The sequence below is a fragment of the Pseudophryne corroboree genome, chromosome 1 (genome assembly GCF_028390025.1).
Source record: "Pseudophryne corroboree isolate aPseCor3 chromosome 1, aPseCor3.hap2, whole genome shotgun sequence".
NCBI lineage: Eukaryota > Metazoa > Chordata > Amphibia > Anura > Myobatrachidae > Pseudophryne > Pseudophryne corroboree.
Window position 1 is genome coordinate 748,593,323 of NC_086444.1, and position 144,179 is coordinate 748,737,501.

Consider the following 144,179-nt stretch of genomic DNA (forward strand, 5'->3'; position numbering starts at 1 on the left):
AAGGTCAACATTGCCATTAGGTCGACATGTATTAGGCCGACATGGGTGTTAAGTCAACATGTACTAGGTCGACAGATCTAATAGATTTTGAGGTTATTATAAGGTTAAACAATGAACCGACTTAATAGGCCAAGTGGTTCTTAACTGCTGACAAATTATGTCTCTGTTTCTATCAAAACAAAACCATCTGGTCTCCCTATGGGGCATATCTACTTAAATGTGATTTGTCCTCTACAATTAACAATCCTTATCGCTGCAAGTCATGGCAGTAAGGATTTTTGCTCCTTTAAGATGTATCAATTTAATTGCCAGAACAAGGGCTCCAATAAGAGCCATTCCTAGCAATCAGATATAAATAAAGTGATCGCATTACGAACCCCCCTGTAGCTTAATTATTGGATTTTAGACTTGATAATTTTAATTTCTTATTGTCACTTATTACAGCAATAAGAAATTATGTACCGCTAGCTTTTATCATGAAACACATATAGTGACAGGAGCTCTGATAGGAGCCCATCACTGTGATGAGTGAAAGAAATAGTGATCACATTAGCAATCACTTTACTTTCATTTCCAGGGCCGGCAGTCCTACTGCGCACTTGCGGTCTACTGACTGAGAATGGATGAGTTTACACTGCTGCAGAGGGATCCTATGGATCCTTCTTCTGGTACTTTTTATAGAATGTAGCCTATAGGCTACAATGGCTAACACCATTAGCTACAGGACCAAGCTTGGTAAATTTGGCAATAAGGCAGCCCCCATAGAAACCTATGGGGGCTGCTTTTTGGATTGAAAACAGTCCCTCATTCATGCTTTCAAGGGATACTTAATATTTGCTGGTAGCCCCTAAAAATAGGTGCAAATATTATTTGATAGAAAGGCAAAGAGACAAAGTCCAGTTGATGCTTGAGTGGCTTATGGAATCAGGCTGCATTTTGAAGAAAGACAACTCTAAATCTAAAGATACAGATGTGTCCTTGCTCATTCTACCCATAAACCGGTCACACATGCGGCCACAATGTGATTGTGACTTGACTGCAGAAGCGTATGCACCCGCGCAATCCTAAGGAATTGCAATTGCAGCGACTAGCGGGTAAGATGACACTTCTGTACATGGGTTGGCAAAATAAATCTAAAAATAACACTATTTGTCAGTATTCAATTCTATCACTTAAAGATATCTCAGTTGTTAGATTTACATTCCAAATATTAGAATAAATTAGTATAGTGTATTACATGCAATCAAGTTTCCCCCTTTAAGCAGAACATTAAACCAGTGACTTCCAAAGTTATTCAAGCCCCTGGGAAATCCCACTCAAATATTGTGGTAAATTTCCGCTTGCCCTGCACCCTCGCCTGCCTCCCTCTTATTCTTCCACTTCTCCCCTACTCGCCCCTTTATACCCCATAGCTTCCTTGTTCCTCATGGCTACTGATTAGAAACAATGTCAATAAAAGTAGAGACAACGTGTTTAGCACCACTAAATTGTACCTATTATTTATTACCAGTTATTTATATAGCGCACACATTTTCCGCAGCGCTTTACAGAGAATATTTGGCCATTCACATCAGTCCCTGCCCCAGTGGAGCTTACAATCTGTATTCCCTACCACATGTACACACACACACACACACACACACACACACACACACACACACACACACACACACACACACACACACACACACACACACACACACACACACACACACACACACACACTCATGCTAGGGTTATTTTTATTTTTTTGTTTGAAGCCAATTAAACTTGTTTTGGATTGTGGGAGGAAACTGAATACCCGGAGGAAAGCCACGCAAGAACGTGGAGAATATACAAACTCCACACAGTAAGGGCAATAGTGGGAATTGAACCCATTACCTCACGGCTGTAAGGCAACAATGGTAACTCTTACACCAAGTTGTTGTTATTCTGTTGCCATTCCCCATCCCCATGGAGCCACACCCCTATATTTTTGTGGCATGCTACAGTGCCGTAACTAGGTGTGTACGGAGGGGGCAATGCACACAGCGCAGGCGTCCTGAGGGCGGAACCTGCCACATTTGTGATCTGTGTATGTTTCTGCTGCAATGTAAAGTATAATAGCACCTTCCCAATCTCTATCTGATCCCCAGCGCCTCTCACCCGCTGGATCCCTCTCCTGCTCCCGGTCTGTTGCTACAGAGATATGTGCGCTAGAAGCTCCAGTATGTGCGGCGCACTGCGCTATTCATCTCACTCCGGAAACCGCTGGTATAGTGCACGCTGCCGATGCCACCCTGTGCTCCCTGGCAGCTACACCCCGCACTATGGCGCCACTCTAGCCGGCCCGCAGTCCTGGATTCCACCGCCCCCGCTGTCATCCTCTTCATGTCCCGTCTCCACACGGCAGCTTCACTGGTGGCTCGTCCTTGCACCTCAAATGCCGCGGATGCCGGCTGCAGCACTTGCTCTGCCTCCACCACACAGGCCACAGCTGTGAGCCTGCGACTATGAGAGCACCAAGCTGCAGGTCGGTCACACACTGAAATGTGGGTTGTTTTAGATAGCAGGGTTTTTTCTGTGGAGCTCTGCCTCTCAGTCCCTTTCTCTCCCCCACCCCCATCTCTCTCCCTCACTCTCTACCCCCAACATCTCACTCACTTCCCCATGTCTCACTTTCCCACGTCTCATTCTCGCTCTCCCCCCACATCTTGTCATCTTGTCGCTCACTTTCTCCCACATCTCGCTATCCCCCGCGTGTTGTCTCTCTCACTCTCCCCCAAGTGTCGTCTCTCTCGCTCTCCCCTGCGTTTCGTCTCTCTCGCTCTACCCCGCCTGTCGTCTCTCTTGCTCTCCCCCGCGTCTTGCTCTCCCTCGTGTCTCGTCTCTCTCACTCTCCCCCGCGCATTTTCTCTCGCTCTCTCCCGTGTCTCATGTCTCTCGCTCTCCCCCGCATCTTGTCTCTCTCGCTCTCCCCCACGTCTCGTCTCTCTCGCTCTCTCCTGCGTGTCATCTCTCTCGCTCTCTCCCATGTCTCGTCTCTCTCGCTCTCTTCCCTGTGTCTTGTCTCTTCCAGTCTCTTCCCTGCATCTCGTCTCTCTCGCTCTTTCCCATGTCTCGTCTCTCGCTCTCCCCCCACGTCTCGTCTCTTGCTGTCTTCCCCATGCATCTCTTTCTTCTCCATGTCTTGTCTCTCATTCTATCCCCCACGTCTTGTCTCTCGCTGTCTTCCCTTGAATTGTTATTATTTTGTGACCATGCCCCTTCCCCACGCGGCCACTCCCCTATATTTTTGGCGCGTGCCTGTGGCGCCACTGGCCCTGTTTTATACACTGCTCAAAAAAATAAAGGGAACACTAAAATAACACATCCTAGATCTGAATGAATGAAATATTCTTATTAAATACTTTGCTCTTTACATAGTTGAATGTGCTGACAACAAAATCACACGAAAATTATCAATGGAAATCAAATTTATTAACTCATGGAGGTCTGGATTTGGAGTCACCCTCAAAATTAAAGTGGAAAAACACACTACAGGCTGATCCAACTTTGATGTAATGTCCTTAAAACAAGTCAAAATGAGGCTCAGTAGTGTCTGTGGCCTCTACGTGCCTGTATGACCTCCCTACAACCCACACAAGTGGCTCAGGTAGTGCAGCTCATCCAGGATGGCACATCAATGCGAGCTGTGGCAAGAAGGTTTGCTGTGTCTGTCAGCGTAGTGTCCAGAGCATGGAGGCGCTACCAGGAGATAGGCCAGTACATCAGGAGACGTGGAGGAGGCCGTAGGAGGGCAACAACCCAGCAGCAGGACCGCTACCTCCACCTTTGTGCAAGGAGGAACAGGAGGAGCACTGCCAGAGCCCTGCAAAATGACCTCCAGCAAGCCACAAATGTGCATGTGTCTACTCAAACGATCAGAAACAGACTCCATGAGGGTTGTATGAGGGCCCGACGCCCACAGGTGGGGGTTGTGCTTACAGCCTAACACCGTGCAGGAAGTTTGGCATTTGCCAGAGAACACCAAGATTGGCAAATTCGCCACTGGCGCCCTGTGCTCTTCACAGATGAAAGCAGGTTCTCACTGAGCACATGTGACAGACGTGACAGAGTCTGGAGACACCAAGGAGAACGTTCTGCTGCCTGCAACATCCTCCAGCATGACTGGTTTGGCAGTGGGTCAGTAATGGTGTGGGGTGGCATTTCTTTTGGGGGCCGCACAGCCCTCCATGTGCTTGCCAGAGGTTTCCTGACTGCCATTAGGTACTGAGATGAGATCCTCAGACCCCTTGTGAGACCATATGCTGGTGCGGTTGGCCATGGGTTCCTCCTAATGCAAGACAATGCTAGACCTCATGTGGCTGGAATGTGTCAGCAGTTCCTGCAAGACGAAGGCATTGATGCTATGAACTATCCCGCCCGTTCCCTAGACCTGAATCCTATTGAGCACATCTGGGACATCATGTCTCGCTCCATCCACCAATGCCACGTTGCACCACAGACTGTCCAGGAGTTGGCAGATGCTTTAGTACAGGTCTGGGAGGAGATCCCTCAGGAGACCATCCGCCATCTCATCAGGAGCATGCCCAGGCTTTGTAGGGAGGTCATACAGGCACGAGGAGGCCACAGACACTACTGAGCCTCATTTTGACTTGTTTTAAGGAAATTACATCAAAGTTGGATCAGCCTGTAGTGTGTTTTTCCACTTTAATTTTGAGGATGACTCCAAATCCAGACCTCCATGGGTTAATACATTTGATTTCCATTGATAATTTTTGTGTGATTTTGTTGTCAGCACATTCAACTATGTAAAGAACAAAGTATTTAATAAGAATATTTCATTCATTCATTCAGATCTAGGATGTGTTATTTTAGTGTTCCCTTTATTTTTTTGAGCAGTGTATATGGGGGGGGGGGGGGGGGCGCTGTTTCTTGCACACAGCGCAAAAATGTCTAGTTACGGCACTGGCATGCTACCCCTATTTTGAATAGGGGGGGGGGGGACACCAATTCTTTCTGGCACAGGGCACCAAACTGTCTAGTTACGGCTCTGATCACCATTTTCAAAAATCTGCAGCAAGGTAGCAAATATACCCCTAACAGTTCAGGGTTTGTGATAACCGTCATTGTACACAGATGGCAAGTTAGAGCCATCCTGGCAATTGAACCCATGACCTCACTGCTGAGAGGCAGCAATGCTAACCATTACACTGTTTATGCTGCCCAATGAATGGCAGGTTAGCACAAAGTTTTAATTTCAATACATTTTGCTGAGTTTCTGAATAGGAAATATTTCATACATTATGTTTGCTAATCATATAGATGATACCCTTAATAGGGGTTTAGTCTGAAATATGGCTCTTCGGTATGCCAGTGGCCACATGATCTACACCGCCACCCTAACATTGGAGGGGGTAAGTAATATTTTTGTACGGTCCCCTCTGCCCTAACCCTCTGTGAGTGGTGACTAGGGCTAACTTTCGGGGGTGGCGGCTAGGACTAACCCCCCCCCCCCCTAGTGCCTAACCCTAATCTCCCCTAGTGCCTAACCCTATCCTCCCCTAGTGCCTAACCCTAATCTCCCCTAGTGCCTAACCCTAACCTCCCCCCCGGGCCATAACCCTAACAGTTACTCCGATACTTACAAATGTAGACACGCTCATCCTGGCTACATCTTGCTGTGATCATGCCTTTCAAGGCACCGCCGTGTGCGCGTCTGGGGCGCACGTCAAACTTAGACATGCACGCACCCCATTCACATGGCTGTGCTGAGAGTGCTTGTTCAGCGTAAACGTAGTCACTATGAGCTTGGCTACATCTGTAACTTTGGGATGTCTGCTATCTGTGTTCTGGTGCTGGTCTCCTGAGAGGTTTCGGGATTCCGGTGTTGGTCACTAAACGCATCCCCTCAATAGCACACATAGGCCCTCATTCCGAGTTGTTCGCTCGCAAGGCGATTTTAGCAGAGTTACACACGCTAAGCCGCCGCCTACTGGGAGTGAATCTTAGCTTCTTAAAATTGCGAACGATGTATTCGCAATATTGCGATTACAAACTACTTAGCAGTTTCAGAGTAGCTTCAGACTTACTCGGCATCTGCGATCAGTTCAGTGCTTGTCGTTCCTGGTTTGACGTCACAAACACTCCCAGCGTTTGCCCAGACACTCCTCCGTTTCTCCGGCCACTCCTGCGTTTTTTCCGGAAACTGTAGCGTTTTTTCCCACACGCCCATAAAACGCCGTGTTTCCGCCCAGTAACACCCATTTCCTGTCAATCACATTACGATCGCCGGAGCGAAGAAAAAGCCGTGAGTAAGACAGGAACTCATCATAGAGAAGACATACACTAAAAGACAGATTTAAAAAAAAAATGAAAATAGACTGAGAGAGAGGCCCCGAACCAGTGTCTTGACTATGGCTCCACCTGATCTTTATCTGCTCTAATAGGAAGCCCGGTTGATGGGTGCAAGTTGCAGTTTGGTTTGTTCTAGCTAAAAATATAAGTACAGGAATAAGTTCTTATTTGTGCACTATAAGTGAATTGCTCCTATCTTTGGGCCTGATCTGGTTTGCAAGTAAACCAAAAAATAAAGTAACTTTGTATCTGGAACAAACCATGGGGGTAATTCAGACTGGATCGCTGCAGCGGCAGCGATTGCAGTCTGAATTCCTTTGTGGAGTGCGCTCACACAGCAGATGCACTGCACGTGCGAGTCCCAGGAGCCCAGTGAGATGATAACAGCATCTCTGGGCTGCGATCGCCTCTGCCTGACTGACAGGCAGAGGCGGTCGCGGGGTAGAGGGGGTGTGCCAACGGGGTTAGAACACCGTTGGCGGGATGCTGTCCGGACAACTCGGGCTGTGGCGGCTGCATGACGTCACCTGCAGCCGCTGCGCGTGACATCACATGCGCAGGCAGGGAGCTTAACGCCAGATGCAAAAGCATCACCGCCATGCGATGCTTTTGCACTCTTGCGGGGGGAAGGGAGCAGAGCCAGACATGCGGGGAGGAGGGATGGGGGGGTGGGGGGGGGGGCAGAACCAGACATGCGGGGTGGACTAGCCCTGTGCTGGGCGTGTCCCCGCATGTCTGAGTAATTGATCATAGATGTGCTGAATTTAGCACATCTACGATCAGATCTGAATTACCTCCAATGTTGCCAGGCAAATACATTTCTATAATTTTCTATGCAGAGTAAGTTCTGGCTGGTTTTGCATGTAGACATTTTTACACTGCAATTTAGATTTCCAAGTAAGTACTGGCTAATTTTGCATGTAGACATTTTTACACTGCAATTTAGATTTCCATTTGGACACCCACGTACTGAAATCTAAATCTGCCCCACCTGCAGTGCATCATGGTTTTGCCCCTTGCTTTTGTTTTGTTTTTTACTTCCAAATAAAAATCAGGCCCTTTATTTGCTAGTTATAAATTAATTGATCACCTTCTTCCTAACATAAACACCTCAGTGATGCACTGAGAATGCAAATTGGCCCTCATTCCGAGTTGTTTGCTCGCTAGCTGCTTTTAGCAGCAGTGCAAATGCTAAGCCGCCGCCCTCTGGGAGTGTATCTTAGCTTAGCAGCAGTGTGAACGAAAGGTTAGCAGAGATGCTACAAAAAAAGATTGTGCAGTTTCTGAGCAGCTCGAAACCTACTCCTACCTTGCGATCACTTCAGACTGTTTAGTTCCTGTTTTGACGTCACAAACGCACCCTGCATTCGGCCAGCCACTCCCCCGTTTCCCCAGCCACTCCTGCATTTTCCTCGGGCACGCCTGCATTTTTACACACACTCCCCAAAATCTCTCAGTTTCTGCCCAGAAACACCCACTTCCTGTCAATCACTCACCGATCAGCAGTGCGATTGAAAAGCGTCGCTAGACCTTGTGTAAAACTGCATCGTTTTGTGTGAAAGTACATCGCGCGTGCGCACTGCGCCCCATACGCATGCACAGAAATGTCGCTTTTTCACCTAATCGCTGCGCTGCGAACGAAAGCAGCTAGCGATCAACTCGGAATGACCCCCATTGTTTTTTATTTTCTGCTTCTTGTAACAATCACATTTCTTTTGAGAATAATACTGCTTTTACACTGAAATAGCGGGTCGCAGACGGGAGCCTGACACGGGTACTACCCGGCTGCGACCCGCGTCAGCCCCCTTTCACACTGCACTCACCAACCCGGCATATTGCTGGGTTGGTAACGTTGCCGGTGACGCGATGGGGGCGGTGCTTGGAGATCACATGCTCTCCAAGCGCCACCCGCACATAGGGGGTAATTCTGAGTTGATCGCAGCAGCAAGTTTGTTAGCAATTGGGCAAAACCATGTGCACTGCAGGGGGGGCAGATATAACATGTGCAGAGAGAGTTAGATTTGGGTGGGTTATTTTGTTTCTGTGCAGGGTAAATACTGGCTGCTTTATTTTTACACGGCAATTTAGATTTTAGTTTGAACACACCCCACCCAAATCTAACTCTCTCTGCACATGTTATATCTGCCTCCCCTGCAGTGCACATGGTTTTGCCCAACTGCTAACAAAATTACTGCTGCGATCAACTCAGAATTAGGCCCATAGACTGTAAACGGGAACCCAGCTACCGTTTACACTACACAGTTTGCCGGGTTGAACACGTGTTCAACCCTGCAATCTACCCGAGTTGGAATATCGGGTCACTTGACCCGGACTATTCCAACTCAACCCTTTCACACCGAGCAGCAACATGGGTTATGCACGTTCATGTGCAATAACCCGTGTTATATTCTGGCGGTGTAAAAGGGGAATAACAATATTGGTTTTATTTATGTTGGATTGGAGCTGAAAATGTAAAGTGGCACTCACATTCACTGTAAAACATGCTGTGCTTTACACTGAATATGAGTGCAACTTTAAGTTTTCAGCGCCTCATGCCAAGAAGTTGCGGCTTAAAAAAGCTGCCATGTCATAATATAAAGCCCTATAACTGTTTTCGTAATTGTATGAATTCATATTGTTATGTTCATTTTTAAACAAATGTAAGACTTTTATTAAGATATTGGCCCTCATTCCGAGTTGTTCGCTCGCAAGGCGATTTTAACAGTATTGCACACGCTAAGCCGCCGCCTACTGGGAGTGAATCTTAGCTTCTTAAAATTGCGAACGATGTATTCGCAATATTGCGATTACACACCTCGTAGCAGTTTCAGAGTAGCTTCAGACTTACTCGGCATCTGCGATCAGTTCAGTGCTTGTCGTTCCAGGTTTGACGTCACAAACACACCCAGCGTTCGCCCAGACACTCCTCCGTTTCTACAGCCACTCCCGCGTTTTTTCCGGAAACGGTAGCGTTTTTATCCACACGCCCATAAAACGCCGTGTTTCCGCCCAGTAACACCCATTTCCTGTCAATCACACTACGATCGCCGGAGCGAAGAAAAAGCCGTGAGTAAAAATCCTATCTTCATAGCAAATTTACTTGGCGCAGTCGCAGTGCGGACATTGCGCATGCGCACTAAGCGGAAAATCGCTGCGATGCGATGAAATTTACCGAGCGAACAACTCGGAATGAGGGCCATTGCTTCTTTTATATTACTGTTATAGTCATTTAAATACAACAAGAAAAAAAGGTAATGATGATAATCTGTTTCTATTGCTTTGAATTATTTTAAATTATTTTTGTTACAGTCTAATGAATTATTAACACTAGCTGAACACCCGTGCTTCGCTATGGAATGTCAAGTATAATCACAAAGATTTTATTGTAAGAGAATCTAATGGACAGGAAAAAACAGACACCCAACCGACTTTTCAAACATTTGAATTCCCCCCACTGTGTCTTATTTTCAGAACGGGATATACCTAAAGTTAACAGGTTAGTTTATCACACAAGATCAGCAATTGGACTTAAACAGGACATGATCCACCCGCTGCTGCCAATCTGTCAAAAGGCTAGCGCCAAGGAGAATAATCCACCTCCTTCTCTGCCCTGTCCTGCCTCTGATGCTGCCCTGCCCAGTGCTGTAAATGCTGGGACGACAGGCCAAGCTCCGCCCACTCTATGTTAAATACCGTGGGCGGAGGTCTCCTTGCTTAGCTTTTCACTTGTCAGAATCTGTTTGGAATTCCCTCTGTAGGAACATATTCACAGGGACTAATGTCCTCGGTACAATAGCAGGTTTATTTAAACAGGGTAAAGCAGTGTACAACTGTAAACAATAAGTAATAACCAGGAATGATTGGAGAACACAAAAGGAAAGGGAGAACTGGATTTACACTTGCAGTGCTGGGAGTCTGGGAAGTACTTGACAGTACTGGATACTAGAGAACTCACTTGTGATGCTGGGATTGGAAACTCACTTGTGATACTGGGGACTGAGGAAACACAGAGACACTGTGGACTGTGAAGGCACTTGTAACACTGAAGAATGTATAGACACTGTAATAGGATTGTTCTATAGCAGAATTAGCACCATAGCAGGATGCACTTGAGCAGAGAATGCAGGGTTGCAGGATTGCACTGTAGAAGGTTAGCACCGTAGCAGGATAACAGGATTGCACTGTAGCAGGACCACAGGATAGCACTGGAGTAGAGTATGCAACATAGCAGGATAACAGGATTGCACTGTAGCAGGATCACAGGATAGCACTGTGGTATGCAACGGAGCAGGATAACGGGATTGCACTGCAGCAGAGTAGCTACACAGGATAGCTGTTGGAGCCTGGCAGTACTATGGATGGTTTTAGCAGTAGAGACCAGCATAACCAAGAACAGGAACTGAGACAACCTTGACACGATGAACTGGCAACTGGGAGCCTGTGTGGCTGGCCTATATAGTGAGTTCAGGTGCTGCTCACAGCTGTGGTAACAGCTAATTTCCAAGCTGCAGATACAGCGCAGAGTGCTGAGCACCAGAGCAGAGGGCGCCACCACAGGCACGAAGGAGAAACTGCATGGATCGTGACATCGCTCTCCTTATGGCTCGTCACTATGGATTTTTACATGTCACCCCCTTCCTACCCCCACCCCTAGGGGTGCTAGGGGTGTCTTACCCCCACAGTATTTGTTTCCAGATTGTAAGGCATATGTGTACCAAATTTGGTGTAAATTGTTCCAGGCATTCCAGTGTTATGCCCGAAAATTATGGATTTTTACATGACAACCCCTTCCCACCCCCAGTCCAAGGGGTGTTTTACCCCCACAGTATTTGTTTCCAGATTGTACTGTAAGTCATATGTGTACCAAGTTTGGTGTAAATTGCTCCAGGCATTCCAGAATTATGCTGGAACATACATACACACACACACACACACATACATACATACATACACACATCCGTTTTTATATATATATATATATATATATATATATATATAGATAAGGGAACTTGTATTTTGATTTATTAGGGAGAAAATTTTTTGATACTGTACCTATTTTCTCTCACTGATTTATGATTATGTAGTGATACTCTTCTTAAATGCTGTTATTTTGTAGAGTTTATTAGCTGTTTTTGTTGCTGACATCAAGTGTCCACTTGCTGTGTTATCTCCTGGAACAATCTATTCTACCTCTGTTGTTCTCACTCCTAGCTGGGAATTGCTGTCCACACTTAGCAGTGTGAAGTGTGTTGGGCTGATGATAACACTACCGCTTAGAAAATCTGACAAGGTCAGAGAGATTTATATTAAATATTAATCTACTGGTAATACAATGGTCCTACTTGAATGTATAAAAATGAATGTATGGGGAGTTCACAAAAGGCCTTTCATATGGGATACGTCTTGTCTACATTTCTAATGTGAAAAAGCAATATGTGGTGCCCAGGATGCCGGCACCAGGAGATTGACAAGTAATACATTTCATGACTTCTGGCAGTACTGGTTGGGAATGAAATGCCAGCAGTAGGGATCGCGCCAGTCAGGAGATTAACAGCAAGGCCCGCCGGCCTGAATCTTAACACTTAGTAAGTGGTAAGTACTCTACTCCTACCCCTAATCCCTACCCTTACCCACTCTTCCCACAGCCTAACCCTAACCTCACCCTTTCACAGCCTAACCCTAACGGCCTATTCCCCCGCAGTCTAACCTTCTCCCTAGTCCCTCACCCCAACCCCTGTACTTACTACAGGGATGTGTCAAGATTCTGGCCTTCGGGATCCTGTTGTTGGTCTTCTGACGGTATTGTGACCACATAACAGCAGTACGACTGTCAACAGGATGGTTAATGGTCATGCTGACAGTTGTACTGCAGGCACCCCCGAACACTTGTTGATCACCCACCACCAGCGTTCCGTAGTCACTATAGTGCTTGTCCACTTTATGAATGTCAACAAGCACACTACATAACATTTGGCTGTTTCATAAAATGGTTTACTGTCCTACTTCTCTGTCAAAGTCAGAAAACCTCTAATGACTTACGGAAGATGGTGGTTGCTCTCACCATAGACTTCTCCAAAGGATCACATGCATACTATAGTTTTTAAATATTTTAGTTCTAAAAGAAAACAATAAGAAAAAATTAGAGATGTGCGGCGGGCACTTTTTGAGTTTTGGTTTTGGATCTGGATCCTCGCTCGTGTTTTGGATCTGGATTGGTTTTGCCAAAACCACCCTTTCGGGTTTTGGTTTTAGTTTTGGATCTGGATGATTTTTGAAAAAAACACAAAAACAACTAAAATCACAGAATTTGTGGATAATTTTGATCCTACGGTATTATTAACCTCAGTAGCATTAATTTTCACTCATTTCCAGTCTATTCTGAACACACCTCACACCTCACACCTCACACCTCACAATATTGTTTTTAGGCCAAAAGGTTGCACCGAGGTGGCTGGATGACTTTGCTAAGTGACACAAGTGTGCAGCACAAACACCTGGCTCATCTAGGAGTGGCACTGCAGTGGCAGACAGTGTGGCACTTTTAAAAACTAGGCCCCAAACAGCATATGATGCTGAGAAGAAAAAGAGGTGCACCGAGGTTGCTGTATGACTAAGCTAAGCGACACAAGTGTGCGACACAAACACTTGGCCCATCTAGGAGTGGCACGCAGTGGCTGAATGTTGAAAGTGGCCCGCAAATTTTCGGGCCACCGACAGTATCTCCTGCCTCTGTCATTTCTCAAAAAATTCTGCACCACCAAATTAATTGTATGTGCAAAACATGGGACGTGCTAGAATTTGCGTACCCCTAAACCAGTGCCATAACTACGTGTGTGCCAGGTGTGCCTGGCACACAGCGCAGTCGACCCCATTCCCTAAAGTCAGCGGCTTGTAATGAGTCAAACTGACTCATTACAAGCCGCCTGTGCCGGAGGAGGAGAGGAGCAGCAGAGAAAGGAAGAGGAGGGAGACGCAGCAGCGATATGTAATTGGTGGCGGTACCGCTGCAGCAGTCCTTCTCCTTCCACATAGGTTGGCCGCCGCTGCTGTGAATGCTGGGATGCGCTTCCCTCATCCCAGCATTCACAGCGGCGGCGTCCAACCAATGCAGAAGGAGAGGGACAGCTGCAGCGGCGCCGCCGGCAATTACACTGCGCTTCTATGGCTCCCTCCTCCCACTCCCTCCTCTTCCTTCTCCCCTGCCCCTTGAGCTGCCAGCACCGAGGAGCCTGACTGCCTGAGTCTGTCTGTCTGTCTACCTAATGTGTAAAAGGGGGACTCTGCTGTAATGTGTAAAAAGGGGACGCTGTCTGCCGTAATGTGTAAAAAAGGGGACGCTGTCTGCCGTAATGTGTAAAAAAGGGGACGCTGTCTGCCGTAATGTGTAAAAAAGAGGACGCTGTCTGCCGTAATGTGTAAAAAGGGGATGATGTCTGCCGTAATGTGTAAAATGGGGACGATGTCTGCCGTAATGTGTAAAAAGGGGACGATGTCTGCTGTAATGTGTAAAAAGGGGGATCTGTCCGCTGTAATGTAACCCGTAATGTGTAAAAAGGGGACGCTGTCTGCCGTAATGTGCAAAAAGGGGAATCTGCCCGCCGTAATGTGTAAAAAGGGGAATCTGATCGCCGTAATGTGTAAAAGGGGCTGTACCTGGTGTAGTGGTGCTACTGTGCGGCATCATTTGAATAATGGAGACTACTATAATATGTAATATGAATTGGTATTTTGTACCCACAACCCTTCCCCATGAAGCCATGCCCCTATATTTTTTGAGCACGCCTGCGGTGCGCACTGCCCCAATTTTGCATAAAGGGGCGGGGGCGCCAATGCTCTATCTTGCACACAGCGCTAAAATGTCTAGTTACGGCACTGCCCTAAACCACACACACACGGCAAAGCCTGTAAAAATAATTTGGATAATAATAACCCTTTTATTTGGACGAAGTTAAATAACAATATGCGGCATAGAAGAGCGTACCCCTAAACCACAAAGGGAAAACACTGTAAAAATGATTTGGATTAAATATTAACCCCTTTATTTGGAGTAAAAAATATACAGCACAGGACAGCACCACTGGACTTATACTACAGTATTCCTGAACTTATACGGCTGCTCCACTGGACTTATACGGTAGTACCACTGGATTTATGGTAGCACAGGACACCACCACTGGACTTATGGCAGCACAGGACACCACCACTGGACTGATGCAGCACAACACAGTACCACTGCACTGGATTTATACAGCAGCACTGGACTTCTTGCAGCACAGGACAGGACACACCACTGTGACTGGCCTGATGTAGCACAAGACACCACCACTGGACTGATGCAGCACAAGACAGCACCACTGGACTGATGCAGCACAAGACACCACCACTGGACTGATGCAGCACAAGACACCACCACTGCACTGGATTTATACAGCAACACTGGACTTCTTGCAGCACAGGACAGGACACACCACTGTGACTGGCCTGATGTAGCACAAGACACCACCACTGGACTGATGCAGCACAAGACACCACCACTGGACTGATGCAGCACAAGACACCACCACTGCACTGGATTTATACAGCAGCACTGGACTTCTTGCAGCACAGGACAGGACACACCACTGTGACTGGCCTGATGTAGCACAAGACACCACCACTGGACTGATGCAGCACAAGACACCACCACTGGACTGATGCAGCACAAGACAGCACTGGAATGACAAATAAGAGCAGGTCGCCACACCACTTTCCCGCACAGACAGACACTGAGGAGAGAGACACATCCTCTCGCTACACTCTCCAGGACTGGAGTGAAAATGGCGGCGACGCGCGGCTCCTTATATGGAATCCAAAACCCGCGAGAATCCGACGTTTTGCCTTGCTCTGGTTTCCGAGTCTGGCGGGAAGTCCCAGAGCTGGACTCTGATCCAGGCTCATGACATTATGTTCGGGATGGGGGGTTCGGTCCTCAGAGAACCGAACCCGCTCATCTCTAGAAAAAATATATATAAAAAAAGAAGTCTATGGGACAGAGTTGCACATATCTGTTATACGGATAGATCTAGCGTCATTTTCCCACAGTACATGATCTGGAGTCAAGTGTATGCATCAATGAGCAATAGAGTATAGAACTAAATCTCATTTCCACTTATAACTGGAAAGACGTAAGAGGTGGTAAAGGGCTATTCACATGTAGACAAGGTCATGTTGTATGAATGCTGGTTAAACTGTGGTCTTTGCAGAGTTGTCTGAATGCAGAGACCCACCTGTTTTCTGATTAATCTCTTGCCCCAAGGTGGTGCAAGCTTGTGCAAGTGCACACTGATAATGCTGATGACTATGAAACTAGGGGCACATTTACTAAGCAGTGATAAGAGCAGAGAAGTGAGCCAGTGGAGAAATTGACCCATCAACCATTCAGCAGCTCTGGATATTTTTATTGAATGCAAATTATAGATGTTACTTCAGTGCTGATTGGTTGCCATGGGCACTTCTCCACTGGCTCACTTCTCCACTCTAATCACTGTTTAGTAAATGTTCCCCTAAGTGTATGATTACACACTGGCACACTGGTGAATATCTGCATTTAGGGGGTCATTCTAAGTTGATCGCTAGCTGCTGTTGTTCGCAACGCAGCGATCAGGCTAAAAATCAGCAATTTTGCACATGCGTATGCATCGCGATGCGCACGCGCCTAGTACGGGTACAAAGTCCGTTGTGGTTTTGCACATGTTCTAGTCAAGCTTTTACTCGCACGGCCAAATGCAGGAATATTGACATGAAGTGGGCGTTTCTGGGTGTCTACCGACCGTTTTCAGGGAGTGAATAGAAAAACGCAGGCGTGTCGGGGAAAACGCAGGTGTGGCTGGGCGGGTGTGTGACGTCAAAAGCCGTCCCTCCGTCGTTAGAATCAACACACATGAAGAGTAACTACAGGGCTGGTCTTGTTTTGCACAAAATGATTTTGCAGGCACTCTGCTGCACAAGCGTTTGCACTTCTGCAAAGCGAAAATACACTCCCCGGTGGGCGGCGACAATGCGTTTGCACAGCTGCTAAAAGTAGCTAGCGAGCGATCAACTCGGAATGACCCCTTAGTTCTGTGTATTCATTGCGTGTCCAATTCGACCGACTTGCATGCTACTATGAAAATTGGCCCTTGTATTTTAATAATATTATACAAGCAGTTACAGTGCTAGGAGCCACTATCCCTGAGGATCTTCCCTAGGGAGCTTGTGAGATGTGTATGCATTTTTGGGAACAATGTTGAGTGTAATGTGCAATTATACACAGTATACTGTAAGTAATAAGTACAGCAATTGCCAGTAATAGTAATTTCCATTAATCTGTTCTTGCAGTCAAGCTCCGAAAAGGTAGTAGCTCTTAACCTGGCCATGCAGGTATCAGCAGTAGGAGCCAGGAGAGGGCCCCTTCTCTGTGCTGGCCTGGGACTCCAGTCACGTAATTTCCCCTGGTGGTGGCTATGATGGGGGGTGTAAGGAAAGGACTAGCCAAACACCTCAGCACTAGTTTTTTTGCTAATCGTGACTAATACTACATGTGGGAATTTGATTGCCAATTTCAGAAGCTGTTACCCTTTTTATTTTTTAGAAACAGTCCCTACTTGCAGAGCCTCCTCTGCAATGTGTGTGCCTACACTAGGCCCCTCTGTTGCACAGTTTTGAGCTGAAATACAAGTAAAAAGCTAAAAAAGAAAATAAAGAGGTGTTTGTGTGCCAGGCCTCACTGCTGCTAAAGTTCTACGGAAACCAAAACTTTCTGTGGCTTCTAATCATAGCTTTAGGCCCAATAAAATGCCTCTCTATCAGTTTCCTGCATACAGTTGTGCTCAGAAGTTTACATACCCTAGCAGAATTTGTGATTTTCTGGCCATTTGTCAGAGAATATGAATGATAACTCACAAACTTTTCTTTCACTCATGGTTAGTGGTTGGGTGAAGCCATTTATTGTCAAACAACTGTGTTTACTCTTTTTAAATCATAATGACAACAGAAACTACCCAAATGACCCTGATCAAAAGTTTACATACCCTGGGGATTTTGTCCTGATAAACATGCACACAAGTTGACACAAACGGGTTTGAATGGTTACTAAAGGTAACCATCCTCACCTGTGATCTGTTTGCTTGTAATCAGTGTGTGTGTATAAAAGGTCAGTGAGTTTCTGGACTCCTGAAAGACCCTTGCATCTTTCATCCAGTGCTGCACTGACGTGTCTGGATTCTGAGTCATGGGGAAAGCAAAAGAATTGTCAAAGGATCTGCGGGAAAAGGTAATTGAACTGTATAAAACAGGAAAGGGATATAAAAAGATATCCAAGCAATTGAGAATGCCAATCAGCAGTGTTCAAACTCTAATTAAGAAGTGGGAAATGAGGGATTCTGTGGAAACCAAATCACGGTCAGGAAGACCAACAAAAATTTCAGCCACAACTGCCAGGAAAATTGTTCGGGATGCAAAGAAAAATTCACAAATAACTTCAGCTGAAATACAGGACTCTCTGAAAAAAAGTGGTGTGGTTGTTTCAAGATGCACAGTAAGGAGGCATTTGAAGAAAAATGGACTGCATGGTTGAGTCGCCAGAAGAAAGCCATTACTACGCAAATGCCACAAAGCATCCTGATTACAATACTCCAAACAGCACAGAGACAAGCCTCAAAACTTCTGGAACAAAGTCATTTGGAGTGATGAGAACAAAATTGAACTTTTTGGCCACAACCATAAACGTTACATTTGGAGAGGAGTCAACAAGGCCTATGATGAAAGGTACACCATTCCTACTGTGAAACACGGAGGTGGATCGCTGATGTTTTGGGGATGTGTGAGCTACAAAGGCACTGGAAACTTGGCCAAAATTGATGACAAGATGAATGCAGCATGTTATCAGAAAATACTGGAGGAAAATTTGCACTCATCAGCCCGGAAGCTGCGCCAGTGACGTGTGGTGAGATCAATGGCTGGGGAGGCACTGGCCAGTGTGGATGCGGAAATTATGATGCGATGAGCGAAAGAAAGAGAGACAGAGAGGGAGGGGGCGGCTGGGGGATAGTGTTAGAGACCGGACAATGAAAGTGGGATCACATAGTGAGAGGAATAGGGGCTGAGAGAGGCGTAATAAAGAGGGTGTCAAAAACAGTACAAAGACAGAGCAATCACAAAGGGAGAGGGGCAGAGATAGAGACAGGTGGAAAGACTGAAGAGGGCTGTGGCTGTGGGGTAATACAGTCAGAGACAGGACAATAAAGACGATATTTAATTGATATATTGCGCCCGACCTCCAGTCTAAAGTGACGGGAGATCACAGGGCGATATTCAATTGTCCCCTGTTATCACGCATAAAGTGACTAAACCCGACTAAAGTCATGGGTGCGATTGCTAAATGTCCTGTTTGGGCGCCCAAACAGGTCACTTTTTACGCATTTCAGTGAAGGCGGTAATTATGTGGCCACTCAAAAGGGGGCGTGCCGTTCAATGTAGTTTACCACACCATATAACCCTTATACATATTATGCATCACAATAGTATGACCCCTTATACTATCTAGTACTGGTGCCCCTTTCACATTATACCACACAGTATGAGCCGAAATTCACATTATACCACACAATATGAGCCGAAATTCACATTTTACCACATGGTATGAGCCGAAATTCACATTATACCACATGGTATGAGCCGAAATTCACATTATACCACACAGTATGATCCGAAATTCACATTTTACCACATGGTATGAGCCAAAAATCACATTATACCACATGGTATGAGCCGAAATTCACATTATACCGCACAGTGTGAGGCGAAATTCACATTATACCACACGGTATGAGCCGAAATTCACATTATACCACACGGTATGAGCCAAAATTCACATTATGCCACACGGTATGAGCCGAAATTCATATTATACCACACGATATGAGCCAAAAATCACATTATACCACACGGTATGAGCCAAAATTCACATTATGCCACACGATATGAGCCAAAAATCACATTATAGCACACGGTATGAGCCGAAATTCACAATATATCACATGGTATGAGCCAGAATTCAGGGAGAGTGACAGCAGGGACATAGGGACAGGGAGAGTGACAGAGAGAGGGACAGCAAGAGCAAACAGTAGGGACTACGGAGAGAGAAAGGCAGCAGGGTAAAGTTACCTATTGAGCACGGCGGTGCGGAGGAGGCTGTGGTCTGCGATGCGGTGGATGAGGAGGAAGTGGGAGATGATGTGGAGGAGGCTGTGGGAGTTGGTGGAGGTACAGGGGAGACTGAGGATGGCAGTGAGGAGGCTATGGGTGGCGGTGGTGCAGCGGAGGAGGAGACAGAGGGCGGCAGCGGTGCAGCAGAGGAGGCTGTGATCGCTGTCTTTAGTGGCGGTTCCTATGACCGCCACTTTTTCAAATCTGCCGCAGACTGTCAGCCAATCAGGAGCGGCCGTGCCACACACAAAAAGCGCTAACAGTCACAGTGATGTGGATTTGAGAGGAGGGGTGGGGAGGGGCCTAACTTCTCTCTTCAGGCTAGGCCACTATCTACTTGTTAAGGCCGGCAGCGGCGTACTACAATAAGTCAGCCGCACTCATTATGGTTGATGAATGGCTGACTGTGAGCCCAGTGTGAGGACAGCACACCTCCTCTCTCTCCTCTCACGCCACAGTGACGAGTAGAGTGGCATACACCTCACAGCGGGCGACATAGAGATAGCGCGCCGCCGTTGATTGATAGGGAGAATGCCCCTCCCCCCTCGGACCCATACCCAGGCCGCTGACAGACCAGTTGAAAGCATTATTGCATGCCCTGGCAGACTGCGCAGTGTTTAGTGTGACAGCTGCCTGCTCCGCCTCAGACACACTACAATCACAGTCTGCCGGGGCATGCTTTCAACTGGTCTGTCAGCGGCCCGGGTACGTGTCCGAGGGGGGAGGGGCATCCTCCCTATCAATCAGCGGCGGCACGCTATCTCTATGTCCCCTGCTGTGAGGTGTCCGTTGGTGGGGAGCGAGCAGCCTAGGATCAGTGGGAAGATGGAGCTGAGAGACTCCGAGTGAGCAGCGGATCTCTGTGGGAGGGATTTACGGGCCCCATGGGACCTATCGGGCCCTAGGCAACCGCTTAGGTTGCCTAGCGGTGAATCCGCCTCTGGATATTCACTGAAGACAGAGGGGAGAAGGGGCATGCCAGCAGCTCACAGAGCGCTGAGCATGCCCCCATAGTGACGAAAATGGGGTTCGTGAATCGCGATCGCGGCACTCCCGCGAAGCCATGCCCCCTTTTAATAGACCATGCCCCTTTTTGAAAATCTGCTGCATCTTCGTCGCCCAAATGTCCCCCCTCACCTATCACGAATGTTGGGAGGTATGCCTTACCCATCACTGCATGCTGTCACTGCTCCAAGCATCTGTCCTATGAACCTGCAGGGGGCCACCAGCAGCACTAGGTGGCCTGTCTACTCAAGGTTGTGAAATAGTGCAGTCGGGAGCGGGACCTGGACAGCTGGTCCCTCAGGGAGCCCCGGAGAACACTGCATTAGTAGAACAACGCCGTAATGGTCCAAGAGGAGCTGCCAGCCGAGCCCCACCACCAGTGGAGTCATGTATGGACGGATGCACAGGGAGGAAGCCGAGGACTGAGCATGAGCAATGAAAACCACTCAATCCAATCAGGGAGGATCAAACAGCAGTGTGTCATGCCCCCTCTTGATCCGTCCCTGCAGCCCTGTCATTGAGGCAGAGAGAAAGGTGCCTCATTCACTCGTTATTTGCAATGGCCTTTTCCAGCCCGCGGCCGTGCCCCCCCCCCCCCCCCCCCCACTTCATACAGTTTAATATTGTAAGTGGGAGGCAGCGCTCTCACTGCCTCCCATCCACGTATAGCTAGATTTTTTACAGAAAAAATTAGTAGAGTAATACAAAGAAGTTAGTTATAACACAGAATCTGTGTTATAAATATCTTTTTTTGATTTATTCTTACCATCAGATCTGAATATGGCAGTGGAGGCACTGCCTCCCCTGCCTCCCCTGACTGCACGTCCCTGAGCTGCGCATGGGACGTACTTGGACATTCCAACAATGATCCAAAACACAAGGCCAAGTCGACCTGTCATTGGCTACAGCAGAATAAAGTGAAGGTTCTGGAGTGGCCATCTCAGTCTCCTGACCTCAATATCATTGAGCCACTCAGGGGAGATCTCAAACGTGCAGTTCATGCAAGACAGACCAAGAATTTACAGGAACTGGAGGCTTTTTGCCAAGAAGAATGGGCAGCTTTACCATCTGAGAAAATAAAGAGCCTCATCTACAACTACCACTTCAAGCTGTCATTGATGTTAAAGGGGGCAATACACGGTATTAAGAACTGGGGTATGTAAACTTTTGATCAGGGTCATTTGGGTAGTTTCTGTTGTCATTATGATTTAAAAAGAGTAAACACAGTTGTTTGACAATAAATGGCTTCACCCAACCACTAACCATGAGTGAAAGAAAAGTTTGTGAGTTATCATTCATATTCTCTGACAAATGGCCAGAAAATCACAAATTCTGCTAGGGTAAGTAAACTTATGAGCACAACTGTATATGTCACAGGATCTTTACATGGACTTTGGGCATCTGAGCTGCATGTTGTGTACTGTATGTGGTCTATGTATTTTAAGATGTCCAGGTTCTCACCCTGGGATGTAGTGAAAAGGTTTATAATAACAATGTTAACAGTTACGATGTCACATTGTTAACAGACAAGTTGATAGTCTCAGCAGGTCGACAGGTGAAATGTCAACATTGTCAGAATGTCGACATTAGGTTTAGGCTGCAGAGGGGAGAGGTTAGATTTAGGCACTAGAGGGAGGATTAAGGATAGCGAAGAGGATCACTGCTCTGACCCCGGATGGGATCTGCAAGACTCTGCTGCAGCCCCCAGAAGAAGGAAGGATAAGTCACCTCTGGGCCACCAAGACGAAACGTCAACATTCTAAAATATCGACATTTCATCACTGTCTACATGATGAATGTAAATATAGTTAACGTCAACATTATGACCATGTTGACATGATGAATGTCAACAGTGTGACTGTTGATATTTCATAGTTGCCATTTGCTGCAAAATATAAAATGACATCCATTTGCTAAAGGATTTGTGGTCCTACCGAGTAGAGTAACTAAAGCCCCCGCAGCCATTGCGGAGGCTTGGAGGCACAGGGCTGCAGGGGTGCTGCCGCTGATTCAGTGCAGATTCCCATGCGGACTGGCCGTCCACATGTCAATCTGCTAAGTGTCCTTCCCAAAATGGCCACCGCCATTTTGGAGACAGATGCTAGAGTTCATACTTGACCTATAGCGTCTGACAGAGCCAGGAAGTGACGGGAGCGCATAGAGATGGGTAGCGCTGGCAGCAGCCTTACGCCGTTGACAACGAGCATGACACCGACAGCATGAAAACCCCTGGCAACGAGCATTACACATTCCTGGCAATGAGCATGACACCCAGTTCATGAAAACCAAGAGCATGAAACCCCTGGCAACGAGCAGGTAATTTAAAAGTAATTAGAAGCCTTACTGTGGGGCATAATGTGTAATGGGCATTGTGGTGGGTGGCATAATGTATCACGGACATTGTGGTGTGTGGCATAATGTTTCACAGGCATTGTGGTGTGTGGCGTACTGTATCATGGGCATTGTGGTATGTAGTATAATGTCTTGGGGGCATTATGGTGTGTGGCATAATGCATTATAGTGTGTGGCATCATGAATCATGAGCATTACGGTGGGTGGCATATTGTGTAAAGGGCATTACGGTGTGTGGCATAATGTTTAAGGGCCATTGCAATGTGTGGCATAATGTGTAAAGAGGCATTACTGTAAGGAGGAAAAATGACAAATAATGTAAGGGGCATGAATCAGGATTATTTTTTTCCTGTGGCGGCCAATGTCTGGTCGTGCACGTTGCAAAACTGGGGTATAAGGTAGTCTTTTCCTGCTATGCACCGCCCATTGCAGTGAGGCCACGCCTATTTTAGTGAGGCAACGCCCCCACTTTTCTGATCCCAATTGGGGGGCGCAAGAAAAATGCTTGGTGAAGAGTAGTAATGTGCACCGGAAATTTTTCGGGTTTTGGATTCGGATCCGCGGCCGTGTTTTGGATTCGGACGCGTTTTGGCAAAACCTCCCTGAAATTTTTTTGTCGGATTCGGGTGTGTTTTGGATTCGGGTGTTTTTTTACAAAAAACCCTCAAAAACAGCTTAAGTCATAGAATTTGGGGGTCATTTTGATCCCATGGTATTATTAACCTCAATAACCATAATTTCCACTCATTTCCAGTCTATTCTGAACACCTCACAATATTATTTTTAGTCCTAAAATTTGCACCGAGGTCGCTGAATGACTAAGCTAAGCTACCCAAGTGGCCGACACAAACACCTGGCCCATCTAGGAGTGGCACTGCAGTGTCAGACAGGATGGCAGATTTAAAAAATAGTCCCCAAACAGCACATGATGCAAAGAAAAAAAGAGGTGCAATGAGGTAGCTGTATGGCTAAGCTAAGCGACACAAGTGGCCGACACAAACACCTGGCCCATCTAGGAGTGGCACTGCAGTGTCAGACAGGATGGCACTTCAAAAAATAGTCCCTAAACAGCACATGATGCAAAGAAAAAAAGAGGTGCACCAAGGTCGCTGTGTGACTAAGCTAAGCGACCCAAGTGGCCGACACAAACACCTGGCCCATCTAGGAGTGGCACTGCAGTGTCAGACAGGATGGCACTTAAAAAAATAGTCCCCAAACAGCACATGATGCAAAGAAAAAAAGAGGTGCACCAAGGTCGCTGTGTGACTAAGCTAAGCGACCCAAGTGGCCGACACGAACACCTGGCCCATCTAGGAGTGGCACTGCAGTGTCAGACAGGATGGCACTTCAAAAAATAGTCCCTAAACAGCACATGATGCAAAGAAAAAAAGAGGTGCACCAAGGTCGCTGTGTGACTAAGCTAAGCGACCCAAGTGGCCGACACAAACACCTGGCCCATCTAGGAGTGGCACTGCAGTTTTCTAACGAGAGGATGAGTGCTTCCATCCTCATGTGAATCTGAACCACTAGCCATGAACATAGGCCAGGGCCTCAGCCGTTCCTTGCCACTCCGTGTCGTAAATGGCATATTGGCAAGTTTACGCTTCTCATCAGACACTTTTAATTTTGTTTTTTTTGGGTCATTTTACTGAACTTTTGTTTTTTGGATTTTACATGCTCTCTACTATGACATTGGGCATCGGCCTTGGCAGACGACGTTGATGGCATTTCAATGTCTCGGCCATGACTAGTGGCAGCAGCTTCAGCACGAGGTGGAAGTGGATCTTGATCTTTCCCTATTTTACCCTCCACATTTTTGTTCTCCATTTTTTAATGTGTGGAATAATATGCCAGTAATATATCAATGGCCTACTGTACCATACTGCTATATGTTATATACTGGTGGTCAGCAAAATTCTGCACTGTCTTCCTACTACTGCGCACAACAACTAAAATGCACCACAGGTATGGATGGATAGTATACTTGACGACACAGAGGTAGGTAGAGCAGTGGACTACTGTACCGTACTGCTATATATTATATACTGGTGGTCAGCAAAATTCTGCACTGTCCTCCTACTACTGCGCACAACAACTAAAATGCACCACAGGTATGGATGGATAGTATACTTGACGACACAGAGGTAGGTAGAGCAGTGGACTACTGTACCGTACTGCTATATATTATATACTGGTGGTCAGCAAAATTCTGCACTGTCCTCCTACTACTGCGCACAACAACTAAAATGCACCACAGGTATGGATGGATAGTATACTTGACGACGCAGAGGTAGGTAGAGCCGTGGACTACTGTACCGTACTGCTATATATTATATACTGGTGGTCAGCAAAATTATGCACTGTCCTCCTACTACTGCGCACAACAACTAAAATGCACCACAGGTATGGATGGATAGTATACTTGACGACACAGAGGTAGGTAGAGCAGTGGACTACTGTACCGTACTGCTATATATTATATACTGGTGGTCAGCAAAATTCTGCACTGTCCTCCTACTACTGCGCACAACAACTGAAATGCACCACAGGTATGGATGGATAGTATACTTGACAACACAGAGGTAGGTAGAGCAGTGGACTACTGTACCGTACTGCTATATATTATATACTGGTGGTCAGCAAAATTCTGCACTGTCCTACTACTACTGCGCACAACAACTTAAATGCACCACAGGTATGGATGGATAGTATACTTGAAGACACAGAGGTAGGTAGAGCAGTGGACTACTGTACCGTACTGCTATATAATATATATACTGGTGGTCAGCAAAATTATGCACTGTTTTCCTACTACTGCGCAAAACTTAAATGCACCACAGGTATGGATGGATAGTATACTTGACGACACAGAGGTAGGTAGAGCAGTGGACTACTGTACCGTACTGCTATATATTATATACTGGTGGTCAGCAAAATTATGCACTGTCCTCCTACTACTGCACACAACAACTTAATTGCACCACAGGTATGGATGGATAGTATACTTGATGACACAGAGGTAGGTAGAGCAGTGGACTACTGTACCGTACTGCTATATATTATATCCTGGTGGTCAGCAAAATTATGCACTGTCCTCCTACTACTGCGCAAAACTACTAAAATGCACCACAGGTATGGATGGATAGTATACTTGACGACACAGAGGTAGGTAGAGCAGTGGACTACTGTACCGTACTGCTATATATTATATACTGGTGGTCAGCAAAATTCTGCACTGTCCTCCTACTATATATACTGCGCACAACAACTAAAATGCACCACAGGTATGGATGGATAGTATACTTGACGACACAGAGGTAGGTAGAGCAGTGGACTACTGTACCGTACTGCTATATATTATATACTGGTGGTTAGCAAAATTCTGCACTGTCCTCCTACTATATATACTGCGCACAACAACTAAAATGCACCACAGGTATGGATGGATAGTATACTTGACGACACAGAGGTAGGTAGAGCAGTGGACTACTGTACCGTACTGCTAAATATTATATACTGGTGGTTAGCAAAATTATGCACTGTCCTCCTACTACTGAGCAAAACTTAAATGCACCACAGGTATGGATGGATAGTATACTTGACGACACAGAGGTAGGTATAGCAGTGGATTACTGTACCGTACTGCTATATATTATATACTGGTGGTCAGCAAAATTATGCACTGTCCTCCTACTATTGCGCACAACAACTTAAATGCACCACAGGTATGGATGGATAGTATACTTGACGACACAGAGGTAGGTAGAGCAGTGGACTACTGTACCGTACTGCTATATATTATATACTGGTGGTCAGCAAAATTATGCAATGTCCTCCTACTACTGCGCACAACAACTTAAATGCACCACAGGTATGGATGGATAGTATACTTGACGACACAGAGGTAGGTAGAGCAGTGGACTACTGTACCGTACTGGTATATATTATATACTGGTGGTCAGCAAAATTATGCACTGTCCTCCTACTACTGCGCAAAACTACTGAAATTCACCACAGGTATGGATGGATAGTATACTTGACGACACAGAGGTAGGTAGAGCAGTGGACTACTGTACCGTACTGATATAATACTGGTGGTCACTGGTCAGCAAAATTCTGCACTGTCCTCCTACTATATACTACAATGCAGCACAGATATGGAGCGTTTTTCAGGCAGAGAATGTAGATATTTTCAGCACACTGAGCACAGATATTTGCAGCACACTGAACACAACTGAGAGAACGCTGCACACGTCCTCTCCCTATCATCTCCAATGCACGAGTGAAAATGGCGGCGATGCGCGGCCCCTTATATAGAATACGAATCTCGCGAGAATCCGACAGCGGGATGATGACGTTCGGGCGCGCTCGGGTTAACCGAGCAAGGCGGGAGGATCCGAGTCTGCCTCGGACCCGTGTAAAATGGGTGAAGTTCGGGGGGGTTCGGATTCCGAGGAACCGGACCCGCTCATCTCTAGTGAAGAGAAAAATTTCTAGTTACGCCACTGGTCCTACCCGTTGCTCCCTTTCTGTCTGCCTGGTGTTCATGTTTGGCTCTTTAAAAAATGTCTACAATTTTACCTTTCTTGATATCCATCACTAATTTCCTCTATGAAGGGCTTTGATGCCACAAGACATGCATCTAGTAATGTCTTTGTACTCTGATATGCCCTCTATGCTGCTACAGCATGCCCTATGCGTATGCCTCCTGTCCCTTCTATTCCTTGACATGGCTGAGTTGGCTCCTTAAAAATTAATGGTTTCCTATGGCCTAATGTTAATGAGTCAGAATCTTTGCTAATGCTGCTACTAGAGCAATCATGCCTCCTTGATAAGCTTTTTCTATCCCTACCCACTTCCTACCTTTCTTTATCAGGAAATGTGTCCCTTATAGTTCCAATAGGTATAGTTCATATCCGGCGTCCCGCATGCAATTTGCTCTGAGTGTTTGAGGAGTGATGGATGCCTGGGTGGGTACAGAGGTTTTGGGGTCTGTGCAGTGCTAGAGTAATCATGAAATGGTTGGCAAGGAGTGAGATAGGTTTAAAGCTCCGGACTGGTCTGTCTACCTCTCCCCTGAACCTGGGGGTTGTCACGATCCGGGTATCTGGACGCCATTACTTACCCTTCAGATGCCTCCTAAGGCTGGCTCAGCGTTCCAGGACCGGATCCCGCTGTTCCTGAGTTTCCACATGCAGAATGTCAGAGTGATGATTTCATCAGCCGCGGCCTCCGCTGTGCCCGCGTGGTTAAATGTGCGCTTGTCAGTCTGGCGTCTCCTGTCCCCTGTGGCCGGCGTCGCCATTACTGTTTCAATTCTCACATGGATTACAAACCAAACTTCCCTCCAAGTGTCTGCATGGGCGCAGCCATCTTGGATTTTGTCATCTGAGCATTTCCACCAATCTGCTGTCTGTATTGTTGATTTGCATAATTGCCTAGCCAACCCCTTCCTTGCTGCAGGTATAAGTAAGCTGTGCCTGAGCAAGGAAGGCGTCAGTGCTTTGGTTGTCTAACCTAGTTCCAGTTTGTCTCTCTCCTGTGGTTGTCTTCCAGGTTCCAGCTCCTGTCTCCAGACTTCTGCTATAGAGACCCGCACCAGCATTCCATCTGCGGTGTAGCCTGACTCTCCGATCCATTCTGGACTCACCTGTTTCCAGCTACAACAATCACCTGCTTCCAGCCCAGCTTCCAGCAGTGTACAGCTTCTCTTAAAGGGCCGGTGTCCTTTCTGCAGTTTACCACTCTCCACCGGTATTATTATTTCACCGCTCTCAAACAATCACCTGCTTCCAGCCCAGCTTCCAGCAGTGTATAGCTTCTCTTAAAGGGCCGGTGTCCTTTTCTGCAGTTTACCACTCTCCACCGGTATTATTATTTCACCGCTCTCAAACTCCAAACTTCATTATTATTTCATCGCTCTCAAGTTCGTTTATTATTTAACTGGTTCCAGCCAGTATCCACTCCGTACCAAAAACAGTCTGGTTCCAGCCAGTATCCACAGCAGCCGTTTTACCTTCAGCAGCCCAGCCTTTCCTGGAACATCAGCTGGTACGATCCTGGGTTCTCTCCATTGCTACAGTCAGGCCTGGTAAGGACTTTCAACTAGAAGATTATAAGAACTGTCTCACACTACCAGTGCCTGTGGCCCTTGCCACCCTGTAGTACCCAGGAATTGTATTTATCCTCTGTTGACTTTTATGTTTCCTTTTACTGCTGCTGTGTTACGGAGTTTGTCATAATAAACATCATTGACTTTTATCCTGGTTGTCGTGGTCACGCCTTCGGGCAGTTATTCTACATGTTACTTACATGTCTAGGGGTCTGATACAACCTCCCAGGTTCCGTTACATCTCAGCCCCTACAACTGAGGCTGCCTCCCGTCAGCTCAGGCCCTCAGTTGTGACAGTAAGCACTGACCTAATGAATCCAGCCGGAGACCAGGATCAAGCGGCCAGGCCGATGCAAGAACTGGCAGCCCGACTTGAACATCAGGAGGCTGCACAGGGCCACATCATCCGCTGTCTCCAGGATCTCTCTACACGGCTGGATGGGATTCAAACGACCCTCCGTGGACCTGGCACGTCCGGTGCGTCCACTACAGTGACACCAGCTGTAACCCCACCCACCTTACCCATTTCCAGTCCACATCTTCATCTTCCAACGCCAGCAAAATTTGATGGATCTCCAAGGTTCTGCAGGGGATTTCTCAATCAATGTGAAATCCACTTTGAGCTTCTACCTGGCAATTTCTTCAGTGACCGTACCAAAATTGCCTATATCATCTCCCTTCTCAGTGGCTCAGCCCTTGACTGGGCATCACCTTTATGGGAGAAGTCTGATCCCCTGCTATCCTCCTATACTGACTTTGTAGCTACATTCAGGCGCATCTTCGACGAGCCAGGCCGGATAACATCTGCTTCATCTGAGATTCTCCGTTTACGCCAGGGAACACGTACTGTGGGACAGTATCTTATACAGTTTAAAATCCTGGCATCCGAACTGGCATGGAACGACGAGGCCCTGTATGCTGCATTCTGGCATGGCTTATCAGAACGCATCAAGGATGAGTTAGCTACCAGAGACTTGCCCTCTAAGTTGGATGAGCTAATTTCTCTTTGCACGAAGGTTGATCTACGTTTCAGAGAGAGAGCAACCGAGCGAGGAAGATCATCTACTCCTAAATCTTCTGCTCCTCCTCCTCGTCAACCATCTCTATCCAAGGATGAGCCTATGCAAATTAGTCGTTCCCGTCTATCTCCCGCTGAGCGCCGAAGACGTCTCTCTGAGTCTCTCTGTCTCTACTGTGCAGCTCCGTCGCACACTATCAATGCCTGTCCCAAACGTTCGGGAAACTCCAGATCCTAGCTCGCCAAGGAGAGGGCCGGCTAGGAGTAATGATCTCCTCTCCATCTCCTCATGACTGTAACCTCCCAGTGTCGCTCCAAATTGCTCAACGTTACAGGAACGTCATTGCCCTCCTTGATTCCGGAGCAGCTGGGAATTTCATAACCGAAGCTTATGTTAAACGGTGGTCCCTACCCACCGAGAGACTGTCCTCGTCCATCTCTTTGACTGCCGTGGATGGCAGCAAGATTTTTGACGCAGTCATTTCCTTAAGGACTCTTCCAGTTCGTCTGAGAGTGGGAGTTCTTCATTCTGAGTATATTTCTTTTTTAGTGATTCCAAGAGCCACACATCCAGTGGTTTTAGGCCTTCCATGGCTCCGTCTCCACAACCCATCAATTGACTGGACGACTACGCAAATACTGGCATGGGGTCCCTCCTGTGCTGAGACTTGTTTAGCCAAAGTTCTTCCTGTTTGTTCTTCCTTCCCCAGGTCATCTGATGTTCCGCCTCCTCCATATCAAGACTTCACGGACGTGTTCAGTAAAGCCTCTGCTGATATCCTTCCTCCTCATAGAGAATGGGACTGCCCAATCGACCTCATTCCAGGGAAGGTTCCACCGCGAGGCCGAACTTATCCGTTGTCTCTGCCTGAGACACACTCCATGGAAGAGTACATCAAAGAGAACCTGGCGCAGGCTTCTTCTTCGTTAAGAAGAAAGACGGTGGTCTGCGTCCGTGCATCGACTACAGAGGTCTGAACGACATTACCGTCAAGAACCGATACCCTTTACCCCTGATTACCGAGCTCTTTGATAGAGTTAGTGGTGCAACTATTTTCACAAAGCTGGACTTGAGGGGTGCCTACAATCTCATCCGAATCCGTGAGGGTGACGAGTGGAAGACCGCCTTTAACACCCGTGACGGACATTATGAGTACCTCGTCATGCCCTTCGGATTGAGCAACGCTCCAGCAGTCTTCCAGCACTTCGTGAATGAGATTTTCAGGGACATCTTGTACCGCCATGTCGTGGTTTATCTAGACGACATCCTCATCTTTGCTAATAATCTCGAAGATCATCGTTTCTGGGTAAAAGAGGTTCTTTCCCGTCTCCGTGTCAATCACCTCTATTGTAAATTGGAGAAGTGTGTGTTTGAAGTTAAAACCATTCCGTTTCTAGGTTACATTGTGTCCGGTTCCGGACTAGAGATGGATCCTGAGAAACTCCAAGCAATCCAGAATTGGCCTATACCCTTAAGCCTCAAAGGGGTCCAGAGGTTCTTAGGGTTCGCCAATTATTATAGAAAATTTATACGAGACTTTTCCACCATTGTGGCGCCTATCACTGCATTAACCAAGAAAGGTGCTAATCCGTCCAAGTGGTCCGAGGAAGCTACACAGGCCTTTCACCTTCTGAAGCAACGGTTCATCTCTGCACCAGTTCTGAAACAGCCCGACACCGACTCTCCTTTTATCTTAGAGGTAGATGCCTCCTCCGTTGGAGTAGGAGCAGTGTTATCCCAGAGGGCTAAAGATGGACATCTACATCCTTGCAGTTTCTTCTCCCGGAAATTCTCCCCAGCTGAGCGCAACTATGCCATTGGCGATCAGGAGTTGCTAGCCATCAAGCTCGCTCTGGAGGAGTGGAGATACCTGTTGGAGGGAGCTTCCCACTCAATCACCATACTTACCGACCACAAAAATCTTTTATATCTCAAAGGCGCACAATGTCTGAATCCTCGTCAGGCCAGATGGGCACTTTTCTTCTCTAGGTTTGACTTTAAACTCCAGTTCTGTCCGGGTTCTCAGAATCGTAAGGCCGATGCCCTTTCCCGCTCATGGGAGCAAGAAAATGAGTCCGAGTCTGCAGACAAGCATCCTATTATTAATCCGTTGGCATTCTCCACGGTAGGGATGGACTCTACGCCTCCACCAGGGAAAAGTTTTGTTAAGCCAGTTCTAAGGAAGAAGCTCATGCATTGGGCCCATGCTTCCCGTTTTGCTGGACATACAGGCATTCAGAAAACCCTTGAATTTATTTCTAGGTCCTACTGGTGGCCAACTCTGAAGAAGGATGTTATGGAATTTATTGCCTCCTGCCCAAAGTGTGCCCAACACAAAGTCTCCCGCCAGTCGCCTGCGGGGCAACTGGTTCCATTATCTGTTCCCCGTCGACCTTGGACCCATTTGTCGATGGACTTTGTTTCCGATCTACCTATCTGCAACAAGTTTAATACCATCTGGGTGGTAGTTGACCGGTTCACCAAGATGGCACATTTCATCCCTCTCACCGGTCTTCCGTCAGCTTCCAAGTTGGCTCAAGTGTTTATACAAGAGATCTTCCGACTTCACGGTCTTCCTGAAGAGATCATCTCGGATCGTGGAGTACAATTTGTAGCCAAATTTTGGCGAAGTTTGTGTCAAGCCCTCCAAGTCAAGTTAAAGTTTTCCACGGCTTACCATCCTCAGACCAATGGTCAAACCGAGAGGGTGAATCAGGACTTGGAGGCCTTCCTCCGTATATATGTGTCTTCCTCTCAAGATGACTGGGTTCAACTCCTTCCTTGGGCCGAGTTCAGCCACAACAATCAATACCATTCCTCATCTTCTTCTACACCATTCTTCATTAATTATGGATTCCACCCTAAAGTCCCAGAATTCCAACCGCTACCCGCAACTTCTGTTCCAGCAGTGGATGTCACCTTGCGTCAGTTTTCAAATAACTGGAGGAACGTCCGCGCAGCCCTGCTTAAAGCCTCATTCAGGTATAAGAAGTTTGCCGATAGGAAGCGTAGAGCGGTTCCAGCTCTCAAGGTGGGTGATCGTGTGTGGCTGTCCACGAAGAATTTGAGGTTGAGAGTTCCCAGCATGAAATTTGCACCTCGCTACATCGGACCCTTCAAGATTGAACAAGTCATCAATCCTGTTGCCTACAGGTTACAGTTACCATCCTTCTTGAAAATACCCAGGACATTTCATGTTTCTTTGTTGAAACCGCTGATCCTGAATCAGTTTCATTCCGCACTTCCTCCAGCTCCCAAAGTTCAGACTCAACGGGGAGTCGAGTACGAGGTGGCCAAGATTTTGGACTCACGTTTCCGTTACGGTCAGTTACAATACCTCATTGACTGGAAGGGCTATGGTCCTGAAGAACGCTCTTGGACCAATGCCTCAGACGTCCATGCTCCTGCCTTGGTCCGAAATTTCCACGCAAAGTTTCCTTTAAAGCCTAAGAAGTGTCCTGGGGCCACTCCTAAAGGGGGGGGTGCTGTCACGATCCGGGTATCTGGACGCCATTACTTACCCTTCAGATGCCTCCTAAGGCTGGCTCAGCGTTCCAGGACCGGATCCCGCTGTTCCTGAGTTTCCACATGCAGAATGTCAGAGTGATGATTTCATCAGCCGCGGCCTCCGCTGTGCCCGCGTGGTTAAATGTGCGCTTGTCAGTCTGGCGTCTCCTGTCTCCTGTGGCCGGCGTCGCCATTACTGTTTCAATTCTCACATGGATTACAAACCAAACTTCCCTCCAAGTGTCTGCATGGGCGCAGCCATCTTGGATTTTGTCATCTGAGCATTTCCACCAATCTGCTGTCTGTATTGTTGATTTGCATAATTGCCTAGCCAACCCCTTCCTTGCTGCAGGTATAAGTAAGCTGTGCCTGAGCAAGGAAGGCGTCAGTGCTTTGGTTGTCTAACCTAGTTCCAGTTTGTCTCTCTCCTGTGGTTGTCTTCCAGGTTCCAGCTCCTGTCTCCAGACTTCTGCTATAGAGACCCGCACCAGCATTCCATCTGCGGTGTAGCCTGACTCTCCGATCCATTCTGGACTCACCTGTTTCCAGCTACAACAATCACCTGCTTCCAGCCCAGCTTCCAGCAGTGTACAGCTTCTCTTAAAGGGCCGGTGTCCTTTCTGCAGTTTACCACTCTCCACCGGTATTATTATTTCACCGCTCTCAAACAATCACCTGCTTCCAGCCCAGCTTCCAGCAGTGTATAGCTTCTCTTAAAGGGCCGGTGTCCTTTTCTGCAGTTTACCACTCTCCACCGGTATTATTATTTCACCGCTCTCAAACTCCAAACTTCATTATTATTTCATCGCTCTCAAGTTCGTTTATTATTTAACTGGTTCCAGCCAGTATCCACTCCGTACCAACAACAGTCTGGTTCCAGCCAGTATCCACAGCAGCCGTTTTACCTTCAGCAGCCCAGCCTTTCCTGGAACATCAGCTGGTACGATCCTGGGTTCTCTCCATTGCTACAGTCAGGCCTGGTAAGGACTTTCAACTAGAAGATTATAAGAACTGTCTCACACTACCAGTGCCTGTGGCCCTTGCCACCCTGTAGTACCCAGGAATTGTATTTATCCTCTGTTGACTTTTATGTTTCCTTTTACTGCTGCTGTGTTACGGAGTTTGTCATAATAAACATCATTGACTTTTATCCTGGTTGTCGTGGTCACGCCTTCGGGCAGTTATTCTACATGTTACTTACATGTCTAGGGGTCTGATACAACCTCCCAGGTTCCGTTACATCTCAGCCCCTACAACTGAGGCTGCCTCCCGTCAGCTCAGGCCCTCAGTTGTGACAGGGGTTTAACATAGTTTTTTTTTTTTTTAACATAGTATCTGAGGTTGAAAAAAGACAATTGTCCATCGAGTTCAACCTATTTGTGGTGTCCTATGCATGATGATTTGACTAAAATTTCTAACTGATGCTGCTGTCAGCCATTGCATTTTATCCCTATTTATAGTAACTATAATGCATGACTATGCACCATACCCCTGGATATCCTTATCCAATAGGAATTTATCTAACCCATTCTTAAAGGTGTTGACAGATTCCGCCATTACAACTCCCTCGGGCAGGGAATTCCAAACACGAATTGTCCTTACCGTGAAAAAGCCTTTACGCCGTATTGTGCGGAATCTCCTCTCCTCTAACCTGAGCGAGTGTCCACGAGTCCTCTGTGTTAATCTAACCAAAAACAGGTCCCGCGCAAGCTCTGTGTATTGTCCCCTTATATATTTGTACATGTTGATCATATCCCCTCTTAGTCTCCGCTTTTCCAATGTAAACATGCCTAGTCTTTCAAGCCTTTCCTTGTATTCCATCGTCTCCATGCCCTTAATTAGTTTGGTCGCCCTCCTCTGTACCTTTTCAAGCTCCAGGATATCCTTTTTGTAGTACGGTGCCCAGAATTGTACACAGTATTCAAGGTGTGGCCTCACTAGTGATTTATATAACGGGAGTATAATACTCTCGTCCCTAGCATCAATACCCCGTTTTATGCATGCTAATATCTTATTAGCCTTCTTTGCTGCAGTCCTACTTTGGGTACTACTGCTTAGCTTGCTATCTATGAGGACACCTAAGTCCTTTTCCAGTACAGAATCCCCTAATTTTACCCCATTTAGTAGGTAGGTGTAATTTTTGTTCTTGTTACCACAGTGCATTACCTTACACTTGTCTGTGTTGAAGCGCATTCTCCATTTGGCTGCCCATGCTTCTAATTTAACTAAGTCGTTCTGAAGAGACTCGGCATCCTCCTCTGTATTTATAGCCTTACACAATTTGGTATCATCTGCAAAAATTGACACCATGCTCTCTAGACCTTCTGTTAGGTCGTTAATAAAAATATTGAACAATAGCGGTCCTAATACTGAGCCTTGCGGCACACCACTTAGCACTTCAGTCCAAGTTGAAAAAGATCCATTAACCACAATGCGCTGCTTCCTATTATCTAACCAGTTTTTGACCCAAGTGCATATTGTACTTCCTAGCCCTGATTCTTGTAGCTTGTAGATAAGTCTCATGTGTGGTACAGTATCGAACGCTTTGGCAAAGTCTAAAAAGATTACATCCACGTCTTTACCCTGATCTAGGTTTGCGCTTACTGTTTCATAAAAGCCAAGTAGGTTGAAACTATAAGAGACTTTAGTAATTAATCCTTGATAAGAGACTACAATTTTGGGAATTCCCAAACCCCTTGCCCCACCCCTCCCCCGCTTCCCCCCCCCCTTTTTTTTTTTGGGGGGGGGGATTTTTGAAATTCTTTTTTTAAAGCAAAAATCCCATCACTTTTTTTTCAGTTTTCTCCTTTATTTTATAAGGCTTGAACTCAAGAACATTAGGAAACATTAGGAAATAAAAAGAACCATCAGTTTACAGTATCCATCTCTCCTTATTGTAAATATGTGTTGAAACTTAACCTGATAGACATTTACATCGATTCCACACATTGTGTAACACATAGGGGTTGAAGTGTTCTTGTAATAGGAACGCACTTTAGATTTGCAACCACTGTTTATGTACAGGTATTGGATAGTAGTGAACACAAAAAGCCTAGGATTGAGCGCGGTACAAAATTTGTTTATAAAACCACTGGACTGATGCAGCACAACACAGCACCACTGCACTGGATTTATACAGCAGCACTGGACTTATTGCAGCACAGGACAGGACACACCACTGTGACTGGCCTGATGTAGCACAAGACACCACCACTGGACTGATGCAGCACAAGACACCACCACTGGACTGATGCAGCACAAGACACCACCACTGGACTGATGCAGCACAAGACACCACCACTGCACTGGATTTATATAGCAGCACTGGACTTATTGCAGCACAGGACAGGACACACTACTGTGACTGGCCTGATGTAGCACAAGACACCACCACTGGACTGATGCAGCACAAGACACCACCACTGGACTGATGCAGCACAAGACACCACCACTGCACTGGATTTATACAGCAGCACTGGACTTCTTGCAGCACAGGACAGGACACACCACTGTGACTGGCCTGATGTAGCACAAGACACCACCACTGGACTGATGCAGCACAAGACACCACCACTGGACTGATGCAGCACAAGACAGCACTGGAATGACACATAAGAGCAGGTCGCCACACCACTTTCCCGCACAGACTGACACTGAGGAGAGAGACTCATCCTCTCGCTACACTCTCCGGGACTGGAGTGAAAATGGCAGCGATGCGTGGCTCCTTATATGGAATCCAAAACCCGCGAGAATCCGACGTTTTGCTTTGCTCTGGTTTCCGAGTCTGGCGGGAAGTCCCAGAGCTGGACTCTGATCCAGGCCGGGACATTATGTTCAGGGGGTTCGGTTCTCAGAGAACCAAACCCGCTCATCTCTAGAAAAAATATATATAAAAAAAGAAGTCTATGGGACAGAGTTGCACATATCTGTTATACGGATAGATCTAGAGTCATTTTCCCACAGTACATGATCTGGAGTCAAGTGTATGCATCAATGAGCAATAGAGTATAGAACTAAATCTCATTTCCACTTATAACTGGAAAGACGTAAGAGGTGGTAAAGGGCTATTCACATGTAGACAAGGGCATGTTGTATGAATGCTGGTTAAACTGTGGTCTTTGCAGAGTTGTCTGAATGCAGAGACCCACCTGTTTTCTGATTAATCTCTTGCCCCAAGGTGGTGCAAGCTTGTGCAAGTGCACACTGATAATGCTGATGACTATGAAACTAGGGGCACATTTACTAAGCAGTGATAAGAGCAGAGAAGTGAGCCAGTGGAGAAATTGCCCCATCAACCATTCAGCAGCTCTGTATAATTTTATAGTATGCAAATTATAGATGTTACTTAAGTGCTGATTGGTTGCCATGGGCACTTCTCCAGTGGCTCACTTCTCCGCTCTTATCACTGTTTAGTAAATGTTCCCCTAAGTGTATGATTACACACTAGCACACTGGTGAATATCTGCATTTAGGGGGTCATTCTAAGTTGATCGCTAGCTGCTGTTGTTCGCAACGCAGCGATCAGGCTAAAAATCAGCAATTTTGCACATGCGTATGCATCGCGATGCGCACGCGCCTAGTACGGGTACAAAGTCCGTTGTGGTTTTGCACATGTTCTAGTCAAGCTTTTACTTGCACGGCCAAATGCAGGAAGATTGACATGAAGTGGGCGTTTCTGGGTGTCAACCGACCGTTTTCAGGGAGTGCTTAGAAAAACGCAGGCATGTCGGGGAAAACGCAGGTGTGGCTGGGCGAACGCTGGGCGGGTGTGTGACGTCAAAAGCCGTCCCTCCATCGTTAGAATCAACACACACAAAGAGTAAATACAGGGCTGGTCTTGTTTTGCACAAAATGATTTTGCAGGCACTCTGCTGCACAAGCGTTTGCACTTCTGCAAAGCGAAAATACACTCCCCGGTGGGCGGCGACAATGCGTTTGCACAGCTGCTAATAGTAGCTAGCGAGCGATCAACTCGGAATGGCCCCTTAGTTCTGTGTATTCATTGCGTGTCCAATTCGACCGACTTGCATGCTACTATGAAAATTGGCCCTTGTATTTTAATAATATTATACAAGCAGTTACAGTGCTAGGAGCCACTATCCCTGAGGATCTTCCCTAGGGAGCTTGTGAGATGTGTATGCATTTTTGGGAACAATGTTGAGTGTAATGTGCAATGATACACAGTATACTGTAAGTAATAAGTACAGCAATTGCCAGTAATAGTAATTTCCATTAATCTGTTCTTGCAGTCAAGCTCCGAAAAGGTAGTAGCCCTTAACCTGGCCATGCAGGTATCAGCAGTAGGAGCCAGGAGAGGGCCCCTTCTCTGTGCTGGCCTGGGACTCCAGTCACGTAATTTCCCCTGGTGGTGGCTATGATGGGGGGTGTAAGGAAAGGACTAGCCAAACACCTCAGCACTAGTTTTTTTTGCTAATCGTGACTAATACTACATGTGGGAATTTGATTGCCAATTTCAGAAGCTGTTGCCCTTTTTATTTTTTAGAAACAGTCCCTACTTGCAGAGCCTCTTCTGCAATGTGTGTGCCTACACTAGGCCCCTCTGTTGCACGGTTTTGAGCTGAAATACAAGTAAAAAGCTAAAAGAAAAAGGAAAAAAAGAGGTGTTTGTGTGCCAGGCCTCACTGCTGCTAAAGTTCTACGGAAACCAAATCTTTCTGTGGCTTCTAATCATAGCTTTAGGCCCAATAAAATGCCTCTCTTCCAGTTTCCTGCATACTGTATATGTCACAGGATCTTTACATGGACTTTGGGCATCTGAGCTGCATGTTGTGTACTGTATGTGGTCTATGTATTTTAAGATGTCCAGGTTCTCACCCTGGGATGTAGTGAAAAGGTTTATAATAACAATGTTAACAGTTACGATGTCACATTGTTAACAGACAAGTTGATAGTCTCAGAAGGTTGACAGGTGAAATGTCAACATTGTCAGAATGTCGACATTAGGTTTAGGCTGCAGGGGGGAGAGGTTAGATTTAGGCACTAGAGGGAGGATTACGGATAGCGAAGAGGATCACTGCTCTGACCCCGGATGGGATCTGGAAGACTCTGCTGCAGCCCCCAGAAGAAGGAAGGATAAGTCACCTCTGGGCCACCAAGACGAAATGTCAACATTCTAAAATATCGACATTTCATCACTGTCTACATGATGAATGTAAATATAGTTAACGTCAACATTATGACCATGTTGACATTCTCATGTTGACATGATGAATGTCAACAGTGTGACTGTTGATATTTCATAGTTGCCATCCGCTGCAAAATATAAAATTACATCCATTTGCTAAAGGATTTGTGGTCCTACCGAGTAGAGTAACTAAAGCCCCCGCAGCCACTGCGGAGGCTTGGAGGCACAGGGCTGCAGGGGTGCTGCCGCTGATTCAGTGCAGATTCCCATGCGGACTGGCCGTCCACATGTCAATCTGCTAAGTGTCCCTCCCAAAATGGCCACCGCCATTTTGGAGACAGATGCTAGAGTTCATACTTGACCTATAGCGTCTGACAGAGCCAGGAAGTGACGGGAGCGCATAGAGATGGGTAGCGCTGGCAGCAGCCTTATGCCGTTGACAACGAGCATGACACCGCCAGCATGAAAACCCCTGGCAACGAGCATTACACATCCCTGGCAATGAGCATGACACCCAGTTCATGAAAACCAAGAGCATGAAACCCCTGGCAATGAGCAGGTAATTTAAAAGTAATTAGAAGCCTTACTGTGGGGCATAATGTGTAATGGGCATTGCGGTGGGTGGCATAATGTATCACGGACATTGTGGTGTGTGGCATAATGTTTCACAGGCATTGTGGTGTGTGGCATACTGTATCATGGGCATTGTGGTATGTAGTATAATGTCTCGGGGGCATTATGGTGTGTGGCATAATGCATTATAGTGTGTGGCATAATGAATCATGAGCATTACGGTGGGTGGCATATTGTGTAAAGGGCATTACGGTGTGTGGCATAATGTTTAAGGGCCATTGCAATGTGTGGCATAATGTGTAAAGAGGCATTACTGTAAGGAGGAAAAATGACAAATAATGTAAGGGGCATGAATCAGGATTATTTTTTTCCTGTGGCGGCCAATGTCTGGTCGTGCACGTTGCAAAACAGGGGTATAAGGTATTCTTTTCCTGCTATGCACCGCCCATTGCAGTGAGGCCACGCCTATTTTAGTGAGGCAACGCCCCCACTTTTCTGATCGCAATTGGGGGGCGCAAGAAAAATGCTTGGTGAAGAGAAAAAATTCTAGTTACGCCACTGGTCCTACCCTTTGCTCCCTTTCTGTCTACCTGGTGTTCATGTTTGGCTCTTTAAAAAATGTCTATAATTTTACCTTTCTTGATATCCATCACTACTTTCCTCTATGAAGGGCTTTGATGCCACAAGACATGCATCTAGTAGTGTCTTTGTATTCTGATATGCCCTCCATGCTGCTACAGCATGCCCTATGCGTATGCCTCCTGTCCCTTTCTTTTCCTTGACATGGCTGAGTTGGCTCCTTAAAAGTTATAATAGTTTCCTGTGGCCTAATGTTCATGAGTCAGAATCTTTGCTAATGCTGCTACTAGAGCAATCATGCCTCCTTGATAAGCTTTTTCTATCCCTACCCGCTTCCTACCTTACTTTATCAGGAAATGTGTCCCTCCTCCCCAGCCAGCGCCACTTTCCCAGTGATATTTCAGAAGATGACTCTGGCCACTAGAGAGCAAAGATTCTGGTACGGTGCCATAGTCTTTGCTTTCTATGCTCTGAGCCATCTTCCTGGAGAGAAAATAAGATGACGTCGCCGATGCCAGCAAAAGTATTCTGAGGGGGTATTAGAGCGGGCCACCTCCGAGACCCTCCAGCAGCCCTGGCCCAGATCATTTGTGCCAGCTCCCTCCCCCCCGACCCCCTTGCCAATGCCACTGTTGGGAGGTAGCTCTATGTCTATGGGGCTGATGTATTATTAATCACCATTCTGTACTGTATAAATGTTGCATAACATTTTTTCTGCATTTTACGTTACAGCATTTACAATGTTTTCCAAAATTAATTTTTTTAAAAATGTAAATTTTAAAAAATATATCATTTTTTTTTGTATCTTTCAAAACACACCATCATAATTTGAGAATATGAGCCTTCAAAACTTTGAGCAGATTTTTAAAAATGGGGATCAGAGCCTTAACTAGAGTTTGGTGCCCTGTGCAAGAAAGAATTTGTCGTCCCCCCTTCCCCCCATATTCAAAATAGGGGTAGCATGCCACAAAAATATAGGGGTGTGGCTTCATGGGGGAGGGGCATGGCAACAGAATAACAACAACTTGGTGCAAGAGTTGCCATTACTGCCTTACAGCCGTGAGGTAATGGGTTCAATTCCCACGCTGGACCTTACTGTGTGGAGTTTGTACATTCCCCCCATGCTTGCGTGAGTTTCCTCCGGGTATTCAGTTTCCTCCCACAATCCAAAAATATACTGCTCGGTTAATTGGCTTCAAAAAAAAAAAAAAAAAAAAACATTGTGTGTGTGTGTGCGTGCGTGCGTGCGTGCGTGCGTGCGTGTGTGTACGTACATGTGGGGGAATATAGAGTGCAAAGTAAACTCCACTGGGGCAGGGACTGATGTAAATGGCCAAATATTCTCTGTAAAGCGCTGCGGAATATGTGTGCGCTATATAAATAACTGGTAATAAATAATAGGTCCAATTTAGTGGTGCCAAACACGTTGTCTCTACTTTTATTGACATTGCTTCTAATCAGCAGCCATGAGGAACAAGGAAGCTATGGGGTATAAAGGGGCGAGAAGGGGAGAAGTGGAAGAATAAGGGGGAGGCAGGCGAGGGTGCAGGGCAAGCGGAAATTTACCACAATATTTGAGTGGGATTTCCCAGTGGCTTGAATAACTTTGGAAGTCACTGGTTTAATGTTCTGCTTAAAGGGGGAAACTTGATTGCATGTAATACACTATACTAATTTATTCTAATATTTGGAATGTAAATCTAACAACTGAGATATCTTTGAGTGATAGAATTGATAACTGACAAATAGTGTTATTTTTACATTTATTTTGCCAACCCATGTACAGAAGTGCTAATGCTGCTACTAGAGCAATCATGCCTCCTTGATAAGCTTTTTCTATCCCTACCTGCTTCCTACCTTACTTTATCAGGAAATGTGTCCCTCCTCCCCGGCCAGTGCCACTTTCCCAGTGATATTTCAGAAGATGACGCTGACCACTAGAGAGCAAAGGGTCTGGCACGGTGCCATAGTCTTTGCTTTCTATGCGCTGCGCCATCTTCCTGAAGATAAAAAAAGATGACGTCGCCGATGCCAGCAAAAGTATACTGAGGGGGTATTAGAGCGGGCCCCCTCCGAGACCCTCCAGCAGCCCGGGTGCAGGTCATTTGTGCCAGCTCCCCCGTCACCAAACCCACTTCCCAATGCCACTGTTAGGAGGTAGCTCTGGCTATGGGGCTGATGTATTATTAATCACCATTCTGTACTATATAAATGTCGCATAACGGCCCTCATTCCGAGTTGATCGCTCGCAAGGCGATTTTAGCAGAGTTACACACGCTAAGCCGCCGCCTACTGGGAGTGAATCTTAGCTTCTTAAAATTGCGACCGATGTATTCGCAATATTGCGATTACTAACTACTTAGCAGTTTCAGAGTAGCTTCAGACTTACTCTGCCTGTGCGATCAGTTCAGTGCTTGTCGTTCCTGTTTTGACGTCACAAACACACCCAGCGTTCGCCCAGACACTCCCCCGTTTCCCCGGCCACTCCTGCGTTTTTTCCGGAAACGGTAGCGTTTTTTCCCGCACGCCCATAAAACGGCCTGTTTCCGCCCTGTAACACCCATTTCCTGTCAATCACATTACGATCGCCGGAGCGATGAAAAAGCCGTGAGTAAAAATACTATCTCCATTGTAAAATTACTTGGCGCAGTCGCAGTGCGAATATTGCGCATGCGTACTAAGCGGAATTTCACTGCGATGCGATGAAAAATACCGAGCGATCAACTCGGAATGAGGGCCAACATTTTTTCCCCACAATATGTATCACGTAAACCTATATTGCAAAGCTGTTAAAAATCTAATGTCCCTCCTTAAAAAAAAAAAAATATTGTATCCTTCATGTGTAAAGTATTTGCTAACAACCCTTTCAAAACACACCATTAAAATTTGAGAATATGAGCCTTCAAAACTTGGTCAAAATTATAGCACCAAGATGACGTAAAAAATGTACTGTGCAAATGTTGATACAGTTGACATTTAATGCATTGCAAAGGATTTCAATGGTTCCGGGAATGTTTTGCGATATGAAAACTTTAGATTGTGATAAAAAAAACTTAAAATTAGATAAAAATCTGAAATAACCCTTGTTACATCTGAAGATACTTATATTCTGTGAAAAACATGTGGAAAAGACTTATCGTGCAGCATTATCGCAAAAATGATGTATAAACATCGGCCCCTATAGCAGACTGCGAGTGGATAAAGGAATGCTCACTGATCTGATTCTTCTCCGAGGGCTGCAGTTGAATGAGATTAGAGGTATACTAGGGATTGCTGCTCCTGCTACTAGCCAGTAGGGATAGCCATCAGTGGATAACCTTGATGGTGTAAAACTATCTGCAATGGAACTATCAATGGTTTCACCCACCGATGATCACCTATGCTTTACAATGCATTGTTGGCTGTGGGCCAATGAGTGCCTAGGGTGGAGCTTTGCGGGAGTGTCGGGGGGGGGGGGGGGGGGGTGCTAATCTCAGTGTCCCGACACCTTGGGTAAAACAAATAACTTTGCTGTTTGAGCATCATCGGTGGGAAACCATCTAGTTCTCCCCCATCAATGGTAAAACTATTCTACAGCAGCCTTAGGCCATTGATAATTTTGAATCATCGATGGTTGATGACCATCCCTATTAACCAGCTCCTCCTGTGGAGCTGGAGTAAACTCTTGAGCTACAGGATCCCTAGTTGCCAGTGTGTTTGCAGAGGGTAGAAAAGTGGCATAACTCGGTCAAATGGCGTAACTATCACAGGTGTAGAGAGTGCAGCTACTATGGGGCTCAAAGCTGAGAGGAGCCATGTGTTATATACATTTTTCACCATCAGGTGGTAAATAGGGGTCCTTCCAAACTTTTGCCTTGGGACCTGTAATATATGTAGGTATGCCCCTGGACCTGTTCACATCACCGTGATAAAATGAACTGGAGGACATTATAATGTTACATAAACCGGGACATTGTTTGTAATGTGGAAAAAGTGGAGTCACTATATTGTGGCATAATACCACTGGGGACACGTTATGTCATAATGTGAGTTGGGGGTACAGTGTTGCATAATGTGTACTGATAGCCCTACAATGTGACACCTAATGTGAACTAGAGCACTACTATTGATCATGCTGACGATGTTGGGACAATTTGCTCCATGCTGTTTGTCTCAGCTGTTCCATATGAAATGGACCTTCTATGGATTGCATCTGGAAATAGGTAATGTTTCTTTGTTGGGGTTGGGGTGTTCCCACTACAGGCCCTTACCAGGGAACGTAAGTAGTGGGACTGGAATGAAAGGTTAGTAGCAGAAATGGGTGTGTTGGAGCATTATGGGCTGTAGCTCCCCCTTCTTGTAGAGACTAAACTACCATCCCTTATATTCCTTCATGCGTAAGCAGACCTTCACTTACACAAGGGATTCCTCAATGCACACTAACAGTCCAGGTTTTAAGGATATCCATACATGAACACAGGTGACTTAATTAGTACCTCAGTAATTTTTGATTTAACCATCTGTGCACAAACTTGGTTATCACACACCATAAAAATTTAGGATTATATTTACTAAAGTGCCGTTTTTTTTAGAAATGGAGAACAGAGCCGTACCTAGGCAGTTTAGTGCGCTGTGACAGAAAAAAATGATGCCCCATATTCAATATAGGCACAGAATAGTACCAATTCACATTACACCAGACAGTAGTGTCCATTAGTCACATTACACTGTACTGTAGTGCACCTTATGCCACACACAGTAGTACTCCTTATACACCTTATGCTACACAGTAGAGCCCTTATACACATTATGCTAGAGAGTAGAACCACTTATACACGTTAAGCCACACAGTAGTAGAGATGTGCACCGGACATTTTTCGTGTTTTGTGTTTGGTTTTGGATTCGGTTCCGCAGCCGTGTTTTGGATTCGGACGCGTTTTGGCAAAACCTCCCTGAAAATTTTTTGTCGGATTCGTGTGTGTTTTGGATTCGGGTGTTTTTTTTCAAAAACAGCTTAAATCATAGAATTTGGTGGTCATTTTGATCCCATAGTATTATTAACCTCAATAACCATAATTTCCACTAATTTCCAGTCTATTCTGAACACCTCACACCTCACAATATTATTTTTAGTACTAAAATTTGCACCGAGGGCGCTGGATGACTAAGCTAAGCGACCCAAGTGGCCGGCACAAACACCTGGCCCATCTAGGAGTGGCACTGCAGTGTCAGACAGGATGGCACTTAAAAAAAATTGTCCCCAAACATCACATGATGCAAAGATAAATTAAAGAAAAAAGAGGTGCAAGATGGAATTGTCCTTGGGCCCTCCCACCCTTATGTTGTATAAACAGGACATGCACACATTAACAAACCCATCATTTCAGCCACAGGGTCTGCCACACGACTGTGACTGAAATGACTGGTTGGTTTGGGCCCCCACTAAAAAAGAAGCAATCAATCTCTCCTTGCACAAACTGGCTCTACAGAGGCAAGATGTCCACCTCCTCCTCATTGTCCGATTCCTCACCCCTTTCACTGTGTACATCTCCCTCCTCACAGATTATTAATTCGTCCCCACTGGAATCCACCATCTCAGGTCCCTGTGTACTTTCTGGAGGCAATTGCTGGTGAATGTCCCCATGGAGGAATTGATTATAATTCATTTTGATGAACATCATCTTCTCCACATTTTCTGGAAGTAACCTCGTACGCCGATTGCTGACAAAGTGAGCGGCTGCACTAAACACTCTTTCGGTGTACACACTGGAGGGGGGGCAACTTAGGTAAAATAAAGCCAGTTTGTGCAAGGGCCTCCAAATTGCCTCTTTTTCCTGCCAGTATACGTACGGACTGTCTGACGTGCCTACTTGGATGCGGTCACTCATATAATCCTCCACCATTCTTTCAATGGTGACAGAATCATATGCAGTGACAGTTGACGACATGTCAGTAATCGTTGGAAGGTCCTTCAGTCCGGACCAGATGTCAGCACTCGCTCCAGACTGCCCTGCATCACCGCCAGCGGGTGGGCTCGGAATTCTTAGCCTTTTCCTCGCAGCCCCAGTTGCGGGAGAATGTGAAGGAGGAGCTGTTGACGGGTCACGTTCCACTTGACTTGACAAGTGTCTCACCAGCAGGTCTTTGCACCTCTGCAGACTTGTGTCTGCCGGTAAGAGAGATACAACGTAGGATTTAAACCTAGTATCGAGCACGGTGGCCAAAATGTAGTGCTCTGATTTGATTTCAACAGATTGACCACCCGTGAATCCTGGTTAAGCGAAGGAAGGTCTCCATCCACAAGTCCCACATGCCTAGCGGAATCGCTCCGTTTTAGCTCCTCCTTCAATCTCTCCAGCTTCTTCTGCAAAAGCCTGATGAGGGGAATGACCTGGCAGTGTCTGAACTGACTTCACGTGTGGCAAGTTCAAAGGGTTGCAGAACCTTGCACAACATTGAAATCATTCTCCACTGTGCTTGAGTCAGGTGCATTCCCCCTCCTTTGCCTATATCGTAGGCAGATGTATAGGCTTGAATGGCCTTTTGCTGCTCCTCCATCCTCTGAAGCATATAGAGGGTTGAATTCCACCTCGTTACCACCTCTTGCTTCAGATGATGGCGGGGCAGGTTCAGGAGTGTTTGCTGGTGCTCCAGTCTTCGGCACGCGGTGGCTGAATGCCAAAAGTGGCCCACAATTCTTCGGGCCACCGACAGCATCTCTTGCACGCCCCTGTAATTTTTTTAAAAATTCTGCACCACCAAATTCAATGTATGTGCAAAACATGGGACGTGCTGGAATTTGCCCACATGTAATGCATGCACAATATTGGTGGCGTTGTCCGATGTCACAAAACCTCAGGAGAGTCCAATTGGGGTAAGCCATTCTGCGATGATGTTCCTCAGTTTTCGTAAGAGGTTGTCAGGTGTGTGCCTCTTATGGAAAGCGGTAATACAAAGCGTAGCCTACCTAGGAACGAGTCGGCGTTTGCAAGATGCTGCTACTGGTGCCGCCGCTGCTGTTCTTGCTCATCTACCCAGTGGGCTGTCACAGTCATATAGTCCTGAGTCTGCCCTGTTCCACTTGTCCACATGTCCGTGGTTAAGTGGACATTGGGTACAACTGCATTTGTTAGGACACTGGTGACTCTTTTTCTGAGGTCTGTGTACATTCTCGGTATTGCCTGCCTAGAGAAATGGAACCTAGATGTCTAAGGAGGAAATTGACACTGAGGGAGTTGGTGGTGTGGTTTGCAGGAGCTTGGTTACAAGAGGAAGGGATTTAGTTGTCAGTGGACTGCTTCTGCTGTAACCCAAAGTTTTTGAACTTGCCAATGACTTCTGATGAATGCGTTCCAGGTGACGTATAAGGGAGGATGATCCTAGGTGGTTAACGTCCTTACCCCTACTTATTACAGCTTGACAAAGGCAACACACGGCTTGACACCTGTTGTCCGCATTTCTGTTAAAATAATTCCACACCGAAGAGGTGGTTTTTTTGGTAATTTGACCAGGCATGTCAATGGCCATATTCGTACCACAGACAACAGGTGTCTCCCCGGGTGCCTGACTTAAACAAACCACCTCACCATCAGAATCCTCCTTGTCAATTTCCTCCTCCGTGCCAGCAACACCCATATCCTCATCCTGGTGTACTTCAACAGTGACATCTTCAATTTGACTATCAGGAACTGGACTGCGGGTGCTCCTTCCAGCACTTGCAGGGGGCGTGCAAATGGTGGAAGGTGCCACCTCTTCCCGTCCAGTCCAGTGTCGCAACCGACACAATTGGACTCTCCTTGGGGGATTTGTGATTTAGAAGAACGTACAGTTCTTTGCAGTGCTTTTGCCAGCTTAAGTCTTTTAATTTTTCTAGCGGGAGGATGAGTGCTTCCATCCTCATGTGAAGCTGAACCACTAGCCATGAACATAGGCCAGGGCCTCAGCCATTCCTTGACACTCCGAGTCGTAGATGGCATATTGGCATGTTTACGCTTCTCATCAGACGCTTTTAATTTAGATTTTTGGGTCATTTTACTGAACTTTTGTTTTTTGGATTTTACATGCTCTCTACTATGACATTGGGCATCGGCCTTGGCAGACGACGTTGATGGCATTTCATCGTCTCGGCCATGACTAGTGGCAGCAGCTTCAGCACGAGGTGGAAGTGGATATTGATCTTTCCCTATTTTACCCTCCACATTTTTGATCTCCATTTTTTAATGTGTGGAATTATATGCCAGTAATATATCAATAGCAATGGCCTACTGTACCGTACTGCTATATATATATATATATACTGGTGGTCAGCAAAATTCAGCACTGTCCTCCTACTATATACTGCACACAACTACAATGCAGCACAGATATGGATAGCATACTTGACGACACAGAGGTAGAGCAATAGACTACTTTACTGTACTGCTATATATATACTGGTGGTCAGCAAAATTCTGCACTGTCCTCCTACTATATACTGCGCACAACTACAATGCAGCACAGATATGGATAGTATACTTGACGACACAGAGGTAGAGCAATGGACTACTATACCATACTGCTGTATATATACTGGTGGTCAGCAAAATTCTGCACTGTCCTCCTACTATATACTGCGCACAACTACAATGCAGCACAGATATGGATAGTATACTTGACGACACAGAGGTAGAGTAATGGACTACTATACCGTACTGCTATATATATACTGGTGGTCAGCAAAATTCTGCACTGCCCTCCTACTATATACTGCGCACAACTACAATGCAGCACAGATATGGATAGTATACTTGACGACACAGAGGTAGAGCAATGGACTACTGTACCGTACTGCTATATATATACTGGTGGTCAGCAAAATTCTGCACTGTCCTACTATATACTGCGCACAACTACATTGCAGCACAGATATGGATAGTATACTTGACGACACAGAGGTAGAGCAATGGACTACTGTACCGTACTGCTATATATATACTGGTGGTCAGCAAAATTCTGCACTGTCCTCCTACTATATACTGTGCACAACTACAATCCAGCACAGATATGAATAGTATACTTGACAACACAGAGGTAGAGCAATGGACTACTGTACCGTACTGCTATATATATACTGGTGGTCAGCAAAATTCTGCACTGTCCTACTATATACTGCGCACAACTACAATGCAGCACAGATATGGATAGTATACTTGACGACACAGAGGTAGAGCAATGGACTACTGTACCGTACTGCTATATATATACTGGTGGTCAGCAAAATTCTGCACTGTCCTCCTACTATATACTGCGCACAACTACAATGCAGCACAGATATGGATAGTATACTTGACGACACAGAGGTAGAGCAATGGACTACTGTATCGTACTGCTATATATATACTGGTGGTCAGCAAAATTCTGCACTGTCCTCCTATATACTGCGCACAACTACAATCCAGCACAGATATGGATAGTATACTTGACGACACAGAGGTAGAGCAATGGACTACTGTACCGTACTGCTATATATATACACTGGTGGTCAGCAAAATTCTGCACTGTCCTCCTACTATATACTGCGCACAACTTCAATGCAGCACAGATATGGATAGTATACTTGACGACACAGAGGTAGAGCAGTGGACTACTGTACCGTACTGCTATATATATATATATATATATATATATACATATATATACTGGTGGTCAACAAAATTCTGCACTGTCCTACTATATACTGCGCACAACTACAATGCAGCACAGATATGGAAAATATACTTGACGACACAGAGGTAGAGCAATGGACTACTGTACCGTACTGCTATATATATATATACTGGTGGTCAGTAAAATTCTGCACTGTCCTCCTACTATATACTGCGCACAACTACAATGCAGCACAGATATGGATAGTATTCTTGACGACACAGAGGTAGAGCAATGGACTACTGTACCGTACTGCTATATATATATATATATATACTGGTGGTCAGCAAAATTCTGCACTGTCCTCCTACTATATACTGCGCACAACTACAATGCAGCACAGATATGGATAGTATACTTGACGACACAGGGGTAGAGCAATGGACTACTATACCGTACTGCTCTATATATACTGGTGGTCAGCAAAATTCTGCACTGTCCTCCTAATATATACTGCGCACAACTACAATGCAGCACAGATATGGATAGTATACTTGACGACACAGAGGTAGTGCAATGGACTACTTTATCGTACTGCTATATATATACTGGTGGTCAGCAAAATTCTGCACTGTCCTCCTACTATATACTGTGCACAACTACAATCCAGCACAGATATGAATAGTATACTTGACAACACAGAGGTAGAGCAATGGACTACTGTACCGTACTGCTATATATATATATATATATATATATATATATATATACTGGTGGTCAACAAAATTCTGCACTGTCCTACTATATACTGCGCACAACTACAATGCAGCACAGATATGGAAAATATACTTGACGACACAGAGGTAGAGCAATGGACTACTGTACCGTACTGCTATATATATATATATATATATATATATATATACTGGTGGTCAGCAAAATTCTGCACTGTCCTCCTACTATATACTGCGCACAACTACAATGCAGCACAGATATGGATAGTATACTTGACGACACAGGGGTAGAGCAATGGACTACTATACCGTACTGCTATATATATACTGGTGGTCAGCAAAATTCTGCACTGTCCTCCTACTATATACTGTGCACAACTACAATCCAGCACAGATATGAATAGTATACTTGACAACACAGAGGTAGAGCAATGGACTACTGTACCGTACTGCTATATATATACTGGTGGTCAGCAAAATTCTGCACTGTCCTACTATATACTGCGCACAACTACAATGCAGCACAGATATGGATAGTATACTTGACGACACAGAGGTAGAGCAATGGACTACTGTACCGTACTGCTATATATATACTGGTGGTCAGCAAAATTCTGCACTGTCCTCCTACTATATACTGCGCACAACTACAATGCAGCACAGATATGGATAGTATACTTGACGACACAGAGGTAGAGCAATGGACTACTGTATCGTACTGCTATATATATACTGGTGGTCAGCAAAATTCTGCACTGTCCTCCTATATACTGCGCACAACTACAATCCAGCACAGATATGGATAGTATACTTGACGACACAGAGGTAGAGCAATGGACTACTGTACCGTACTGCTATATATATACACTGGTGGTCTGCAAAATTCTGCACTGTCCTCCTACTATATACTGCGCACAACTTCAATGCAGCAAAGATATGGATAGTATACTTGACGACACAGAGGTAGAGCAATGGACTACTGTACCGTACTGCTATATATATATATATATATATATATACTGGTGGTCAGCAAAATTCTGCACTGTCCTCCTACAATATACTGCGCACAACTACAATGCAGCACAGATATGGATAGTATTCTTGATGACACAGAGGTAGAGCAATGGACTACTGTACCGTACTGCTATATATATATATATATATATATATATATATATATACTGGTGGTCAGCAAAATTCTGCACTGTCCTCCTACTATATACTGCGCACAACTACAATGCAGCACAGATATGGATAGTATCCTTGATGACACAGAGGTAGAGCAATGGACTACTGTACCGTACTGCTATATATATACTGGTAGTCAGCAAAATTCTGCACTGTCCTCCTACTATATACTGCGCACAACTACAATGCAGCACAGATATGGATAGTATACTTGACAACACAGAGGTAGAGCAATGGACTACTGTACCGTACTGCTATATATATACTGGTGGTCAGCAAAATTCTGCACTGTCCTCCTACTATATACTGCGCACAACTACAATGCAGCACAGATATGCATAGTATATTTGATGACACAGAGGTAGAGCAATGGACTACTGTACCATACTGATAGATATATATATATATATATATATATATATATATATATACTGGTGGTAAACAAAATTCTGCACTGTCCTCCTACTATATACTGCGCACAACTACAATGCAGCACAGATATGGATAGTATACTTGACGACACAGAGGTAGACAATGGACTATTGTACCGTACTGCTATATATATACTGGTGGTCAGCAAAATTCTGCACTGTCCTCCTACTATATACTGCGCACAACTACAATGCAGCACAGATATGGATAGTATACTTGACAACACAGAGGTAGAGCAATGGACTGCTGTACCGTACTGCTGTATATATATATATATATATATATATATACTGGTGGTCAGCAAAATTCTGCACTGCCCTCCTACTATATACTACGCACAACTACAGTGCAGCACAGATATGGATAGTATACTTGATGACACAGAGGTAGAGCAATGGACTACTGTACCGTACTGCTATATATATATATATATATATATATATATATACTGGTGGTCAGCAAAATTCTGCACTGTCCTCCTACTATATACTGCACACAACTACAGTGCAGCACAGATATGGATAGTATACTTGATGACACAGAGGTAGAGCAATGGACTACTGTACCGTACTGCTATATATATACTGGTGGTCAGCAAAATTCTGCACTGTCCTCCTACTATATACTGCGCACATCTACAATGCAGCACAGATATGGATAGTATACTTGACGACACAGAGGTAGAGCAATGGACTACTATACCGTACTGCTATATATATATATATATATATACTGGTGGTCAGCAAAATTCTGCACTGTCCTCCTACTATATACTGCGCACAACTACAATCCAGCACAGATATGGATAGTATACTTGACAACACAGAGGTAGAGCAATGGACTACTGTACCGTACTGCTATATATATATATACTGGTGGTCAGCAAAATTCTGCACTGTCCTCCTACTATATAATGCGCACAACTACAATGCAGCACAGATATGGAGCGTTTTCAGGCAGAGAACATAGATTTTTGCAGCACACTGAGCACAGATATTTGCAGCACACTGAGCACAGATATTTGCAGCACACTGAACACAGAAACTGAGAGAACGCAGCCACGTCCTCTCGCTATCATCTCCAATGCACAAGTGAAAATGGCGGCGATGCGCGGCTCTTTATATGCAATACGAATATTGCGAGAATACGACAGCGGGATGATGACGTTCGGGCGCGTTCGTGTTAACCGAGCAAGGCGGGAAGATCCGAGGCTGCCTCGGAACCATGTAAAATGGGTGAAGTTCGGGGGGGTTTGGATCTCGAGGAACCGAACCCGCTCATCTCTACACGGTAGTACTCCTAATACACATTATGCCAGGTAAAGCCCCTTATACACATTATGCCAGGTAGAGCCCATACACCTCATTCCTCCCCCCCCCCCCTTCCCCCACGGGTAGTGGTGTCAGTGGGTATAGTATGTTTGTGATCAGGGTATATTGTCAGTGAGCAGAGTTTATGTGTGAGCTGGGTGTAGTGTTAATGAGCAGAGTGTGTATGTGAGATGGGTTAGTGTCAGTGAACAGTGTGTGTGTGTGTGTGTGTGTGTGTGTGTGTGCGTGTGTGAGCATGGTGCAGTGTGTGAGAGCTGCTGCTTATGTTTCTTGCTGCTACTCACAGAAAGGCCTCTTTGCTCCAGTGCCTGTTGGAAATCCCCCCTCCTCAGACATTGCAGGAGACAAGTAGGGGGTGGGAGGTGGAGCACATTGGGGACAGACTCAAACTGCCCAGCGCTGCCCACTGTAATGTATATTAGCATCGCTACTATAATAAATTATAGCGGGCAGTGCTGCAGCTGGCAGCACCGCATACGTAGGTGGCATATCGGGGTGGATGCAGTCAGTTCTCCCACAGGACAAATGCACTGTGTGCTAAGCACCGTCTGCAACACCCCAGTTACAGCCCTGTTGGAGATGTTGCCCAGAGCAACCAATCAGATTCTACTTATTTATCTAGCACATTTTAAAAGATAATAGCTAGAATCTGATTGGTTGCTATGGGCAACATCACTTCTAAAAGCCTGCACTTTAGTAAATATATTCCTTAGTGTGCCTTAAGGACAAAGGTTGGGAAACACTATATATGATTAATGTACAATTATTTTAAAATTGGTAATTACATTGGTCCTAATTCAGAAATGCACGCAATGCCAATGTTAGGCACAGTGGAGCAATGATTTGCCACTGTGCGGAGTGGAACTACCACTGTTGCAGCAGGTGTATTGCACTCGGGCCTCTAAGGACTAAGAGGCCCACTGCTGGCCAGACCAACAATAAGTTATCCCCTGGCAGTACCGCAGATCATTTTGAGCAATATCGGATGAATGGTCTAATGCAGAGAGCAGGGTGGGCCCACTGCTGGGTGGGCCTGCCCCTTACCTTAGGGAGGCAGGACTGACCTTGTGTGTGATGGACTACTAGAGTCCTGCCACCTATCAGTGCAGATGATCACCGCCACATACTGCCTCTAATTAATAGACAGCTGAATTATTTTTTTTCTGATTCACTGCTGTCTGTGAATTAAAGGCATCTCACAACCAGTGTAACTGGCACTGTCAGAGTCTGCCTGACCGAGTGCCAATATGAGGAAAGCACAAGGGGCTGGGGCTCATGTCACAGACAGAGCAGAGGCCACTGTGTTCCTGCCCCCACCAAGGAAAATGCCTCCTGTTCTCAGCACCACGCAAGACATAGTGTTTGTGCCCATGTCACACACTTTCTCTCCTTTTCACCCAGTGCTTCTCCCTTTACCTCTTTGCCTCCCTCTGCATTCCGCTGTCAACCTCTGGCTCCCCCTGCCTTGTGCTGTCACCCTCTGCCTCTCCCTGTCACCCACTGCCATGTGATATTGTGAACTTGGGTTGGGGGTGAGGTATTTTTGCACCTGGCCCACCACTCACATGTTCCGCCACTGAATGCGTCAGAGTCACACTGTGTATGTTACATGATGGTCTTGTGACAGCGGCTGCTGAGAGGATTTAATTCCAAAGTGAGTGACAAGTAGTCAGCATTTGGGGGTGTTATTGTGGGTAGATAGGAAAACGCAGGTATGTCAGGACTGTTTTCTGTGTTACACTGCACATTCATTTGTAGCAGGAGAGGTCCAGACATCTTAGGTGGGGCGCTCATTCTCAGGCAGTGGGTGTGTCTATTAACATTAGCATATTTTAGCACTTACACTGGGAACACAATTGCAATCAGGCTCATTGTCTCCAGGCTTCATTTATGTTTTATTTACAGATCTTATTTACCTACCCTGTTTTCTCATCAGCTCCAACATTGCCAGACACAGGTTCATTTAGTATGCCTGTCATCAGTAATGAGACATCCTCCATTACCATTTCCTCAGTTATACAATATCCTTTTATGGAGTCATCACAATTAAATATATCTGCATTTTTACTGAGTCACTTCATGAGTTCACGGACCATGCTCTGACAACCAGACCAAAACGTTATCTTTACCAAACATGTCACAAAATATAGAGTATCTATCTATCTATCTATCTATCTATCTATCTATCTATCTATCTATCTATCTATCTATCTATCTATCTATCTATCAGTAGGTCTGCCCCTTAGAGATACTGTGTGTGCGCGCCGGAGGCGCGCGCCAAAAAAATGGGTGTGGCCAGTTAAAATGGGACGTGATACACATATGCCCCCAATAGTGCGGTGCCAGATCCACAACTGCCCCCACAGTGCCAGGTATACAAATCCCCCCACAGTGCCAGGTATACAAATGCCCTGCCCCCACAGTGCCAGGTATACAGATGTCCCCACAGTGCCAGGTATACAGATGTCCCCACAGTGCCAGGTATACAAATGCCCCTCACAGTGCCAGGTATACAGATGTCCCCACAGTGCCAGGTATACAGATGCCCCCACAGTGCCAGGTATACAGATGCCCCCACAGTGCCAGGTATACAGATGTCCACACAGTGCCAGGTATACAAATGCCCCTCACAGTGCCAGGTATACATATGCCCCTCACAGTGCCAGTTATACAGATGCCCCCACAGTGCCAGGTATACAAATGCCCCTCACAGTGCCAGGTATACAGATGCCCCCACAGTGCCAGGTATATAAATGCCCCCACAGTGCCAGGTATACAGATGCCCTCCCCCCTCCACTCCGTGCTGCTTACCGTGGGACACGGAGGAGAGCGCGGCTGTCGGGTGGGAGCGGCGGCGTGTAGTACTTCAAACCAGCCGCCAGTTCGAGAGCCAATCAGAGCTCACAGACCGGCAGCTGCGGCTCCTGATTGGCTGCCGGTCCGAGAGCTCTGATTGGCTCACGGACCGGCGGCTGGTTTGAAGTACTACACGCCGCCGCTCCCACTCGACAGCCGCGCTCTCCTCCCTGTTCTGACAGCTGAGACACGCTGCCGCCGGACTGAGCGGCAGTGTGTCTCACTGACACAAGCTGGTGGGCCGGACCAAACGGCTGGTGGGCCGGAGGTTCCCCACCCCTGATCTAACGCATTGATTACACAGGTCTGCGAAATTGAAGGTATCGAAAGCTTTTTTAATAATACTTTTATATTCTTAATTATACTCCTGTGTACATCAAGAAATAGTATATAAAAAAAAATTACCACATCACATTTACCTATAAGGGGGGTTACATACATTTTTAAGAAAAAACAAGTTTAATTGTTCTTGACATATTTATTGTGAAATACAAAGAAGTGTAGATGATATCACTGTTTTTGTCTTAATTACATAATAAAAGAACAATAAAATCAAACAATAATAGAAACAAAACCATAATTATTGAAAAAATCGTTAATCTTTTTTGTCTACAAACTTTGTTTTGTCGCTTTTCGCTTATTAGTTTTTTCTGTGTCATCTCTGTGTATCATCCAGCAGTAGTCAGTGATCAGGCTGACGTCCCAACGACCCTGGTATCTTCTTATACATCTTTAACGTCTTGGTGGAATCGTTCACCCTGTTCTTCATTGTAGTCTCCGAGATTATATGGGAAATGCTCAATATGGGAATTCAAAAAATTTACCTTTAACCACTTAACTGACAATTTTTACCCCATATAACGCTCAGAAATTGTCTATTTTTTTTTGTTACTTAATATAATTTTAAAAGTATTTTGAATAATATAATAAAATATTTTATTTTATAAAAATATATATCTAGGGGGTGTTTTGCACCCCCACCATCCCCTGTGTCCATAGGGCTCCATTATAAAATAAATTCCCACCCCCATTGGTAAATCCTAATAATAGTACCTCTCCACCCCCTTAGTAGTAAAAAAAATAATTCCATGTGTATTTAAGCAACCCTCCTCCCCCACCCTGTTAAAAGCCCCCTTTTTTGTATCCCCTCCTTCTACCCTGTGGGCAATGTTTTTTTTTAATTTATTATTAGTTTAACCCCCCCCCCCAGCATAGTTTAACTTTATTTTTCCCTCCATTAGTGATTGATCCCCCCTTACCCCACATGCAGAGCGCAGTGGCGCATGTGTCAGGGGGGTGCAGATGATCTCTGCACACGCAGAGATCAGTCAAATAGTACTGGGAGGGGAACTAAGTTCCCCAGTGCCGTAACTAGACATTCTAGGGCTGTGTGCATGAAATAACATCGGCACCCCCCCCATATATAAAATAAAGCCAGTGTGTGCCATACGTGCGCAACAAAAATATAGGGGTGTGGCTTCATGGGGAAGGGACGTGGCCGCTCCCTTTTACATATTATGGCAGGCAGAGTCCCCCTTTTTACGCATTACGACAGGTAGAGTCCCCTTTTTACACATTACGGCAGCAGAGTCCACTTTTAACAAATTAGGCAGGCAGAGTCCCTCTTTTTTACACATTGCAGCAGCAGAGTCCCCCTTTTTACACATTAAGCAGGCAGAGTCTCCCTTTCACACATTAGGCAGCAGAGTCCCCCTTTTTTACACATTATGGCAGGCAGTCCCCCTTTTTTATACATAAGGCAGGGTCCCCCTTTTTACACATCATGGCAAGCAGTCCCCCTTTTTTTAGACATTAGGCAGGCCAGAGTGGTAACTAGTCATTTTGGTGCTCTATGCCAAAAATAGTGGTCAGTCATATTACACCGCACAGTAGCATCTGTCAGTCACATTACACCGCACAGTAGCGTCAGTCAGTCACATTACACCACACAGTAACATCCGTCAGTCACTTTACACCACACAGTAGCATCAGTCACATTACCCCACACAGTAGCATCCATCAGTAACATTACACCGCACAGTAGCGTCAGTCAGTCACATTACACCACACAGCAGCGTCCGTCAGTCACATTACACCACACCGCACAGTAGCGTCAGTCAGTCACATTGCACCACACAGTAGCATAAGTCACATTATACCGCACAGGAGCGTCCGTCAGTCACATTACACCGCACAGGAGCGTCCGTCAGTCACATTACACCGCACAGCAGTGTCTGTCAGTCACATTACACCACACAGTAGCATCCATCAGTCACTTTACACCACACAGTAGCATCAGTCACATTACACCACACAGTAGCATCAGTCACATTACACCACACAGTAGCATCCATCAGTAACATTACACCGCACAGTAGCGTCAGTCAGTCACATTACACCACACAGCAGCGTCAGTCAGTCACATTGCACCGCACAGTAGCGTCAGTCAGTCACATTGCACCACACAGTAGCATAAGTCACATTATACCGCACAGGAGCGTCCATCAGTCACATTACACCGCACAGCAGCGTCCGTCAGTCACATTACACCACACCGCACAGTAGCGCCCGTCAGTCACATTACACCACACCGCAAGTAGTGCCCATCAGTCACATTACACCGCACAGTAGCGCCCGTCAGTCACATTACGTCGCACAGTAGCGCCTGTCAGTCACATTACACCACACAGCAGCGTCCATCAGTCACATTACACTGCACAGTAGCATCCATCAGTCACATAACACAGCACAGCAGCGTCCATCATTCACATTATACCACACCGCACAGTAGCGTCAGTCAGTCAGTCAGTCAGTCACATTACACCACACAGTAGCATAAGTCACATTCCACCACACAGTAGTGTCCATCAGTCACATTACACCGCACAGTAGCATCAGTTACATTACACCATACAGTAGCATCCATCAGTCACATTACACCGCACAGTAGCATCAGTCACATTACACCGCACAGTAGCATCCATCAGTCACATTACACCTCACAGTAGCATCAGTCACATTACACCGCACAGTAGCATCAGTCACATTACACCGCACAGTAGCATCAGTCACATTACACCGCACAGCAGCGCCCATCATTCACATTACACCATACCGCACAGTAGCGTCAGTCAGTCAGTCACATTACACCACACAGTAGCATAAGTCACATTCCACCACACAGTAGTGTCCGTCAGTCACATTACACCGCACAGCAGCGCCCATCATTCACATTACACCATACCGTACAGTAGCGTCAGTCAGTCAGTCACATTACACCACACAGTAGTGTCCGTCAGTCACATTACACTGCACAGTAGTGTCCGTCAGTCACAGTACACCGCACGGTAGCGTCCATCAGTCACATTACACCGCACAGCAGCGTCCGTCAGTCACATTACACCGCACAGCAGCGTCCGTCAGTCACATTACATCACACCGCACAGCAGCGCCCGTCAGTCACATAACACTGCACAGCAGCATCCATCAGTCACATTACACCGCACAGCAGCATCCGTCAGTCACATTACACTGCACAGTAGCATCCATCAGTCACATAACACAGCACAGCAGCATCCATCATTCACATTATACCACACCGCACAGTAGCGTCAGTCAGTCACATTACACCACACAGTAGCATAAGTCACATTCCACCACACAGTAGTGTCCATCAGTCACATTACACCGCACAGTAGCATCAGTTACATTACACCACACAGTAGCATCCATCAGTCACATTACACCGCACAGTAGCATCAGTCACATTACACCGCACAGTAGCATCCATCAGTCACATTACACCGCACAGTAGCATCCATCAGTCACATTACACCGCACAGTAGCATCAGTCACATTACACCGCACAGTAGCATCAGTCACATTACACCGCACAGTAGCATTTATCAGTCACATTACACCGCACAGCAGCGCCCATCATTCACATTACACCATACCGCACAGTAGCGTCAGTCAGTCAGTCACATTACACCACACAGTAGCATAAGTCACATTCCACCACACAGTAGTGTCCGTCAGTCACATTACACCGCACAGCAGCGCCCATCATTCACATTACACCATACCGCACAGTTGCGTCAGTCACATTACACCACACAGTAGTGTCCGTCAGTCACATTACACTGCACAGTAGTGTCCGTCAGTCACAGTACACCGCACGGTAGCGCCCATCATTCACATTACACCATACCGCACAGTAGCGTCAGTCAGTCAGTCAGTCACATTACAACCCACAGTAGTGTCCGTCAGTCAAATTACACTGCACAGTAGTGTCCGTCAGTCACATTACACCGCACAGCAGCGTCCGTCAGTCACATTACACCACACAGCAGCGTCCGTCAGTCACATCACACCGCACAGAAGTGCACGTCAGTCACATTACACCGCACAGCAGCATCCATCAGTCACATTACACCGCACAGCAGCGTCCGTCAGTCACATTACACCGCACAGCAGCATCAGTCACATTACACCGCACAGTAGCATCAGTCACATTACACTGCATAGTAGCATCAGTCACATTACACCGCACAGTAGCATCCATCACTCACATTACACCGCACAGCAGCGCCCATCATTCACATTACACCATACCGCACAGTAGCATCAGTCAGTCAGTCAGTCACATTACACCACACAGTAGCATAAGTCACATTCCACCCCTCAGTAGTGTCCGTCAGTCACATTACACCACACAGCAGCGCCCATCATTCACATTACACCATACCGCACAATAGTGTCAGTCAGTCACATTACACCACAGAGTAGTGTCCGTCAGTCAAATTACACTCCACAGTAGTGTCCGTCAGTCACATTACACCGCACGGTAGCGTCCATCAGTCACATTACACTGCACAGCAGCGTCCGTCAGTCACATTACACCACACAGCAGCGTCCGTCAGTCACATTACATCACACCGCACAGCAGCGCCCGTCAGTCACATTACACCGCACAGCAGCATCCATCAGTCACATTACACCGCACAGCAGCGTCTGTCAGTCACATTACACTGCACAGCAGCGTCTGTCACTCACATTAAACCGCGCAGCAGCGTCTGTCACTCACATTTAAACCGCACAGCAGCGTCTGTCACTCACATTACACTGCACAGCAGCGTCCGTCAGTCACATTACACCGCACAGCAGCGTCCATCAGTCACATTACAGAGAGCAGCAGCGTCCGTCCGTCACCTTATACATGTTACACCATAGAAGAGCCATGTTACACTAGCTAGGTAGAGGGGAGAGAGAGAGTGTGTGTATATGTGTGGAAAGAGAAAGTGTGTATTGCACTTACTTGTCTTTTCAGCTGCTGACTTCTGTTCTGTACCCCAGGAGTCCCTCTCCACACTCTGCAGTAAAAGACGGGTGGCGCGGGGAGCGGCGATCGGAGCCCATGGAAAGCACTCTGTCACTGCCTGGTTGCTGCTGTGAGTGTAATAATCTGTATACAGCAGACAGACATTGGGTGGGGGGTTCACGAGGCAGTGGGCGGGGCTTCAGGCGGCCCTGAGTGTAGGATTAGCTGCAGCTGTATATGGGGAGCGAGCGGGTGGCAGCAGCAATTGCAGGAGAAGGGTACAGGCGTATATCTCCGGTCATCACTGCCAGCACAGCAGCGATCTGCAGTGGTCGTGGCCCCCAGGTTTCTGCCGGCAGTCCTGCGCCCACAATGCTTTTGCGCTGTGTGCCAGGCACCGCTTGCCCATAGGTAATTACGGTTCTGAAGTTCCCCTCCCCACACTGTGCTTCCCTGGCGTATGCGCGCCAGAATGCTGGCTGCATGGCATTCTGTGGCGCAATTTTATCAGTGATGTCAGCAGCCAGAAGCTGCCGCATCACTGCTTGGGGATCCGGGTAGCCAGGGGATATCTGTTCTGCACTTGTGCAGAACGTATCTCCTAATTTACAAACCGAGGCACACAGTGAGCAGCACATCACATGTGATGCGACCTGGCCAGGAAACATACTCCTGGCTTTGGTCACATCACACGCAATGTAGCCAGGCAAGGGGTCAATGTGAATTTTTTTTTTAATCGACAAATTTATGGACGTTTTTGGAAAAAACTGTCAAGGAAGGATGAAAAGAAGACTTTTTTGGGGCACACCCCTTGTTTTAAATGGGGGGGGGGGGGGGGAATTGTGTTTTAAAACATAACTTTTATTAATTTTTTACATGGATATATCCTTTTAATAAAATCCAAAGATAAATAGTGTACAATGACACATGAAAAATTAAAAAAGCAAGTTGTCCCTGTGACAATTGCATGTACCAACATGTGGGATCAACCCAGCTGGCCGTCACAAGGGACAAGTATATGCACAAAAAGGTGGATAGAAATGATGAGTAGAAACAAAAGTTTGAAGAAAGTTGTAAGAGGAGGATTTGCTGTTAGTGTTAGGCACAGAGTCAAAATATTGTCATACAGTATCTACAACACTCGATATTACCTGACCGTCTCTGACCGAGCCCAACACTGGTTCGCTTCCAAGATCAGATGGTATTGGGCGTTGACAGTGTAGTATGATAGTAGCAATGAATAGAATCTTACTCAGGGATCACTAATGAGAGTCCTCCTTGCACTCAAGAAGTGCTGAACTTGAAATATATACAGTAAAAGATATATTCTGATTAGAGATAGATACAATATAGCTAGAAAGAAGTAGTAGATTGGATCTGCTGTCTCTGTTAAGGGGGGTACTGACGGGAGAGATGTGTGCTGAGCGATCTTAACACAGACCGCTCAGCACAGCGCAATGTGTGCTGAGCGAGGGGGGCCGACGACGGGGGGCCGCTCACTTCACACAGCGCTGAAGTGAGCGACCCGCTAGATTGAGCCTGCATGCAGGCTCAATCTAGCACCGGCGATAGCGATGCGCGGGGCCGTGCATCGCTATCGCTGGGGGGCATACACACGACAGATCCGTGCTTAAAATCTAAGCAATCTAGTCAGATTGCTTAGATTTTAAACATGGATCTCCCTGTGTGTACCTCCCTTTAGACACAGGGTACCACGCTGCATATTAGTATAGGCCCCTGAATCAAAGATGAGAGTCCATGATAATTAAAGAATATCAGGAGAGAGAGAGAGAGAGAGAGAGTATATATACACCATTATTCAATTAGTTATTGCCTATTTATTAAAGTCTGGGTATAATCCCCAAATGTAAGAAGGATATAAACCATCCAAAATAGTCCTTAATGGAAAAGCAACTTTGTAATCAGAATGAAAAGTAATATGAAATATATATCTCACATCCTCTTTGGATATACAGAGTGATACAATTTGTTCAGCCGTGCTGATATTATTTAGCATTCAAACTGCATCCTTCTATGTCGTATTATTTCAACAGAAAGGGATACTGGTAAAGTCAGAAATTTCTAAGCAAAGATTTAAATAAACCCCATGTTTATGATACATTGAAAAGATCCATATTAGAAGATCGCATCACTTAAAATCTGCCAAATGATGGTAAAAAGCACACTGGTAAAACACACACAGGTGCTGACGTTAATAAGCCATCAAACTACAGCTTGATATATTACCACCAAAAGGAAAGGATATTAGCAGAGTCAGCAGTTTTGAGGTAGAATTACACCAATCCCATAATACTGATACAATAGATTGAATAAATCACACTGGCAATGTCTCCTCTCTGTGAATGTATCAGCATAGATACTTCTCAGTATAAATTCCCACACCTGTGGAGACACACATTTGTATCCACATGAATGCTGGTAATTTAGAAAATATTACTGTTAGGCATATACTCCTGATACAATGTATAAACAAGCGGCCATCTATGCAAAACCACAACATATAGGGACACCAATCTGTTCCCGCTGGAGGCTCTCATAAGCGCTAACCATTTATTGCAATACAGTAAATTCAGCTGCTGCATGCATGATAATGTACCAGATTAATAACAGATTAATAACAGCAATGCACTGTACAAAAAATACACCATAGTCCAGTATAAGGTAACATATGTATAATGTATAATTCAAGTGCACAGTCTGGAACCTGATCCTTAGAGCAGGAGGTGGGGCCCCCCAGGCAGTGGGGCCTACCGGTGGTTTCCCCTGTACCCCTGTGGGCCAGTCCGAGCCTGCCTGTACCGGGCCCCAAGGATCAGAGGGGCCCCAAGGATACGCAGCTTAGTGCCCGGAAGGGATATAAGCCATCTTGTCCAAGTAAGGCAGCGAGCTGTAGGCGATGTAGGTGTGGTCTCAGAGTTACAGGAGCCTCTCATACACAGTGACTGTGTGGTACAAGTGTGCATCCACTCTTCCGAGTCCAGCTCTATTGCAGGCATTTATGGGACATGGCAGAAGCTCCGCTGCCAGGACTCCTGTGCCCTGCGCCGGCCTCTTCTGGTGGGGTAAGCGCTGTATGGTACCTGCTATGCGGTGTGAGGATCTGGATACTGAAGAGTGCAGCGCAGGTGTGACCTGATGAGGGGATACAGGGCTTTGGGATGGGGTGGGGAAGTTGTGAATGCATCATGGAGTAATTGAGAGAGACAGACTTTGGGGTGTGTGGGAAGAAGGAGAGAGGCAGACTGTGGTGTGTGTGGGGGAGGTCCCAGAGATATACATATTTATATACAGTATGTATATAAGTAAATAAATATTTATTTATTGATTTTCTTTTATAGTGCAGCAAATTTAGAATTCATTGTGTGTATATATATATATATATATATATATACTGCTCAAAAAAATAAAGGGAACACTTAAACAACACAATGTAACTCCAAGTCAATCACACTTCTGTGAAATCAAACTGTCCACTTAGGAAGCAACGCTGATTGACAATCAATTTCACATGCTGTTGTGCAAATGGAATAGACAACAGGGGGAAATTATAGGCAATTAGCAAGACACCCCCAATAAAGGAGTTGTTCTGCAGGTGGTGACCACAGACCACTTCTCAGCTCCTATGCTTTCTGGCTGATGTTTTGGTCACTTTTGAAAGCTGGCGGTGCTTTCACTCTAGTGGTAGCATGAGACGGAGTCTACAACCCACACAAGTGGCTCAGGTAGTGCAGCTCTTCCAGGATGGCACATCAATGCAAGCTGTGGCAAGAAGGTTTGCTGTGTCTGTCAGCGTAGTGTCCAGAGCATGGAGGCGCTACCAGGAGACAGGCCAGTACATCAGGAGACGTGGAGGAGGCCAACAACCCAGCAGCAGGACCGCTACCTCCGCCTTTGTGCAAGGAGGAACAAGAGGAGCACTGCCAGAGCCCTGCAAAATGACCTCCAGCAAGCCACAAATGTGCATGTGTCTACTCAAACAATCAGAAACAGACTCCATGAGGGTGGTATGAGGGCCCGACGTCCACAGGTGGGGGTTGTGCTTACAGCCCAATACCGTGCAGGATGTTTGGCATTTGCCAGAGAACACCAAGATTGGCAAATTCGCCACTGGTGCCCTGTGCTCTTCACAGATGAAAGCAGGTTCTCCCTGAGCACATGTGACAGACGTGACAGAGTCTGGAGAAGCCAAGGAGAACGTTCTGCTGCCTGCATCATCCTCCAGCATGACCGGTTTGGCAGTGGGTCAGTAATGGTGTGGGGTGGCATTTCTTTGGGGGGCCGCACAGCCCTCCATGTGTTCGCCAGAGGTAGCCTGACTGCCATTAGGTAACGAGATGAGATCCTCAGACCCCTTGTGAGACCATATGCTGGTGCGGTTGGCCCTGGGTTCCTCCTAATGCAAGACGATGCTAGACCTCATGTGGCTGGAGTGTGTCAGCAGTTCCTGCAAGACGAAGGCATTGATGCTATGGACTGGCCCGCCCGTACCCCAGACCTGAATCCAATTGAGCACATCTGGGACATCATGTCTCGCTCCATCCACCAACGCCATGTTGCACCACAGACTGTCCAGGAGTTGGCGGATGCTTTAGTCCAGGTCTGGGAGGAGATCCCTCAGGAGACCATCCGCCACCTCATCAGGAGCATGCCCAAGTGTTGTAGGGAGGTCATACAGGCACGTGGTGGCCACACACACTACTGAGCCTCATTTTGACTTGTTTTAGGGACATTACATCTAAGTTGGATCAGCCTGTAGTGTGTTTTTCCACTTTAATTTTGAGTGTGACTCCAAATCCAGACCTCCATGGGTTAATAAATTTGATTTCCATTGATAATTTTTGTGTGATTTTGTTGTCAGCACATTCAACTATGTAAAGAACAAAGTATTTAATAAGAATATTTAATTCATTCAGATCTGGGATGTGTTATGTCAAAGTCGAAAAATATCATGATGCATACCCCTTGTACTAACCCCTCATGCACATGCGTGCTGCTCGTGCACCTGTTCCCCCGTGCGTACACATACCCGCAAGTTGCGTAGGGGACGCTCTAGCGTCTCGTGCGCATGAGATGTGTATTTACGGCGGAGTTTGTGAGCGTGTAGCGTGCGACTCGATCATAGCAGATTTAACCCAAATAGTGCATTTTGTAGTTAATATTCCCCTAGACCAGGGGTGTCCAACCTTTCACCTTCCCTGGGCCACATTAGAAGATGAAAATTTGGTTTGGGCCGCACATAAAATAAAATAACAGTAACGATACCTGATCATCCAAAAAAACCATAGAAAACATAGTTAACATATTAAACTTACTTGGAAATGAAGTTAGTGAGATGTTTGACATTGTTTCTCAGCCACCAATGCATCCCCACACGCACACTGTAGTCCTCTTCCTCTCCTCCTCCTCTCCCTCCCCCCCCCCCCCCTCCACACTGTGCTTCTTCAAGGGCCCACAAATTTCTCCCGCTGGGCTGAGCTCTGTGCTGCTGTCACGTGTGCCACTATGCAGTAGAGGAGGGCTACACTGTGACTGACAGCGGACCCCAAACCCCCCCCCCCCTCCCGGACACATTGTACTGCAGAGGCACCTGACTTCATCCTCGTTACCCCCTCCCCCCGAACCAATCTGTACTGTGGAGTTTAGACACCGCCGGCCTCATTTTACTGCTGCAGCGCTGAACATCAAGTCCATCCCAGCTCCCAAGAAACCCACCGGACACTGTATTGCGGCGTGGCGCTGGACTTCAGACCAGACCCTCCCTTCCCCCGACACTGTACAGCGGTTCAGACCTCCTCTCTCCCCACCCCCACCCCCCGGGACACTGTACACGGGGCCACTGCACCGGGCCACGGACTTCAGATCCCGATCCCCCCCCCCGGACACTGTACAGCGGCGCGGCCACGGACTACAGACACCCCCCCCCCGGCTCACTTACGAGTTCTTGTAGAACCAATTTCTCCGCTGGGCTCCTCTACTCTTGTGCTACTCAGTCACGTGTGCCGCTATGCAGCGGAGGAGGGCTACACTGTGACTGACAGCGGAGAGGGCGTGAGCTGGTGCTGGTCCCAGCGGCAGCAATCCAATCAGGATGTGCTGACAGCCTGCTGGGGCCGGCTCAGCTTCACATGTGGTGTCCGTACTCTGCAAAAAAAAAAATGGATGGGGCGGGTGAAGCGCGCTGGCGTCACCGACGTGCCCCGGTCGCAAGCGCCGGCAGTGTAACTTGAAACTTTAGAATTTCTTAAAAAATAAAAAATTGCACTGGGCCGCATTACTAGCCGACCTGGGCCGCATGCGGCCCGCGGGCCGCGGGTTGGACAAGCCTGCCCTAGACCATGTCAGCGAGTATTATTAGTTTAAACAGTTCCTGGACAGAGAGAATCCTCTTTGCATGATAGGAAGGGTCAGATAAAGGTTGAAAGGTGATGTCTAGTATCCAGCTGTAGGGTATTTTGAGAGTAACATTTCGGTGTTAGGAGAAGATTGCATGTTCCTGCGTATAGTTATGTGCAAAAGTAGAATATGAACATTGACTGTGTTTACTGTGTATTGTGTATGCGAGGGGGGGAATCCAGAGGATACCACCCACTAGAGCAGTTGGGGAAAGACACAGCCCACCTTTTCAAATCCACCTATGACCTTTGCTGTAATGTAGAGACATATCCCTGTGTCCAATGAACAAAGGGATTACAGTGACCATTGTATTGTTTTGGATGAAGTGAATAAATAGAGCTTGCAGCAGGCTTGGTCACACAAGACTCTGAAGGCTTTCTCCCTGATAGCTGAGGACTGAATTCAGGTTGCGCCGGCGAAACATTCTCACGTATGTATATTCTCTGTAGCCATTATTCTCCATTATTCTGTTTAGATTTATTTGTTAGTTTGTAGTGTATGACTTGTATTGTTTTACCTTTTATTAGAATCAATCCACGGCGGTGTTAGAGCTGCTGTGGTTGTAACCCAAACAAACGGTGTTGTGTTTCCTCTTTCCTGCCTGGGCTTTTAAAGTAGTTTAACCTGTTTAAAGTGTATAAGCATTGTTAAGGTGTATGCACTGCGGATACTTTGTATCACCAGCGCTACTTAAGGTTTAAAGGTATTAACATTGTTGCAGTGCTTTGCTGTTAAGGTTTAGAGTATAAGCATATTCTTACTGTATTTTATTAACAAGGTTTAAACGTTATCAACTGTGTGTGCGCCCGCTGTGTGTATTCCGTACACTCAGCACAGCGTGTGTATGCCAAGTGTGTACCACGTGCGGGACTCTGTATGCAAATAGCGTACAAAGTGCATAGCGGCTCCACGGTAATAGTGTATAGCTTTATGTTTAAAGATAATAATTGACATTATCAATTGGGGGCCACGTCCTGGTTTTCCTCATACCCACAGCCTAACAGGTTAAAGCAGACTCTATCTATCTATCTATCTATCTATCTATCTATCTATCTATCTATCTATCTATCTATCTATCTATCAGCAAAAGGGCGGACAGGTATCCTACGTAAGTTTTTTGGCTGTAGAATACACTGGTAAACTCTATTTCATTGCTGATAAGATGGTGTCTGCTCTGCAAGGTTTGTTGGGATGCTGGTGGGATCCGGAAGATAAGAACGCAAAGCTATTTTAAATCTGTAAATTTCTGTTTTGCGCCAAATGTGCACACAATACAAGCATACACCTGTACTCTGCATATCTGATCATATTGTTGCAAAACAAGGTAAAATAACTTCAGGGGCTCGCATGATGTGTGATTTCTTAGTGACATGGTTTGTCCTCCATTTTGGACTAACCACATGGCCTGTCCACCATTTTGTGTAACCCTTATGGATGTGGATGGGGGAGGAGCAGCGGCCATTATGGGAAAGTCATTTTTTTCTAAATGGCTGATTTTCACTGCCCGAATAATCAGCCGTCCTTGGTCAAAAAGAAATCACCATTTATGAGTTACCAATGCATTTATTTAACCCATGCCATAGTCAATTACAAATAGATTCAGATGGGGCTTAATAAAAGTTAATAGTAAGATGAATACGTCATGTAAGAACCACATACAGATATAAACAAAGTTTTTTTTTTCTTTACCTCTAGGATTCAGTTAAACTCTGCTTGTTGTAAGATAGCCATTGAAATGCAAATTAACCTGTGTGGCTGCTTTTTCCTGGCAGTGAAAAACCACCTTCACAGACAGTCAAAAGCACATTCATATGCAAATTAGAAGCACTTAATGAGTAAATGAGTCTCAGGAGACCAGTGAATGGTACATAGATATAATATTATAATTATGTGTGTGTGTTTATATCAATATATGTTCTGCAAGATAGCTATCCAATATGAATCATACTATTGGAAGCATTGATTACTAGATTTATTTAGATCTGTATTTTGTATATTTTGCATATCTACCCGCTTGTTTGCCATTAGCATTGATTACGTGCTGAGAAATTTGTTGCTATTTAGTTAAAAGTAAAAAGTAATATTTAAGGGAGTAAGTGTAAAACATACACGTAGCCTGGCCCAGTTATAAAGGTTTATACAGGAGATACTGTGTGGTGTTTGGTAAGCGATTATAGTTGAATATCGTTTACATTTATAGAAGCGTGTTATTTGTATGGCGGCGGACGTATCTGGCCTTTGTACACGTGTCTCAGACAGCGTGCGAGACTGCGTATGCAACGCAAGGGCCTACACACGTGGCGTATTTTACGCAACGTGCGTACAGGTACGCCCACTTAATACAAATCACACAATAGCATTGTTTTAGTTTAGGCGATACGGTAGCCACGCGATAATAGCACAAATTTGTTCAGTTTCCAATATTCTAGTTTAAAAGAACCTTCTCTTATTGTGACACCTCTGGGATTCCCCTGTTTCACCTGAATGAAAGTAATTTTCTGTACAGAAAAATCGAAGTGTATATGAGTGAGCAAGAGTGAGTGTGCAAATAAAGGTTTTGTGAACCCAGAATTCGGGATCCCGTAGGAGACCACATCAGGTGAGTGGACACTTGGTGGCGTGGAAGTGGCTATCTCACGTTAACATTGTATAAGGTATAAAGGAGCAATTAGTATTACAGCAGACCAAAAGGTCGGCGAAGTCAGAAATCCGCTGACTAGGTCAAGCGAAGGTCTGAAAACCGTGGCCTGAGAAAGGTCAGAGGTAGAGAGCGCAGCCCCGGGGGTTTGAGTAGTACCCATATAGGCCCGTTCAGATACGCTCCGGCTGAGGTTTCGCAGCCTAAACAACCGATTCCGTTGGTCGTTCGGCGGATAAGTAATAGTTACTTATACGCAGTGCGACTGTACCGCACGTTACTGTGTGCATTAGTTAGTTCACCTTGATACCCACTCAATTTGCGGGATCATAGACGCTAATTGTACACGTAACGTGATTTGTGTAACAGTTTTTTTTATTTTAAGGGAGTTTCGCTGGTCACTCAGGAAATCTCCAACAACTAATATTTACTGGGAGGGGTAGCATACTCCCACACGCTCTCAGTAAATAACGGTTACACAGGGGCCCGAGGTTGGGTACGACCAGCATTGGGCACAGTGTTCGGTGTATTCGCCCCAACAGGGGCGTGAGTGGGTGAGAGCGCTCAGAGAACTTTCACCGTCGCCTTATCACTGAGTAATTTGGTTTTTGTAAGGATTAGCTGAGAAGGCAATACCTGCAAAGAATGGGGGCCAGTTGCTCAAGTAAGGGACGATCAACAAGGGTTCACGTTGATATTTGTCGGCCCAAAGGGTCGGCGAGGTACATAATGTGTGAGAAATATGGATCACACGCAGAGGTCTTATGCAATGAGTGGGAACTTATGACTGTGAACGATAGGGAACCGTTCCCTAGGGTAGGCAGTTTTAATCCTGAGGTGTTGCAAAATTTAAGGAGAAGGATATGTCTGATAAAATCCAAGAAACAAAGGATTAGACATTATGATTATTTACAGTTATGGCAACAGGAGGGTGAGATACAACAGGGATTAGCTCAAGCAGCTGGTTCCAACCCTAGCAGGAAACTGATAGCAACAGCACCACCACCACCATACATAACAGGAGAGAAAATGGCTACAGAGAATGGCATACTGGTATACGATAAAAGTGCACTTAATAAATGTATTAATGGTGATAAGAGTAAAGTAGATAAGAGTATTGATGCTAATGCTAACCCGTGCAAGTTGTATCCCATCTTAAACTTCCCTCAGGACTGCGACCAGGAAGATGAGCCCACCACGATATCGGCACTCTCTCTAGCAGCCACCATACAAGATACTACAGTGGGCATGGCCCAACCAGTAAGAGCAGTAGCGAAGGCCCCTAGTGGAGGGACAGGTGAGGTCGTGTCCACAGGTAAGTACGGTACTGTACATTATGCAGAAACAATTACACCTCACATTGTAGAATCAACCCAGAGTGATGTAATTGAACTTAATCCTGTCAGGGTGATCGCAGTCCCCAATGGAAAGACTGACGCACAGGGAGTCACTCCCGTCAGGAACATTGCAATGCATTGCCCCTGGTCCCGGACAGAATTGAGGACAATTATGTCTGAATTTCCCGATCCCAGGAATGATCTAGCCGCATGTCAAAGGTTTATTAAAGAACTAGGTAATGCTGCCGAACCCAATAACAAAGATTGGCGGACAGTGCTGCGGGCATGTTTGCCCTCTACCATTGACCCTGTGAAATTCATTACTGATTGTAAATTAGATGAAGAGGTACCTCTCACTGATGAATACAATCAGGAGAATGTTAAACAGATCAATCTGCAGTTAGGAGTATATTTCCCAACTGTTGTCAAGTGGAACAAAATTTTCTCCATTAGACAAAAAGAAGGTGAAACTGCTTCTGACTATTTCCATCGAGCACTAGAGGAAATGGCTAGATACACTGGGGTCCTGGACATTGAGGAAAGTGTGCATCATAGGGAGGTAGTGGTGTCCGTATTAATGGACGGTTTAAAGGAAGTGTTGAGAACAAGGGTACAGACCACTCAACCTAACTGGAGAGGTATCTCGGTGGCTGCATTAAGAGAGTCCGCTGTTGGGCATGATCGGAACATCGTTAGACACAGGGAGTCACAGGGGGATAAGCTGATGGCAGTAAGTATACAGGCCCTTACAACAAGGCCACCTCAGCCTAAGCCCCAGACCCCTGATGGTAAGTCGTATGTGGTAAAATGTTATAACTGTCAGAGGGAAGGACATTATGCATGGAGTTGCAGATTTAGAGACCCACATAAGGTATATCGACCCCCTAGACCTGAACATGACACACTGTATGACGCACGTAATTGTAATCAGGGATCATATAGGAAAAATTTTGGGCCGCACCTGTAATTTGCAGCCAGTGAAGTTGATTATTAGCCTAGGTAGTAAACCTGAGGTCACAGTTGATGTAATTGGTAGGTCAGTCCTTGTAGACACAGGGGCGGCCAGGTAAACTCTGTGATTTATCTTCAAATGTTTCCTCTTCATCTCTGACGTTCACCAGCAGAACTACAGCTCAAACGTCACATGTCTACTTGGTCTTTTAAGAGGTCTGCCCAACCCCAATATATCTTACCAGCATCATTGTGCCTGGCCATGCACAGAGGGTGGAGAGTGGAAATACTGGTGGGGGAGACTGTGCAGAGATACCGATAGACATGTTGGTGTGACAGCCTGATGGTGAACGGAAATCTGACAATTTTTCTCTTTTTCTATTATTCTCTCTCTTTTTGTTTTCCATGTTCTACGGATGGTATGTCACACAACAGTTAAACAAATGGTAATGCAAGATTTATGCTCCTTATAGAAAGGTCGCTGATTCGGAAAGAATATCGTATCACTGGAGTGTCCGTTTTGGGGAGACTGAGAGGCAGCACTGTTGAGACGGCATCTGAGCAAGGAGAACAACAAGACTAGAGGCGGTTATCGTACCAATTTTCTTTCCCTTCTATTATTTTCTTCACCTTCCATTACCACTCTTTCTTTCTCCTCCTGCAAGATGGACTTACCCCAAGAGACTGCGTTCCGGGTTTTTCCTGTTGACCCTGTTGTTGACCAGAACAGTCTATTTCGGTGAGAGTACCAGAGAGGTCGAGAAAGGATCTGGAATGGGTTCTGATGACAAGGACGGATTCGTAGAATTCCAAGAGCAACACAGTCACCGAGCAAAGGCGAGTATCAGAAAACGGCCTCTGTCCTTTATGTAGCCCACAGGAGATAGAAGAATGTATGGGGAGAAGCAGACGGCTGATTATTTGATCCTGCTGCAGTTATCAGGGCCGGCGACAGGGGGCGGTCAAAGGGGACACCTGTACCAGGCCCCAAGGATCAGAAGAGCCCCAAGGATATGACACTTATTGCCCGGCAGGGATGTGAGCCGTCTTGTACAAATAGGGCAGCGAGCTGTAGGCTTTGTGGGCGCAGAGTGACAGGAGCCTCTCACACATACTAACTGTGTGGCACAATTGTGTCCCTGCTCTTCCGGGTCCAGCTCTGTTGCAGGCAGTTACGGGACATGGCAGCAGCTCCCCTGGCCAGGATTCATGTGCTCTAGATTGCGCTGGCCTCTTCTGGTGGGGTGTGAGGGTCGCATGGTACTTGCTGTGTGGTGTTCGGTTCTGGATACTGGGGAGTGCAGCGCAGGTTAGTCTCTTCCCAGGGTAAGAGTGGATTGGTGAGGGGATACAGGACTTTGGGATGTGGTGGGGGAGCTGGGAATGCAGCATGGAATCATTTGGGAGAGACTGTGGGGTGTGTGGGAGGAAGGAGAGAGGGAGGCACATACTGTGGTGTGTGTGTGGGAGGAAGGAGAGATATACATTTTTATATTTATATAAATAAATATATATATTTATTAACCGTTTCTTATATAGGGCAGCAAATTCCGTTGCGCTTTGATATATATAATATGAATGATCTGAGGGGACCCTAGAGAAATCAATGTACCGGGCCCCAAGATTTCTGTTGCCGACCCTGCTGTGGGCTTCCCGATCACTGCTGGCCACAGTGATCGGGACACAGCCAAACCTCCCCCCCCCCTCCCAGCTGGCTCTGCAGTGCAGCTCAAATCGTAGCCACGGCTCTCCCTCACTTCAAAGATAAGCCGCGGCTCCACTCCCTAGTGTATCCCGATCACTGTGCTCAGCAGTGATCGGGATACACTAGGGAGTGGAGCCGCAGCTTATCATTGAAGTGAGAAAGAGCCGTGGCTACGATTTGAGCTGCACTGCAGAGCCAGCCGGGAGGAGGGGGGTTGGGCGCTGCACAAACGAGCCTGATCACTGTAGCCAGCAGTAATCGGGACCCCAACGGTGCATGCCCACGGATGCAGATGGGCCGGGAGGTCCCTCTGATATAGGCGACTACTGAAAGATTCTCTTTCAGCAGCCGCCTAATGGGGGCGTTACTGGCTGGTCGCGTCAGATACTGACCATGTCAGGGAAATCCCAGTCTGGTGTGGTCGCATCTGATGCGACGATGCCAGGCAAGTGGTTAAACACATATTGCAGCCAAGGTTTCTGTAACCATTAAGCATTAAGCATTTCTTTGACAGTTTCTTTGTAGTTTGGATCCTTGACATTTCCTAAAATATTTGAAATCACTTGTTTGAACGAAGTCCACACTGAAAGCTCCACAATATTCATTACACGCCCGAAATGTTAATCTTTTATTAAATTTCTAATGTCAGGGTCCGTAAAAATGCTGTGTGTGTATATGTGGCGGTAGACAGGGGTTAAAATGAGCCGGTACAGTGCAAAACTGTGTTGCATCTATTGTATGTGGTTCCACCTTCGCCAGCTCATGTTGTAGTTGGTGTGTGTGCGTGCGTGCGCGCTTGCGTGCGTGCGTGCGCAGTGTTCCTTTAGACAATATGGGGTTTGGGTCCTGTGTAGATCTGGGCCTCCATGTGGACCTTAATCTGTCACTGGGCGGGGGGAAGTTTTATGACGAGAATTGAATTGCAACATCCTATACTACCGACTGAATTCATTTAAGACATTGTGGGTCATTCCGAGTTGTTCGCTCGTTGCCGATTTTCGCAACGGAGCGATTAAGGCAAAAATGCGCATGCGCATGCGGTTAGTATTTTAGCACAAAACGTAGTAGATTTACTCACGTCCGAACTAAGATTTTTCATCGTTGAAGTGATCGAGTGTGATTGACAAGAAGTGGGTGTTTCTGGACGGAAACTGTCCGTTTTCTGGGAGTGTGCGGAAAAACGCAGGCATGTCAGGGAAAAACGCGGGAGTGTCTGGAGAAACGGGGGAGTGGCTGGCCGAACACTGGGCGTGTGTGTGACGTCAAACCAGGAACGAAACGGCCTGAGCTGATCGCAATCTGTGAGTAGGTCTGGAGCTACTCAGAAACTGCTAAGAATTTTCTATTCGCAATTCTGCTAATCTTTCGTTCGCAATTCTGCTAAGCTAAAATACACTCCCAGAGGGCGGCGGCCTAGCGTGTGCAATGCTGCTAAAATCTGCTAGCGAGCGAACAACTCGGAATGACCCCCATTGTTTTATAATAAATGTAGACAGAATACATTTATTACTTTAATGAATATGAAAAAAATGACTAATTAATAAATAAACGTTTTGCAAAAAAACGTGATGTGGTATGCAAAATTGGAAGTCATTTTCGTGTTCAGAAGCCAAAAATCTATGGGGGTAATTCCAAGTTGATAGCAGCAGGAATTTTGTTAGCAGTTGGGCAAAACCATGTGCACTGCAGGGGAGGCAGATATAACATGTGCAGAGAGAGTTAGATTTGGGTGGGTTATTTTGTTTCTGTGCAGGGTAAATACTGGCTGCTTTATTTTTACACTGCAATTTAGATTGCAGATTGAACACACCACACCCAAATCTAACTCTCTCTGCACATGTTATATCTTCCTTCCCTGCAGTGCACGTGGGGGTAATTCTGAGTTGATCGCAGCAGCAAGGTTGTTAGCAATTGGGCAAAACCATGTGCACTGCAGGGGGGGCAGATATAACATTTGCAGAGAGAGTTAGATTTGGGTGGGTTATTTTGTTTCTGTGCAGGGTAAATACTGGCTGCTTTATTTTTACACTGCAATTTAGATTTCAGTTTGAACACACCCCACCCAAATCTAACTCTCTCTGCACATGTTATATCTGTCCCCCCTGCAGTGCACATGGTTTTGCCCAACTGTTAAAATATTTGCTGCTGCGATCAACTCAGAATTAGGCCCATGGGGGGTAATTCCAAGTTGATCGCAGCAGGAATTTAGTTAGCAATTGGGCAAAACCATGTGCACTGCAGGGGAGGCAGATATAACATGTGCAGAGAGAGATAGATTTGGGTGTGGTGAGTTTAATCTGCAATCTAATTTGCAGTGTAAAAATAAAGCAGCCAGTATTTACCCTGCACACAAATAAAATAACCCACCCAAATCTAACTCTCTCTGCACATGTTATATCTGCCTCCCCTGCAGTGCACATGGTTTTGCCCAATTGCTAACTAAATTCCTGCTGCGATCAACTTGGAATTACCCCCTATAAGTGTAACATACATTTGTTTAAAAAAGCTTTTTCTTTGCTGACCTGTGTGATTGCAATAGTCTTCTGACTGGTCTTCCCAAAAATAGGTTCTGACCACTACAATCCATTTTGAATGCAGCTGCAAGGCTGATTTTCCTTCGCTAGACGTTCATTGTCTGTGGATCCACTTTGTCAGTCCCTCCATTGGTAATACTTTTACTTACATACAGGGCTATTAACTAAACTGCACCAACATACATCTCTTCACTCATCTCAAAATATTTCCCTACCCGATCTCTCCGCTCTGCACAAGGGGCCTAATTCTGAGTTGATCGCAGCAGCAATTTTTTTAGCAGTTGGGCAAAACCATGTGCACTGCAGGGGGGACAGATATAACATGTGCAGTGAGAGCTAGATTTGGGTGGGGTGTGTCCAAACTGAAATCTAAATTGCAGTGTAAAAATAAAGCAGCCAGTATTTACCCTGCACAGAAACAAAATAACCCACCCAAATCTAACTATTTCTGCAAATGTTATATCTCCCCCCCCCCCCCCTCTGCAGTGCACATGGTTTTTCCCAATTGCTAACAAACTTGCTGCTGTGATCAACTCGGAATTACCCCCAAGATCTGTGTCTGTCATTCACAAGCGTTACTTGCTCCCACTCAAAATTACAGGATTTTATCCGGGCTGCGCCCACTCTTTGGAATGCCCTCCCACGCACAATAAGACTCGCCTCTAGTCTTCAAACCTTCAAATGTTCTCTGAAAACTCTCCTCTTCAGTCAAGCATATCAAATTCCAGACTTCCCCACATAACCTTTAATGCCTCCCTATCTAATTACATCCCTTCTGTACAGTACATACATAACCTCTCATATTTTATCTTTCTTCACTTTCACACCCTCCTGACCCTTGGCCAACATTGCTGAGTGACCATATCATACAGCACATTAAGAACCTTTGCAATCTGTTGGACCATTATGCAATAGGTAGCATCTATCCTTGTGTATCAGTGCTTATTTTCCCATAGATTGTAAGCTTATGAGCAAGCCTTCCTACCCCAATGTCTGTCTGTTTTTACCCAATTTCTTTCTATTACCGTTGTTGTAATTATAAACTGCAATGGAATATGCTGCGCTATATAAGAAACTATTAACAAATAATAAATAAATACTGCTGAAACACCCACCCACCTGCCTCCAAGATGAGACTGCTGTCTGTGAGCCCTGGCGGACTGGGCCAAGGAGAAGTAGGGATATGTGTCAGTTGGTGGGCTGGGCCGAGAAGCAAGGTGCCATATGCCCCTCCTCCCCCTCGGGCTGGTGCAATTTTTGTGAGCTAGGAGCCCCCCTCTCTATTCCTCAGTCGCATGTACACAGCTGGCTGTGGGAGGCAGAAGGGAGCGTGCTGTCCAGCCGTTCTGCACTAACCTATAACATAGTAAGAGCTGCCGCCTCTCTCAGTCACAGTTAGGGCAAGGAAAATGGGAATTGGTGTGATATGGTTGAATGGGGGAGAGTGCATTAAAGGGGGGAGTGCTCTGAGAGGTGGACATTGAAGGTCGGTGGTGGTGTTGTCAGACCTGCTTCACAGACTCCTGCCCTGTCACCTACCACACCTGCCCCACAGACTCTAATCCTGCATCCACCAGAACTGCTCTGCAAACTCTCGCGTTTTCACCCAAGAAATCCGTCCCACAGACTCTTACCATCACCTGTTGTCACATCTGTCCCTGCAAAGTGTCTTGCCCTGTCACCCACCACACCTGTCCCCACAAGCTCTCTTGCCCTGTCACCCACCACAACTGCCCTGCAGACTCTAACCCTGTCACCCACCACATCTGCCTTGCAGATTTTCTTACACTGTCACACACCACACCTGTCCCCATGCAGAAATTTCTTACCATGTCACCCACCACACCTGTCCCTGCAGACACTCTCGCCATCATCTACAACACTTGTCCCTGCAGACTCTTTCACTCTGCCAAACACCAGACCTGTCCTTGCAGACACAGGATGCAACCGTTGCTGGCACCATTGCTACTTGCAGATGAGCGCGCAGAAGGGATTGTGAACCCATTTTACTTCTGTTCTGCAACTGCCAGATCAGGTCAATCTTTTGTGGTAACTGGTGCAATTAATGTGTTTTATTTTCCTGTACAGTACAATATGTTTTATTTCCTGTGGGTGTACATGATTGGCCCTTTAAAAAAGTACAAGTTCGACCAGCATCCCGCATGGACATAGAACTTGGACTTCATTACATCCCGACCATTGTGTCCAACAAGAATTAAACACACACATTGGCCCCCACAGGAAAAAAATAAAACACACTGGCCCCCAAAAGAATAAAAACATACCTCAGAATAAAAACACATTAGTCCTGACAAGACCAAAAAAAACACATTAACTCCCACAGGAGAAAAACCCACAAGTCGAGGATGCTGTGAGGTGTACATTGAATGGAGGAGGGAGTGCTGTGAGGTGAACAGTGAAAAGGACTGTGAGGGATGTCAGTGAGTGCTCTGAGGTGGACAGTGAGTGTAAGATGTGCAGTGTGAGCTGTAAGAGCAACAGTGAGGGGGTTTGTGTGATAAGGAGTGAGCGAGCAATGAGACAGCTGTGACGAGGGGTCCAGGCAGTGTTGGACTGGTGCCTGAAAGGCCCACCGGGGTGGCATGCAATAGTAGAGGCCCATGTTTATGGGTGTGTCCAACCTCCAGAGTGAGTGGGTCAAGCCGCCACAGAGGTTTGGCAAACAATTAAAGTACATAGTCTGGGCCCCTTGATTAATATATATATATATATATATATATATATATAGTAAATACTGCCCTAGTTGAGGAGGAGAGGTGGGGGGGGGGGGGCACCACCACAACACACACACACCACACACACACACTGTGGGGTCCACCGGGGATTTTCCCCATACCCCTGTCCAACCCTGGGTCCAGGGGCAATCAGGAGCATATGCAGGGAGAGCCTGATAAGACGGCTACAGAGGGGGTAATTAGAAATGCCCCCAGCACCCTCCTGATGGCAGCCCTGGGTGTAGGGGGTGAGGAGACAGCTATGAAGGGGGCAGTAATATAGATATGGGCAGGGAGAAGACAATAGGAGAGATCCATGCATTCTAATGCTTTATGATGGCTGGTAATTGCAGATTCAAGGGGGGTGTGGGGGATCTAAATCCTTTGACACTCGATAGGGAGTATTCAATTGTTTGAATAGTCAGTTGGGTGTCTTTTTTTAATTTTTTACCCCGTATCTAATAGACAGGGAAAAACAGACACCCAACCGACTTTTCAAACAATTGAATTCTACCCTTTAAATCCAAGTATTTATTCCCTATCTATTTTCCAGGTGGTTGCAAAACTTTCCAAGATTTTGACAAATATCAACAGAGATTAAGAAATAACTTAAGGGAACGGTTCATGGATATGGCATTGTCTTTGAGGCCACACTCTTGTTGCGAGGCCACACCCACTTTTCCAGGAGCCAAAGTCATGCACAAAAGAGCCTCCCTCCTCTTTTTCTGTCATGGTACCCGCCTGTCATTTTATTCCAGATCCACCCCTGATAATAGGAATAAAATAAGGGACATTCTAGAGGACCAGAATGTTGCAGTCAGTTCCATGTAGACGGTTTGTACTTGAAGTAATTACAATTGGGAACAGACTGAAGTATTCTTCTACATTGCCAGAACCCGGGCCGGCCATATAATTACCCACGTTATGCAGCTGAGTAGGGCGCAGCACAAGAGGGCGCTCTGGCCACGACATGCAAGTCAGCTCAGCCGACAGCCTGTGTCACTCACTGTAAACACATCACATCCAGCCTGTTTGTTGCCGCTGCTCAGCGGACGCGACTCCTCCCAAGCAGTTGCATGTAATGAGCTGAGGCTGCACACCTTTGCTGCATGGAGGAGTCATGCTTGAGTGATCAGTATGCCCTGCATGCCCGTCAAAGTCACTGAGATGTTCTGCAGTAGGCCGACATGACTGTTGACTCCTTACCCGCTCCCCAGTAACGCATCCCTCCCCTTGGGCCTTCTTGTATGTTTGACAGCCCACCGGCATCTATCAGCAGCTCCGCCCCCGGAAACACATTACTCACCCTGGGCCTTCTTGGATGATTGACAGGCACTGGCAGTTTACCTGTCAGCAAACTGGCTGTGGAGAAGCAAAGATATTAAATCGCAAGAAGGACTCCTCCGGTCACCACTCACAACCCGGACGGAGCAGACACATGATCATTACATTAATATTGTTTACAGGTACGTGACTAAGTGAGAGATATTTCTCTCGCCACTTTTAGTCCACAAATCGCCCTTGGCCGCTGCCATCCTAACCCAGGAGATAGTTTTTTAGGTATGCTGCGGACGCTGGGTCAGGGTTTACTTTTAAAATCTTTATGATATTATAAACTTCCCTTAACCTGATGAATGCCCCTCTCCCGGCAGAGAAAGGCAAAACAATACCACCTTAATCCTTATAAATAAAGACACTGAGACTTGCATAAGGGGAAAGTAAGGTCAGCTTTATTTATTTATTTAAAACTAACCTATTTAAGGTATAACTAAACTAGAATAACTCTAATACTGAATGATGAGAAAGAGAAAGAAGAAAGTATGGTGGCCCAGAAAGAATGGCCCCCACAGTGCAAGATCACCAACTGCATACACCACTTTACCACAGGGGTGGCACGTATAACCACGCCCAAGGTATCCACCTCCCACCCCAAAGACAAAACAACATGAGGCCCACCTGGACCGGTGGTGCCGTTGACCACGGTAGGATCAAATCAGCCTAAGACATGTATTGGAGGGAGAGCACCTCAAGCCCAAAAGACAGATGGCAACTGCAACTGTTCTTTACCGCCACAAAAGCTGATACCAACAACATAACAACTACACATGGTAGGGAGGGTGGGTAACATCCACGAGGAAACAATTCCCTAAGATGGATTCCTGGACCAATCCTGAAATGGACCTAAAACCCCACCCCCTATCTCCCACTCCATAGGCTAACCAGGCCTCACCCTACCTCTCAACAAAGCCTACCAGACACATTAACCCTTTCCCGCCCGGAGTAAAGCATTCCCAAGTTATGGTGTTTAATCTTCTTCATGCATATAAAATGCATTCCGTCCTAATTATTCAATTTCGTGGTTGTGGTGCCCTCAGTTATTAAACTGCTGGCCTCCACAGAGCCTTCTTAACAGCAGTGTAGGCCCCTGGGCAAAGCAATGCACTGGGGTCTCTACTCATCCTCCAGCGGTAGGGGTAAGTAGTGATATCAGTGACAGCTTTGATGTCCTGCGGGCGATAAGAGGTGTTCTATCTTCCGCTCTGCATGTAGGAACTGGAGCAGTAATTTCTGCTAATTACTCCCTTACTGTACAGATGGGGTGGGAAGGAGAACACTAAACAGTAGAAGGGGGCATTGGGCTGAATAAAGGGTCCACAGTACATGACTTACAGGGTGGTAGAGGATGTTTAATAAGTAGGGGAGTGGTGGATAGTGGAATGGGCTTAATATTCATAATTTTTTGGTGGGAGGGAGTTTGTTTGACTGCAGATATCTCAAGTTTCTGGAAATAGATTTCTTAGCTTTCAATAGGATAACAAAACTAGATAGGTCAACCTTTCAGGAGGTACTGGGGACCTGGGGATCAGAGTTAAGGAGCCAGAGCAATCCACCAACAAAAATATAAAACTGCATATTTAGCGTGTGGAGCTGGAGCAGGGAACAGCTGGTTGAAGGCTGATATCTCTGGTTCTGGGCATAGTAGAGACAAGCTGCCAATGTCTATCAAAGGGGGAGATTCCCAGCTTTTGGAGTATACCCTCAGAACAACTCTAAGTCAGACAGAACCCAAAATATCTGGCTGGGAAGAGCAATTAACAGACTTGGATGGGGACCACTGCTTTGAAGTCAGATATCTCTGGTTCCCCAGGGCCGATTTTAAAAAATCTGGTAACCCTGGAAAGAGGGGACCTTCAGATATCAGCCTAGGGCCATTACACTCCTGGGGCCTTTGGGCAAGTGCCCATTGAGCCCATATGAAAAGACGGCCCTGGGCCTCCATACAGCTTCCATGATGATGTCCCATTCTGTATTAACACTACAGTCTGACTGCCTAATTTCATCCAGGTCAGGCTGCTGCAGCATGAGTCCAAAACCTCTAGGGGGTCATTCTGACCTGATCGCATGCTGCAGTTTCTCGCAGCTGTGCGATCGGGTCAGAACTGCGCATGAAGGCTGTCAGGTCGCTATGATCGCCTCTGCCTGATTGACAGGCAGAGGCGGTCGCTGGGCGGGGGGGTGGAACGGCGGCATTTGTCCGCCGTTTCGTGGGCGCTGTCCGGCCAACGCAGGCGTGGCAGGACCGAATGGGTGGCGGGCTGCAGCGGCTGCGTGACATCACGCCATCGCTGCGGGCCGGGGAGCGATGAGTAGCTCCCGGCCAGCACGCTAAAGCTGCGCTGGTCGGGAGCTACTCTTGAAGTGCAAAGGCATTGCCGCTGTGCGATGCCTTTGCACTCCTGCGGGGGGGCACTGACATGCAGGGCGGGATAGCACTGTGCTGGGCGTCCCCCCGCATGTCAGTCTGAATGATCATAGCTGTGCTAAATTTAGCACAGCTACGATCGTCTTGGAATGACCCCCCTAGTCTCTAATTTAGATAAGCTCAGCCCAGTGTTAGGGCAAATGGGGGTCCCACAGATCAGTGCCGTAACTAGGTGTGTGCAGAAGGGGCATTGCCCACAGCGCACACCTAGTTAGAGTGCATATTCCCCAAGAAGACTGACAGTGGTGACAGGAAAAATACCTTTTCCTGTCACAAGCTGCCAGCAACCGCCATGCAAACCTCTGCCCCAGTGGCGCACACAGGGTAGGGGGGCATTCAGGCATGAGTCGTTGGCCAACCTCCCCCCCCTCCCCCGCACGGCCCACACCAGCATGAGGCTCTTCCCCCGTGCATCCTGGGGTTGTGTGTAGACAAGTCCCGCCGGCCGCCGGGCTAGGCATCGCAGTGGCTGGATGGACCGGAGGGAAGGTCAGGCGGCCGCTGCAAATATGTTACGGATCAATAGTTATCCGCAGCCACATGTGCGTGGCTGGCTGCAGACTGGAGTCACTCGTACCCGGCCGCTTTGTGTTGCGGGACTTGCGGCCGAGCAGCTCCGCCTCCCTTTTCTCCCCTCTTCGGTGACCAGACTGCCGGGGGGAGCTACTGCAGGCACAGCCTCAGAGGCGTTTATTAGAAGGTAATTCTATTGTTTCATGTGGGGAGGATGCTATATGAAGTACTGTTATCAGATGTGGTGCAGAATACTGAAGGGGGTTAGCAATGGGAAATGAATATTAGGGGGTGGGGGTTGCTATGAGAGGACAACTTGGGAGGGGGAGGGGCTGTGCCCAGACCTGCCTGCACAGACTCTCTCACCCTGTCCCCTACATGATCTGTCCCTGCATCCTGTCCTTGACCTGACTTGTCCCAGCACCCTTACCCTGTCCCCTACCAGACCTGTCCCCTACCAGACATATAGCCTACCAGACCTGTTCCCTCACCCTATCACCTAGCAGACCTTTGCCCACACCCTCTCCCTGTCCCTGACCATACCTGTCCCAGCACCCTCACCCTGTCTTCCACCAGACCTGTCCTCTCACCCTGTCCCCGACCAGACCTGTGTCCGCACCCTCTCCCTGTCCCCGACCAGACCTGTGTCCGCACCCTCACCCTGTTCCCTACGGAACTGTCCCCTCACCTATCCCCTACCAGACCTAATGTGTAAAAAGTGCACGCTGTCTGCCATAATGTGTAAATAAGGGGACGCTGTCTGCCGTAATGTGTAAAAACAAAGGGGGACGCTGTCTGCCGTAATGTGTAAAAGGGGGACGCTGTTAGCCGTAATGTGTAAAAAGGGGGACGCCATCTGCCGTAATGTGTAAAAAGGGGGACGCTGTCTGCCGTAATGTGTAAAAAAGGGGACGTTGTCTGCCGTAATGTGTAAAAAGGGGGACGCTGTCTGCCGTAATGTGTAAAAAAGGGGACGCTGTCTGCCGTAATGTGTAAAAACAAAGGGGGGCACTGTCTGCCGTAATGTGTAAAAGTGTTATGATTCCAGCACTCTGGTCAGAGGAGATCTTATGGCAAGGACCGGAGCACTGGAACGGAATGCTGGGGAAGGGAGCAGGACAGGAAAATAGCCCCTGGCGCCCTAACTCTGTTGTCTCACCCGTGTTGTCAGAAATCCCCTGCGAGACTATGGTTTCTTGAGCCCTTGGCAGCCACGTTTGAAGGGCGGATTATGTCTGCCCAACTTCGATGCCCCCCGGTCTTAATGAGAGACAAAGGGAAACCCGAGACAGGGTGATAACAAGAGGCCCTCTAACTAAACAACCAGGCCAGGGGCTAAGCAAACTCAAAACTATAATATGTGCGGAGAAACCGCCAGGGAAAAGGACAACCAAAATATCCACTTGTCCAATTCTCCTACCCGGCACCGCCGAGTACCAGAGAGGACTTGTGGAAGCGGAACCCTCCGCAAATGCTCCAAACACAAAATATAAAAGGTAAAGCGGCTGAGCCGCAACACACGGCAGAGCCGCAACTCACGAACACCACTGGATATAAAACGGTGATCAGTCAGGACTCCAGGGAACCAAACGACCTCTTGGGATGAGATGACAACTCCCGAATACCAGACTTCTGAGGACTGGAATGACCGGATACAGCAGGACTGGAAACAGACTCTCAGCAAACAAAGGCAGCATGCAGGAAGCTATTACCGGCGTCTGTGAGAAGCCCTGGGAGTGTATTTAACAAGGAGTCCTCCAATCAGCTGCTAAAGGCTGATTAGAATAAATGCCGTGCAGCTGCCTTGCTGCACGGCCAGAGAGCAGGTGAATATCTTAATTTCCTAAAGCCTAGCAACGGGGAACGCGGTCCGCCAGTGGCGTCCCCGTTGCTAGGGTCCGTGCGGCTCAGCGCGCCCGGCGTCTAGCGTTGCTAGGGAGCCGGCGGCTGTACGCGCACGGCGTCTCTAGTTGCTAGGCGCCGGGCCGCGCAGACAAGCGGACCCCGGCGCCTAACAGTACCCCCCCTTGAGGAGGGGTCAAGGAACCCCTAAAGCCAGGTTTCTGAGGAAATTCCCGAAAAAATGCCCTCTTGAGCCACGGGGCATGAAGATCCTTATCCAGGACCCAAGACCTTTCCTCCGGACCATAGCCTTTCCAGTGAACTAGAAAATACAGCCGACCCCGGGACAATTTGGAATCGAGAACCTTCTCTACCAAGAACTCCTGTTGTCCCTGTACATCCACTGGAGATCTACCCTGAGAGATCTTCCGAGGAAATCTACTGGAAGAAACGTATTGTTTCAACAGGGAACAATGAAACGTATTTCCAATCCTGAGAGATCTTGGTAAACGTAACCGAAAGGCAACTGGGTTGACTCTTTTAATAATAAGAAATGGCCCAATAAATTTGGGTCCCAGTCTAGCCGAGGATTGTCGAAGCCTGATGTTGCGAGTCGACAACCACACCCTATCTCCCACCTTAAAAGTGCAAGGACGTCGGAGCCTGTCAGAAAATTTCTTCTCTCGAAAGGCCGCTTTTCTGAGAGCAAGGTGCACCTTTTTCCAAATGGCTCTGAGATGGGAGGTTAAGGTTAGCGAGGAGACTGAGGAATGATGAAAAAAAGAATTAGCTCTGGGGTGAAAACCAAAAACTGAAAAGAATGGAGACTCTTTAGTGGAGGAATGACAAGAATTATTGTAAGCAAATTCAGCCAACGGAAGAAACTCGGACCAATCATTCTGGAGTTTGGCTGAATACAAGCGCAAATATTGTTTCAATGATTGGTTAACTCGTTCGGTTTGCCCGTTGGATTGTGGGTGGTAACCGGATGTTAACGACAATTTTATCTTCAATGAGGCACAAAAACATTTCCAGAATTGTGCGATGAATTGTGGACCCCGATCAGAAACAATATCAGTAGGCAACCCATGAAGCCTGAATACATGGCGGAGAAACAAAACTGCCAACCCTTGGGCAGAAGGCAATCGGGGAGGAGCAATAAAATGAGCCATTTTACTAAAACGATCCACTACCACCCATATGACTCGGAATCCGGCTGAAAGGGGAAGGTCAACCACAAAATCCATGGAAATATGAGACCACGGCCTGAGAGGAACATTTAAGGGCATAAGTTGCCCGATGGGCAAGGAACGGGGAACCTTATGCTGTGCACAAACCTGACATGAATAAACAAATTCCTTGACGTCTTTAGAAAGACCAGGCCACCATACTGAGCGAGAGACTAACTCCAATGTCTTAGAGACTCCTGGATGCCCTGAAACTTTGTTATCATGGAATTCCGTTAAAACAGTAGCTCTCAAAAACTCAGGGACGTAAAGACGACCAGCAGGAGTAATTCTAGGAGCTTGGTGTTGAAGCTGTTTTAACTGGGTAAATAAATCTTGTGTGAGGCCCGCCCAGATGACCGAAGATGGAAGTATGGGGGTAACAGGATTGTTATTGTGAACCGGAAGAAAGCTACGTGACAGGGCATCAGCCTTAGTATTCTTGGAACCAGGCCTGAAAGTGATTATAAATTTGAAACGCGTAAAAAATAATGCCCAACGTGCCTGCCGGGCATTAAGCCGCTTAGCCGATTCAATGTATTGCAGGTTCTTATGGTCAGTCAATACCGAAATAGTATGTTTTGCTCCCTCCAGCCAATGCCTCCACTCCTCGAAAGCCCACTTTACCGCCAATAACTCCCGATTACCAACGTCATAGTTGGATTCAGCGGAGGAGAATTTCCTGGACATAAAGGCACAAGGATGTAACTCCAGAGACTCCGGATCCTTTTGAGAAAGGATAGCCCCCACTCCAACCTCCGAGGCATCAACCTCCACCACAAAGGGCAATTCCGGATTAGGATGTCTGAGGACTGGAGCCGAGACAAAGGCTTGTTTCAAGGCCCGGAAGGACAACTCAGCTTCACGCGACCAGTTGGTAGGATCCGCTCCTTTCTTTGTCAGAGCTACAATGGGAGCAACCAGGTCAGAAAAAGAATGAATGAACCTCCTATAATAATTCGTAAACCCTAAAAAGCGCTGAATTGCTTTTAAATTGGTGGGTTGCGCCCAACTAAGGATGGCCTGGAGTTTCTTTGGTTCCATGGAAAATCCCTGAGGGGAAATTATGTACCCTAAAAAAGATACTTCCGTGACATGAAACTCACACTTCTCCAGCTTGGCATATAAATGATTCTCGCGTAACTTTTGAAGAACCAGACGCACCTGGGTAACATGTTGTTCCATTGATTCAGAAAAAATCAGGATGTCGTCTAAGTAAACGACCACGAATTTCCCTAGGAAGTCACGGAGCACATCGTTAATGAGGTCTTGAAAAACTGCCGGAGCATTGGACAGGCCGAACGGCATCACCAGGTATTTGTAGTGACCCGACTGAGTACTGAAGGCCGTTTTCCACTCATCTCCAGATTTAATTCGGATGAGGTTGTACGCTCCGCTAAGGTCAATTTTAGAAAAAATCACAGCAGAACGTAACTGATCAAAGAGTACAGAAATCAACGGCAAAGGATAGGTGTTTTTAACTGAGATCTTATTCAGGGCTCTAAAATCAATGCAAGGTCTAAGCGAGCCATCCTTTTTCTCCACAAAGAAGAAGCCTGCACTTAAAGGAGATTTTGATGGTCTAATAAATCCTTTCTCAAGGCTCTCCTTTACATAATCATTCATAGCCGCAGTTTCTGGCCCGGATAATGCATATAATCTTCCCTTTGGAAATGCGGCACCAGGAATTAACTCAATAGCACAATCATAAGGCCGATGGGGAGGCAGAATGTCCGCATTGCCTTTGGAGAAAACATCAGCAAACTCCTGGTATTCCACCGGAATGAGTTCTGGAATGATAGCTGCTACTCTGACTGGAAACGTGATACATTCCTTATCACAAAAAGTACCCCATTGTGAAATCTCCCCCGACCGCCAATCAATGGTAGGATTATGAAAGGCCAGCCAAGGGTGACCCAGAACAACTGGAACTGCTGGGCAATGTGTAAGAAAGAACTCGATTTTCTCGGAATGTAGAGCTCCTACTGTAAGTAGTACAGGGGGTGTATGGAGAGAAATAATCCCATTAGACAGCGGACTCCCATCTAAGCCATGCATGGTGACACACCTACCCAAAGGTAACTGAGGAATGCCTAAGGCCTTAGCCCAAGTTAAATCCATAAAGTTTCCTGCAGCTCCACTGTCAACAAAAGCCGACACCGAAGAACTGAGGCTGCCAAAGGAAACTTTAACTGGGACTAAAAGGGAGTTATTCGAGGAGATAAGCTGCAGACCTAGGTGAACCCCCTCACAATTCACCTGGTCAACGCGTTTCCCGACTTGTTCGGACAATTACGAGCAAAATGTCCCTTACCCCCACAGTACAGACAAAGACCAGAATTTTGCCTTCTGGCTCTTTCTTCAGGAGACAGCCGGGAGAGACCCATCTGCATGGGCTCCTCTACGTCTTCAGGAATGGAATATACACACGGACTTGACCTTACAGGTGCTCCTTTTTCAGCCCTCCGCTCTCTGAGACGATCAATCTTAATAGAAAGCTCCATGAGTTTATCGAGAGTCTCAGGAGCGGGGTACTGAAGGAGACTGTCTTTTATAGACTCTGATAAGCCGAGGCGAAACTGACTGCGCAGGGCTGGGTCATTCCAGCCACAGTCGTTCGACCAACGGCGAAACTCCGTACAATAACCCTCCGCAAGATTTCTACCCTGTCTGAGAGCGCGCAACTGACTTTCAGCGGACGCCTCTCTATCAGGGTCATCATACAAGAGCCCTAAAGACTCAAAAAAAGCGTCAACTGACAACAATGCCGGATCCTCTGCTCTTAAACCAAATGCCCAGGTCTGAGGATCCCCCAGGAGCAAAGAAATAATAATCCCGACCCGCTGAGATTCAGTACCCGAGGAAGTCGGTCTTAAACGAAAATAAGCTTACAGGATTCTTTAAAATTAAAAAACTCTTTTCTATCACCAGAAAAACGGTCAGGCAAATGCATCTTTGGTTCAGGGACTACCCTTGGGGAAGCTCGCAAAATCTTCCTGCGACTTCACCCGAAGAGAAAGATCCTGAACCATCTGAGTAAGTTCTTGAATCTGGCTGACTAAGAGCTGACCAGGATTTGGCCCTAAACCTGTTGGATTCATGAGGCCGATAAACTCTCACAAAACTGAATGAGAAAAAATTAAACCCCGTTTAATTTTAAGTTTTGGTATGGCCGGTAATAATGTTATGATTCCAGCACTCTGGTCAGAGGAGATCTTATGGCAAGGACCGGAGCACTGGAACGGAATGCTGGGGAAGGGAGCAGGACAGGAAAATAGCCCCTGGCGCCCTAACTCTGTTGTCTCACCCGTGTTGTCAGAAATCCCCTGCGAGACAGTTCCGCACCCTCACCCTGTTCCCTACGGAACTGTCCCCTCACCTATCCCCTACCAGACCTAATGTGTAAAAAGTGCACGCTGTCTGCCATAATGTGTAAATAAGGGGACGCTGTCTGCCGTAATGTGTAAAAACAAAGGGGGACGCTGTCTGCCGTAATGTGTAAAAGGGGGACGCTGTTAGCCGTAATGTGTAAAAAGGGGGACGCCATCTGCCGTAATGTGTAAAAAGGGGGACGCTGTCTGCCGTAATGTGTAAAAAAGGGGACGTTGTCTGCCGTAATGTGTAAAAAGGGGGACGCTGTCTGCCGTAATGTGTAAAAAAGGGGACGCTGTCTGCCGTAATGTGTAAAAACAAAGGGGGGCACTGTCTGCCGTAATGTGTAAAAGTGTTATGATTCCAGCACTCTGGTCAGAGGAGATCTTATGGCAAGGACCGGAGCACTGGAACGGAATGCTGGGGAAGGGAGCAGGACAGGAAAATAGCCCCTGGCGCCCTAACTCTGTTGTCTCACCCGTGTTGTCAGAAATCCCCTGCGAGACTATGGTTTCTTGAGCCCTTGGCAGCCGCGTTTGAAGGGCGGATTATGTCTGCCCAACTTCGATGCCCCCCGGTCTTAATGAGAGACAAAGGGAAACCCGAGACAGGGTGATAACAAGAGGCCCTCTAACTAAACAACCAGGCCAGGGGCTAAGCAAACTCAAAACTATAATATGTGCGGAGAAACCGCCAGGGAAAAGGACAACCAAAATATCCACTTGTCCAATTCTCCTACCCGGCACCGCCGAGTACCAGAGAGGACTTGTGGAAGCGGAACCCTCCGCAAATGCTCCAAACACAAAATATAAAAGGTAAAGCGGCTGAGCCGCAACACACGGCAGAGCCGCAACTCACGAACACCACTGGATATAAAACGGTGATCAGTCAGGACTCCAGGGAACCAAACGACCTCTTGGGATGAGATGACAACTCCCGAATACCAGACTTCTGAGGACTGGAATGACCGGATACAGCAGGACTGGAAACAGACTCTCAGCAAACAAAGGCAGCATGCAGGAAGCTATTACCGGCGTCTGTGAGAAGCCCTGGGAGTGTATTTAACAAGGAGTCCTCCAATCAGCTGCTAAAGGCTGATTAGAATAAATGCCGTGCAGCTGCCTTGCTGCACGGCCAGAGAGCAGGTGAATATCTTAATTTCCTAAAGCCTAGCAACGGGGAACGCGGTCCGCCAGTGGCGTCCTCGTTGCTAGGGTCCGTGCAGCTCAGCGCGCCCGGCGTCTAGCGTTGCTAGGGAGCCGGCGGCTGTACGCGCACGGCGTCTCTAGTTGCTAGGCGCCGGGCCGCGCAGACAAGCGGACCCCGGCGCCTAACAAAAAGGGGGACGCTGTTTGCCGTAATGTGTAAAAAGGGGAACGCCATCTGCCGTAATGTGTAAAAATGGGGACGCTGTCTGACGTAATGTGTAAAAAGGGGGACGCTGTCTGCCGTAATGTGTAAAAAGGGGGACGCTGTCTGCCGTAATGTGTAAAAAAGGGGACGCTGTCTGCCATAATGTGTAAAAAGGGCACGCTGTCTGCCGTAATGTGTAAAAACAAAGGGGGATGCTGTCTGCCGTAATGTGTAAAAAGGGGAACGCTGTCTGCTGTAATGTGTAAAAAGGGGGTCTGTCTGCCGTAATGTGTAAAAGGGACTCGATCTGGTGTAGTGACGCTACTGTGCGGCGTAATATAAATAATGGAGACTTCTATGCACCTTAATATGAATTGGTATTATTTTGTGGCCTGACCCCTTCTCCATGAAGCCACGCCTCTATATTTTTCACGTGCGCCTGCGGTGAACACTGCCCCTATTTTACATAAAGGGGGGGGGCGCCAATGCCGTTTCTTGCACACAGCGTCAAAATGTCTTGTTACGGCACTGCCACAGATCACTCCAGGCTGCCAGCCTTAGGCTCTGCAACTGAAGCCATTTTACAGACTCGCTGAAATTGCTTCCTTCACTTGCAGGATAATGCAGGTCAGTCAGAGATGTGACTTTACAAATTAGTTATGGTAATTACAATAGGTCTGTTGAGTAGGGGGCTTTGGTGTTGTTTAGGGTGTGGTGCTGTTTGGGATTTTTTTTTTAATTATGCAAGTACATATGAGGGGCATTTAAGGACCATTGTGAGAGATTTCCTTGGGGAGGGGTAAGTGAGAAATACTTATGGCATGTGGGAATGTGTGAAGGGGCATTTGAGGGTACACATGTGGAGAGCTTATGGCATGTGGGAAGGTCTCGGGGGCATTTAAAGGGCAGGTGTGAATAGGTCTATTGGCATGTGCTTGAGTCTGAGGGGATTTTAAGGTACAGTACATAGAGAGAACTGAGCTCTTGTGAAGAGGTGTGAGGGCCATATAATAGGCATGGCAGGAGGTTGTTTTAAACCTTCTATGGTCATGTGCTGGAGCCGAACACCACCGCATGGAGACATGTTTGAACCGGTGGCCTCCCTGCCCACTGGCGCCATCCTAACTCAGAGTCTCAGAGGAGCAACTAATTAATTACTATATGTATTAGAGGTGGGCATCAGAAGACACAAAAAATGTGGGTAATATTTAATTTATCATTTCATACTGGTTTAATATGCAATGCAATCCTATGCAGTTTGGCATGTGTGGAGTCAGTGCTTTACAGCTTGAATCATAGGAAAGTGGTTTCATGTCTTTATTCTGGCAAACTGGCATCATAACATGCAGAGAGAGCCCTATTGTAACTCCGGGTACGCAGCCATGTAGAGTGCCACACTGTGGAAGGCACTGCCGCGACCTTCTCCATCCTGACGGCTAGCTGACCGCTGCTGCCGCCTCCCGAGATGTGCTCGCACCCCTGTCACACTGCCCGCAGAAAGATACTCGACTGCAGGTTGAGGTGAGTGGGGAGCTTGGAAAGGAAGGCACTTGGACAGGGTCGCCATCTTGCTGCAAGCGCAATAACTATCTTCCTGTAACTCCTGCCTCATCTATCACCCACTATTTATCTGGAACCCCTATCTCCCCTGTGATCCATGCCTTCCCTGTCATCCACTATCTCCCTGTCACCTACTATCTCCCTATAACCCCTGCCTCCCCAGTCACCTACTATCTCCATCATCCACGATCTCCCTGTACCCTTGAGGATACTATTATGTGACCACACCCTTTCTTGTGAAACCACACCCCTTTTGTGATGGTGCGCTGTACGTTTAAAAAGTGTATCCCATCAAGGGACACCAAAATTGATATTTGCCTACCAAAAAAATTAAGCTATGGCCATCCCTGGTCAGAACAATACACTGTTTAAAAAGACAGTGTCAGTTTACTGGTGCGCAGTTGGGGTGGTTGCACCGGGAATCTAAAACCAGTGGGGTCACTCAGGGTCAGACTGGCCTATAGGAGTACAGATGAAACCCACGGTGGGCCCCACTACCTAAGGGCCCACATTTTCCTCCGGTAACAAGGTTTTAGACTGTGCACTCGAATTATACATTATACATAAGTTACATTATACTGCACAGGATTGTGGTGCATTGCTGGTATTAATTTGCTACACTATTATCATACATGTATACATTGGCCCTCATTCCGAGTTGATCGCTCGTTATTTTTCATCGCATCGCAGTGAAATTTCGCTTAGTGCGCATGCGCAATAGTCGCACTGCGACTGCGCCAAGTAACTTTGCTATGAAGATAGGATTTTTACTCACGGCTTTTTCTTCGCTCCGGCGATCGTAGTGTGATTGACAGGAAATGGGTGTTACTGGGCGGAAACACAGCGTTTTAGGGGCGTGTGGATGAAAACGCTACCGTTTCCGGAAAAAACGCAGGAGTGGCCGGAGAAACGGGGGAGTGTCTGAGCGAACGCTGGGTGTGTTTCTGACGTCAATCCAGGAACGACAAGCACTGAACTGATCGCACAGGCAGAGTAAGTGTGGAGCTACTCTAAAACTGCTAAGTAGTTTTTGATCGCAATAATGCGAATACATCGGTCGCAATTTTAGGATGCTAAGATACACTCCCAGTAGGCGTAGGCTTAGCGTGTGTAACTCTGCTAAATTCGCCTTGCGACCGATCAACTCGGAATGAGGGCCATTGTTCACTATATTTTATTTATAAAAGGGACCCAAATCTTACAATCTCTAATAGTTAGCAAAGCCTCTGTGCTGGATGGCCACTCCCCTAAGCATGTACCCCTATCACTACATTCCCCCGGTGAGCCCTTCATGTCCCAGTCTGACACTAGGGCCACTACACAGTTTTAATACCCCGGGGGTTGGCAGGTATGTTTAAGTGGTTGAGAGAGGCATTACAGGTGTTGGGTGGCTATGTGACAGATCTTTCCTCTGAAATGCTTCTTCCCATACCTTGTTCTGTAGTACTATGTTCAGAGAGGTAAGGAAGAGTAATATGAAACAGGAGTCAGCAATTCCAACACTGTCTTTTTATTAATCCACAATGAACTCTGGATGATTGAAGATGATGATTAGTTAATTGACATTACATTTAGATAATTGCAAGAATAATTGGGCATCAAAGAAAAATAAAGAGAAGACAATTGGCTACAGTTCACATCACAATGGATCATTAAAAAATGCAAAAGACAATCAATTGACTCACAGATATTGTAAGATTAGAATCACCATTACAATCACAATCTGTAATGTCGTCATGAGAAGAGTGATGAAAAACACATTTAACAATAACAATTCCTAAATTTCTAGCTTTCCCTAGCCATGGTTTAATGATCTTCACACGCAAATAATGTTGGAGCTCTTGTAAAAAGTCTGCGGTGCCACAGCGTTGCAATGGGGGTATTGGTACACAGCTATATAAAGAATCCTGTGCTGTAATAAAGGTACATGTATCAGTTCTATTCACAAGAGGATATATCTAGCGGAGGGATTGTAGTGTCTCCTGACAAATACAACTCAGTTAGCAATGAGGGTCTCTTGATTAAATAAACTGAAAGTCTCTTTCAGTTAATGTATCTTACTGTCACTGGCACAAAGGTCTCAGTCTTTTTCAGATTAAATATCTCACTTGCGTCAAGGACTGCCACCCACTCTCACTGCTGTGGATGAATTTGGAGGAAGAGTCTGACCCTGTGGAACAGATCATTTGGTTGAGAATATTCCAACTGTTAAACACACTGTCTGCTAGTCACACACAAATTATTACACTCCTGTAAGATATGCTGTTACGGTTTGGTACAGCAAGAGAGAATCTCAGGGGAGAATCTGACCAAAAACCTGATACGCCCAACTTGTACACATAACATTAGAGATACTGGGAAATATGTATAGTATGGTCACTACACACTCAGGAATGTGGTTACATTTGAATTGCTATATACTATAATCTCAAAGTTACAATAATATATAATTTCTTTATTTTCCTATTAATAAAGGAGCAATTAACATGGTATAGAAATTTGAATTGACGCTATTTGTGAATTTGATTAATTCTTGAATTTAATACTTTAGATTCTCTACTCAACCACTTTTTAAATAGAAGACAAGTGATTCTCCTCATATTTAAGATATTATTTCTGGGTCATTTAAGGCACATTCAAGATAGTACATTTAACAGTGAATTACTCACCAAAAGATCAGTCTAGCAAACTCTGTATCATGGAGAAAGGGGGCATTGAGCTTTTCAATTACATTTTTTAGTTATCCCTCTTTCTTTCCTCCCATTCTTTTCAATATTCCACAAAGGCATTTTATTATCTTTACATGTATATTTTTAATTGAAATGAATAAAGAATATTTTATTCTAATTAGTTTTATATGTTGTCAGTTGTCACCTTCAAAACAGATAACAGAATACGTATTTCTACAAGCTTTAATGAGTACTTTTCTCAATAGAAACTTCTGCTTACAATAGAAATCTGTGTTCAATGTATTATTGGACATTGTAATTGGGGTTTGAATATTGGGGCCCACATTTATCAAGCCTTGAAAAGAGATAAAGTGGAGGGCGATAAAGTACCAACCAACCAGTCCCTAACTGCCATATTACAGGCTGTGTTTGAATAAAGACAATTAGGAACTGATAGGCTGGTATTTTACCACTCTCCAATGCAGAGCCGGCCCTAGGCATAGGCAAACTAGGCAAATGCCTGGGGCATTTGGAATGCCTAGGGGCACAAGCAGCTTCTGCTGATTAAAATGATATGCAGCTTGCCTATATTCTGTGTGTGACTGCGGCTCTATCTGCATACGAAATGCATTACTAATGTGTGGCATTATGTGTATAAGGTGTACTACAGTACTCTGTGGTGTAACGTATACAAGTGTACTACTGTGTGGTCTAATGTGAATAAAGAGCAATATGGTGTGATGTAATGTGAATTAGAGACACTATTGCATGATACAATGTGAATAAAGTTGCACTACTGTGTGGCGTAATCTCAACTGGGGGTTGGTGCTGGGGACCTGCTGGTCTGTCCAATGGCACTGGGGGCCCTCTGGTCTGCATAATGGTGCTGGAATCCTGCTGGCCTTTCCGATGGCACTGGGGGTTTGCTGGCCTGTAAGATGGCATTGGGGACTTCTGGCGACCTTCTGGCCTGTCAGATGGTGCTGTAGTCCCACTGGCCAGTCTGATGGTGCAGAGGGCCTTTTGACCTGTCTGATGGTGCTGCAGGCCCTCTGGCCTGTCTGATGGCACTGGGGCCCTCTGGCCTGTCAGATAGTGTTTGGGGCCTGCTGGCCAGTCAGATGGCTATTTGGGCCTTCTGGCCTGTCTAATGGTGCTGGGGATTCGCTGTTTGATGACACTGGGGGGCTTCTGGCTTCTCTAATTCTGGCCTGTCCAATGTCGCTGGGGCCTTCTGGCCTGTCAGATGGCACTGGCGCCACTGGCCTGTCAGATGGTGCTGGGGGCAAATGGCCCATCAGATGGTGCTGGGTGCCCACTGGCCTGTCAGATGGTGCTGGGGGCCAACTGGCATGTTTGATGGTGCTGGGTGTCTTTTAGCCTGTCTCATGATGCTGGGAGCTTCTAGTCTGTCTGATGCTGCTGGGGCCCCACTGGCCTATCTGTTGGTGCTGGTGACCCTCCAGCCTGTCAGATGGGGCTGGGGGCCCGCTGGCCTATCTGACAGCCCTGGGGGGCCTGCTGGCATGTCTGATGGTGCTGGGGACTTCTGGCGGACTTCTTGCCTGTCTCATGGTGCTGTGGACCCGCTGGCCTGTGTTATGACGCTGAGGGCCTTCTGGCCTGCTGAGAGCACTGAGGTCTCTATGGCCTGTGTGATGTGCTGGAGGCCTTCTAATGTGTCAGATTGCACTGGGGGCCTTCTGGCCTGCCTGATGGTGCTGGGGGCCTGCTGGCCTCTCTCGATGATGCTGGGGGCCTCTGACCTGTCTGATAGTGCTGCAGGTCCTCTGGCCTGTCTGATGGCACTGGGGGCCCTATGGCCTGTCAGATAGTGTTGGAGGCCTGCTGGCCAGTCTGATGGCAGTTTGGGCCTTCTGGCCTGTCTAATGGTGCAGGGAGCCTGCTGGCCTGTCTAATGGCACTGGGGGACTTCTGGTCTGTTTGGTTCTGGCCTGTCCAATGGCACTGGGGCCTTCTGGCTTGGTTGATGGCACTGGGGTCCCAAGGTGCTTTGCATCTGCTGGCCTTTCTTATGGTGCTGGGTGCATTCTAGCCTGTCTGATTATGCTGGGAGCCTTCTTGCCTGTCTGATGGTGCTGGGGGCCTGCTGGCCTGTCTGTTGATGCTGGAGGCCTGCTGGCCTGTCTGATGGTGCTGGGGGCCCTCTGGCCTGTCTGATGGTGCTGGTGGCCCTCTGGCCTAACTGATATCACTGGGGGGCCTGTCTGATGGTGTTGGGGACTTCCGGCAGACTTCTTGCCTGTCATGGTGCTGTGGACCCGCTGGCCTCTGTGAAGGTGCTGAGGGCCTTCTGACCTGTCTATAAAGGTGTGTACACACGGAGCGATATAGCAGAGCGATTTTGACTATATAGTCAAAATCGCTCAGAAAGTTAGTGCATATCGCTCCGTGTGTACACAGGCAGCGATAGCGATGCGCGTCCCTGCCAGGTCGCTATCGCTGGGAAAAATAGACTGTGCAGGCAAGTCAATTTAGACTATGTCGCTGCAAAAGTTAGTCAAAATCGCTCATATTTTTGTGTACAAGCGATTTTCCCCAGCGATAGCGATGTTTCCTTCTAGCCACTCCCCGCCGCCCATAGCTCAGTGCGCGGAGGCTGAAGAGGGAAGAGTCAGCAGAGTTCCGGAGCTCCAGACACCGCTGAAAAAGTGAGTATGAATAGCGAGGTGCCTGGCCAATTCCCGCTGCTCTCCTCTGCCTAGATGCTGCTCCGTGAGGTGGGGAGTGGGAGCAGGGGGAGAGATGCCGCCATGCCTTGCGCTGAGTCTGTCAGGGGGTTGGCGGCGGTGATGTGTGCTGTGCGTTGGCTCCGGGTCTGTCCCTGGCGCACAGCACAATACGAGGTGCCTGGCCAATTCCCGCTGCTCTCCTCTGCCTAGGTGCTGCTCCGTGAGGTGGGGAGCGAGGGAAGGGGGGGAGATGCCGCGGTGTGTGTTTCTGCTGTCAATGCTCACTTCTTTGGCCCCAAGTTTGTCAGCCGGCACAGGTCCGGGGGGGGGGGGGGGGGGGGGATTGGTGATCGGTTGGGGTGCGCTGCGTCCTTAGCTGGCTGTGAGATGGTGCCCCCAGACTATTCCTCAGGGATGCTATCAGCCAGCACAGGGGGGAGGGGGTAAAGGAGAGAGGAGTCACTGTCTGTAGCTGGCTACCTGGCGCAGTGTTTTAGTGCTCTACCTGGTGCAAAGTGTATACGTGCTCTACCTGGCGCAGTGTTTTAGTGCTCTACCTGGCGCAAAGTGTATACGTGCTCTACCTGGCGCAAAGTGTTTTAGTGCTCTACCTTCCGCAAAGTGTAGTAATGCTCTACCTGGTGCTCTACCTCTCTGCTCAGCACCCAGCACTGGCTTCGCCCCCGACCTCCCAGTCGGGGGTGAAGATCAGCTGTTGGGGGGGAAGGGGGTCCCGGCATTCTTGGAAAGGGGTTTCATGTGTAAACATGGATCCCCTTTAGTTCGTTTGGAGCGGTTTTTCGTTTTTCAATATGTTTCACCCTGGACTGCCTACTGGAACGAAGAGGACTGGACTTCACCAGATAATAGGTGAGTATTTTGAGGGTTTTTTAAACAGGTACCCTTATTGGATTCTACTGGACAAGTGGACGTGATTGGCGGCGTGGGGTGTAGGTAAGTATGTGTGAGTGTGTAAGTGTGTTTACTTTAAATACATTTCTCTGACGTCCTAGTGGATGCTGGGAACTCCGTAAGGACCATGGGGAATAGCGGCTCCGCAGGAGACTGGGCACAACTAAGAAAGATTTAGGACTACCTGGTGTGCACTGGCTCCTCCCTATATGCCCCTCCTCCAGACCTCAGTTAGAATTTTGTGCCCGGCCGAGCTGGATGCACACTAGGGGCTCTCCTGAGCTTCTAGAAAAGAAAGTATAATTAGGTTTTTTATTTTCAGTGAGATCTGCTGGAAACAGACTCACTGCTACGAGGGACTGAGGGGAGAAGAAGCGAACCTACCTGCTTGCAGCTAGCTTGGGCTTCTTAGGCTACTGGACACCATTAGCTCCAGAGGGATCGAACACAGGCCCAGCCAAGGTCGTCCGGTCCCGGAGCCGTGCCGCCGTCCCCCTTGCAGAGCCAGAAGCAAGAAGACGTTCCTGGAAATCGGCGGCAGAAAACTTCAGTCTTCATTAAGGTAGCGCACAGCACTGCAGCTGTGCGCCATTGCTCCCCATGCACACCACACACTCCGGTCACTGATGGGTGCAGGGCGCTGGGGGGGGGGGGGGGGGGGGCGCCCTGGGCTGCAATAAGAGTACCTTACTTGGCAAATTACCACATAATATAGTCATTAAGACTATATATGTGTAAAATCCCCTGCCATAACTTCCATAAAAAAGTGGGAGAAGTCAGCTGAAAAAGGGGCGGAGCTATCTCCCTCAGCACACTGGCGCCATTTTCCCTCACAGCTCCGCTGGAAGGACGCTCCCCAGGCTCTCCCCTGCAGTTTTCAGACTCCATAGGGTAAAAAAGAGAGGGGGGGCACTAAATTTAGGCGCAATCTGTGTAATATTGGCAGCTATAGGGGAAAAATCACTGTGTGTAGTGTGAATCCCTGCATTATATAGCGCTCTGGTGTGTGCTGGCATACTCTCTCTCTGTCTCCCCAAAGGACCTTGTGGGGTCCTGTCCTCAGTCAGAACATTCCCTGTGTGTGTGCGGTGTGTCGGTACGGCTGTGTCGACATGTTTGATGAGGAGGCTTATGTGGAGGCGGAGCAGGTGCCGATAAATGTGATGTCACCCCCTGCGGGGTCGACACCTGAATGGATGGACATGTGGAAGGAATTACGTGACAGTGTCAACTCCTTACATAAAAGGTTTGACGACATAACAGATGTGGGACAGCCGACTTCTCAGCTCGTGCCTGCCCAGGCGTCTCAAAAGCCATCAGGGGCTCTAAAACGCCCGCTACCTCAGATGGCAGACACAGATGTCGACACGGATACTGACTCCAGTGTCGACGATGATGAGACTAGTGTACATTCCAATAGAGCCACCCGTTACATGATTACGGCAATGAAAAATGTGTTGCACATTTCTGATATTACCCCAGGTACCACAAAAAAGGGTATCATGTTTGGGGAGAAAAAACTACCAGTGGTTTTTCCCCCTTCGGATGAATTAAATGAAGTATGTGAAGAAGCGTGGGCTTCCCCCGATAAGAAACTGGTAATTTCTAAAAAGTTACTAATGGCGTACCCTTTCCCGCCAGAGGATAGGTCACGTTGGGAGACATCCCCTAGGGTGGATAAAGCGCTCACACGCCTGTCAAAGAAGGTGGCACTACCGTCTCCGGACACGGCCGCCCTAAAGGAACCTGCTGATAGGAAGCAGGAGGCTATCCTGAAGTCTGTATATACACACTCAGGAATTATACTGAGACCGGCCATTGCTTCAGCATGGATGTGCAGTGCTGCAGCTGCGTGGTCAGATTCCCTGTCGGAAAACATTGATACCCTAGACAGGGACTCTATATTGCTAACCGTAGAGCATATTAAAGACGCTGTCTTATACATGAGAGATGCACAGAGGGATATTTGCCGGCTGGCATCTAAAATAAACGCAATGTCCATTTCTGCCAGGAGAGGATTGTGGACTCGGCAATGGACAGGAGATGCAGATTCTAAAAGGCACATGGAAGTTTTGCCTTACAAGGGTGAGGAGTTGTTTGGGGATGGTCTCTCGGACCTCGTTTCCACAGCAACAGCTGGGAAGTCAACATTTTTACCCCATGTTCCCTCACAGCCAAAGAAAGCACCGTATTATCAGGTACAGTCCTTTCGGCCCCAGAAAGGCAAGCGGGTTAGAGGCGCGTCCTTTCTGCCCAGAGGCAGAGGTAGAGGGAAAAAGCTGCAACATACAGCCAGTTCCGAGGAACAAAAGTCCTCCCCCGCTTCATCTAAGTCCACCGCATGACGCTGGGGCTCCACAGGCGGAGCCAGGTACGGTGGGGGCCCGTCTCAAGAACTTCAGCAACCAGTGGGCTCGTTCACGGGTGGATCCCTGGATTCTACAGGTAGTATCTCAGGGGTACAATGTCATGACTGAGGTTTTGTGAACCCGGTGTTAGTGAAGTCTGTGCGGGCGACTGGAGGATTATATGAATACTACCACTGACCTGGTTTGGGAGTGTTGTGGACTTGGGGTTTCTTCCGGTGACTGGGAAGAGGAACCGCAGCAGAGATGGCCGAATCTAGGTTCTCCTCATGCAGGATTAGGTCGGCAGACAGGAGGCACGTGTGGACGCTGAAGGTCTCCTGAAAGACAGAACTGGAAAGGCGCTGATGAATCAGTGAAGATTCCAGGTACAACTGCGCTAAAGTGCACTGGGTGCTTGGAGACACTGAGATGCTTGGAGACACTAAGGTGCTAGGAGGCGCGGAGGCGCTTGGAGACACTGAGGTACTAGGAGGCACGGAAGTGCTTGGACGCACTGAGGTGCTTGGAGGTACTGGGGTGCGAATAGACACTGGGGTGCGTAGAGACACTGGGGTGCGTAGAGACACTGGGGTGCGTAGAGACACTGGGGTGCTGGAAGCACGGAGGTGCTGAGGCACGAGGTGCTGAAGGCACGAGGTGCTGAGACACAGGGGTGCTGGAGGCACGGAGGTGCTGGAGGCACGGAGGTGCTGGAGGCACGGAGATGCTGGAGGCACGGAGATGCTGGAAGCACGGAGGTGCTGAGGCACGGAGGTGCTGATTCACGGAGATGCTGGAAGCACGAGGTGCTGAGGCACGAGGATGATGGAAGCACGGAGGTACGGAGGTACTGAGGCACGGAGGTACCGAGGCACGGAGGTGACAGGGATACGGGAGCTCTGGAGATCACAACTTTAGGGAGCTCAGCTTTAAGGCCCACACATAGCTGTGTGTGACACAAGGAACTGGCCCAGTTTCCAACTCAGCCTCCCAACTTATACTTCCTGGTCCTTGGTGATTGGTGAGCAGGATTAGATGATGCAGAGAGTCTCAGGCTGGCAGAGGATTGGACAACTCTGGGTCAGGTAAACAGTCACAGTCATGTGACTACTCTAGACTAGGCTGTGATGTAGAATGAGGCCTAGCAGGCCGAGAGAACACTGAAGCCTGAACTTCTGCAAAACACAGGATGCTGGCTTTTAGACCTAAAGTTCAGATTACTGAATTCGGTCTCACACAGGAGATTACCACAGGTGGAGCTAATTAACTATTACCTTTCAGGCAGAGAACTCAGGAAAACTCATAGTGCTGACAAGCTGTTTAACTCCGTGAGTGAAAAGACACAGGATCCAGGACAGATGGCAGGGGTAAGTCACCAAATATGAAACCTACAGTCAGGATTGTGACATACAAGCTGGAATTCGAGACGTCTCCCCCTCGCCGTTTCCTCAAATCTGCCTTGCCGACAGCTCCCCCGGACAGGGAGGCAGTGCTGGAGGCGATTCACAAGCTGTATTCTCAGCAGGTGATAATCAAGGTACCCCTCCTTCAACAAGGACGGGGTTACTATTCCACAATGTTTGTGGTACCGAAACCGGACGGTTCGGTGAGACCCATTTTAAATTTAAAATCTTTGAACACTTATATAAGAAGGTTCAAGTTCAAGATGGAATCGCTCAGAGCGGTGATTGCAAGCCTGAACGAGGGGGATTACATGGTGTCACTGGACATCAAGGATGCTTACCTGCATGTCCCCTTTTACCCTCCTCACCAGGAGTACCTCAGATTTGTGGTACAGGACTGTCATTACCAATTCCAGACGTTGCCATTTGGTCTGTCCACGGCACCGAGGGTATTTACCAAGGTAATGGCCGAAATGATGATACTCCTTCGGAAAAAGGGAGTTTTAATTATCCCGTACTTGAACGATCTCCTTATAAAGGCGAGGTCCAGGGAACAGTTGTTGATCGGAGTAGCACTAGCTCGGGAAGTGCTACAACAGCACGGCTGGATCCTGAATATTCCAAAGTCGCAGCTGGTTCCTACAACGCGTCTACTGTTCCTGGGGATGGTTCTGGACACAGAACAGAAAAAAGTGTTTCTCCCGGAGGAGAAGGCCAAGGAGTTATCGTCTCTAGTCAGAGACCTCCTAAAACCAAAACAGGTGTCGGTGCACCACTGCACGCGAGTCCTGGGAAAGATGGTGGCTTCTTACGAAGCAATTCCATTCGGAAGGTTCCATGCAAGGATCTTTCAGTGGGATCTGTTGGACAAGTGGTCCGGGTCGCATCTTCAGATGCATCGGCTGATAACCCTGTCTCCAAGGGCCAGGGTGTCGCTACTGTGGTGGCTGCAGAGTGCTCATCTTCTAGAGGGCCGCAGATTCGGCATACAGGACAGGATCCTGGTGACCACGGATGCCAGCCTTCGAGGTTGGGGGGCAGTCACACAGGGAAGAAACTTCCAAGGACTATGGACAAGTCAGGAGACTTCCCTACACATAAATATTCTGGAACTAAGGGCCATTTACAATGCCCTAAGTCAGGCAAGACCCCTGCTTCAACACCAGCCGGTGCTGATCCAGTCAGACAACATCACGGCGGTCGCCCATGTAAACCGTCAGGGCGGCACAAGAAGCAGGATGGCGATGGCAGAAGCCACAAAAATTCTCTGATGGGCGGAAAATCATGTGTTAGCACTGTCAGCAGTGTTCATTCCGGGAGTGGACAACTGGGAAGCAGACTTCCTCAGCAGGCACGACCTCCACCCGGGAGAGTGGGGACTTCATCCAGAAGTCTTCCAAATGATGGTACACCGTTGGGAAAGGCCACAGGTGGACATGATGGCGTCCCGCCTCAACAAAAAGCTAAAAAGATATTGCGCCAGGTCAAGGGACCCTCAGGCGATAGCTGTGGACGCTCTAGTGACACCGTGGGTGTACCAGTCGGTTTATGTGTTCCCTCCTCTGCCTCTCATACCCAAGGTACTGAGAATAATAAGAAGGAGAGGAGTAAGAACTATACTTGTGGTTCCGGATTGGCCAAGAAGAGCTTGGTACCCAAAACTTCAAGAAATGATCTCAGAGGACCCATGGCCTCTGCCGCTCAGACAGGACCTGCTGCAGCAGGGACCCTGTCTGTTCCAAGACTTACCGCGACTGCGTTTGATGGCATGGCAGTTGAACGCCGGATCCTGAAGGAAAAGGGCATTCCTTGATTAAAGCTAGGAAGGAGGTGACCGCAAACCATTATCACCGCATATGGCGAAAATATGTTGCGTGGTGTGAGGCCAGAAGGGCCCCAATGGAGAAATTTCAGCTGGGTCGATTTCTGCACTTCCTACAGTCAGGGGTGACTATGGGCCTCAATTTAGGTTCCATTAAGGTCCAGATTTCGGCTCTGTCGATTTTCTTCCAAAAAGAACTGGCTTCACTGCCTGAAGTTCAGACGTTTGTTAAAGGAGTGCTGCATATTCAGCCCCCTTTTGTGCCTCCAGTGGCACCTTGGGATCTCAACGTGGTGTTGGATTTCCTTAAGTCACATTGGTTTGAGCCACTTAAAACCGTGGAACTGAAATATCTCACGTGGAAAGTGGTCATGCTGTTGGCCTTGGCTTCGGCCAGGCGTGTGTCAGAATTGGCGGCTTTGTCATGTAAAAGCCCTTATCTGATTTTCCATATGGATAGGGCGGAATTGAGGACTCGTCCCCAATTTCTTCCTAAGGTGGTATCAGCTTTTCATTTGAACCAACCTATTGTGGTGCCTGCGGCTACTAAGGACTTGGAGGATTCCAAGTTGCTGGACGTAGTCAGGGCCCTGAAAATCTATGTTTCCAGGATGGCTGGAGTCAGGATAACTGACTCGCTATTTATCCTGTATGCGCCCAACAAGCTGGGTGCTCCTGCTTCAAAGCAGTCTATTGCTCGCTGGATCTGTAGTACGATTCAACTTGCACATTCTGCGGCTGGACTGCCGCATCCTAAATCTGTAAAAGCCCATTCCACGAGGAAGGTGGGCTCTTCTTGGGCGGCTGCCCGAGGGGTCTCGGCTTTACAACTTTGCCGAGCTGCTACTTGGTCGGGTTCAAACGCGTTTGCTAAGTTTTACAAGTTTGATACCCTGGCTGAGGAGGACCTTGCTTTTGCTCATTCGATGCTGCAGAGTCATCCGCACTCTTCCGCCCATTTGGGAGTTTTGGTATAATCCCCATGGTCCTTACGGAGTTCCCAGCATCCACTAGTACGTCAGAGAAAATAAGAATTTACTCACCGGTAATTCTATTTCTCGTAGTCCGTAGTGGATGCTGGGCGCCCATCCCAAGTGCGGATTGTCTGCAATACTTGTATATAGTTATTGCCTAACTAAAGGGTTATTGTTTAGAGCCATCTGTTGTGAGGCTCAGTTATTTTTCATACTGTTAACTGGGTATAGTATCACGAGTTATACGGTGTGATTGGTGTGGCTGGTATGAGTCTTACCCGGGATTCCAAAATCCTTTCCTTATTGTGTCAGCTCTTCCGGGCACAGTATCCTAACTGAGGTCTGGAGGAGGGGCATAGAGGGAGGAGCCAGTGCACACCAGGTAGTCCTAAATCTTTCTTAGTTGTGCCCAGTCTCCTGCGGAGCCGCTATTCCCCATGGTCCTTACGGAGTTCCCAGCATCCACTACGGACTACGAGAAATAGAATTACCGGTGAGTAAATTCTTATTTTTTACTTTCACGGTGTGTGAGTTGTGTTTTTATTTGGGTATTTCTTTTGTTGTGGAACTACAGGTACCATTGGGTCCGTTATTTCTCCGCATGCTGGTACTTGTGGTTTTCCAAGTATCAGCATGAGGGGGAGGCTTTCTGGGACTTGTAGTTCCACAGCAAAAAAAACAATATTCTTTTTTTTTGTCACTTTGAAAGACTATCAGCCCCCCATCCACCGCCCAGGGATGGGGGGGACAGCCTCGGGCTTCACCCCTGGCCCTTGGGTGGCTGGAGGGGGGGTGACCCCTTGATTTTAGGGGTCCCCACTCCTCCAGGGTACCCCCGGCCAGGGGTGACTAGTTGGTGATTTAATGCCAGGGCCGCCGGGACCAATATAAAAGTGTCCCCCGGCTGTGGCATTATCTCACTGACTAGTGGAGCCTGGTGCTGGTGTTAAAAATACGGGGGACCCCTACGCTTTTTGTCCCCCGTATTTTTTGCACCAGGACCAGGCGCAGAGCTCGGTGCTGGTTGTTAAAATATGGGGGAACCCCTGTCAATTTTTTTCCTGTATTTTTACAACCAGGACTGGCTCAAAGTGCCCGAGGCTGGTTATGCTTAGGAGGGGGGACCCCACGCAATTGTTTTTTCTGATTTTTAACCTTTTCACACCCCTTCCCACTGATAAACATGCACGGATCTCAGTGATCTATGCATGCCTATCAGAACACGGTAAAAAAAAGCAGGTCTATTTGAAAACTCCTTTTTTTTTACGATTTGTACTTTTTCCCGGCAGTGTTTGGCTATTGCCGGCAGTGATTGAGATTAGTAAATTACCGAGTTCTATAATAACAGGTGTGTTTGACCAATGGTGTATTCATTCGTATTTTTTTTCTCAGCCCACAAAAAAAATACGAATGCCCTCATCACTGCCAAGATTGGTGTTTAGTAAATGACCTAGATGACACTTTGAAGAAAAAACACCAACTCTGTCAAAATCGTGAGCTTAGTAAATATACCCCTCTGTCTTTCCCTGTCTCTCTCTTCCTCCATCTCTCTCTCGAATCCCAGTGGCTGTACCAAGTCCAATAAATCATCTGTTGGGAGGCCGTCGTTCAGTATACCGATGCCGGCATTCCAATCGCAGTAATGCTAACAATGGTGCAGATAGTGCCCAAACCTCCCTCCCGTACCCCTAACCCTCCCACTCTGTAGCCTATACCTAACCCGCCCCCCTTAGTGCCTAACCCCCCTCTCTGTAGCCTAACCCTCAAACACCCTCCCCCCTCAAGTGTGCCTAACCATAACCCATAACCCTCCTGCGTGCTGTGGCAGGGCTGGCTCCAGGCATGGTCCAATAGAGTGGCCGCACAGGGCGCCAGCCTTAAAGGGTGGCGCATGCTAGTGCCACCATATTGGAGCCTGCCTGGAGCCAGGTCCTGCAGTAGTGGCTGTGTGTGCCAATGAGGGGGAGTGCTGTGGGTGGGACAAAGCTAAACTACTCTGCACGCTGTGCGGCACCGGCGTCACACAGCGCACACAGATTAGCTTTGCTTTAGTCTGCCCACAGCACTCCCCCTCGTCGGCACACACAGCCACTGATAGGACTCAGCCAGGAGGTGGGCCGCGGGGTGGACACTGGTGCAGACTCAGTGCAGCTGGCACTCTGGGGGCGAGTGTATCTGGCTCTTTTGGGGGCACGTGTATCTGGCACTGCTGGGAGCATATACTGTGTATCTGGCACTGCTGCGGGCATATGCTGTGTATCTGGCACTACTGGGGGTGTATGTGTATTTGGCACTACTGAGAGCATATGTGTAACTGGCACTGCACACTATACTGGAGACATTATGTGGAAAGTACACTACTGTGAGCGTTATGTGTAAAGCTGCTAATTGTGTGTGTAGAGGGGTGTGAAAATATATCTATAGTCTGATAAAATAAAGTTGCGAGGCCACACCCACTTTTCCTGGAAAAAAAGAAGGTTGGGTGCCGGCACTTTCAAATTTCCTTGCTCCGGGTGCTAGTAGGCCTGGTGCCGGCCCTGTGCTTTGGGGATTCCCACAGCTGGGAATCTGAACGCATACCTCCACTATGATAACAGCCCAACAGCATTGTCACTATCTCGCCCCCCACTCCCTGCAATATTTTTGTAATGTCTAAAGCCAGTCTGTGGCTTCTATCATAGCAGCACCATAATCCCATTGCATATATAAAATGTATGTTTTAGTAATGTGTTTAGAATAATTTATTGACCTGTTTTTTAATCTAATAATTGCTAAGTGCTCTACCTGGCGCAAAGTGTGTAACATGCTCTACCTGTTGCAATGTATACTGTATAACATGCTGTACCTCGTGCAATGTGTATTGCCATAGGCGTGCGCAGCACATTTTATTAGGGGGTGCACGACTGGAGTGGCGTGCCCAGCACCGCCTACTGGGCGTGTCTAGCACCGCCTAATGGGCTAGTATACACATATATATTAAAAAAAAAGGGTTACACACACTCGGAAGAGAAGCTGCCGGGGGAAGTGGAGCAGGGAACTGCGCATACGCAGTATAATCCCGTGATTGGAAGCGCCAATCCCAGGATTCAAACCCTGGTGTTTTTGGGCCGGGATCCCGCAGATCCCACTCCCAATCTCGGGATTGGCCTCCCTATTCACAACTGGCCTTGCTGCTCTCTGGTAGAAACAATAGATGCTAAGTGGATGGCGGCACTTGCAGGACTTTAAAGTATGAGTTGTCAACGTTTCAATTTATTCAATACATTTTCGTCAGGACATAATGAAAATTATTGTCCTGACGAAAATGTATTGAATAAATTGAAATGTTGACAACTCAGCAGAGGAACGCAGCATGCTTTAAAGTCCTGTAAGTGCCACCATCCACTTAGCATCTATACACAAACATATATATATAATTATATATATATATATATACTTAAACATATATACATACTGAGTGTATATATATATATATATATATATATACACACACAGACACTTTTGAATACATGTAAGCTGCCTTACTTTTATCAAAAATAGCCGTCATCATGCGCTGGTCCGCCCCTGAATTTTGTGGTGGAGGGTAGCAGGGTCCAGGCTCAGTGGTGGCGCAGTGCCCGGAGTCTCACTGACTCCGCAAAGGACGATGGGAGGAGGAGCTGCTGCAGCCGGGCATGCGCAGCAGCCGTCCTCCCGGAGCGGCCGCCATATTTCTTAGGGGCTGTCATACATACGCTGACTACAGTGCCCCACCAACAGTGAACAGTCACAGTGCCCGCGCCGCAGCCCGCAGTGCACCCGCTCCGGCGCTACAGGAGAAATTCCAGGGGACTGGAAAAGAGCAAACGTAGTCCCACTGCACAAAAGTGGAAGCAAGGAAGAGGCAAACAACTACAGACCAGTGAGTCTTACATCAGTAGTAGGGAAATTGATGGAAACACTCTTAAAAGAAAGAGTTGTAGATCATCTCAAATCCGGCAATTTACTGGATCCCAAACAGCATGGATTCACTGGGGGAAGATCATGTCAAACAAATCTTATTGACTTTTTTGATTGTGTGACTAAAGTGATGGATAAAGGTGGAGCCATGGATATAGCTTATCTTGACTTTAGTAAGGCTTTTGACACAGTTCCACATCGCAGACTGCTAAATAAACTTGAAAGTTTGGGATTGGATATTAGGATTATTGAATGGATAAGATCTTGGTTGAAGGATAGAAAACAGAGAGTTGTGGTAAATGGAGTGCATTCACAGGAGGGAAATGTTACCAGTGGAGTACCCCAGGGATCTGTACTTGGACCAGTGCTTTTCAATATCTTTATTGGTGACATTGCAAATGGGATTAGAGGGAAAGTATGCCTTTTTGCAGATGACACAAAGGTATGCAACAGGGTAGACACACCAGGTGGGGTAAAACAAATGATTGAGGATCTAGGTAGACTAGAGGAATGGTCAAGAGTCTGGCAATTACAGTTTAATGCCAAAAAATGCAAAATCATGCACTTGGGTCTCAAAAATCCTAAAGCTAAATACAGTATTAATGGCACTATACTGGAAACTACTGAGGAGGAAAGGGATCTAGGAGTCACTATTTCAGATGACTTAAAGGCAGGTAAGCAATGTAACAAGGCAATGAGGAAGGCTAGTCAGATGCTTGGCTGCATTGGGAGAGGAATCAGCAGCAGAAAGAAAGAAGTAATAATGCCACTGTATAGGTCATTGGTACGGCCTCATCTAGAATACTGTATTCAGTTCTGGAGGCCATATCTTCAAAAGGATATTAATACATTAGAAACTGTACAAAGGAGGGCAACTAAAATGGTGCATGGCCTACATCACAAAACATACCCAGAAAGACTAAGAAATCTCAATATGTATAGTTTGGAGCAGAGAAGAGAAAGGGGCGACATGATAGAAACTTTCAAATATATGAAGGGTTTTAACAAAGTCCAGGAGGGAAACATTCTCCAAATGAAGAGAAGCAATAGGACACGAGGACATGCACTGAGACTGGAGGGGGGGAGGTTCAGGGGAAATTTGCGGAAAAATTATTTCACAGAAAGGGTAGTGGACAAGTGGAATAGCCTCCCATCAGAGGTGGTAGAGGCTAAGACAGTAGAGCAATTTAAACATGCATGGGATAGACATAAGGATATCCTTACAAAGAAATAAGGATCAAATAAGGTTAGTGATAAAAAAAAATAATATATAAAAAAAAAAAAAAGGGGCAGACTAGATGGGCCAAGTGGTTCTTATCTGCCGACAAATTCTATGTTTCTATGTTTCTATGTTTCTACCGCAGGCGGCTCTGCTGAGATGTGCGACTGCAGAGCCGCTGGCGGCGCCACATCTTCACATCGGCAGCACAATGGATCATAGGCGCCAGACGTGCGGGGGGTGCCGGACATTAGGGGGTGCCTGTGCGCACCAGGCACCCCCCGTGCGCACGCCTATGTGTATTGCTCTGCCGGTGCAATGCAGTGACGTGCGGTGAGGTCATTGGCTGGGGAGGCACTGAGATTTTATATTATATATATATATATATATATATACTAAGACAAATAGCAGCGTCACTCCAGGACTTTGAAAAAAATCTTTGTGTGTTTATTGAATCACTGTTCCAACGTTTCGGGGTCCGTAACCCCTTTGTCAAGGTGTGAATGAGTGTAAGTGACAAACCTCTTACCTTTAAAGCTGTGCTCCACCACGTGTCAGGCAGATTCCTCCCCGCGCTGCTCATCCGCTCCGGGACCTGAGGGTTTCCGGCGCTGGGCTGGTGACGCCACGTCCGCGCCGTCTCACCGCTTCTGGTCTCCCGTTGCTATGGCATTGCATCTGGCTCCTGGCTCGGTTGCCTAGGCGACCCTGCCGTTTACCATTGCGCTGCTGCGCCGGGGCCTACAGGTGCAAAATAGTGACAATGGTGACTGTTTATTTATAAACATGCCTACATGGTAATGGCAATAGGGATGACCCTCTTTGGAATAAAACATTCATCATAAAATATCTTAACTTCTAAGCTATGTCATAATAGGCTGCAGGATTAACTATGTCGACTAAATCCACCACCTCTAGTAAGAATAGAATGTTAATAGAGATAAATCAATTAGAATAAATCATGGGAGGTTGTTAGTAGCCCAGTCACCCTTTACTCCTAATCACCCGTGAATCTATACAATGTAGTTGAGTACAGTAACGAGACGGGGATTATCCATAAATTCTCTTGGTTCCTCATTTCCCCAGCGTGTTCCAGAGGATTTGATCATTGAGGCCCTTCGGTCTGATTGTCTCTAGTTTAAAGATCCTCCAGCTTCAGCAACTTGCCATGTCTATCTCCCCCTCTTATACTACTGGGCACATGATCGATCACCATGTGCTTTAATGAGCTAAGAGGGTGTTGTTTATCTACAAAGTGCTGGGCGACAGGTTGCTCCGATTTCCCACTCTTAATTGCCGCTGTGATGGCAGAGCGATGTAGTGCCATTCGTTGGCGTAGATCTCTAATGGTTTTGCCCACGTAGCCTAGTCCACATGGGCACATGATAAGGTATATAATATGTGTAGTAGTACAGGTCACCACATGGTTGATTTTGAAGTCCCGATTTTTGCTAGGGTGTTTGAACGTGTTTCCTACCATCATGTACTTGCATGTAGTACATCCCAAGCATTTGTAACATCCCGGTGCTTTACTCAGGAAATTCCTTGGTGCTTCAGTGCCGAAGCCAGTGATGTCTGCATGCACCACGTTATCTTTGATGCTTTTTCCCTTAGTGAAGCAACACATGGGCCTTTTAGATTTGAAGCAACTGAGTTTATCGTCACTTGCCACTATGGGCCATAACGCTCTCGTGGCTCTTTGGGCAATCGGGCTGGAAGTGCTGAATTTGCTTGTCCAGGTTATCACTTCTTTGGGACTCCTCTCGGTCTTAGAGAGCAACTTTTTCCGTTCCAGGTTCAGGACTTCCATTTTTTGTTCCTGTAGCAACCTTACATCGTATCCTCTTATTCGAAACCTCTCTACCACTTTGTTCAGTTCAGCCTCTAAAGTAGCATGATCGCTGTGGATTCTGGCTGTTCTCAATAGTTGTGATCTGGGGAGTCCCCTAATAAGGGGTTTTGGATGGTGGCTGTCTGCCCTTAGTAGTGTGTTTTTATCTGTAGGTTTGGAGAAGAGGGTGGTAGAGATACTGTTATCCGTAATCGTCACTGTGACGTCTAAATAATTCATGCTGCTGGGGTCATTGAGGTGTGTGAACTTGATATGTGTTGCTTGTGTGTTGATCTCTTCCATCATTTGGATAAATGACTCCTTCGGTCCGGTCCATAGCATGAATACGTCATCTATGAACCGACAATATAATAGGATGTGCTGGGCTCTGTCTCTGTTATCGAAAAACAGCCTTCTTTCTTCTTTGAACATGAAAATGTTGGCGTACGACGGTGCTACGCTACTGCCCATCGCACACCCGTTTTGTTGCAAGTAGAACTTTCCATCGAAAAGGAAATAGTTCCTGTGTAAGGTCAGGGACAGCAGTTGTACAAAGAGGTCCATATCCACAACCTGCATATTCTCTTCTATGAGAAACTGTCTAATAGCTTGTAGCCCCTCCCTATGGGGTATGCTGGTGTATAGGCTGCAGACATCCATTACACACATCAGTGTTCCAGGAGGAATGGTACCTATGTTGTTAAGCCTGTTCAGGAAATCAGTGGTGTCTTTAATAAATGTTGGTTGTTTAACAACTAGTGGTTGCAATACACTATCTAGGAACTGTGCTATCGGTTGATATAAGGAATCCCTCGCCGAGATTATCGGTCTTCCCGGGGGCTTCTTGCTGTCTTTGTGGATTTTCGGAGTTGTGAACAAAACCGGTGTGACGGGGAACCTCTGTGTCAACGCTGTTTGTAATTTAGGAGATATTTTCCCTTCTTGTTTAGCCTTTTCCAATGTTGCATCCAGTTCTACTTTGTAATGGTTGGTAGGGTCTCCATCTAATTTACTGTAGGTAGAGATCTCATCCAGTTGTCTGTAAATTTCTTCCCGGTAGTCACTCACATCCTGTATGACTAGGCCTCCTCCTTTATCAGCCTGTCGGAAGACTACATCCTGATAATTACTCAGGTTCCTCAAGGCCTCCCTCTCTTCTCTGGTCATGTTGTTCCTCTGCTGTATGGGGGTGTTGATGTATCGGGATACCGAGTCATCCAGTAGTCGTGTGAAGGTTTTCAGGGAGTGGTTGGTCGAAGGTGGATCAAAGGTTGAAACTGATCGTGCCATCAAAAATTTGTCGAAAACCCCGGGAGTGGTTTGTGTAATATCAGCATCTTGGAAGTGTTCTTGGAGGCGTAATTTTCGGGCAAATCTGTGCAGGTCGTGTTTCCATGTGAAATCTTCATGTTTGTTCGTCGGGACAAAGGATAGTCCTTTATTTAGAACTGCAAACTCTGATGGTGTGAAGGTCCTAGATGACAGATTGAATATCAAGCTTTCGTCTTGGCCGCTCGGCTTTTGTAATCTCTTGCTCTGGCCCCCTCTGCGGGTGGGCGTCCTCTTGATCTTTGTGCCTTCACCTGATCTCCCCCTAAAGGGGTGGCACCAGGGGTAACATTGTCATCAGAATCTGGGACCATGAATTCACTATCGCTGTTAGAGGAGTTGCTTAATTTCACGCCTCCTTCTCTCTTCTTTCTCCAATCTCTTTTGAACGTGTAACTCCGCTGATTTGATCTTTGGGTGTCCCCTCCCAGGAGCCATCTATATACATTGTTGTCTTCATAGTCGTTTTTGACAATTGAGTGCTTGTTTCTTTTGAATCTGATCAGTTCCTTTTTGTATAGTTCGCATTGTGTCTGGAGTTTCTTCATCCAGTCCTGGGACGGGTCTTCCTGGAGCGTCTTCAAGTTATCCCTTTCAAACGTCTGGATTTTTTCTTTGGTCACTTTCAGTTCCCTTCCCACTTCTTCCACAACCAACAAAATGAGGTCCAGGCTACACTTGTTGAGAATTCCTGTCCACTTCTGGCAGAATTCCGGGTTAAATCTCTCTAGTGTAGGGACGTTCCTAATCCTGAACCCCCTAGGTTTTGTTCACAACTCCGAAAATCCACAAAGACAGCAAGAAGCCCCCGGGAAGACCGATAATCTCGGCGAGGGATTCCTTATATCAACCGATAGCACAGTTCCTAGATAGTGTATTGCAACCACTAGTTGTTAAACAACCAACATTTATTAAAGACACCACTGATTTCCTGAACAGGCTTAACAACATAGGTACCATTCCTCCTGGAACACTGATGTGTGTAATGGATGTCTGCAGCCTATACACCAGCATACCCCATAGGGAGGGGCTACAAGCTATTAGACAGTTTCTCATAGAAGAGAATATGCAGGTTGTGGATATGGACCTCTTTGTACAACTGTTGTCCCTGACCTTACACAGGAACTATTTCCTTTTCGATGGAAAGTTCTACTTGCAACAAAACGGGTGTGCGATGGGCAGTAGCGTAGCACCGTCGTACGCCAACATTTTCATGTTCAAAGAAGAAAGAAGGCTGTTTTTCGATAACAGAGACAGAGCCCAGCACATCCTATTATATTGTCGGTTCATAGATGACGTATTCATGCTATGGACCGGACCGAAGGAGTCATTTATCCAAATGATGGAAGAGATCAACACACAAGCAACACATATCAAGTTCACACACCTCAATGACCCCAGCAGCATGAATTATTTAGACGTCACAGTGACGATTACGGACAACAGTATCTCTACCACCCTCTTCTCCAAACCTACAGATAAAAACACACTACTAAGGGCAGACAGCCACCATCCAAAACCCCTTATTAGGGGACTCCCCAGATCACAACTATTGAGAACAGCCAGAATCCACAGCGATCATGCTACTTTAGAGGCTGAACTGAACAAAGTGGTAGAGAGGTTTCGAATAAGAGGATACGATGTAAGGTTGCTACAGGAACAAAAAATGGAAGTCCTGAACCTGGAACGGAAAAAGTTGCTCTCTAAGACCGAGAGGAGTCCCAAAGAAGTGATAACCTGGACAAGCAAATTCAGCACTTCCAGCCCGATTGCCCAAAGAGCCACGAGAGCGTTATGGCCCATAGTGGCAAGTGACGATAAACTCAGTTGCTTCAAATCTAAAAGGCCCATGTGTTGCTTCACTAAGGGAAAAAGCATCAAAGATAACGTGGTGCATGCAGACATCACTGGCTTCGGCACTGAAGCACCAAGGAATTTCCTGAGTAAAGCACCGGGATGTTACAAATGCTTGGGATGTACTACATGCAAGTACATGATGGTAGGAAACACGTTCAAACACCCTAGCAAAAATCGGGACTTCAAAATCAACCATGTGGTGACCTGTACTACTACACATATTATATACCTTATCATGTGCCCATGTGGACTAGGCTACGTGGGCAAAACCATTAGAGATCTACGCCAACGAATGGCACTACATCGCTCTGCCATCACAGCGGCAATTAAGAGTGGGAAATCGGAGCAACCTGTCGCCCAGCACTTTGTAGATAAACAACACCCTCTTAGCTCATTAAAGCACATGGTGATCGATCATGTGCCCAGTAGTATAAGAGGGGGAGATAGACATGGCAAGTTGCTGAAGCTGGAGGCAAGATGGATCTTTAAACTAGAGACAATCAGACCGAAGGGCCTCAATGATCAAATCCTCTGGAACACGCTGGGGAAATGAGGAACCAAGAGAATTCATGGATAATCCCCGTCTCGTTACTGTACTCAACTACATTGTATAGATTCACGGGTGATTAGGAGTAAAGGGTGACTGGGCTACTAACAACCTCCCATGATTTATTCTAATTGATTTATCTCTATTAACATTCTATTCTTACTAGAGGTGGTGGATTTAGTCGACATAGTTAATCCTGCAGCCTATTATGACATAGCTTAGAAGTTAAGATATTTTATGATGAATGTTTTATTCCAAAGAGGGTCATCCCTATTGCCATTACCATGTAGGCATGTTTATAAATAAACAGTCACCATTGTCACTATTTTGCACCTGTAGGCCCCGGCGCAGCAGCGCAATGGTAAACGGCAGGGTCGCCTAGGCAACCGAGCCAGGAGCCAGACGCAATGCCATAGCAACGGGAGACCGGAAGCGGTGAGACGGCGCGGACGTGGCGTCACCAGCCCAGCGCCGGAAACCCTCAGGTCCCGGAGCGGATGAGCAGCGCGGGGAGGAATCTGCCTGACACGTGGTGGAGCACAGCTTTAAAGGTAAGAGGTTTGTCACTTACACTCATTCACACCTTGACAAAGGGGTTACGGACCCCGAAACGTTGGAACAGTGATTCAATAAACACACAAAGATTTTTTTTCAAAGTCCTGGAGTGACGCTGCTATTTGTCTTAGTGTTACCTGATTTGGAGCGGAGGGCACCCAGGCAATTGCCGTTAAGGACCAGGAGTGCCGGGCATCAAACACCATTATATATATATATATATATATACACACACACACAGTGGTCGAAGTGGAAATTTTAAACTGGGGGTAAGGAAAAGTGAAGGTTGCAATCATGCGCGCGCCTCCGGAAAAGGGGGTGTGGTCACTCAAACAGGGGTGTGTCCTTCAGTGTAGTAGGACCCCTTATACTATCTAGTACTGGCGCCCCTTTCACCTGATACCACACAGTATACGCCGAAATTCACATTACAGCTACGTTATGAGCCAAAATTCACATTACAGCACATGTTATGAGCCAAAATTCACATTACAGCACACCGTATGACCTGAAATTCATAATTTACCACACAATATGAGCCGAAAATTCACATTACAGCACACGGTATGAGCCGAAATTCACATTACAGCACATGTTATGAGCCAAAATTCATATTACAGCACACCGTATGACCTGAAATTCACATTATAGCACACGGTATGAGCCGAAATTCACATTACAGCACACGTTATGAGCCAAAATTCACATTACAGCACACCGTATGACCTGAAATTCATATTATAGCACACGGTATGACCCACAATTCAGGGACAGGGAGAGAGAGTGACAGCAGGGACTGAGAGAGTGACAGCAGGGACTGAGAGAGTGACAGCAGGGACTTAAGGAAGCAGGGGAACATTACCTGATATGTGCAGCGGAGGTGCGGAAGGGACTGTGGTTGTCGGTGGCAGATGAGCCCATGGTCTGCGGGGGATGTGGTGGTACTAAGCTGTCCTTTGTTGCTGCGGCATTGATGTCCCTCTGTTGTCTGCGGTGGTCAGCTTTCAGTGGCGGTGCAGCGTGCGGCAGTGACCGCTGGTCAGCAGTGGGTGGCGGGCAGCTGTGATACAAATATATAATGTTTTTACATTTATTTTATTTCTTTTTCCCTGTCCCTGCAGTCCAAGTGATCTGGGGGTGAGCTGCAGTCCAAGTGATCTTGCCCAGATCACTTGAACTGCAGCTCACCCCCAGATCACTTGGACTGCAGCTCACCCCCAGATCAGTTGGACTGCAGCTCACCCCCAGATCATCTGGGGGTGAGCTGCAGTCCAAGTGATCTGGGGGTGAGCTGGCCAGACACTTCCCACCCCACCGCACAACTCCCCCCCCCCCCCTGCGCCTCCTCGCCTGGGTGGTCAGGTACCAGCGCTGCCCAGCACCGCCGCGCTGTCCCCAGCTCTGGTGCTCCAGTTATCTCCGGAGCTGCCGCTGCTGTAGGCAGCTCCAACAACGGTCCCGCCGCCTGTAGTGGCGGCTCCACTGTAGCGCCGGGTCCCGCTGCAGCTCAATGCCTATGGGTGATTGGACCAGCGGATCCAGTACTGGATCCGCTGTCCAATCACATCTGCCTCGCTGCCAGGGGCGGGTTTCCCCTGTCAACGAGGCACTGGCATATGTGCCGCTTCCCCTGCAGTTTTTTAATGGGCTTTCCGAGCCCAGTGCTTGGCCCGCCCCCTTTCTCTCCCCCTTTCCAGCGGGAAGGTGACAATACGCTCCGGCTATCATCGCAGGCTATTGAAAACAGCTGCGGGAGGCTGCGCTATGCTGCGACGAGTACGCATCACAGCAACGCCACACTATGCAGCCTCCCGCAGCAAGGATGTTAAAGGACACTTTTGTATATATATATGTGTGTGCGTGTGGTGTGTGAATATATATATATATATATATATATATATATACACACACACATACATAAATACACACACACACATACATAAATATAGACACATATATATATATATATATATATATATATGTAGACTTTTTTTGCAGAAGGAACTACAAATACAAGTACTGTATTTTGGAGCAATAATAAATACTTACAAGTATCTGGCACACGGATAGAAAACAGCAGGAAGTTGAGGGACTGGGGACTGAACAGAATGGAGACTGCAGCAGCTGCAGGCCAAGATACACGGCAAACTTAAAGTAAGTGCACAGCCCACGACTCGTGGGTCATTTGAAGGGGGTGGGGACAATTGCCAGAGGGGCGGGGCTTAAATCGCGGCCCGTAGCGACGGCTCTTTTACTTTAAAAAAAAAAACTATCTGGTCTGTCAGGGGACCCCCCTGCGTGCGCTAGTGCAGCGCACACACCCACTTCCCCGTGTGTCCCCGCAGACAGCGCACACAGACCCCTGTGTTCCCCCTTCCCCCTGGTCCAGAGGGAACACAAGGGTCTGTGCGCGCCGTCTGAAGGGACACACAGGGAAGGGGGTGTGGGATCACCGGGGACTGTGTGCGCTGGCAGTGGGGACACAAGGGGGATGGGGGAACAAACTTACTGAGTCAGGGTAAGTCGGGATGCGGTGCCCTCCTAAATGTCCAGCGTTAATGATAGGGCCGGCCCTCCCACTGCCCAATCATATGTTCTTTAGTCACAGGGGCGTGCTTTCAGATGAGCTGAAAGCACGCCCCTGTCAAAGCGGCACTGCTATTAGGTTCTGCTTATTAGGCTTTTTCAATGGGCTTTCACTGCCCAGTGCTTGGTCCCGCCCCCCGCTTCCGGACATTTCCCGCAGATGGCTGGAGGCACCGTGAAAGGTGCCTCCGATACACATTTAAAATAGTTTTTTTTATAGGGTCAAATTATTAAAATAATACACAGCCTAAAGAAGATACTTATGGCACAGAATATGTGTCATAAGTATCTTCTTTGCATTATTTTAATCATTAATGACAGGGGAGGCACTGCCTCCCCTGACTGCACGTCCCTGGTGCAATGTGTATAATGCGCTTTAACAGGTGCAGGGGAAGTGGGGGCAGATATGTGTTTTTCAACCACTGCATTTCTGGGGGCATATTTGTTTACCAGGCACTGTGGGGGTTTTTTTTTTTTTCTCAAAATATATTTATTGGAGTTTTTGCCAGAGAGAAACATCTAGACAAATATTACAAAAGGTACAATGCATCATTTGTGTAAAGAAGTGAAAGATGAATTGCGAATACATGAAACAGAAACGAGCAGTACATAGTCGCTTCAAATTATACCGTACTTCAACATCTCGTCATGGTTAGCGGTCCTCAATCGTCTATGATAAATTGTTTAAGAAAATCTACACCTGTCTCATGTCACTGGTAGAAACATACAATAACAATAACCATTCAAATATAAAAAATGAATAACAAAATATTAGGAAGGAAAAAGAGGGGGGGGGGGGGGGGGGGGAGAGATCTGGTCCGGTGGTGTCAAAGCAAATATGATCTACCTAAGAGCTCGATCAACGTTCACAATAGGAGTAGAACATTTTCAGGTAGATAGTAGAGCTAAAACTAAGTATAAATCCGACTTCTTCAATTTCTAAGAACATTAAACATAAGAGCCTTTGTCTATACATCGATATGCCCACCAATTCGTCTTATCAAAGAGTTTAAAGATCCGTGCTGGGGCGGTATCGTCAGGGCCGGAGCTTCCACTAGGCAGCTTTAGGCAGCTGCCTAGGGGCGCCGGGACCTGAGGGGGCGGCCTGCTACAGCTACCTGAAAAAATTAGCGCGGTCCTACCTCTCACAGCTGTGGCAATCCCCCCAGCACGCTTATCTTACAGTATCCACAACTGCCAAGCTCCCGTATTGCAGCCTCCAGCTCCGCCTCCACTCGACACAGGCAGTAACTTTGACAGCTCCTGGAGTCTTGACATGCGGTGCTGCTCTTCATTCCAGGCTCTTTCAAAGACTACTTAGTCCCAACTCTGCAAAACCGCCTGCTGGTAAGGTGGCTGCACAGTGCACTCTCTGCATTTGAAAGGAAGGAGGGGAAGAGCAGCAGTCGGGGGAGGTAGATGAGCAGAAGCATGCACACAGATGGTGGGGGGAATAGAACAGCAGACATTTAACAGAGTGGGGAGGGTGTGAGAGCAGCAGGCACCCACAGAGACTGGGAAGATGGGGAGAAAAGAGCAGCTATGCAACAGACTGGGGGGTGGGGGAGAGTAGCAGCATGGCTTTCACCTGAAGGGCGGGTAGGGGTAGTAGGCAGAAGTTTTGCCTAGGGTGCTGAAAAACCTTGCACCGGCCCTGGGTATCGTCTAGAGTGTCTATATAAGGACCCCACTTTCTATAAAATAAAACCGCTCCTTTTTCTAGGTCAGGTAGAGCAGTTTGTCTATCCATATATAAAGTTTTTATCAGTAACGCTTTAAGCTCTAATATTGAGGGGGTAGTCTTTGCAATCCAATGTGACAGTATTACTTTCTTTGCTATAGTCCCAATATTGACCAGCACAGGTATTACTACCTTCGTCATACCTTCTGCAAGCCATTCAGTAAAGTTTGCAAAAAGTAAAGGTAAAGGTAACAAAGATAATTTGAAACCAAAGGTGTTATTTATAAATGCTAAGACTTTATTCCAAAATTTCTTTATAACTCCATACCCCCAAAACTGATGTGTGTAATCCATAGGGGATCCCTTACATTTTAGGCAATGAGCAGTGGAATCAGGGTGTAGTTTGTGATAGATGGCTTGGGAGGTGTAAGCCCTATGTATCGTCTTGAAATGTATTTCCTGTAGATAGGAAGATTTTAAATGTTTCAATGCCTTGTCATAGTAGGCCAATACCTGTGTGTGAAAATCGGAAATGGAAAAATCTCGTCGCCATGAAGTTTCTAATCTGCTCCATATTTTAGGAGATGATTGTTTGAGGAGGTCCTCATACAAGTATTTAGCTTTATATGGGACACTTTTAAGAAGATCGATAAGTATAGATAATGAATCTGGGGTCGATCGAGCATCAGGTGATGTAGTCAGGGATTGCACATAATGTCTAATTTGAAAGTACGCAAAGGAGGTGTTAACGGAGATGCCATACTTTTCCCTTAGTTCCAAATAGTTGTACATCCTCCCCCCAGGATCAAAAACATCTGCAGTAGAGCATATACCCTTATGTCTAAGTCTGAGTAGCGCAGACTCCGTCATACCAGGTAAAAACATCGGGTTTCCCCACAACGCAACTCGTTTAGAATAGCCGGGGTGTCTCCCAAATTTTTTGTTGATCATTTGCCATACTCTATAGGTGTCAGAAAACATTGGATTTATTAAACACTGAGGAGGTAAGTGGTTCTTAGGGGTGTGAAGTGAGATGAGCGCCTGAAATTTTTCGGGTTTTGTGTTTTGGTTTTGGGTTCGGTTCCGCGGCCGTGTTTTGGGTTCGAACGCGTTTTGGCAAAACCTCACCGAATTTTTTTTGTCGGATTCGGGTGTGTTTTGGATTCGGGTGTTTTTTTCAAAAAACACTAAAAAACAGCTTAAATCATAGAATTTGGGGGTCATTTTGATCCCAAAGTATTATTAACCTCAAAAACCATAATTTACACTCATTTTCAGTCTATTCTGAATACCTCACACCTCACAATATTATTTTTAGTCCTAAAATTTGCACCGAGGTCGCTGTGTGAGTAAGATAAGCGACCCTAGTGGCCGACACAAACACCGGGCCCATCTAGGAGTGGCACTGCAGTGTCACGCAGGATGTCCCTTCCAAAAAACCCTCCCCAAACAGCACATGACGCAAAGAAAAAAAGAGGCGCAATGAGGTAGCTGTGTGAGTAAGATTAGCGACCCTAGTGGCCGACACAAACACCGGGCCCATCTAGGAGTGGCACTGCAGTGTCACGCAGGATGTCCCTTCCAAAAAACCCTCCCCAAACAGCACATGACGCAAAGAAAAAAAGAGGCGCAATGAGGTAGCTGACTGTGTGAGTAAGATTAGCGACCCTAGTGGCCGACACAAACACCGGGCCCATTTAGGAGTGGCACTGCAGTGTCACGCAGGATGTCCCTTCCAAAAAACCCTCCCCAATCAGCACATGATGCAAAGAAAAAGAAAAGAAAAAAGAGGTGCAAGATGGAATTGTCCTTGGGCCCTCCCACCCACCCTTATGTTGTATAAACAAAACAGGACATGCACACTTTAACCAACCCATCATTTCAGTGACAGGGTCTGCCACACGACTGTGACTGATATGACGGGTTGGTTTGGACCCCCCCCAAAAAAGAAGCAATTAATCTCTCCTTGCACAAACTGGCTCTACAGAGGCAAGATGTCCACCTCATCATCACCCTCCGATATATCACCGTGTACATCCCCCTCCTCACAGATTATCAATTCGTCCCCACTGGAATCCACCATCTCAGCTCCCTGTGTACTTTGTGGAGGCAATTGCTGCTGGTCAATGTCTCCGCGGAGGAATTGATTATAATTCATTTTAATGAACATCATCTTCTCCACATTTTCTGGATGTAACCTCGTACGCCGATTGCTGACAAGGTGAGCGGCGGCACTAAACACTCTTTCGGAGTACACACTTGTGGGAGGGCAACTTAGGTAGAATAAAGCCAGTTTGTGCAAGGGCCTCCAAATTGCCTCTTTTTCCTGCCAGTATAAGTACGGACTGTCTGACGTGCCTACTTGGATGCGGTCACTCATATAATCCTCCACCATTCTTTCAGTCCGGACCAGATGTCAGCATCAGCAGTCGCTCCAGACTGCCCTGCATCACCGCCAGCGGGTGGGCTCGGAATTCTGAGCCTTTTCCTCGCACCCCCAGTTGCGGGAGAATGTGAAGGAGGAGATGTTGACAGGTCGCGTTCCGCTTGACTTGACAATTTTGTCACCAGCAGTTCTTTCAACCCCAGCAGACTTGTGTCTGCCGGAAAGAGAGATCCAAGGTAGGCTTTAAATCTAGGATCGAGCACGGTGGCCAAAATGTAGTGCTCTGATTTCAACAGATTGACCACCCGTGAATCCTTGTTAAGCGAATTAAGGGCTCCATCCACAAGTCCCACATGCCTAGCGGAATCGCTCCGTGTTAGCTCCTCCTTCAATGTCTCCAGCTTCTTCTGCAAAAGCCTGATGAGGGGAATGACCTGACTCAGGCTGGCAGTGTCTGAACTGACTTCACGTGTGGCAAGTTCAAAGGGCATCAGAACCTTGCACAACGTTGAAATCATTCTCCACTGCGCTTGAGACAGGTGCATTCCACCTACTATATCGTGCTCAATTGTATAGGCTTGAATGGCCTTTTGCTGCTCCTCCAACCTCTGAAGCATATAGAGGGTTGAATTCCACCTCGTTACCACTTCTTGCTTCAGATGATGGCAGGGCAGGTTCAGTAGTTTTTGGTGGTGCTCCAGTCTTCTGTACGTGGTGCCTGTACGCCGAAAGTGTCCCGCAATTCTTCTGGCCACCGACAGCATCTCTTGCACGCCCCTGTCGTTTTTTAAAAAATTCTGCACCACCAAATTCAAGGTATGTGCAAAACATGGGACGTGCTGGAATTTGCCCATATTTAATGCACACACAATATTGCTGGCGTTGTCCGATGCCACAAATCCACAGGAGAGTCCAATTGGGGTAAGCCATTCGCGATGATCTTCCTCAGTTGCCGTAAGAGGTTTTCAGCTGTGTGCGTATTCTGGAAAGCGGTGATACAAAGCGTAGCCTGCCTAGGAAAGAGTTGGCGTTTGCGAGATGCTGCTACTGGTGCCGCCGCTGCTGTTCTTGCGGCGGGAGTCCATACATCTACCCAGTGGGCTGTCACAGTCATATAGTCCTGACCCTGCCCTGCTCCACTTGTCCACATGTCCGTGGTTAAGTGGACATTGGGTACAACTGCATTTTTTAGGACACTGGTGAGTCTTTTTCTGACGTCCGTGTACATTCTCGGTATCGCCTGCCTAGAGAAGTGGAACCTAGATGGTATTTGGTAACGGGGGCACACTGCCTCAATAAATTGTCTAGTTCCCTGTGAACTAACGGCGGATACCGGACGCACGTCTAACACCAACATAGTTGTCAAGGCCTCAGTTATCCGCTTTGCAGCAGGATGACTGCTGTGATATTTCATCTTCCTCGCAAAGGACTGTTGAACAGTCAATTGCTTACTGGAAGTAGTACAAGTGGGCTTACGACTTCCCCTCTGGGATGACCATCGACTCCCAGCAGCAACAACAGCAGCGCCAGCAGCAGTAGGCGTTACACGCAAGGATGCATCGGAGGAATCCCAGGCAGGAGAGGAATCGTCAGAATTGCCAGTGACATGGCCTGCAGGACTATTGGCATTCCTGGGGAAGGAGGAAATAAATTGACACTGAGGGAGTTGGTGGGGTGGTTTGCGTGAGCTTGGTTACAATAGGAAGGGATTTACTGGTCAGTGGACTGCTTCCGCTGTCACCCAAAGTTTTTGAACTTGTCACTGACTTATTATGAATGCGCTGCAGGTGACGTATAAGGGAGGATGTTCCGAGGTGGTTAACGTCCTTACCCCTACTTATTACAGCTTGACAAAGGGAACACACGGCTTGACACCTGTTGTCCGCATTTCTGTTGAAATACCTCCACACCGAAGAGCTGATTTTTTTGGTATTTTCACCTGGCATGTCAACGGCCATATTCCTCCCACGGACAACAGGTGTCTCCCCGGGTGCCTGACTTAAACAAACCACCTCACCATCAGAATCCTCCTGGTCAATTTCCTCCCCAGCGCCAGCAACACCCATATCCTCCTCATCCTGGTGTACTTCAACACTGACATCTTCAATCTGACTATCAGGAACTGGACTGCGGGTGCTCCTTCCAGCACTTGCAGGGGGCGTGCAAATGGTGGAAGGCGCATGCTCTTCACGTCCAGTGTTGGGAAGGTCAGGCATCGCAACCGACACAATTGGACTCTCCTTGTGGATTTGGGATTTCGAAGAATGCACAGTTCTTTGCTGTGCTGCTTTTGCCAGCTTGAGTCTTTTCATTTTTCTAGCGAGAGGCTGAGTGCTTCCATCCTCATGTGAAGCTGAACCACTAGCCATGAACATAGGCCAGGGCCTCAGCCGTTCCTTGCCACTCCGTGTCGTAAATGGCATATTGGCAAGTTTACGCTTCTCCTCCGACAATTTTATTTTAGGTTTTGGAGTCCTTTTTTTTCTGATATTTGGTGTTTTGGATTTGACATGCTCTGTACTATGACATTGGGCATCGGCCTTGGCAGACGACGTTGCTGGCATTTCATCGTCTCGGCCATGACTAGTGGCAGCAGCTTCAGCACGAGGTGGAAGTGGATCTTGATCTTTCCCTAATTTTGGAACCTCAACATTTTTGTTCTCCATATTTTAATAGGCACAACTAAAAGGCACCTCAGGTAAACAATGGAGATGGATACTAGTATACAATTATGGACTGCCTGCCGAGTGCAGACACAGAGGTAGCCACAGCCTTGAACTACCGTACTGTACTGTGTCTGCTGCTAATATAGACTGGTTGATAAAGAGATGTCTATGTAACTATGTATGTATAAAGAAGAAAGAAAAAAAAACCACGGTTAGGTGGTATACAATTATGGACGGACTGCCTGCCGAGTGCAGACACAGAGGTAGCCACAGCCGTGAACTACCGTACTGTACTGTGTCTGCTGCTAATAATGTAGACTGGTTGATAAAGAGATGTCGTAGTAGTATGTATGTATAAAGAAGAAAGAAAAAAAAACCACGGTTAGGTGGTATACAATTATGGACGGACTGCCTGCCGAGTGCAGACACAGAGGTAGCCACAGCCGTGAACTACCGTACTGTACTGTGTCTGCTGCTAATATAGACTGGTTGATAAAGAGATGTCTATGTAACTATGTATGTATAAAGAAGAAAGAAAAAAAAACCACGGTTAGGTGGTATACAATTATGGACGGACTGCCTGCCGAGTGCAGACACAGAGGTAGCCACAGCCGTGAACTACCGTACTGTACTGTGTCTGCTGCTAATATAGACTGGTTGATAAAGAGATGTCTATATAACTATGTATGTATAAAGAAGAAAGAAAAAAAAACCACGGTTAGGTGGTATACAATTATGGACGGACTGCCTGCCGAGTGCAGACACAGAGGTAGCCACAGCCGTGAACTACCGTACTGTACTGTGTCTGCTGCTAATATTGACTGGTTGATAAAGAGATGTCTATGTAACTATGTATGTATAAAGAAGAAAGAAAAAAAAACCACGGTTAGGTGGTATACAATTATGGACGGACTGCCTGCCGAGTGCAGACACAGAGGTAGCCACAGCCGTGAACTACCGTACTGTACTGTGTCTGCTGCTAATATAGACTGGTTGATAAAGAGATGTCTATGTAACTATGTATGTATAAAGAAGAAAGAAAAAAAAACCACGGTTAGGTGGTATACAATTATGGACGGACTGCCTGCCGAGTGCAGACACAGAGGTAGCCACAGCCGTGAACTACCGTACTGTACTGTGTCTGCTGCTAATATAGACTGGTTGATAAAGAGATGTCGTAGTAGTATGTATGTATAAAGAAGAAAAAAAAACCACGGTTAGGTGGTATACAATTATGGACGGACTGCCTGCCGAGTGCAGACACAGAGGTAGCCACAGCCGTGAACTACCGTACTGTGTCTGCTGCGGCTGGATGATAAATGATGTAAAAAATATATATATATCACTACTGCAGCCGGACAGGTATATATTATATATTATATAATGACGGTCCTGCTGGACACTGTCTGTCAGCAGAATGAGTTTTATTTTTATAGAATAAAAAAAACAACAACACACAAGTGAAGTCACACGACGAGTGTTTAACTTTTTCAGGCAATCACAATATAAGTATACTACTAACTATACTGGTGGTCAGTGTGGTCAGGTCACTGGTCAGTCACACTGGCAGTGGCACTCCTGCAGCAAAAGTGTGCACTGTTTAATTTTAATATAATATTATGTACTCCTGGCTCCTGCTATAACCTATAACTGGCACTGCAGTGCTCCCCAGTCTCCCCCACAATTATAAGCTGTGTGAGCTGAGCAGTCAGACAGATATATAATATATATAGATGATGCAGCACACTGGGCTGAGCCTGAGCAGTGCACACAGATATGGTATGTGACTGAGTCACTGTGTGTATCGCTTTTTTCAGGCAGAGAACGGATATATTAAATAAACTGCACTGTCTGGTGGTCACTCACTAGTAAACTCTCTGCACTCTCTACACTTCTACAGTACTCCTCCTAGTCCTAAGCTCCAGTAAATCTCTCTCTCTTATAATCTAAATGGAGAGGACGCCAGCCACGTCCTCTCCCTATCAATCTCAATGCACGTGTGAAAATGGCGGCGACGCGCGGCTCCTTATATAGAATCCGAGTCTCGCGAGAATCCGACAGCGTCATGATGACGTTCGGGCGCGCTCGGGTTAACCGAGCAAGGCGGGAGGATCCGAGTCTGCTCGGACCCGTGAAAAAAACCATGAAGTTCGGGCGGGTTCGGATTCAGAGAAACCGAACCCGCTCATCTCTAATTAGGAGAGTAAGGCGCTAGCAATGCACAATCTAAATCATATATCACAAAATTACTCCGTTCATACAGCCAGTCTATGATATATCGGAAGAAAAAAGTATGTGAATATAACTGAAAATCAGGGAGTCCTAGTCCCCCCTGTTTACGTTTGAGGCACAACTTGGCTTTAGCCACTCTAGGTTTCCCTCCTCTCCATAGAAAACGACCAATCATAGTGTCAAGATGTTTTATATCTGCTTTAGCTAACGAAATAGGTAACAATTGCATAGTATAAGATATTTTAGGAAATATTATTGACTTTATCACTGCCACTCTCCAAGTAGTGAGAGCAGGCCCGGCGACAGGGGGGGGTCAAAGGGGACAACCCTCCCGGGCCCCGAGCTTCAGGGGGGCCCCATCACTTGCTTGGTCTGGTTGGTCTTCGCTTTGTTGCCTTCATTATGCTTGCGGCATGCCTCTCTGCTGCCCCGTCCCTGTCTGACGATCTGCTGCCGCTGCCGCTGAAGAGCCGGGCAGCAGAGCAGCAAACACAGGCTACACTGACTGTGTGAGTCAGGGCTCCTTATAGCAGCTGCCCGCAGCACTACCTCTGTCCAACCCTGCTCCCTACGTGCCTGGATGGCACCCTCACAGCCTGTCATACTGTATACTATGTCAAGGTACTGCCATATTATTCTATATAAATGTGTGTATGGTGAGTTCTATGTGTGTGTGTGTGTGTGTGTGTGTGTGTGTGTGTGTGTGTGTGTGTGTATGTATATATATATATATATATATATATATATATATATGCAAAAAATGTCCCTGGCACTCCGGACTTCCGTTCACCTTGCTCCGGTGCCCTCCCCTCAGATCTGCATCTGTGTAACTGTATATGGTCCTTATATGCCGCTCATACAAGGACCATATATATATATATATATATATATATATGTGTGTGTGTGTATATATATATGTATAAATTATAATATATATACTGTATATTTTATATATATATATATATATACAGTATATGTGTGTGTGTGTGTGTGTGTGTGTGTGTGTGTGTGTGTGTGTGTGTGTGTGTATATATATATATATATATATATATATAAAAAGTAGGGGGGGAAATTATTGCGCCACTTGTGTACAACACCAGATGATCCAAGATCCACGTGTAGTTAATATAAATGACACTCCCTAGGGATTAACACAGGGCGTCAGCTGTCCCCCAGAAACACAGGGATGGTGGTTCCCTGAAGCAACGGATAAAACACACAGGGGGGGTGGGGGATATAGCGACCAACGGTGTCTTAAAATAATTCGATAAAAGTGGATCTAAAAGTATATATAAAATGAGTAACCAGATCAAAATGAATCTAAAAAAGGGGGGATTTTATTTATACACTAAAACAAACAATGATTATACATTTATGCTAAAAAATTACTAAAATTTGAGCAGCAAATCTTCTTTAAAAAATGGGATACAAACAGAAAACACAATGCAATAAATACCAGTTAAAATGAATGTTAAAAATATGTAAAACAATTTTAACTTAACTTGGTATGAGGTCACTGCCAGGTAGCCCAACGCGTTTCGTCATTTAGACTTTATCCCTTGATTGTGTTTTCTGTTTGTATCCCATTTTTTAAAGAAGATTTGCTGCTCAAATTTTAGTAATTTTTTAGCATAAATGTATAATCATTGTTTGTTTTAGTGTATAAATAAAATCCCCCCTTTTTTAGATTCATTTTGATCTGGTTACTCATTTTATATATACTTTTAGATCCACTTTTATAGAATTATTTTAAGACACCGTTGGTCGCTATATCCCCCACCCCCACTGTGTATATATATATATATAATTTTTTTACAGCGACTTTGTACTTTATAAGGGGGGGGGGAGTCAAGGCAGGGTGGGGGGCCCCGGAGAAATTGGTGTACCGGGCCCCAAGATTTCTCTTGCCGGCCCTGAGTGAGAGAGGTAGTAGATGCCAGACCTCAAGCAATTTGGATATTGCTTCAAGAAGAGGGGAAAAATTTACCTTATACAAAGAGGACAAGGCCAGTGGTATGTGCACTCCTAAATACTTGAAATGAGACCGCACTACCTTAATGGATCGAAAATCAGCCTCAGTAGACAGAAAGGCAAGATTACCAGACACTGGCATAATCTCAGATTTGTCCCTATTAATCCTATAGCCAGATAACTCGCCAAATTTGTCTATGATATCAAAAATAATCTGTAAAGAATGAGAAAGGTTGGAAAGAAAAAGCAACATGTCATCTGCAAATAGTGCCACACGTAAGTCAATATCTCCTATCACAATACCACGAAACAGGGGGGATTGGCGTAACGAAAGGGCTAAAGGTTCCAGTGCAAGTGCAAATAGAAGTGGGGATAATGGGCAACCTTGTCTGGTGCCACGCTGTATGGTAATTGGCTGGGTTAAGTAGCCGTTGCATGATATTTGAGTGCAAGGGTCAGAATATAAAGTAGATATGTATCCTATGAATTTAGTAGGGAATCCAAATTTCGACATGGTGTCATAGAGATGATCCCACAACACAATGTCGAAAGCCTTCTTAGCATCCAAGGACATAATTGCCCTATCTGTCTTAACTGTAGATTTTGAAGAGTCATAAATAACAGACAGTACCCGTCTAATGTTAGTTATAGAAGTCCTCCCCACAATAAATCCAGTTTGGTCACTATGTATGATACTTGGGATAAATTGTTTCAAACGATTAGCTAAGATCTTTGTGAGCAGTTTATAGTCAGTATTAAGGAGGGAAATGGGTCTATATGATCCAGGGTTACTGAGGTCCCTACCAGGTTTAGGTAGGACTTTGATTATAACAGAATTAAAGTGTATAGGCATTCAACCAGAATCCAATATATCATTAAACAGTGTCGTCAATACCGGAGTAATACGTTGATCGAGAAGCTTATAATATTCTGCCGTGAGGCCATCCGGCCCAGGGGCTTTACCCAGTTTTAACACCTTAATTGCTTGATGAACCTCTGCCTCAGTGATAGGAGAAACTAAAGATACTTCCGCTAAAGGTAACAATCAGGGGACATCCAATCCTTCCCAAAAATCAGTTACAGCACCACCAGAAGGGCGTTCATCAGTATGTGCATAAAGAGTCTCATAAAAGTCCTTCATGACTTTTGCGCACTAGAGGCAGTCTTACTTCCATCAGGTAACACTAAGGGGTGGACAACCATAGGGGGGCTTTGGCCTTTCAGTAAATTGGACAGCAGCTTACCAGTTTTATTCCCAAACTTAAAAAATCATGCATCTTTTGAAAACGAATAAGCCGTTTCCATCTTGGTGAGTATTGCATCAAAATGAGCCTTTGCTGTAAGGTATGATTGTTTCTTAGCGGCAGTTCGATGGGCATGATAAGAATTGTAAGTAGACGTCAGTACTTGTTGCGTCTCTACATATTCTTGGGATAAAGCCTTCCTTTGAGCTGTTACATAAGATATTATGGACCCTCTGACAACCGTCTTTGAAGCTTGCCAATAGATTGCTGGTTTGTCTTCTAACATGGCCGAATTATTCACGTTATAAGATTCCCATGCACTCACCACCTTATCCTGGAAATCTGATAATAATGACAAACCAGAGGGGTACCTCCATTGTCTATATGGGCCAGTGTCTATCCCAGATGGCAACACCGCCCACAGTAAAGCATGATCTGATAGACATATCGATTCCATCTCAACCTGCCTTAGTTTAGGAAATAAAGAACTAGATGTCATTATATAATCTATCCTGGAGAGGGTATGGTGTGCTGCGGAGAGACATGAAAATACCTTGTCAGTCGGGTGGAAGGAGCGCCATGCATCCAACAACTGCAGCCGCCTCATGAAGGCTGGAATACCTATCCTCGGGAGGCGACGGCTTCTATTCGGCATATTTTGTCTATCTAATGAGGATGAAAAAATCAAATTAAAATCCCCACAAACCAAGTTAGGCAGATTACCAAATAATTGCAGTTCTGCTATAAGTAATTGAAAAAAACTAACAGAATAAACATTGGGAGCGTATACATTACATAATAAATATCTAATACCAGCTATTTTTGCATCACAAAGAAGATAGCGACCTTCAGGGTCAGCTTTAGTAGAAAACACTTCATGAGCAATATTTCTTTTAATCAATAGTGCCACGCCCCTTGTTTTCGAGGAATAAGAGGCTGAGCCCAGAACAGACCATCCTAGTATATTAAAACGAATAACATCTTTTTCTAGTAAATGTGTTTCCTGAAGAAAAATTAGGTCAAGCTTTAGTTTGTTGAGATATAACAAAAATTTTCTATGTTTTTGTGGAGTATTTGCACCTCCTATATAGCTGGAGGTGGAGCAGTCGATTTCGGAATCTGCAGAGGTGGTCGAGTCTGAGGAATCTGCAGCACCTCAGCCACGTCCTCCCACATGATGGAGGACATCCAGGAGGGTCACCTCTGCCGCCTTCAGTTCACAGCATTTTTTTGCACATGCTGAGGCGGTTCTGAATAGGTCCCCGGATTATGAACAAACCTTTGCCAATTTCATCGCGGCGGAGATGAGGCAGATGACTGAGGATCAAAAGAGGATCCACAAGCGCCTGGTACTTGATGCTACCACATGCGCCATCGACCGGACACTGGTTGATGAGTGTGAGATAGTGCCACCTGCCAGACGCCATCTCCAAAATGTTCCCCCATCCACCTTTCCACATAACCATCCCATGCAGTATGCACCGGGAAACCCTCCTCATCAGATGTCTTATTTTCCGGCGGGACCCACACAGCCCAGCCCCTCCCCTTAGCCTAGCACGTCGTCCAGTGGCATGTACTCCGACATGCCACCTTCACAGGCATCGGTCCTGGGCGACCCTTGTTTTTTTAATTTATAATTTTGTTTTTCAGCCCGGTTTTTTAGTAAGTGTAAAAATCTGTTGTTGACCTTTTCCTATACTGAGGTCTATAGTTCCGCACCGTTGGTTTTATGACCTAATTGTCCCAGACTTTTGATCGTTGTGATGAGTCCACTCCTTGTGCTCCTTCAAGAGACTGTTCGGAAAAGTGCACTATTTCTTCTTCACCCAGTGCATGTTCGCAGCACTGTTAGCCTCTACTGTACTGTTGTAATAGTTATGCCCGATTCTTCTAATGTTCTTTTGGGATAGTCCGCGCAAAAAGGGTACTTATTCTCATGATACAGTCAATGAAGCCTGCCCAGAATTGGCTGTATACTGTATTATTTTCAAATTTTATAAAGTTTTGCAAAATCAACAAATTGTCTTGAGTATTTTTTCTTATTCAGTATGGTTGATTTATATTGTAACTTTTCTAAAGAAGATAAGGGGCTATGGAGAATTCCCAGGCCGCCTCACCCAGTAATTCAACCCAGGTTAGAACAAGGGTTATTCCCGGGTTAAATACCGGGTCAGTGGCAGTGTAAATGGGTTACCGAGGCGATGCAACCTGGGCCCCATTCACTACATAGGAAGAGGCGGTGCAGAGATAACCTTATCTCCCAGCGCTGTTGCCAGCTCTGCCCCCCAACGTTATTGCAATCATCACGACATATTGCCGGGTTGGGAAGCCTGCCAAAGACTGCCATTAGGGTCCATTGCCATATCCCACCCGGGGAAGCCCCGTTTCCAATTCCAGGGTGGGATTCGGCATTGGAGATGTGAAAGGGGTATTGTATGTTGCACTTGTTTACATAGATGTTTGGATATGTGGTTAATCAGGATGAATAATGAAATCCTTGCTATTGCCACAACGATATACAAGATAACAACATCGGAATGCAGGCAGTGGGTCAAGCACAATTAAGCACCTTGAGGGATCCCAAGTATATCCCTGTTATTTAGCTGCAGTGCAGTTACGTTTTTAAAAACCACAATATGCAAACAAATATGTAAATAGGTAATAGATGGTGGTACAAATCTCTGTTATTAACCGATGAGTCTCTGGCTTCATAAAATTTGGGTAATCTTTTAAAAAATAAGGAAACCCAAGGTCTTGCATGGAGGTAAGGGATTTGTAATTAATTTCAGGACACGGTTCAATTAGCTAACAAATACAAATTTAAAACAAATCAAAATCACAGACACAAAGTAAAAAGGACACACCAAAACCATGCCGCAGACATCATTTATTTCACCACAGATAGTAAACAATCCCTGAAATATATCTACTCAATTGCAGCGTCCTGCCGGTACACTGCCCCCACACCGTTAAAGTAGGCCATGTACTCCTCTCTGACTTTTTTGGCCTTTGCATTGGTGGCTTGTGAGTTATGTCCTGCAGGTGTTTCCACACCAGGCCACCTGGCAGAGTCAGGATCGTGTGGCTTGTCTATTGGCGGTGCTGTAGGTGGTGGCCTTGTGGATGTTTTCTTTGCGCCTCAAATAATTGTGCAAGGCGCAACACCCAAATACCACCCAGTTTATTTTGTCCACCCTCAAATCAATTGGAGAAGTGAAGATTCGAAATCGCCTACTCATGATCCCAAAAGCGTTCTCCACTACGCGTTGGGCCCGAGATAGGCGATAGTTATAGATTCTCTTTTCCAAGGTAAGCTGCCTTTGAGGGTAGGGCTTTAGAATGTGTTCGTGCAGAGCAAAGGCTTCATCTCCTACAAATACAAAATTCAGCCCCTGCTTGCACTCCTCTGCTTTAGGCACATGTAGCTGCTGTGTGAGGAGCCGCCGATAGAAGCCAGTGTCTTTTAATGAACCCCCATCTGATGCTCTCCCATTTTTGCCAACATCTATGAAAATAAATTCGTAGTTGGCATTAACAATTGCCATGAGGACTATGCTGAAAAAGCCCTTATAGTTGTAGTAAAGGGAGCCACTCTTGGAAGGAGGTGTTATGCGCACGTGCTTCCCGTCATTGCTCTGCCACAATTAGGAAAATGTCAGCTCTTTTCTAAATCCTCAGCAATGACTCTCCACTCCTCGGCAGAGGCAGGAAACTATTTATTTATATATATATATATTCAGGGTGCTGAACTTCAGGTCCTGCAGCGATCTCCCGGTAGCCACTTAGCGCAGGGTAGCCACCAGCCAGTCCTGCACAGATATGGCCTGCCGCATGTTCGTATCCTGCTTCTGAATGAGAGGTGTCACCAGTCGCAGCAGCTCCTGGAACATCTCCTCATCCATCCGCAGAAAATTCCGGTAATCCTCCGGATTGTTCTCCTGAATCTGCTTCAGCAATGGCATATGAGAGAGAGATTCCCTCTGCAACAGCCACTGCTTGGTCCAACAGGATCGAGCACGTCTCCTCTCCCTCCTCTGTGCTCTCTCCATACCCCACACTGCCACAGCCTGAGCATATAATACCCTGACTTGGTAGTTGTGATCCATAACGAATAGCTCTTTGTTCTGGCTTACCAAACAAAGAATAGCTCACTAGCAATGTGAAGCGTTCAAGTAGGTAAACCTAACTAGAACTATATAATTATAATGGCTGATGCTATTTATTACCACAATACTGACACTCCCCCACTGTGTAATATCACCCTATTTTAGTGACACTCCCCACCCTATCAAAAATTCCCTATGTGCACAGATAGTGACACTCTCCCACCCTGTACAATCAACCTATTACAGCCACCCTGTAAAATCATCCTATATATGACATTCCCCCACTCATCCCCTTATTTAAATGAGATAGTCAAAATCTCCCATAGCCAAAATCTCCCATAGCCAAAATCTCTTGCACACTTAGGGTGTGTACACACGGTGAGATAAATCTGTGAGATTTTGACTATATAGTCAAAATCTTATGAAAAGTTAGTGCATATCTTATGGTGCTAGGCAGCTTGCGATACAGATTCAATCCCGATGCGCGCTCCCGTGGGGTCTGTATCGTAAGGCTAGATAGACTGTGCAGGCAAGTCAATCTTGACTATCTAGTGTACAATCTAGTACAAAGTGTAGTCAAAATTGGCACTTAGTCAAAATCGTACATAGACAAAATCTCAAGCACAGATAGTCAAAATCTGTCCTATCTGTGCTATCTGAGCTCTGGGGGAGTTCAAGGGAATTCGCATAGTCAAAATCGAACATAGCAGGGATCTCACCGTGTGTACACACCCAAAATCTCTGGTAAAGTTAGTCAAAATCTCCTACTGCCAGTTCAAGGGAAATCTCTCAGTCAAAATCTCTCATAGTCAAAATCTCTCTGTGTGTATGCACCTTAACAGCACTGAAGGCTCTCTGGCCTGTGTGATAGTGCTGGGAGCCTTCTGCCTGTGAGATGGTGTTGATGGTTTGCTGGTCTGTCTGATGGTGTGTCGGTCTTCTGCCCTGTCAGATGATAATGGGGCATTCTAGTCTTTCTGATGGTGCTGGGGCTCCCTCTGTCCTGTCAAATGGCACTGGGGGCCCTCTGGCCTTTGTGATGGTGCTGTGGGCCCTCAGGCCTGCCTTTGTGATAGTGTTGCCTACTGGCCTGTTTTCTGGCCCTGGGAGACCTCTTGTCTGTCAGGTGATGCTGGAGGCCTTCTGAAAAGTCTGATGGATCTGCCGGCCTGCTGATGGCTCTGGGGGCCTAATAGCCTATCTGATGGCACTGGGGACTTCTGGTGGCTTTGTGGCCTGTCTGAGGGAGATGTGGACCCACTGACCTGTCTGAGGAAGTTGTGGACCCGCTGGCCTGTCTGCTGGCACGGGGGGCCTTCTGGCCATTCTGATAATGTTTGGGCCTTCTGGCCTGTCTGATGGCATTGGGGGCCCTCTGGCCTGTCTGATGGTGCTGAGGGCCTTCTGGCCTGTCTGATGGCATTGGGGGCCCACTGGCCTGTCTGATGATGCTGGGGGCCCTCTGGTCTGTCTGATGGTGCTGGAGGCCCTCTGGCCTTTCTGATGGTGCTGGAGGCCCTCTGGCCTTTCTGATGGTGCTGGGGCCCTCTGGCCTGTCTGATGGTGCTGGGGGCCCTGTGGCCTGTCTGATGGTGCTGGGGCCTTCTGACCTGTCAGATGGTGCTGAGGGCCCCCCTGACCCATTAAATGACACTGGGGGCCCTCTGGCCTGTGTGATGATGCTGGGGGCTCTCAGGCCTGCATGTGTGATAGTGCTGTTGCCTTCTGGCCTGTCAGCTGGCCCTGGAGGCCATCTTGCCTGTCAGATGGCGCAGGGGGCCTTCTGGCCAGTCTGATGGCTGTGGGTGCCTGCTGGCCTGTCTAATGTTTCTGGGGACTTCTGGTGGCTTTCTGGCCTGTCTGATGGAGTTGTAAACCCGCTGACCTTTCTGGGGGAGTTGTGAACCCGCTGGCCTGTCTGATGGCGCTGGGGCCTCCTGACCTGTCTCATGATGCTGCGGGCCTTCTGGCCTGTCTCATGGTCCTGTGGGCCTTCTGGCCTGTCTCATGGTGCTGCGGGCCTTCTGGCCTGTCTCATGGTGTGCAGGGCCCTCTGGCCTGTCTGATAGTGCTGGGGGCTCTCTGACCTGTCTGATGGCACTTGGGGGACCCACTGGTCTGTTAGATTGTGCTGGGGGCCTGCTGGTCTGTCTGATGGTAGTGGGGCCTGCTTGCCTGTCAGATGGTACTGGTAGCCTTCTGGCCTGTCTAATGGCGTTTAGGGCCCTCTGGCCTGTCTGATGGTTCTGGGGGCCTTCTCGATTGTCAGTTGGTGCTAAAGGCCCTCTGGCCTGTCACCATCTAGGCACCATCTTGATTGCCTGATGGCACTTGGGGCCTTCTGACTTTTCTGATGGCTATGGGGGCCTGTCTGATGGTGCTGGGGACCTTCTGATCTGTCTAATACTGCTGATTTCCTTCTGGTATGTCAGGGGGGCCCATTGGCCTGTCAGATGGTGCTGGGGGGCCCACTGGCCTGTCGTTGATGCTAGGGACTAGGGACCATCTATGGTTTCTGGTGGCTTTCTGGTCTGTCTGATGGAGTTGTAAACCCACTGACCTGTCTGGGGGGAGTTGTGAACCCGCTGGCCTGTCTGATGGAGTTGTGGACCTGCTCATGGTCTCATGGTGCTGAGGGCCTTCTGATGGCGCTGGGGGCCTTCTGACCTGTTTGATCGTGCTGGGGGCCCACTGACCTATCAGAGGGTGCTGGGAACCCGCTGGTCTGTCTGATGGTGTTGGGGCCTGCTGGTCTGTCAGATGGCACTGGTAGCCTTCTGGCCTTTCTGACGGCACTGAGGGGCTGCTGGCCTGTCTGATGGTTCTGGGGTCCTTCTGGTTTGTCAGATGGCGCTAAAGGCCCTCTGGCCTGTCAGATAGCGCTGGGCACCATCTTGATTGCCTGATGGCACTTGGGGCCTTCTGGCTTGTATAATGGCTATGGGGGCCTGTCTGATGAATCTGGGGGCCTTCTGGATTGTCTGATTCTAGCAGGTCCGATGGTGCTGGGGGGTCCTCTAGCCTGTCTGGTGATGTTGGGATCTGATGGCGCTGGGGGCCTGCTGGCTTGTCTGGAGGTCCTGTGAGCCCTCTGGCCTGTCAGATGGCACTAAAGGCCCTCTGGCCTGTCAGATGGCACTGGGGTCTTCTGATCTGTCTGATGATGCTGGTGTCCTTCTGATATGTCAAGGGGGCCACTGGCCTGTCAGATGGTGCTGGTGGGCCACCGGTCTGTTTGATAATGCTAGGGGCCATGCTAAGGTTCCACTGGCTTGACAGATGGTGCTGGGGGCCAGCTGGCCTGTCTGACGATGCTTGGGGCCTTTTTTCCCTTCTGATGATGCTGGGGGCCCTCTGGCCTGTTTGATGGCGCTAGGGGCCCTCTGGCCTATCTGATGGCTCTTTGAACTTTCTGGCCTGTCTGATAATGGTTGGGGCCTTCTTGGATGTTTGATTCTGGGGGCCTTCTGGCCTGTCTGATTGTGCTTAGGGCTTCTGGACTGTCAGATGGTGCAGGGGGCCCTCTGGCATGTCTGATGGTTCTGGGGTCCTTCTGACATGTCAGATGGCACAGGGGTCTTTCTGGCACGTCAGATGTTGCTTTGCATCTGTCAAATGGTGCTGGGGGCCTGCTGGCCTGTCTGAAGGTGCTGGGGACTTTCCGCCCTGTCTTATGGTGCTGGATGGCCTTATGGCCTGTTAGACAATGATAAAGGCCCAATGGCCTTGCAGGTGGTGCTTGGGGCCTTCTGGCCAGTCTGATGGTGCTGGGGAAGCTCTGGTCTGTCTGATGGCGCTGGGAGCCCACTTGCCTGTCAGGTTTGTCCTGGGGGACTTCTTGTCTGTCATATGGGCCCTCATTCCGAGTTGTTCGCTCGCAAGGCGATTTTAGCAGAGTTACACACGCTAAGCCGCCGCCTACTGAGAGTGAATCTTAGCTTCTTAAAATTGCGAACGATGTATTCGCAATATTGCGATTACAAACTACTTAGCAGTTTCAGAGTAGCTTCAACCTTACTCGGCATCTGCGATCAGTTCAGTGCTTGTCGTTCCTGGTTTGACGTCACAAACACACCCAGCGTTCGCCCAGACACTCCTCCGTTTCTCCAGCCACTCCCGCGTTTTTTCCGGAAACGGTAGCGTTTTTATCCACACGCCCATAAAACGCTGTGTTTCCGCCCAGTAACACCCATTTCCTGTCAATCACACTACGATCGCCGGAGCGAAGAAAAAGCCGTGAGTAAAAATACTATCTTCATAGCAAAATTACTTGGCGCAGTCGCAGTGCGAACATTGCGCATGCGTACTAAGCAGAAAAACGCTGCGATGCGAAGAAAAATACAGAGCGAACGACTCGGAATGAGGGCCATGGTGCTTGGTGTGCACAAAGCATGTGCCCCTCTGCAGCGTGTTCCACCACACCTCCCTCACATGCTTTCCTCCACATCAGGTTCTTCTCCGCATACCCCGCTATGTGCACCAAATTAGGCCAGGATCTGTTTTCACATGCCCCCTCCACATCAGAAGGATCCCCAAATGCCCCCAGCATCTGTCAGACCCCAGTTGCTTAAGACCCACATGTCCCCTGTGCTAGGGACGGCCATCGACCATTGATGGTAAATTGACTTTCAGAAGTTCTAAACCACCTTTGGTCTATTTCAGATGTTGAATGATCCAGAGAACCAGATGGTTTCTTACCATCAATTATAGCCCCAATGCCATCAGACAGGCCAGCGCTATCAGACATGCCTCTGTGCTTCCTGCTGTGCGTGTACTGCAGGGAAGCAGAATGCCCTTCTCTCGCCCTGCCCTCAGCGAACAGACTCCTTTCCCTTATTCATAGTTGTTGTCAAGTTGTGGCGAGTACAAGTAGGTATGGACATCGGTTGGCTACCCATCAATGGTCACCAATGATGGTATCAGTGATGGATAACCTCAATGGTGTGAAACCATCTGCAAGGGAACCATCGATGGTTTCACCCACCAATGGGCACCTATGCTTTACAATTCAGTAAGGTGTGGGCCAATGAGACCCCAGGGAGCGGAGCTTCACAAGAGTGTCTGTGGTAGAGCTAAGCTCCGTGTCCTTGTACTATGTAAAAAAAAATAATAATAGTTGTCTGTGCATCATCGATGGTGGGAAACCATCTGGTTTTCCCCCATCCATGGCAAAAGTATTCAACATTGGTCATAGACTATCGATGATTTTGAGTCATCGATGGTAAATGACGAGCCGTACTGTTGAACTGAGGCAGAGCTGTTGCTACCTCATCTCTCCTCTCCCTGCAGCTCCAGGGATCTCCACAAAGTTAGTGAGTGTTAGATACAAAAAGGATTCAATAAACAAAGATGTTTATGTTATAAATATCTTCTTTGTATTATTCTAAAGCTGCACAAATACGGAGCTAATAGAGGCATCGTATAATTTTTTTCCCTGATTTTGCGGTAACCAGCCCCGAGTTGCAAGTGCCAATGCTGGTTAAAAAATTATTTGTATTAATCTAATCTTGGGTATATTTCTACAGAAGGCTTACCATATCTTTGCAAATACAGTATATATCCTGTGGATGATGTAATCCCGAGTGCTGGGGGATACCTGTTTTTTGTTTCTTGTTCATAATAACCACTCCCTTTCATGCACCCTGATGACATTACTATTTGGATTGAGCAGTTACCAAGTTTCTTGGTACAATCACACAGTCCCTGCTGTGTGGAGACCAGGGGGGATGTAACTAGGTGGGGGTGGGTGTTGAAAGAAGTTTTCTACTGCACAGACTCTAGTCTTCCTGTTCTCCATGAAGGCCTCATGCCCTATCCTAAGATGGCCACCAAGATCACTATTGAGAATGTGCGGGGGCTATCTTAATTCTTTACTGCACAGGTTCTCAAACTCGGTCCTCAGGACCCCACACAGTGCATGTTTTGCAGGTAACCCAGCAGGTGCACAGGTGTATTAATTACTCACTGACACATTTTAAAAGGTCCACAGGTAGAGTTAATTATTTCACTTGTGATTCTGTGAGGAGACCTGCAAAACATGCACTGTGTGGGGTCCTGAGGACCGAGTTTGAGAACCTATGCTTTACTGTATAAGACTATGTAGTGACAGACAGCAGTATACTAAAGTTTTCTTGTAGTAGACACTACAAGAAAACTTTCTAAAATAGTTGTCTCTCAATTAAGTGGAGCTATAAACAGTACTCAGGCATAATTAAACTATTAGTTTAAATCTAATATACACCATTGGTTTAAAGCTAAAATACCCAATCCATACCTCCCAACATGACCCATTCCAGGAGGGACAAAATGCTCTCACCTGGACTTCCCTCTTAATTCATGATTGCAATCGCCCTTTCTGAAACACCTTTCTTATCAATTAAATAGTTCAACACAGGTGACATCAATCATATATTAAGGGGGAAGTCCCTACTGGAATGGGTCAGGTTGGGAGGTATGCACAATCTAAAACCCCTTTCACATCGCAAAAATAACCCGGTTTTGACCCGGCATATTGGCGGGTCGACACGGGTCAGTGTGCGATGTGAAAGAGGCCTTTGAGAATTACCAGGACACCTGACCCGGTAATTCAGCCCGGGTAATAAGAAGGGTTATTCCCGAGTTGAATACTGGGTCAGGCGCAGTGTGAATGGGTTTGTCGGGTCGTTGCAACCCGGGACCCGTTCACAGCATAGGGAAAGGCAGCACGGAGATGAGCTCATCTCCCAGCGCCGCCTCCATCCCCGCTACCGCTGCCAGCTCCGCCCCCCACCGCTATGGCAACTGACCCGGAAAGCCAGCAGTAGCAGCGCAGAGTCTCCAATGCCAGATCCCACACAGGAAGGACCCGTTTCCAATGCCCAGGTGGGATCCGGCATTGGAGATGTGAAAGGAGTATAATATACAAACACCCCCTTCCCCCAGGCCCCCCTTTCTTAGGTGCCCTAACC